The sequence below is a fragment of the Notolepis coatsorum genome (assembly GCF_963971535.1).
Source record: "Notolepis coatsorum genome assembly, chromosome: 3".
NCBI lineage: Eukaryota > Metazoa > Chordata > Actinopteri > Aulopiformes > Paralepididae > Notolepis > Notolepis coatsorum.
In genome coordinates this window covers 193,736,551-193,880,729 of record NC_140167.1, presented here as the reverse complement: position 1 = coordinate 193,880,729, position 144,179 = coordinate 193,736,551, and the positions used below count along the sequence as shown (strand labels likewise).

The window sequence follows — 144,179 nt, the reverse complement described above, 5'->3', positions numbered from 1 at the left end:
GTGATTACTGCCTTGCCTGGTTTCAGGGGCTCTTTGGTCCTTTTTTCCATTACCTGTTTCCTCAGGTTCCGGTAGTAAGAGCCTCCTGCCGTTACCATGCTTGTTTCCCATCTACCATAGTTCGTCAATGACGGTCCAGTGAAGGTGAGGATTGACCATGGTGTATCAGAGTTATCGGTCCAGACTGGGTAGTTAGTGACTGTTATGTCTAGTGATTGTCTGTGAGACCTTGTAGATGTCACTCTCACCCCTGAGTGTTCACCACGGGGAGATATATAGGTTGCTCTCGCTTGCCTCACTTCCTCGTGAACACGTGGTCCTGGGCTTATGCACTGCAGGGAGTGATCTCGCCCTGGTGTGGTTGATCCCCCCAGTGTCGGGAGGTGTCCCCTGGGTGTATAATCTCCCCGCTCTCCTAGGTAGTCTAACCCCCTGTCCGGTGTAAAAACTCCCAATCCATCATCCGAGGGTGAATCCTCGTCCTCGGTGATGTGGGAATGATTGTGAGACATCGTGTTAGTACTGGCTCGTTAGCCTGTTGGGAGCTAGTTAGCTCTTGGCTAGTTAGCCATCAATTCGCTCTTGGCTAGTTAGCCATCAATTAGCTCCTGGCTTTGTTAGCCTGTGGTGAGCTAGTTAGCTCTTGGCTAGTTAGCCTTCAATTCACTCTTGGCTTGTTAGCTTGTTGGGAGCTAGTTAGCTCTTGGCTAGTTAGCCATCAATTAGCTCCTGGCTTTGTTAGCCTGTGGTGAGCTAGTTAGCTCTTGGCTAGTTAGCCATCAATTCACTCCTGACTTGTTAGCCTGTTTTCCAGTGGGCGCCGTTTTGGCAGCCTCATGTTAGCATTCAGTTCACTCTTGGCTAGTTAGCCTGTGTTCCAGTGGGCACCGTTTTGGCAGCCTCAACTGCTCCACCAGCAATGCCCCCACTATGCAGATGCCTTTAATTTGCCACTGCTTTCCACTGAGGGCCATACAGATCAATATCCTTTGTCTGGTGTATTCTAAAGCTCGGTTCTCCGTTTTTCAATATTTCAATTTTATTTTATTTTGGCTGTTATCTTACCGATCTCAGCCCTAACCCAAGGGACGCCATGATAAATGCTACAGGCAGTCTCTATATATCTCAATCACCTACTCGAGATATAAGCCTGTGGCCGCTCGATATCCCCCAGCGAGGTGCTAAACTCGCCAAGTTCTCGAGTCAATTACTATTTCTGTCAAGATTACTTCAAGTCACTGGTCTAGTTATCTCCAGTTGATATGAAATGTAAGTATGAAGAGTTGTTAATCTCTTCTTGTTTGTAATAAACCGAATGTATGTCTAGGAGAACTCTTATATGCCTATAATAAAAATAATATTATTATTATCATCATCATTATCATCATTTTACGAAAGGGCTTGTAATACTGCTCATTTGAAAGCTTGGTTGTATTACTACTTTGTTAATAAGTATTACCACTGTTAATAATATAACATTAGCGTACTAACACGTAATCATTGTTTGCACGCCCCAGTACCTTCCGTCAATCCGACAGGCCCGTCCGCCAGCGGGACCGACCATCCAATCCTGCAGTGATTTAGACGATCGATTTCCCACAGACCTTGACAGAGTCCGTCGGACACAGAGATACCGGAACCCGCAAACAACAAACATTGTCATGTATAGTATTTATACAGTACATAGCATATATATATAATATATATCTTTTAGCTGAAAAGCATTAATCAGTCAATTGATTCAATCCGTATTAGGTTACAGTACATTTATAGTCACCCTCAATAGGAAATCAGGGCGGCGGCTGGCATCGTGGCACATTGCCGGCAGAAATCAGTCCAAGGATTCAAAAGATATTATAAAAAGCTGTCTTTATTTAGAAAGTTACAAAAAAGGACTGTATTGGACATATCCATTACAGCTTAAAAGATTATATAAAACAAAACATCCTATCTCTAAGATCGCAACAGCCTGACACGGCTTGTGCCTGCCATGGAAAACTCTGAAATTCTGCCTCTCGAATGGCGAGCAGTCATTTTTATATCGATCCGGCATCATATTTCTATTGGTCTAAAAACATTGATGTCACAGTGATGTCATTTCACTAGCCAACCAACGTACAATACATAGTAAGGATGGACTCCTCCCCTTCTAGTTGTCATTGGCTGCCGTCTATTCCACTGGATTGTAACTTGAAAAAGTACTTGTAACGTTTTTGCTGGAACAGAATACGATATTGTGGAAAGTCCCTCTCTGTTACTAGCAGAGGCCCAAGGTCGTCTTCAAATTCCTTAGTGGCCAAACAGTATTGAAATGAAAGCAATTCACACTTCTTGCATGAGTATATAGTACATATAGCATACACAGCATATACAGTACATAGCCCAACACATACATATACAGATATATACAGATACACATGCATGTATAATACAGTACATATATATATAGTACATATAGTATATACATATATATACACATACTTGTACCAATCATTGGTTATATGTCTACTCTATGCAGGACAGGCAAGGGTTAACATGTGTGCCAACCTGCTATTTTTCATTGTGCAGAGCAGCCGGCAGGAGCTGTCTCTAAGGTCGCATTCTTTAAGGGTAACTCCTTACTGCATGTTCTAGGAAAAAGGCCCTGCAGTATGGCAGAAGAGAATGGCCTGTGTACACTTGTGAATAAAAAGTGAAGTGAATACACTTCCTGCATTATAAGTGTATAAAGAGTATACAGGTCATATACATAGCTCCAATCATATATAATTGAACATTATACAAAGTGTCACTCGTTGACTTGTGGCACTTAACATGTGTTTACACATAACGTGTTTCTTCTCAATTCCTTTCTGACTGGGCATTACCAGCCAGAATACATATAACATCTAGACACCTATAGTAACATATGCCTAGATTTAAAACAAATATATACAATAAACCTATTGTATTGATTCCATTGATTCCATTGATTCCATTCTCCAGGATCACGCAAGATATTGTAGTGTACACAAGTTACTGTTCCAGAGTCCACAGTCCATAGTTCTCACAGTTTTACACAAGTGGGAGGAAGAATCTACAGACATTCCTCATAATCATATATAAGAACAGGATGTCATAATAACCAGTGTCACTAGTTGGCTGTGACACTTTACAGTTACTCATTAGCACTAAAAGTGATTTTTCTTTATTGTGTACGAAACTTCAGAATGTTATCTTTCAAAAGAGACCAGGCTTATGCATGTGCTATAAGCATAAAGTATAAAGATAAGCTTTGCAAAGAAAGTATGCAGTCCTCAAGTTCAAGTAAAAAAGAATTGCCACTTTTCTGGGCGCATGTTATGTGGTTAAATTTGGGATATATTGCAAGTGCAACCACTGCAGAAAAATGTGAGTACACAAGTTCACGTTCAACTCAAGTTCAGACCTATATGCTACTCTATTTCATTAGCACTAAAAGTGATTTTCCTTTTTTGCATTAGTAACTTCAGAATGTTATCTTTCAAAAGAGACCAGGCTTATGAATGTGCTATAAGCATAATGTATAAAGATAAAGCTTTGCAAAAAAAGTATGCAGTCCTCAAGTTCAAGTATAAAAAAAAAGAATTGCTGCTTTTCTGGGTGCATGTTTCCAAGCATATGTTAAAACAATAAAGGCATCTTTGAGTAAACTTTGAGTAGAGATTCAAGATTCAAGAGGTATATTCATCACATACAGTAGGGGAGAGTGGGGTGAGAAGTTCCACTTTTTACTTAAAGTGCCTTTAAAGCAAGGGGATTACAGTAATGCCCCCAACTAAAATATGTACATATCGTTTAGGATGTTGTGCATCCCTGGGGACAATCACTTTGGATCTTAAATAAACTGTTTCAGAAATATAGCTTTAGAAAAAAAAGTGGTTTTGTGGCACAACTTGCCCCCGGTGCGGGGTAAGTTGTGACATTAGAGAGAATACACTGGGGTAAATTGTGCCATTGATAATTTTACGTAAAACAGATCATTTTAATCTCAAAAGCGGTAAAAGCATCCTGCAGATCTTCATCTACTTTCCAACCTGACGTATAGTCTTCCCCTGTTGCACCTCTTTCACTGCTCTTTCCAACTTCTCAAGAGGAGTTGAAACTCAAGTTTCAAGTTTCAAGTTTCTTTAATAGTTGTCATACAGAAGTACAGAATACTTAATGGACAGACATCATAAAACATAGAGCATCATAATAAAACATACTAAAACAGAGCATCATAATAAAACATAGAGCATCATAATAAAACATAGAGCATCATAATAAAACATAGAGCATCATAATAAAACATAGACCATCATAATAAAAAACAGAGAATAAAACATAATAGCAACCCCATACAAAAAAACACTCCCTACCCTCTCCTTCCTATGGCTATTCTATACTTCACTGGCTAGCCATTTCTTTGTGGCACATCTAAAACTTCCCCCCTCTTCGATGTTTTTCAGGGCCACTGGAAGCTTGTTCCACTCCAGTGCTGCAGAATATAAAAAAGTATTTGTGCCCATTAGGGAGTAAAATTTTGGCAGAATAAAATCCGTACTGCTCCTTCTAGTGGAGTATGAATGATTGTCACGGAATCGATTAAAATAATTAGATAGATATTTCGGACCTGTATTTTGAACTATCTTGTGTGTGAGACCTAATTTGATGTGAATTACCCTTTTATTGACCGGAAGCCAGTTTAGTTGCCTAAAGAAAGTTGACCCTAGGTGAGTGCATGGAGGTAGTTTAAGGACTACTCTCATTAATTTGTTTTGAGCTGTCTCAAGTTTGTTTTTCAGGACCTGTGGAGCGCCACTGAACCAGGAGGTGGCAGCATAGTCAAAGTGACTCTGTACTAATGCGCCCGCTAGCATTTTAAGTGTTGCCTGGTCCAGTAGTTTCCCTTGTCTAGCTAGGAATTTCGTTTTCTGGCAGATTTTAGTGTGGGCTTTTTTAGCCATGGCCTCTCCTGTAAGATGTTTATCCAGTATGCAGCCTAGATATACTACAGAATCCTTGTTTGTTATTTGCTTCTCACCTACTCTTACCTTCATTTCAATTTCTTTACCAAGCCGTTTCTTTGATCCGAACAGGATGGCCTCTGTTTTTCCTAGATGAAGAGATAGTTTGTTATCTGACAGCCATGTCTGCACATTTGATAGCTCCTCACTAAGGGTCCTCTCCACTACTGCCAAGTCCTTATGGGAGACCAGAATGGCTGAGTCATCCGCATAAAGAAAAAGGTCTGATGAACAGGCATTCTTCATATCATTTATGTAAATGAGAAAGAAGAGAGGCCCCAGGACACTCCCTTGAGGCACCCCGCAGGTGATCGCCTTGGCTGAGGAGTAGGTCCCGTTTACATCTACCACCTGAGACCTGCCTGATAGATATGAGGTGACCCAGTTCAACGCTGACCCACTAAACCCAATCGCCTTCAATTTAAATAAAAGGACACTATGGTCAACCGTATCAAAGGCCTTTTGTAGGTCCAACATGATCATTCCACAGAATCTCTTTGCATCAATCTCCTTTCTGATGCAGTCAGTCAAATACACCAGACAAGTCTCAGTGGAATGAGATTGTCTAAAGCCTGACTGATGCTCAAATAGGATATTGTTACTCACTAAATATGTATTGATCTGTTCATGAATGATTTTTTCCATGACTTTTGATAGTATACTTAAAATGCTAATTGGTCTATAGTTACCCTTGTCTGACTTATTACCTTTCTTATAGAGTGGGATTACTCTAGCACTCTTTAGATCTGCTGGTACCTTCCCATGCTCAATGGAGAGATTGATTAGGTGGGTAATAGCAGGTGTGATGCTCTCTGCTGCGTCGTTAAGAAACCTAGCAGGCATCTGATCTAATCCTGTCACTTTACTGGAATTAAGTTGATTTAGCCTCTTGAGAACTGCGCTCTCTGTCACTTTACTAAAAGAATAGGAGTCCTCTTGCAGCTCTAGTTGTGAGTAATACTCATTAACCTGTGCTTCTCCGAAACGCCCTGAATGCTGTGGGAGATCTTTTACCAGATTACTTGCCACTGATGTAAAGTACGTGTTCAGCCCCTCCGCCACCTCTTTTTTGTCTGAGGTCAATTTACCCTCGTGGTTCAAACTAAGGCTGCTAGGTTTGGTTTTTAGCCTTTTGCTGTAGCCTAGATCCTTTAATGATTTCCACAATTTACTGGGGTTGTTCCTGTGTTCGACTATCTTTTCAGAAAAGTGGGATTTTTTGGCTGTCATAATCTCCCTGTTCACTTCACTTCTTAGTTTCTTAAACTCTTGGTAGTCTGAATTATCCCTTGATTTCTTAAATTTTGAAAAATGTATCAGTTTTAAAATATCATCAGTAACCCAGGGCTCTGTTCTACGCTTGATCCTTACCACTTTGCTTGGTGCTAGTTTCTCCACTACATTTAGAAAAATAGATTTAAAACATATCCAGGCTTTATCAATATTATTACATTTCAGTACAGTTGCCCAATCTACATTATTAAAACACTCGATGAGAGCAGCTTTGCTGTAGTTTTTCAGAGACCTAATTTTCACTGTATTGTGACACTTAAATATATTTCTCTGTATCTTCCTAGTCACAAAGATCATGGAATGGTCACTGATAGTATATTCTACTACTCCACTTTTGCTTATCCTGGTCCTATCCGATACCAAAACCAGATCAATAATGGTTTGGGAGGTGTGTGTAACACGAGTAGGTTCCTTAATCATCTGATGAAGATCAAACAATCTACAAAAGGTATCACAAGCTTTGAAAATAGTAGAGTCCTTCTTGAGAAAGTCAGTGTTTAAATCCCCAAGGACAACAATCTCTGCTGTGGTAAAGTCATCACAATTAGAGCAGGTCTCTCCCAATAAATCATAAAAATCACTCTGATTTGGGGGACGATAGCACACCCCAACGAGGATTGGTTTGCTTTTGGGGAGAGAAATAGCCAACCAGACTGCCTCTATTTGATCATTATTTAAATCATCTCTAACATTAAAATCAATATCTGACCTCACAAAAATACAGACACCACCGCCATTTCTATTTCTATCTTTCCTTATCACCGTGAAATTCTCTATTTCAATTTCAGCATCTGGTACAGAATCATCTAGCCATGTTTCACTACAGCAGATTATTGAAAGATTATTCTTACTAGCAAGCAGTCGAAGTTCGTGGAGTTTGGGGAGGAGACTCCTAGTGTTTACGTGTATCAGGTGTAATCCTCTGGAATCAAAGACAGAATCCAGATTACCTGCGTCCTTTATAGTTCCATTTTCAATGGTACAGATTGATGATCCCGCTGTAATTTCACCATCACGGAGAGGTGTTCGTGATCGATGTGGAAGGATCCTCCCGACTATCCCGGCCCCGTCTTTCTTCACTGCCCGCGTCAGGTAACGATTTAACGGTGGCTCCAGCTTCCTCAATCCGCTCGAAGTTGCCTCTCCACCCGATGTCGTTCCCTGCTTCACCGTCTCCTTCTCCCGATGCTCCGCACTCGGATCGCCCGGCGTCATCTCCTATGGCCCTCGGAACAGCTCCCAGGCAGAGAAGTGGAGACGGATCAGTGAAGATGTCACAGGTAACGCCCGCAGATTCCCCGAACCCCGAGCTTACCTGAGGGGAGGTGTAGTCGCTCCTCGGCAGATCCGTTAAGTTGATTCCGTCCCCATTTGAAGTTGAATTTCCCGGGCCAGGACACTGATGAATATCCCCGGACAATAGCAGGCAAATTGCTATAATAAGCCTCCCAGCGTTTACGTTCCGCTTGTTTGATTTCAATTTGACGCGGAGTTGCCCCAGGTGACAAACAAATGAAGTCAACACCGCCGCTTTACCGAAGCCAAAATGTTTGGCGTTCATTCCGTTCGAAGGAGTATCATCAATTTGTGATTTACATTCCTTTAAGAATCTGCAATTAAAATCATGAGGGGTATAGCCAAGAAACCCTGCAATGTTTAAGAACAAGATAAAAGTTAGGAGAGCTGCTGTTGCTCCAGCCACACCCGATGCCATAGCTGTCAGTCAGCTGTCAGCTGTCACTCAGCATGTCTAAAACCTGTATGTTATAGACTGTAGTGTTATAGACTGTAGTGTTATAGACTGGAGTTATAGACTGGTGTTATAGACTGTAGTGTTATAGACTGTAGTGTTATAGACTGGAGTTATAGACTGTAGTGTTATAGACTGGTGTTATAGTCTGGTGTTATAGACTGTAGTGTTATAGACTGGAGTTATAGACTGTAGTGTTATAGACTGGTGTTATAGTCTGGTGTTATAGACTGTAGTGTTATAGACTGGAGTTATAGACTTGTGTTATAGACTGTTGTTATAGACTGGTGTTATAGACTGTAGTGTTATAGACTGGAGTTATAGACTGATGTTATAGACTGTTGTTATAGACTGTAGTGTTATAGACTGGAGTTATAGACTGTAGTGTTATAGACTGGTGTTATAGTCTGGTGTTATAGACTGTAGTGTTATAGACTGGAGTTATAGACTGGTGTTATAGACTGTTGTTATAGACTGTAGTGTTATAGACTGGTGTTATAGACTGTAGTGTTATAGACTGGTGTTATAGACTGGTGTTATATACTGTAGTGTTATAGACTGGAGTTATAGACTGGTGTTATAGACTGTTGTTATAGACTGTAGTGTTATATAGACTGGTGTTATAGACTGTAGTGTTATAGACTGGTGTTATAGACTGTAGTGTTATAGACTGGAGTTATAGACTGGTGTTATAGACTGTAGTGTTATAGACTGGAGTTATAGACTGGTGTTATAGACTATAGTGTTATAGACTGGTGTTATAGACTGTTGTTATAGACTGTAGTGTTATAGACTGGAGTTATAGACTGGTGTTATAGACTGTAGTGTTATAGACTGTAGTTATAGACTGTAGTGTTATAGACTGTAGTGTTATAGACTGGTGTTATAGACTGGTGTTATAGACTGTAGTGTTATAGACTGTAGTGTTATAGACTGTAGTGTTATAGACTGGTGTTATAGACTGTAGTGTTATAGACTGGTGTTATAGACTGGTGTTATAGACTGGAGTTATAGACTGGTGTTATAGACTGTAGTTATAGACTGGTGTTATAGACTGGTGTTATAGACTGGTGTTATAGACTGTAGTGTTATAGACTGTAGTGTTATAGACTGGAGTTATAGACTGGTGTTATAGACTGTTGTTATAGACTGTAGTGTTATAGACTGGTGTTATAGACTGTAGTGTTATAGACTGGTGTTATAGACTGGTGTTATAGACTGTAGTGTTATAGACTGGAGTTATAGACTGGTGTTATAGACTGTTGTTATAGACTGTAGTGTTATAGACTGGTGTTATAGACTGTAGTGTTATAGACTGGTGTTATAGACTGGTGTTATAGACTGCAGTGTTATAGACTGGTGTTATAGACTGTAGTGTTATAGACTGGAGTTATAGACTGGTGTTATAGACTGTAGTGTTATAGACTGGAGTTATAGACTGTAGTGTTATAGACTGGTGTTATAGACTGGTGTTATAGACTGTAGTGTTATAGACTGTAGTGTTATAGACTGTAGTGTTATAGACTGGTGTTATAGACTGTAGTGTTATAGACTGGTGTTATAGACTGTAGTGTTATAGACTGGAGTTATAGACTGGTGTTATATACTGTTGTTATAGACTGTAGTGTTATAGACTGGTGTTATAGACTGTAGTGTTATAGACTGGTGTTATAGACTGTAGTGTTATAGACTGGAGTTATAGACTGGTGTTATAGACTGTAGTGTTATAGACTGGAGTTATAGACTGGTGTTATAGACTGTAGTGTTATAGACTGTAGTTATAGACTGTTGTTATAGACTGTAGTGTTATAGACTGGAGTTATAGACTGGTGTTATAGACTGTAGTGTTATAGACTGTAGTTATAGACTGTAGTGTTATAGACTGTAGTTATAGACTGTAGTGTTATAGACTGGTGTTATAGACTGGTGTTATAGACTGTAGTGTTATAGACTGTAGTGTTATAGACTGGTGTTATAGACTGTAGTGTTATAGACTGGTGTTATAGACTGTAGTGTTATAGACTGGTGTTATAGACTGGAGTTATAGACTGGTGTTATAGACTGTAGTTATAGACTGGTGTTATAGACTGGAGTTATAGACTGGTGTTATAGACTGTAGTTATAGACTGGTGTTATAGACTGGTGTTATAGACTGGTGTTATAGACTGTAGTGTTATAGACTGGTGTTATAGACTGTTGTTATATACTGTTGTTATAGACTGTAGTGTTATAGACTGTAGTGTTATAGACTGGAGTTATAGACTGGTGTTATAGACTGTTGTTATTGACTGTAGTGTTATAGACTGGTGTTATAGACTGGTGTTATAGACTGGTGTTATAGACTGTTGTTATAGACTGTTGTTATAGACTGTAGTGTTATAGACTGGTGTTATAGACTGGTGTTATAGACTGGTCACCTAACTCAGGTGACCAGGAATACCTGTTTTTTTTCCAAAATTCAGTTCAAATGCCATCTTGGAATAACAAAACAACGATTGTGTGCAGACAATTGAAAATGTTGGGTTCCTTTCCACTTTCTTGAAGATAGAAACATTTTAAATACTTGTTCTAGAACTGTATTTTTTGCACTTGTTTGTTAAGTTACTGGGAATACCCTTTCCTTGTTTTTGCTCATTTTAACAGACAAAACACAACACATTATAGTAATTCTGGTTTACATCTAACCCTTATTATTGCTGTTATGATTTCCAAAAATAAAATCTCACCAATCTTTAGTAAAATAGGAGATTTAAGTGTTTATCTGGAATTGTGAGGATAGGTATTCACGGTAACCTGGGATTAATATGTGAAACGTAATTATCTCCTAAAATAATTGGCCACAAAAGACGAAACTCATTTGGTTGTTCATTGGGGTGCCAAGATCATGCCCAAAACATATCATGCATCTGCCATGAAAATTAAGCCTTTTTTGTTTGTCATCAATTGAAGGCCATGAATTATGTTGACTCATATCCCTCTACCCGGATTTTTCCTTCAGATTCAGCTAAATTTTAATTCTCTTGAGATAACTCAGGGATAACTATGGCTATATGTTACATGATGATGATATCCCTACAAAACAACCAAAACATTTTAATTCTCTCTTAAATTGGAGGAGATAAGTGAATTGGTATTCCCGGTAACTTAGGTCAACTTTAGAGGTCCGCCATCCAATTTTAAAGGTGAATTATTTGGCATCTATAACAATCATTCCTGACATGAGAAAAGATTTTAATGTTGTTCGTATAACGTCCTGGGTTATATGCAGGACTTGACGTTGACACCTGCCCACCTGCCCAGGGCTAGTGAAAATGCTGAGTGGCTAGTGACTTTGGAAAACCACTAGCCACAGTGGCTAGTGAGCCAAAAAGTTAACGTCAAGCCCTGCATAGGTGTGTCAATGATAATGTTCATGGCGTTTGGAGCAATAATATAATTGCTAGGTTCAACACAGCCAAGGCATAGGTGTGTCAATGATAATGTTCACAGCGTTTGGAGCAACAATATAATTGCTAGGTTCAACACAACTCTTCCACATCTACACCCTCCATCTTGTCCCAGTCAGCCGTTGCCCCAACTGGAGCTCCTTTTGCGGCTGAGTCACTGGTCGCAGGCAGTAGTAAACAATGGAGTCAACAGTCAGAAGCACAGTTGTACAGTTGGCGTGTAGCAGTATGATTACAATGATACTGTCCAGTAGCGGAGCCTATCAGACACGGGCCGGGGGGCGGGGCTACATGACCGGGCCCTAGCCAATAAAGCTTGACATTATATAGGGAGTCCGGGGTGGTAATCTGACGCTTGTGCGTAAAAAGTCGCAAATAGTCTAAGATTACAATTTAAAACAATGTTTGAAAGAAAACTAACCAAAGAAAAGGTGTAATATTTAAGATTTTGTTTCTACAAAGGCTATAGAAACGAAATATATACAGATAATGATATAACATGACATAAAGCCAACAAACTACAAGAACAACGAAAACATATAATAAAATGACTAAATTTCTGACACACCATTCACCACGGACCACGAGAGCAGCTGGCGGTGATGTCCCGACTATGTGCTCTGCTGGGCAGCTTGGTGTAAACTCCTCATCCTTTGCTTGCAGTAGTAGTGTGTTGGGGTGAATTGCCTCAAACATGTTCACTTCACAGTTGCATTTAAGCTGGTGAATCTTTGGGACAGTTGCTGGATGATTATATCGAGACATGCATTGAAACGTTCACCCGAAAGTTTCTCTCTGCGTTAGTGAGGCGGCTGTCTTCAGAAAGTTCATCAAAGTGACGCTTAACTTTCCTGGCCCTGCGTTGTTTCAAACTGTGTTTGACTTCCCCATTTAGTAGCAAGGGCAAGAGTGGCGGACTTCGCCTCATCAAATTGTCCCCTATACTCCACCAAAACACTGATGGCATTTTGCAGTAGAGTAGATGCTTTGAGAATATCCACGTCTTCTGCAACAAGCGCATCATGGCGAGATGACCAGCGAGTGGGACATACACGTTTTAATGTGATATTACACAAAGTAACAACAACCATATCAACATTTAGCACAAACTCACGTTTTCTTGTTGACAGTGTGTGTCCGTGATTGTAGCCTACCTGTAAATCTGGCTCACCCCCACTAACGTTGTTGGCGGGCTGGGGCTCTTCAACAACTTAAGGTTCCTCCCACAGGAGGAGAGTAGGGCGGAAAAAATATACATAGCTTGGACTATTTGTTTTTTCCTTGGTCCCTTTTATCTTTTTCTTTGCGTTTTGTTGCTCCACTTTTGTGTTTATAACTGCTCCCGCTCATGCTTAGCCAGTGCTCTGTTGACAAGTGATTGATGATGACGTTCATTTACGTATGATGTTGATGGGCGGCTGATGACGATTTTACCCAAAATACATTTGGAGATGGAGACAATAGAAGGGATTCACTTGCAATTGTTCATGTTTTAATGTTAAATGTGAGTGTGAAAATAGCAGCACAAGTTCAACTCATATTATAGGCTACAATGCTTTATACCTAATATATGACCACAGACGTCAGTGCACTCAGTGGCGCGAGGCAGCAGGGCCCGCCTGCGAATATCTCGGGGGCGGAGCCTGCTGCCTCGGCGACGGGCCCCCATTGGGTCCCGACCGTCCCGGGCCCGGGGAGCACCGCCCCTACAGCCCCCCCTGAACTTCCGCCCCTGCATTACATTACACAAACTAAAAACAGATATTACATTACATTACATAAACTAAAAACAGATATTACATTACATTACACAAACTAAAAACAGATATTACATTACATTACACAAACTAAAAACAGATATTACATTACATTACACAAACTAAAAACCGATATTGTCTGAATTACTAGAAGAAAGAAATGCACCACCTTTGGCTGATAGTAATTTATTAATTTCTTAGGATTTCTTTTGGTCTAATAAATGTTTAAGGTTCTTAGATGGATCCCCTCCTCCTCCTCTTCCTCATCTTCCTCCTCCTTCTCCTCCTCCTCCTCCTCCTCATCTTCTTCCTCCTCCTCCTCCTCCTCCTCCTCCTCCTCCTCCTCCTAATCCTCCTCCCACTCTTCTTCCTCTTCCTCCTCCTCCTCCGCCTCCTCCTAATCCTCCTCCTCTTCTTCCTCTTCCTCCTCCTGCTCCTAATCCTCCTCTTCCTCCTCCTGCTCCTCCTCCTCCTCCTCCTTCTGCTCCTGCTCCTCCTCCTGCTCCTCCTCCTGCTCCTCCTCCTGCTCCTCTTGCTCCTCCTCCTCGTTGTAACAACTGTAACAATGACAATAAAGATCTATTCTATTCTATTCTATACTCCTCCTCCTCCTCCTCCTCCTCCTCCTCCTCCTCCTCCTCTTCCTCCTCCTCCTCCACGGGGAGCAGCATACTGGCTCATGTTAGGCAGGCCATGCATTATGCAGCAGCTTAGGCCAGCGCGCTGGATCTTCATGTCCTCGGCTACAGTCCACCTGCTGCTGCTCTGGTCGTAGCGCTCCACGTTGGAGATGGCGGGGGTGAAGCCATTGGTGAAGCCACTAAAGCCTCCGACCACGAAGAGGAGGTCGTCTAGCACCGCGATGCCAAAGCTGATGCGGGGGGTGAGCATGTTGGGCAGGGCGCTCCAGGAGTCAGTCAAGGGGCTGTAGGCCTCCGCGCTACGCAGGTAGTTTCCACCGTCAAACCCTCCCACCTGAGGACAGGACACATGAGAGGAATGTTTAAGTGTGTGGTTAAGGCAGGCAGGCAGACAGACACTGTATTAATCCATTTAGGGAAATGAGGGCATCACAGAAGCATTGAAAGTTAAATGATACATATCTATAAAAATATCTAGTATAAAGCATTTGTCTCCGTGTGCACCTACCACATAGACTTGTCCTCTGTACGCAGCGACTCCCACTCCGCTACGCCTGCTGCTCATGGGGGCGATCAGAGTCCACTGGTCGGTGTCTGGGCTGTAGCACTCAGCTGTGAGCAGACGCTCTGCCCCGTTGAAGCCACCACAGATGTAAACCTGTAATAAGAAAGAATATTCGAATTTAGTTTATATGTGACGTGCTCTCACAGAATCAGTCGGATGTCGCAATTGCTCATTTACATAGGAATGCCTTTTTCTGTCAAACCGCGGATTTTTTTCACTTTTTTTCTTTTCTTTTTAAACATTATTCTAATAAAACAACACCTTTCATAATATGTATATATTATTTCTCATTTCGACTGGGAAATATGATTTTGAAGCGTAGCAATGAGAGATGGGGGGAATAATAATAATCAGGTTGCAGTTTACTCAAGCGTCAGTTTACTGTCTCCTCCCAAAACTGACTCGGCAGTGGCCCTGACAATCTTCTCTGACACATGAGACAGCATGGCAACAAGAATAACTATGAATGATAGGCTTGTTTGTTTGTTTGTTGTCTCTTGATTGTCCAATCAATGAGTGTTTATGTACAAGTCGCGCGAAGGATGCGACGCACCTGTCACTTCTGTCAGAGCTCATGGTCAACGTTATGCTTATGCTGGCCCAGCCAACACGTTACCGCTGGTATCGATCGGTCTACATCTGTATCATCTGTTTTCTTTTTAGATTTGTATTAGATTTTAGTTCATAATGGCATCCCGCGATCCGGACCGGGGTGAAGAAGATGTAATCACTCGGCTGTTGAACAGCAATGCGGTGCTGTCCGCAGAGTCTGGTGATAGATGGCGCCAGCTTATTAGTGATTACTTTTTTGCACCGGGACCTGATCAAACGATTAATAAATCAGACTTGGACTCGGACTCATCCAGTGACACTGACACAACCTCAGATTCAGACTCTGTGGGACCCCTGCAGCTCTCGGATAGTGATGAAGAAGAGACGAGCGAGATGGAGCGAGATGGAGCGAGATGGAGAGCCACTTCTTTTAATAGACCCGACAGCTGAAGTGCTTCAAAGACTACAGGGCGAATACGCGAGTGTTGAAGTTGGATGCGATCTCGAAAAGGCTCGTTTATTTTCTTGTACCTGCAAGCTTAACAAAGGGCAAGCCTGCTGTACGCGGTTTACCCCTGAAGAGATGGTGAAAATGCGAGACCAGGTTCAAGAGCTGACTACTGGTAAGAACTTATCCACTTCGCTATAGAGAGAGAGAGAGAGAGAGAGAGAGAGAGAGAGAGAGAGAGAGAGAGAGAGTGTGTGTGTGTGTGTCTATCTCTCTTTCTCTCTCTCTGTATCTGTGTGTGTGTCTCTCTCTATCTCTCTCTCTCTCTCTGGTGTATAACAGCTTGTTGCTGCAGGGTTTGAATAGTTACTAGGTGAAAGAAATAACATGTAAAGATGTCAAATGATTCTATTTGCTCTTCTCTGTGTGTGTGTGTGTGTGTGTGTGTGTGTGCGAGAAACACAGAGCAAGTGAGTGAGAGAACTTGATCAACTTCAGAACTGTAGACTGTGATAATGCTGCACAGAAATTGTGTGTGTGATGTATGTATGTTTTTAACTGATGGCAGTGAATAACGGTAATTTTGGTGTCATGTCCCAGGTGAAAAACACATGTTCCTGTTAGGAAAGATAAGCAGCACCATGAACCTCTCCAAAGACACTGCATGTTCCAAAAGGAAAGATCAGAAAGAGAGGAAGCACCAGAGGACCTCTTATTTCATAGATGGCCAACAAATATGCAGAGAAACATTCAAGTTTCTTTATGTGTAAGTATTATTTTTGTATTAAAGACATTGGAACAAATCAATGCATTATTATAATTAGGTTAGGGTTACCCGGTACTGGGTCCACAACTTTAAAAGCATGCTGTAACATTGCCCAACAATACATTTTCTGAAAGCTACAAGTGTTTTGTTTTAGAATATAATCACCAATGATTACTTACTCTTGTGACAATGACAAATAAATGCATTATATTCTATTTACAAAAGTTAAAAACTAGTCCAATGTCATTCATTTACAAAAATTAAAAGCTAAACTCTAACGTACATGACTTGGAGTACATGAAACGTTTGTCTGAAATGGTCATTATGGGGTGTATCCTTAACGATCATAACAAACACCCCTCTGCATCCTATACAGTTCATTGCTTTGTGTTTGCACAATAAATAGATTGTTATTTCTCACGTTCTTATTTGGCTTAATGTCCATGTTTATGTGTTTCACAATTTCACAAGACAAGCTCACGGCAACCATCAAATTCTACAAGGAGTATGGTGTGGCTCCCAGGATAAAGAGGGGTGGGGGTCGCTTGGCCAACAAAAAGGTGCTTCATTATGAAGACATCAGGAGGATGGTGAGATTCATCAGCAACTTTGCAGATGACTGTGCCATGTCACTCCCAGGACGCATTCCCGGCTTCAAGAGGGCAGACATCTGTGTTCTTCCAACAACGGAGACTAAGTCCTCTGTGTGGCGGAAGTACAATGCGTCAATGCATGAAACTGGTGTGTATGTCTTAATATTTTCTTTGTCTTAAGATACTTGTTATTATGACTGCAGACATACAAACAGGTGACAATTTTTTTTTATTATTAAAGGAAACACCAGAAAGGTTACATTTAACACACACATACATTTAACACACACATAAATTATACATACTCATCTATCAATATTTTATGAATGTATATTTTTTGTGTTGATAAAAATGATTCAAAATAAAAATAAATAAAACATTTATAAATTTTTTTTTAAGTTGTTAAAGATCCAGTCAATGATCCACATTATAACAAATGGGTGGCCCCACCACCAAAAAAAGAAATGGGCAGATGTTTTTATTCTCTTGATTCAAGGACTAACACTAGACGACATGGACCAAAATGCTTTCATTGCATTTGATTGATTAATTAGTGTTATTTGACAATAATAATGATTAATGGCTCATTATAAGTTAGGCCCTTGATTTGCTTAAGTGGACTACTGCTACTACGAACCTGTCTTATTTTATCACTGTGTGTTCACTGTTCAGGTTATCGTGCTGCTGGCAACAGCACTTTCCGGAAGATGTGGTGCCAACTTCTGCCATACATAGTAATTGGCAAACCAATGACGGACCTCTGCTGGCAGTGTCAAAAACATAACGTGGCCATATATCGGAGCTCCAACCTGCCCGAATGTGTGAAGTCTGCCAAACTTCAGAAGCAGGAGGAACACCTACGCCTGGTGGGAAAGGAGCGGGACATCTTACGGGGGATGACCGACAGCTGCAAGGTGGTGGTAGAGGATCTCTCTGCTAAGCTTGGCCCTAACCCACCCTGCAGTAGAGATGTAACTGTACATTACAGTTTTGACTTTGCACAGCAGGTTAGTTTAATTACTGTAATTGAATTATCACCCATTTGTAATTTACAATATTCTTTCATTCAGCTGATACATTTCTTCATTTAATGTTGCAGGTCCACTACCCCAGTGACCCCTTCAGCCTGGCCCAATATATTTTCTTGTGCCAAGAAAGTGTGGAGTATTTGGTGTTTGCTGCGAGGGAGTACCCCAGCAGGCAAACTACCTGATCGACGAGGCCCACTGCAGCAGCAAAGGGTCTAATGCAGTGATCAGCTACCTCCACCATTTTTTTGCACACTATGGCCTTGGGGAGAGGCATCTGCAGCTGTAACTTAACTTATGTAGACCACAATTAGTTTGCTGATAATTTGTGTAAATACCTTTATTACTGACTGAGAGGTGACGGAAGTGCACGCTGCTTTTATGCACATGTTGCTAGTTGCTAATGTGCATTTTTCTGTTCTGTAGCTTGATGCAAGCTGGAGCGAGCGACCGACTGTATTGTTTGACCTGCTGGTTGTGTGTGTCCCATTCACAGGTACAGTTATGTGAAATGTTTAGGTTAGTTTAGCTTATAGTTTTGTTAACGTGACTGCTGTTACTTTTTGTAAACTGAGGGTGGCAGCATAACGTCATTGATATCCTTGATGCCGTGTTGAAAAATAGCATGGTGTTTGTTGTCTCGGGCCAAGGCGTTGAAAATTACTCGTATGATCTAACGTTAAGTGTGTGTTCTCAGATTTCATCCTATGTACGTGTTTTCCCCATTGAGGGTCCCTGCAGGATATTACTTTGAGATCTACTTACATGTCCCAGAAATTCTGTCCCTCGGGCCAGGTGTGCGAGTAAAAAAAGAAATAAAAAAAAAATTATTAAATAAATTTATTCTAATTAATTAACTGAAAATTTTGAAGACTTTTTTCTCCACAATAAGGTTTGCTGACATCCGATATGTAGTAACTAACTATAGTAAAAACTTGCTTTATATTTGGAGTAGAAAGGTGATATTGGTATCATTGGAAAGCTAACTCTAATTCTCCTCTTTCCATTGGTGTATACATCTCAAAATGTGTTTTCGGGTCAATGTGACTGATTTTGTAAGAGCAAGTCATTATATTCCATTTGATTTCATTCTACTTTAATTGTCTGTTAATGTTGATGCACCAAAGGACCCAGACACATATTATTTTGTATGTGCAAGCTTACTTGGCAATAAAGACATTTATGATTTCTGATCTAACGTTCCTTGTGTTCATCTAGCACCCTGTGTCCCTCAGTTCCACCCACCTTGCCCTGGAGGGCTGCTGCCCCGGCGATGCTCCTGTGCTCCAGCATGGGTGGGATCAGTGTCCACTGGTTGGTTTCAGGCTCGTATCGCTCGGCGGTGTTCAGGTTCACGTGTCCGTCGAACCCTCCCATGGCATAGATACAGCCGCCCAACGCAACCACACTGACCCAACAGCGGCTTGAGTGCATGGGAGCCACCTGCAGCCAGCTGCGAGTGACGGGGTTGAACCTGCGCACACTGCTGAGACGCTCTACGCAGTCCCAGCCGCCGACGCAGTAGACCAGACCGTGGAGATAAGCGGTGCCGTGGCCAAACCGGGGACTCTCCGGCGTCTCCGCCTCAACGCTCACGCCCATCCATCCACCGGCTCGGATATCGTAAGCCTCCATGTACATACATGTATTAGACTGACTCCAGCCTCCGATGGCCATTAGGACCTCCTGGGGCAGGCGTGGGCGCGTCAGGGGGTTTGGGAGCCTGTCCGAGCCAGGGGGGTCCAGGACGCTGAGGATGAGGGGCCTGCAGTCGTGGCTGTCCCTCACCACAGGGTTGTTTTGGACGTTGTTCAGCAAGTAGTCAGGCCTCATCAAGCCTATGCGAACCTGGGAAGAGACAAGCAGACAGCGGGTACAACTTAGACATTGGTTGTAGACGGTTTCTGTTGCTAGGGAACAGTTTGGACCCAAATGTTTGAGAACCACTGTACTAGGGAACCTAGTGTTGTTTTAATGTAATGCACAGTAATACAATTAGTTACCTTGGGCAACAGCAACGGGATGTGTGTTTTACGCTCCTCACGGGAGTGGTCGATCCAACGGAGGACGGCCTCGAACACCGTCTCCTCACTCTTCACGTTCAGGTCATCCCTCTCGATGATGTCCACCAGTTGCTGCAGGGACAGCTCCACAAACTCATGTGAGACGCGCAACATCTCCTCAAAGTGGCACACGATGAAGAGATAGGCCTTGCGCATCAGGTCAGGGCAGTAGTAGATGTCCGCAAACCTCCAGATGCCGACACAGTTTTCCAGAGACAGCTGGCCTTCTAGGAAGTCAGAGCACGCTCCTACTATGCCAGTGACGAGAAGCTGGTCTGCAGCCACCAGAAGCTCTCCCACGTTCTCTGCTGTCACCAGCACAAAGCGTGTGTAGGAGTACTCTATGATGAGCTGCATCATACCCGGGGACACCCCAGGGATTGTGTAGACTGCTTTCTCTGAGTCGCTCCAGCGAGTGAAGAGGGCTCTGTGGGATGCAGAGTATAGAGATATCTGATGAGTAAACAGTAAGCAACATTCTGTCCTGTGTAGTAATATATTTTCACTGTAGAAGTATAGGGTCTTAGCACAGTAGAAGTATAGTATATTTTTACAGTAGAAGTACAGTATATTATCTGTTTACAGTAGAAGTACAGTATATTATCTGTTTACAGTAGAAGTATATTATATTATCTGTTTGAAGTACAGTATAGTATCTGTTTACAGTAGAAGTACAGTATAGTATCTGTTTACAGTAGAAGTACAGTATAAGTACAGTATAGTATCTGTTTACATTAGAAGTACAGTATAGTATCTGTTTACAGTAGAAGTACAGTATAGTATCTGTTTACAGTAAGTGCAGTATAGTATCTGTTTACAGTAGAAGTACAGCATATTATCTTTTTACAGTAGAAGTACAGTATAGTATCTGTTTACAGTAGAAGTACAGTATAGTATCTGTTTACAGTAGAAGTACAGTATAGTATATTTTTACAGTAGAAGTACAGTATATTATCTGTTTACAGTAGAAGTACAGTATAGTATCTGTTTACAGTAAAAGTACAGTATGGTATCTGTTTACTAACCAAGCTAACCTGAACCAAGCTAACCTGAACCAAGCTAAACTTACCTGAAATAGTCACTGCAGTCACACAGGAGGGCCTTGTGGGCATTCAACTCAGTGCTGTTGACTTTAATAACCACATCACAGAACCTTCCCTCCAGACGCAGCTCATTAAGGATTGTACAGGACATTGTTTCCTTTTCCATGTGGGGATTTAAAATTGTATCTACAGAATATATTCAAGCTTACAGACAAATAGCCGGAAACAACAAGTGAGATCTTCACTTGTCTTCTGAGATCTGAGATCTACTGAGAGAATTGTTGAATATATATATACTGTACACACATGTTCTAGAATGTTCTATTATGACATCATACTGTGATCACAAATGTTCTATAATGTTTGATTATGACATCATACTGTGACATCACAAATGTTCTAGAATGTTTGATTATGACATCATACTGTGACATCACAACGGAACATGTTTGAGACCATTTGAATAATTTAAATAATATGTTGACATTAAAAAAGAACAAATAAAACGATAAAAAAACTACATAAAACAATGATACAAATTATAATAAAATATTTAAGTAAAATGTATAGAAATAAAGAGAAATAAGACAATGAAATAAAGATAATAATTCATTTAAAAGCTATTTTAAAAAGGTAACTTTTGAGCAGTGCCAACCGAGTCTGCTGTCCTAACAGACTTGGGGTCTGTAGGGTAAGCACTTATTCCCTCCCCCCTGAACATTTATGGAGATGTATGGGCCTTTTAAGTCAGTGATAAAAGTGTCTTTCAAGGATAAGTGAGCTCCTGCACTTATTATTATAGTTCAATATTCAATATTTGATCACCAAAACCCCCCAAAAAGCATAAAAAGGGGACCCCCACCCAAAAAGGGCCCTTAAAAACCAGGCTTGTGCGCTACGCGTGCTCGGTTAAAACACACACAGGTATAGTGCCCTTTTCAGCCTTTGAGCACCTGCCCCTCTAAAGTCCTGTGCGTCCCTGAGTGGGTGTGTATCTGTTAGTGGCTTGATGTGATGGAAATTAGTCAGAAGGATTACGACAAACATCTGTATCTCCAGTATGCACCCTCCCAAGTGATGATGTTTGGAGGGTGTGGAGGAGATGTATTATAGGACACGAGTGTCAGCTTCCTCATGGTTGCATTGATCCATTGGTGGACTGTTTCCAACATGGTGGACTTGATCACCTGCAGTGATGTAGACATCCTTGTCATCTGGGAACTGTCCATCTGTTAACAACTTATTTGACAGGAATGAGAAAATGTTTTGTTACACCTGGCGCAACTACCTTCTCGTCAACAGAAATATCTCTACTTGACGTGTATTGTGTCTAGCACAATAAAAGCTTTCCCATAGAGCTCTGCATGATGTTTGAAGTGCTGCATTCTCAGCTTATTTGCTGTCTTCTTCTTCTTTTGCTGTCTTTCTTCTCATGGAACAACAGTAAGTTATTTCGCTTGATCGGTGCTGTCAGAAGTCTGTCATTTGATTCAAGCACTCTTCCTGAAATTGTTGTACTGCTCTTGTCCCGTAGACTCGAGTTGATGGACAGATAGGGCAGCAGCCGCAGACTCACACACCTTATTGTCTAATGTAACCAGGTCTTTACTGCCCTCCTCAAAGGGATTCCCATTGCTCAGCAACACCTCCATCAGGTCTTTGGCATGGCGTTGACATTGGTGCTGAGATGCAGATCCTTTCTTGTGATGAGGACGTTCTTCACAATCATTGTTTGTTCTTCACAATCAACTGTTGTTTACAGTTCTCATATCTAACTCTAGTTCTCCACATATTTATTGTCTCATTTGTGTGAAATATTATAATATATGCTCCAATCATGTTTATTTAATTTTTATTCAATTACTCATTCATAAAAACCTAGGTACAGGCACCAACATCACCATTCTAGGTTCAATAGAATAAAAGTTATGAAGCGTAATTCGAAATAAATACAGAAGTGGCAGCCATCTTTGATTTTTGCCATACCAGAATATTCAAAACATCAATATTTGAACTCCAGTTGATTTCTCACACAGTATTAACTTAAAATAGCAAGACAAAATTATATTACACAGCTGTAACTGAGGGGTTACAAAACCCTGACTGTATTAAAGATTGTGATAGATTAAACCACTGCTAGTTATGTACTTTAATTACTGGCCAGACAGTACATCAAATATAGATGGTGAACACTCACAAGAACACGGCATTGACACAGAAATACTATTGGAGGGTAATTTATTATTATTAGGCAACGTTAGGTTACAGAATGAGAATTAGGGTTGCGCTTGTATGGCGAAGAATATACGTAAAGTCAGTCAAGAGCATAAGTCACTAAGAATAGCAGGAATACTATGATGGGTCTAAGCTGACGCCACCTGTTGTATAGGAGCAATTATATAGGGCAACACCGGTACCAACTGGAGACAATGGGTTCCCTCCTGGGTGTAAGGCCTGGAGGGTAGAGGAATGTTCGGGTACTCCGTCTGATGCAATGGGGAATAAAGAGACTCCAGGTACAGGAGTCGGTGCTTGTAAACTCCCTTGATCAGCAGCCAAAAGCAATAGTTGTAATCCAAAATGCTCGACAGCATTGATGACAGCTAGCCAGCCCCGTCCACGAGGCAGGCCCGAGTGGTAATCCTCACGAGGTTAAATCCCAAACGATAGTGGAAATCAACGATGCTCTTCTCTGGTAGTCACGTCCCAAATCAATATAATCCAACCAGGAATGGTTCTGCAATCGCCGGCGCCGATTCTCCTGTGTACATGTCCAACGGTTCCCCACCTAGGACTCCTCGGGTGTGGGCGACGTATTTAGGCCACACAGCCTGGTTAAGTGCACTAGCTAAAGACACGACGAACCGATGGGTAATGCTACACACGGAAGAACTGTGGCCGCACGATATACAATAAATGATCGACTATTTACTTCACATTAGATTAAGTCGAACTCAACGTTACTTCATTAAACTCTAACACTTTAACACTCTATTCGCACGCGGTTCTCAATGCTCTATTTAGACGCAAGGTTGCTCACTTTACTGCACGTTGACTCGTGGTGAAGGTGGGTAAGGTACTGAATGAACTACTGCTGTTTATACCTGCGCCAATATATATACTTAAGTGAATATCTAGTCCCAACCTCAGTCCTTGTCTCGTATTACTACGCTGACTCTGGGCATGTTCTGACATGCCTGCAGTTGTCTTTGAACTTGCCGTTGGGGGCTTGCGCGTTGGCGCCTGGGGGCGCTGTCCAATAGGAGAGCGAATATTACTCTGGTCTGAACGCAGGTAAAGGGATATTCCGTGTATATATATAAATAATATACAAAGTATATCAAACGATACATATATATATATTCAGTTTAATCTGGCCCTTCACAACAACAGCAATTGTGTGAACATTAAGACGTTTTTAAAGAATTCATGATTTCGATTGTGGCCATTTTGGATAAATTTTTATTAAATTCAACTGGTTTTTTGGCACTCAAGCCAAAATTATTTTATAGATCCTTATCTTCAAATTAGAAGTGAAAACTAAGCTTTCGCATATACATTTTAAATGACTCAGTGTCCAGGCACCCCACTATCAGAAAAGTGTGTGGTTTTCTGGTCAGCAGGAGATGTGCATCTCTGGCAGCTTATGGTCAGTAGCATTGTTCGTCAAATAGTGTTGAACTTGAGTGTTACACCCTGAGTGCATAGTATAATAGACATATTAGCATGGTAGGTAGTAGTATACGGATAGTAACATAGTACATAGTAGTAAGGTACTAGTAAAAGACAGTTATTTATATATATATTATATTGTAGAAATCATCGGAATAGAGAAACGCACAATTTCTATCAGTTGACAACACAAAGCCGTGTGTCATTTATTTCGCAGTAGCACAAGTGACAGCTGTCAGAACTATGCCGGGCTAGCTTCTGACAGCTCGTAGTAATCAAACATTTATCAATGAAACTGAAACCCCACACAGGGCGTCTCCTCTCAGCCCAACCCCAAAACCAACCTCCTTAAAGTGACAGTGCCCCATCAACACATCAAAACAATACCATGGGGAATTATGTCTCTATAGAACCCACTACAATATAAATATTATATTTATTAAGAAGGTTATTTATGTATTTGCATCTCAGATATTGATTGAAGAGGTGTGTTTATATATGGGTGACATGTCCCCATACACAGGGCATACGAGGGCATTCGCATGCAGTCACCAGCTCTCCACCCAATCCAATGCCTATATGGGAGATTTCCCACGACCTGTTAAGACGGCACTCTCTTACGTTAAGACAGCACTCTCTTACACCACCATCGCCAAAACATTGAAATGTATTGTCATCATACAGCATAAGTACATTACAATGAAAATAAGGGTGGCATCCAACCCCAGTGCAAATGTAACAGTAAAGTGCAATAGTAATATTAATATAGTGATTAAGCTGGGTATAAGATATATACATGTGTTCTACTGAGTATAATGCTAATCACATGTATGTACAGAGTTGTAATATATTTAAATGTTTCACAAATGTTCTTATGTACCCCAGTTGCTATTGCATGCACATATTTGTTTTATTACACGTATATGTGTGAGGTTTCTGTCCTTGCCTTCTCACTCGTTCTGTTCCTTTAACCACCCTCGCTTTGTTTTCATTCATTTTTTCTGTCAAGTATTTCAATTCCCTCGTTCACACGTTTCTCCCCGCTGACGTCATCTGAGACGTCGCTGATTGGTTCCCTCACTTCCCCACGCTTTTCAATCACATTCCCCAGCTGTCACTGCCTTTCAATCAATCGATCCCTCATTATTTATACCCCGTTTTCCCCACCCTAAGTTGTTGGTTCGTCTTGATTTGTCGCTGGATGTTTTTCCCCGTTGCTTCTGTTTCACTGTGCAAATCTCCAGGAAATTCCTAGAAGCCTTCGCTTGGATACCTGCTCCGTGGCGCGCGCTCGCCTCCACTGTTTGTTCCTGTTCCTTTACGCAGCTCGTCTGGGTGAGTTTTTCTGGATTGACTGTCTTGACCTATTTCCGATTTTCGTGTGTAACCTTTACACTGAAGTCTACCACCTTTTTGTCAGACAGTCACTCACCCAGCCATAATCGTTTTTGCCCTTTCCTTTATGGAATAATATTTTGGGATCTTCCACCTCCCACTGTGTATTTACACGAAGATATTATTTCACATTTGGACTGTGTTTGGATTTTTGCTCACTGTGTATTTACACGAAGATATTGTTTCACATTTGGACTGTGTTTGGATTTTTGCTCACTGTGTATTTACACGAAGATTGTATTTCACATTTGGACGGTGTTTGGATTTTTGCTCACTGTGTGATTACATGAAGATATCTCACTTGGGCTGTTTTTGGAATATTGCACATCACTGTGTTGTTTAACACGAAGAATATAACACCCTGTCCTCCAGCTCGTTTCAAGTCTGCTCTGTCACTGACCCGTTCCCTCTCTCCCTCTCTCGGTCTTACACAACATCTGAGAGGTCCGCCGTGAGATTCTGCAGAGCGGTACAGAGGTCTGCTCCTGCTTCCCAAGACTACCCTTCCGGGAGAAGCTGCAGAGCAGCTGAACTTTGCCCCTTGTTCATTGTACCTGTTCTTGTTGACCTGCTTTCCCTGTTTCACTTATTCTAGTCACCAAATAAACAAGCCCTTGTATTTTGCAACTCTGAATCCAACTCTCTTGTGTCGTTGCGTTTGGGGTCGGTGTCAAACCATAACATTACGAACCAACCAATGACGACCCCAGCCGACACAGAGAGAGTAGTCACCTTGGGCATCGAGGGGGTGGTAAGGCGTGCCCTACGCTTCCATCGCGCTCCAGGCAATGTACCTGTTAACCGTCTCTTTGTCCCCAACTCAGTCCGGTCCCGGGTCCTCCAGTGGGGCCATACCAGCCGGTTCGCCTGCCACCCGGGCGTTCATCGCACGTTCTCCCTCCTGGCTCGTCGATTCTGGTGGCCCACCATGAGGAACGACGTCAAGGGGTTCGTACTGGCCTGCGCAGTCTGCGCCCGCAAGAGAGTCAGCACAGCAGCGGCAGTCCAGTTAGAGTCAGCCAAGGAACACGCCCTACAGCTGGATGCGGCTGCAGCTGCTGTACAGGGACTCCGAGAGCAGGTCCTGCTTGTTCAAGGTTCAATGGCCGCTTTGGCGGGACAACAGTCCGACATTCTCGCTCAGCTTCACTCGCTGGGCGACACCGTTAATGCCTTTCACCTCTCACACCCTTCAGGAACATTCCCCGCAGCCCCAGCAGATCTCGCATCTCGGGAACCCCTTCTCTCCGTCCCACGGCTGTTCGACGGTAATCCCGAGGAGTGTGCCACATTCATCATGCAATGTGAGTTGGTTTTCCGTCATCAACCAAGCCGTTTTTCTGCTCGTGGGTCCCAAGTGGCTTATATAACCAACCTACTTTCAGGCCATGCTGCCCAGTGGGTCACTTCCTCCTGGGCAATGGAGGCAGATTTTTTGTTCTCCTACCCAGACTTCGTGGCGGAGCTCCGCAGAGTGTTCCACCATCCAGCCCGAGGTCTGGACCCTGGAGCCCGGTTGGGGACCTTCCGACAGGGGAGCGGCAGGGTGACGGACTATGTCATGGAGTTTCGACTGGCGGCGGTGGAGAGTGGATGGAACGAACCTGCTCTTCGCCTAACCTTCATGAGGGGGCTCTGTGACGCAGTCAGGGACCAGCTCGCGACCCAGGAGGAACCTGGTTCCCTCGAGGACCTGTTCAGCCTCGCCATCCGCGTCGACGGACGCCTCCAGGAGAGAAGACGTGAGAGAACCCGACGGGGACCCCCAGACGCACCCCCCGAGGACCACGACCTCGAGGAGGATTTCGGTACCCCAGACGTACCCCCCGAGGACCACGACCTCGAGGAGGTTTTCTTTACCCCAGACGTACCCCCCGAGTACTACGACCCCGAGGGGGTGTTCAGGGAGTCCAGGGCTCAGGTCTTTCCGCCTCGCCGGCCTTACGACTGTGCCGTCGACCGCCGCTCAGGGGCTCCCTTTCCCAGCGGCCGCCTCTACAGTGCTGTCCGTCCTGCCCCCTCCGTGACTGATGGGTTTGTTCCCTCCCGAGCCGTGACCAAGGAGGAACCCATGCAGCTGGGACGCAACCGCCTTAGCCCGGCCGAGCGGGAGTCCAGGCTCTTCTCCGGCCGTTGCCTCTACTGTGGCCGGGATGGACACCGTGTCTCCAATTGCCGTGCCCGGCCAAGAGGACCAGGCTCGCCAAGACCCCGGGAGATCCTGGTGAGCCGTCTTTCCTGTCCCCCGCCCCGGAGGCCCGCTGGTGAGTCGTCTCCGGACCTCTCGTCCATACCCACCCGTGCACCACCCAACCGTCTGGCGGACGTCACCCTAGCCTGGGCGGACCAGCGGGCGACGGTGGGTGCACTCATGGACTCTGGTGCTGAGGGGAGTTTCATGGACGTTGGGTTTGCCACCCAGGCCGGCATTCCGCTTGAGGACCTCGAGAGGCCCTTGGAGGTCTTCGCAATGGATCATCGCCGCCTGGCTGACGTCACTCAACGCACCTGTCCAGTCCTTCTCACCGTTGCTGGTGACCACGTTGAGAGGCTCCAGTTTTTCGTCACCAGCTCTCCTCTTGTCCCTGTGGTCCTGGGCAGGCCCTGGCTCGCGCTGCACGAGCCCCACATCGCCTGGTCCTCCGGTGCCATCAAGGGGTGGAGCCCCTCCTGTCGTGCCCGGTGTCTTCGGGTGCCGTCCAGCCCCCTCACCGGGTCCCAGTCCTCGTCTCCGGCCTCCCTCGCCGGTTCTCTGTCCCTGTGCCCGGCCTCCGCTGTCGGGTCCCAGTCCCCGTCTCCGGCCTCCCTCGCCGGTCCTCTGTCCACGTCTCCGGTCCCCCTCTCCGGGCCTCTGTCTTTGTCCCCCTCTCCAGTGCCCCTGATCGCCGGCTTCCTTGGGTCCCGTCCGGGCAGGCCGGGGCCGTGTGGGTCGCCGGGTGCTGTAAGGTTTGGCTCTTTCCCCACCACGGGCTTCTTGAAGTACTGTGATGATTGGTCCGCTGCTCCAGACGTCTGAGCGCGCCTGTCGTGGTGCCGACCGGCGCCGGGTTCCTGCGCCGACTTACCGCCCTGGGCAGAGGGTGTGGCTCTCCGCAAGGGACCTCCCGCTACGGTCCTCGGCCAGGAGGCTCAAACCCCGTTTCGTCGGACCTTTCGAGGTCCTGAAGGTACTCAGTCCGGCGGCCCTGCGCCTGAAGCTTCCTGCATCCATGCACATCCGCCCCGTGTTCCATGTCTCCCGGGTTAAGCCCGTCTCCCTCAGTCCCCTTATGCCTCCGGCTCCTGATCCACCGCCTCCTGTGCTAGTGGATGGTCACCCCCAGTGGCAGGTCCGCCGGTTGATGGGCGTTCGTCGGCGGGGCCGGGGATTCCAATACCTGGTGGACTGGGAGGGTTACGGCCCTGAGGAGCGTAGCTGGGTCTCCCGGCAGCTCATCGTGGATCCCGGCTTGATCACCGACTTCCATCGGGCCCATCCTGACGAGCCGGGTCGGCCTGGTCGCCGGGCGGCTCCCGTTGAGGGGGGGGTACTGTGAGGTTTCTGTCCTTGCCTTCTCACTCGTTCTGTTCCTTTAACCACCCTCGCTTTGTTTTCATTCATTTTTTCTGTCAAGTATTTCAATTCCCTCGTTCACACGTTTCTCCCCGCTGACGTCATCTGAGACGTCGCTGATTGGTTCCCTCACTTCCCCACGCTTTTCAATCACATTCCCCAGCTGTCACTGCCTTTCAATCAATCGATCCCTCATTATTTATTTCCCCCGTTTTCCCCACCCTAAGTTGTTGGTTCGTCTTGATTTGTCGCTGGATGTTTTTCCCCGTTGCTTCTGTTTCACTGTGCAAATCTCCAGGAAATTCCTAGAAGCCTTCGCTTGGATACCTGCTCCGTGGCGCGCGCTCGCCTCCACTGTTTGTTCCTGTTCCTTTACGCAGCTCGTCTGGGTGAGTTTTTCTGGATTGACTGTCTTGACCTATTTCCGATTTTCGTGTGTAACCTTTACACTGAAGTCTACCACCTTTTTGTCAGACAGTCACTCACCCAGCCATAATCGTTTTTGCCCTTTCCTTTATGGAATAATATTTTGGGATCTTCCACCTCCCACTGTGTATTTACACGAAGATATTATTTCACATTTGGACTGTGTTTGGATTTTTGCTCACTGTGTATTTACACGAAGATATTGTTTCACATTTGGACTGTGTTTGGATTTTTGCTCACTGTGTATTTACACGAAGATTGTATTTCACATTTGGACGGTGTTTGGATTTTTGCTCACTGTGTGATTACATGAAGATATCTCACTTGGGCTGTTTTTGGAATATTGCACATCACTGTGTTGTTTAACACGAAGAATATAACACCCTGTCCTCCAGCTCGTTTCAAGTCTGCTCTGTCACTGACCCGTTCCCTCTCTCCCTCTCTCGGTCTTACACAACATCTGAGAGGTCCGCCGTGAGATTCTGCAGAGCGGTACAGAGGTCTGCTCCTGCTTCCCAAGACTACCCTTCCGGGAGAAGCTGCAGAGCAGCTGAACTTTGCCCCTTGTTCATTGTACCTGTTCTTGTTGACCTGCTTTCCCTGTTTCACTTATTCTAGTCACCAAATAAACAAGCCCTTGTATTTTGCAACTCTGAATCCAACTCTCTTGTGTCGTTGCGTTTGGGGTCGGTGTCAAACCATAACAATATGTACATACATACCAACTATTCGCCTGTTTTATTCTCCACCCATCCATAGCAACACTATTATCACCGCCATCTAAGAAGGGGGATCCCCCCTTGAACGGCCCTTCTAAGGTTTCTCTCCTCCACATCGCCTGTGGTGCTTTTTTCCTATTGCTAGGTTTTACTTACCTTCGCTGGGGTATGTCTGGGAGTGTTGCATTTATTTATTTTATATTTATTTTGGATTTCATGGTGGGTTTTTTGTTCTTGATTTATTGGGATGTTTCTTCTTGAATAGTTTAAAGAAGACTTGTCCGGCCCATGGGGACATTAACTTGTGATTTTGGGCTTTACAAATCAATTTATCTATGATGAATTGAAAATGGGGGACACTGATGTAAACAAGACGAAAGTCTTTCTCTGGTCTGCATCCCCTTAACAATTGTATGTATTGAGCTGTACTGTACCCATTCTGCAATCTGTTAATAAAGTTTTCAATCAATCAATCAATCAATCAATCAATCAATCAATCAATCAATCAATCAATTTAATATGCATGTATATGTCCAGTGATACAGGTATAAAGACACTATGGTCAGGCACTCTACTACTGGCCCCTGAGCAGCTAACACTGGAGCGGTTAAAGGTGCCTTGCTGGAGGGCACAGCTAGCAGGCACGTGCACACATAGAGCCCAACGGGTGCACAAGCACCTGCCCTTTTGTGCCTTTTTATGCCAATTATTTTTACCATATTTAATTTTTTACCTCCATATAGAGAGAGTGATCTGCAATCTGCTTGGGTTGGGGGTGCAATTCCTAACAGGCTCAACCATATGGATAAAAGTTCCCATATTATGTGCATTACACAAACTAAAAACAGATATTACATTACATTACACAAACTAAAAACAGATATTACATTACATCAGTAGCGGAGCCTATCAGACACGGGCCGGGGGGGCGGGGCTACATGACCGGGCCCTAGCCAATAAAGCTTGACATTATATAGGGAGTCCGGGGTGGTAATCTGACGCTTGTGCGTAAAAAGTCGCAAATAGTCTAAGATTACAATTTAAAACAATGTTTGAAAGAAAACTAACCAAAGAAAAGGTGTAATATTTAAGATTTCGTTTCTACAAAGGCTATAGAAACGAAATATATACAGATAATGATATAACATGAAATAAAGCCAACAAACTACAAGAACAACGAAAACATAGCCTAATAAAATTACTAAATTTCGGACACACCATTCACCACGGACCACGAGAGCAGCTGGCGGCGATGTCCCGACTATGTGCTTTCCTGGGCAGCTTGGTGTAAACTCCTCATCCTTTGCTTGCAGTAGTAGTGTGTTGGGGTGAATTGCCTCAAACATGTTCACTTCACAGTTGCATTTAATGTGATACTACACGAAGTAACAACAACCATATCAACATTTACCACAAACGCACGTTTTCTTGTTGACAGTGTGTGTCCGTGATTGTAGCCTACAGTACCTGTAAATCTGGCTCACCCCCACTAACGTTGTTGGCGGGCTGGGGCTCTTCAACAACTTAAAATTCCTCCCACAGGAGGAGAGTAGGGCGGAAAAAATATACATCTATATCTTGGACAATTTGTCTTTTCCTTGGTCCCTTTTATCTTTTTCTTTGCGTTTTGTCGCTCCACTTTTGTGTTTATAACTCTGTTGACAAGTGATTGATGATGACGTTCATTTACGTATGATGTTGATGGACGGCTGATGACGATTTTACCCAAAATACATTTGGAGATTTTTCATGTTTTTTTTTTGTTTTTTTTTTATCTTTTTCCCCCTCCGTTTTCCTCCGATTTTCTCCGATCCCAATGTTAGTCGTTATGCCAATTCCCAATGCCCTTCCTGGTTGCTGCGCACTTACCCCCCACAGTCGGTCTGGGAGAGTGGAGGCTATCACGTGCTTCCTCCGACACACGTCTAGCCAATCAACCGCTTCTTTTCACCTGGCAGCGCGGACTCTCACTGAGAGCGTGTAACGTGTGGAAGGATCACACTACCGTCCTTAGATCCTATCCGCGCTTAGCAGGCGCCCCGACCGAACTGTAGGAGTCGCTGTTTACAACGACCCGGACCCACCCCGCCAGCTTCTCCCACCCTCTAATACTGCCAATTGTATTAGTGTGAACGGCCAGCCAAGCTGGTGACAAGCCCGGAGCTGTGAGCTGGATTCGAACAGGCGAATCCAGCTCCTCCGGGGTTGGTGACGAACGCAATCTCCGCTACGCCACCTGACCGCCTCTGCAATTTTTCATGTTTTAATGTTAAATGTGAGTGTGAAAATAGCAGCACAAGTTCAACTCATATTATAGGCTACGATGCTTTATACCTAATATATGACCACAAACGTCAGTGCACTCAGTGGCGCGAGGCAGCAGGGCCCGCCTGCGAATATCTCGGGGGCGGAGCCTGCTACCTCGGCGACGGGCCCCCATTGGGTCCCGACCGTCCCGGGCGCGTGTATCACTTCCGCAACGGATTTAGTTGGATTTCGGTTTCCGGGTTCGCCTGATTGGCCGCGGCAGCGGCAAGGCGCCGCTACACGCTGCTGTGTTTCACTGCCGCTTTCCCACTTCAACGCCAGAGCAATATTGTCGCGCCATCTTCTGAGTGCAGACGCGCTGCTGTTTATGAGAGAGCGTAGATTTCAGTGTGTATCATTTAATCATTTATCATTTAACATTTGAAAGGCATACATTGTTGTCATACAGAAGTACAGAATACTTTTATCCAAAATGCTTCTTACTGTTACTGTTAGAGACTGTGCTAGACAAGATACGTATGAAATAAAATAGTATAGAGACATATGTACAATGTTCGATGCAGAATAGAAGTAACTGAGTTACCATACAATATACAATATACTATGCAATGTACTAATATACAATACGGCTCACTTTTCCCACTTCAATGACAGAGCTGCTGTTTAATAATATTGTCGCGTTGTGGAAAGCAGGATGAGAGAGCGTAGATTTCAGTGTGTATCATTTAATCATTTATCATTTAACATTTGAAAGGCATACATTGTTGTCATACAGAAGTACAGAATACTTTTATCCAAAATGCTTCTTACTGTTACTGTTAGAGACTGTGCTAGACAAGATAAGTATGAAATAAAATAGTATAGAGACATATGTACAATGTTCGATGCAGAATAGAAGTAACTGAGTTACCATACAATATACAATATACTATGCAATGTAGCAATATACAATACGCTATAGTGCAACGCAGCAATGGGATGAGGTACAATTTACAGTAAGGTGTACGAGTTGCAGTGCAAATGCTTCTTACTGGCGCGCTCCAGAGACTGTTACCATACAATATACAATATACTATGCAATGTACTAATATACAATACGCTATAGTGCAAAGCAGACGCGGGATGAGGTACAATTTACAGTAAGGTGTACGAGTTGCAGTGCAAATGCTTCTTACTGTTGCGCTCCAGAGACTGTTACTGTACCATACAATATACAATATACTATGCAATGTAGCAATATACAATACGCTATAGTGCAACGCAGCAATGGGATGAGGTACAATTTACAGTAAGGTGTACGAGTTGCAGTGCAAATGCTTCTTACTGGCGCGCTCCAGAGACTGTTACCATACAATATACAATATACTATGCAATGTACTAATATACAATACGCTATAGTGCAAAGCAGACGCAGGATGAGGTACAATTTACAGTAAGGTGTACGAGTTGCAGTGCAAATGCTTCTTACTGTTGCGCTCCAGAGACTGTTACTGTACCATACAATATACAATATACTATGCAATATAGCAATATACAATACGCTATAGTGCAACGCAGCAATGGGATGAGGTACAATTTACAGTAAGTGTACGAGTTGCAGTGCAAATGCTTCTTACTGGCGCGCTCCAGAGACTGTTACCATACAAGTGATTCTTGACAAAAGGGACACGCCAATATTATTAGATGACTGATGACTGCACAGCAGCGTGGCGCGATATTATTAGATGACTGATGACCAAGGCCAGATTAAGACTTCAGAGGCCCCTGGGCCAGATTCTTGTGGAGGCCCTCCCACATACACATACACGTGCACGCACGCACAGTGGTGTTTGTATATGTCACTTTAAAAAATATATAGAATATTTAGAAGTGGTGGGCTCTGAGGGCCAAGCTAAAAGGACTTTGATCACCCCTGCCCACTTTGACAACCTAGGATGGCTTAGAGTAGACGACAGAGTACAGCAACTTGCAATGGGCCTGGTCTACAAGATACACTACACGACCAAGGTACCCATGTACATGTCAAAATACTTCCCAAAGGTCAGTGAATACCACGATCACAACACCAGAGGGAGCTCCACAAATCATGTTAAACCCAGATTCGGCTCAAACAAGGGACTAAACACGTTTTGCAATTATGCCACATCAATGTGGAACGCCCTACCCAAAGCTGTAAAGGAATGTGAATCACTACCCACTTTCAAAAACACTCTCAAAGAACACCTACGGGAGACTGCAATTCGAAACTAGCCCCTGTAAATGTCCTAACACAACCCCCTCCAATGTACAGTAAATGACCAAGTATGGTTGTCAATATTCCAATGTACAGTTTTTCCTTGTACAGTTGTACAGTGTCCCCCACCCACCCACCCCTCCCACCCACCGAACCACCTCCAATGTACAGTCCCCCCCATCTCCCCAACCCCACCCCACCTACCCAACCTCCTCCAATGTACAGTTTCTACGTCAAATGTATATACTCTCTTTTCTGGACTCTTTTCGTATCACAAACAGTACTGTATTTGCAAATCTGGTATGTCATAAATGTATAGATGTAGCAGTACTGTCTATCTGTATGTCATGTATGTCATATATGTTATGATGAATTGAAAATGGTCTGCATCCCCTCTGGTCTGCATCCCCTTAACAATTATTGAGCTGTACTGTACTGTACTGTACCCATTCTACAATCTCTTAATAAAGTTTTCAATCAATCAATCAAGAAGAGAAAAGAAACACATCATGTTGGAGACAAGAATATAATATTAGAATAGTAAGCTTACTTTTACGTGAATGTCAATTTAAATTATAATTAGGGGGGGGAGGGGGTTGAAATGTGTTTTTGTCCTGTGTTACTGTCTGTGAATTAATGAATGAATGAAAATTGTATTTAACAGATTGCAGAATGGGTACAAATAATACAGTACGGCTCAATACACACAATTGTTAAGGGGATGCAGACCAGAGAAAGACGTTTGTCTTGTTTACATCAGGGTCCCCCATTTTCAATTCATAGTGACATGTATGACATGCACAACATATATGACATCATGACATTTATGGCATAGGGACATACATAACATACAGGTATATAGTACTGTTACATTTGTGACATATATGATATGCAAATATACAGTACTGTTACCCATAGATCCTGACAGAGAGTATATACATATGATGGGGAGGGGACTGTACATTAGGAGGGGGTGGGTGGGTGGGAGAGAAATATACATACGGTGGGGAGAGAATATATACATTACATACGGTGGAGAGGGGACTGTCTATTAGGTGGGGGTGGGGCTGTATGTATGTATGTATGTATGTATGTATGTATGTATGTATGTATGTATGTATGTATGTATGTATGTATGTATGTATGTATGTATGTATGTATGTATGTATGTATGTATGTATGTATAAAAGAAAAAAAATACAATAGAAATATTGACTGACGTTTCTTAGGCGACTCTTTCGAAGTTGGTTAAGGTTAGAGTATGGAATCAGGGCTGGTGTTCTATAGCCCTGCTCTAAGACAAACTCTAACCTTAACCAACTTCGAAAGAGTGCCTAAGCTTAACCGGTGAAAGAAAGAGGCGTCACACGATTGGCGCTACCAGAAACGTCAGTGGCCAATCAGAGCGCAGAACGCGAACACGGACCTGGAAATCCGTTGGTAAAAGTATTCAGGCGTCGGGGCTGGGATGTGGAGATGCAAGTTTTGACTTTTTATTGCTGTTTTTACCTCAAACGGAAAACCTCAAACTCTTATGAAGAGGAGAAAAAATACTCAAGATTAGCCACTTGCAGATGGCAGGGTGTGACGTACTGTATATTTTAGTTGATGAAATATTTTTGTTGACTATTTTAGTTGATGAAATATGTTTTCATTTCAGTGTCACAGTATGACATCGATCTCCAAAATAAGAAATAAAATAAAAATAAAATGTGGGGCCTCTAGTGACGAGGGGCCTCCAAAATTTTTTAAATAAAAGTAAAAATAATTATAATAATAATTTGGGGCCTCTAGTGACAAGGGGCCTCCAAAAAAATAAAAAGTTAAAAAAATAATAATACTAATTTGGGGCCTCTTGTGACGAGGGGCCTCCAAAAGGCCTCTAGTGACGAGGGGCGTTCAAAATTTTTTTAAATTAAAGTTACAAAAAATTATAATAATGTTGGGGCCTCTAGTGACGAGGGGCCTCCAAATTTTTTTTAAATAAAAATAAAAAATCACTAGAGGCCCACGGGCCGCGGCGCAGACGGCCCGGTCGTTAATCCGGCCCTGCTGATGACTGCACCGATGTGAAAGGGGAAGTGAACTCCAGCCTCGCGGTCAAGTCCACTCCGCCGCGAGTGTCAACACAGCAGCGCGCTGCCACGGGGGCGGGCCACGGTGTGTCACGTGGCCGTCGCGGCCAATCAGGCGAACCCGGAAACCGAAATCCAACTAAATCCGTTGCGGAAGTGATACACGCGTCCCGGGCCCGGGGAGCAGCGTCTCTACATTTCGTAGCTCCATTTCTGCAGACCCCTCTCTGATTGGTTGAACTCCATTTCTGCAGACCCCTCTCTGATTGGCCACTACGCCCATGTGACCGCGGCAGCGCGAGAGAGCTGCAGTGCGGCAATAGGCTGCATTCTATTGCCATTCTCTGTGACAAACTCTAACCTTAACCAACTCCGAAACAGCACCTAAACTTAACCCTTCTAACCTTAACCAACTCCGAAACAATGCCTAACCTTAACCCTAACCTTAACCAACTCCGAAACAATGCCTAAACTTAACCATAACCTTAACCAACTCCGAAAGAATATTGCCATGCTCTAAGACAAACTCTAACCTTAACCAACTCCGAAACAGCGCCTAAACGTAACCCTTCTAACCTTAACCAACTCCGAAACAATGCCTAACCTTAACCAACTCCGAAACAATGCCTAAACTTAACCATAACCTTAACCAACTCCGAAAGAATATTGCCATGCTCAGGGCCGCCTGGGAGAAATGCGAGGCCCTGTGCGAGATTTAACGCGAGCCCCCCCCCCCCCCCCCCCCCAAAAGGTTAAAAAAAAAAATATATATATATATATATATATATATTTTTTTTTTATACAGTCAACATATTCTTAAATAATAGCGCTGCCCGAGGCGGGGCATGATACAGTCAACATATAGCAAAAGAGAGAGCGAGAGAGAGCTCCCGTTCTACAGTCAATATACAGTGTACAGAGAGAGAGAGAGAGAGACACATTGGAAAGAAATTGAAATGCTATTTGGCCCTAAACAGAGAGTACACAGTGGCAGAATACCTGAGCACTGTGACTGAAGATCCTTGAGCACAGCCTAGCCATCGAGAAAGGCCGCCATAGGCAGACTGTGTGTGTTAGAAAGAGAGAGAGAGAGAGAGAGAACATGTGTGTTTGTCATGTGTGTGTGTGTTAGAGAGAGACTAGAGCATGTATGAGAGATTCAAAAGGACAAAGATCAACACTTAAATCCAAGAGAGAGAGAGAGAGAGAGAGAGAGAGAGAGAGAGACACATTGGAAAGAAATTGAAATGCTATTTGGCCCTAAACAGAGAGTACACAGTGGCAGAATACCTGAGCACTGTGACTGAAGATCCTTGAGCACAGCCTAGCCATCGAGAAAGGCCGCCATAGGCAGACTGTGTGTGTTAGAAAGAGAGAGAGAGAGAGAGAGAACATGTGTGTTTGTCATGTGTGTGTGTGTTAGAGAGAGACTAGAGCATGTATGAGAGATCCAAAAGGACAAAGATCAACACTTAAATCCAACAAGAAGAGGGTCTATACCAGAGAAACCAAAGCAGCAAGGAGCCAATGGCCGACATCAGCTAAATAGGCTAGCCAGGTACTGTGACACCAGGCCACACACAGCTTTGGCCAACGGCCCAACGCTACCCAAGCTACACAAACGACCATTCACACACAGCACATGTCGTATCTCCAAATGTTGTGAAGTAGCATATGTTTTGCCTGGAAAAAAACATCGTTATTAACAAAACATTCGGGAGGGGAAGGAAGGAAGAGTGGGGTAATGTCATGACATTTTCATTAATCTTACCTGCACAAAAGGAACGCAGGGCGAAAGGCCGCAACACAGGTCTCCACGTTGACGAAAGGCCTCTCGCTGTCGGGACAAATAAGCTATGGCCAGAGCCTTGTCATGGTGCAGGCCCGACTACATCTTCTGTCAAAGATGATGTCGTAGTCAGAGTGCCAGGGCCTGCTATTCTCAAGGCTAACTGATAGCATCAAACGAACGTTCCCAGCTGACGCTAAACAGCTAACTGGCTAACAGTTAGCTCAATCAGGCACCTGGCTGTATGTAGCCGCATAGCTTGCTTCTGCGTTCTGCAAGCTATGCGGCTACATACAGCCAGGTGCTCTCACCAGGCACACACCGTTAGCTACTAGTAGTACTATATTAGCTAGTCGACCAGTTTGGCTCCAGAGAGAGAGAAAGAGAGATAGGTCAGGTCCACGGCGGGAATATAATCATAGGTTGACTCACCATAACGCAGTATCAACGCGGCGCCAATGGTAAAGTTGGAAGGAGACTTTCTTGGCCCACGGTGTAATTTCTTCTTCTTCTTCTTCGAGTACTTTCCGGCAGACTGGACACCTTTCGGCGTATTGCTGCCTAACAGATTTATCTGCTCACAAGTTCTCTTCTCCTTCTTTTGAAAAGACATCCACTCGCCTCGCTCCTCTGAATAGCGCTGAATTAGATCATCCCTGTACCTCGTGTGTCCGAGAAGAGCCCGGAAACACTATCCTAAAATCTGTAGAGCAGCAAATCCGCAGAAATCGGAAAACTGCAGTCTGCAGAGCCGCAGAGGCAGGAAGTCAGACACATTCTACAAACGTGTCTAATGTGAAATATATAAGCATATAAGCAAAACTAGATTTTAGGTCTGTGATGAAAAAGGGCCTCGCGGAAAGGGGGGCCTCGCAAAAAAAAAAAAAAAAAAAAAAAAAATAATAATAAATTTTTTTTTTTTTTTTTTTTTTTTTTTTTTTGCGAGGCCCCCCTTCCCGCGAGGCCCTGTGCGACCGCACTGCTCGCACACCCCCTGAGGCGGCCCTGGCCATGCTCTAAGACAAACTCTAACCTTAACCAACTCCGAAACAGCGCCTAAACTTAACCCTTCTAACCTTAACCAACTCCGAAACAATGCCTAACCTTAACCCTAACCTTAACCAACTCCGAAACAATGCCTAAACTTAACATGCCTAAACTTAACCGGCGAAAGAATGCACGTTAACACTTTAATCGCCGGAAACGCCGAAACTCGTCATTCCCCGCCATGCTCATTCTGCCGAAGACACCGTAACACGTCTTTGATATCAATATTTCAAAAATCTGTGATCGAAATCATATTTCTCCCCCGGGGACCTGAGATATACTGCTGAGCTCCACTCAACTCTCTAACGGTTCAAGAGCGCCATCTGGTGGCCGATCGGCAGATCGCCCAACAGGAAGTCATGTGGATGAAGTGGTGCTCACCCATATTTCGTCCGGGCACTCGCTATCATTAGCAGGACTCCATCTTGACACAGTGAACACCGATCGGTGCAAATAACTCGACAAACAACATGATTTGGACGTATATACTATTATACAACCTGGAAATGGATCGGGTATTTATACATCCCATAATAGGAATATCTCTGCTCCACGCTCATCGCCCAATGGCGCGAGGAAGATACGGTAAGATCCAGCGTTATTTTCCAACGTGTTCTTTACTAACTGCTCTGATGATCATATCACCCACACTAGATGAATGATATAACGTTGCCCACGGAATTATAAACGACCCCCCGCCCATCCGGTCAACATCAGATCATACGTAGTAACTCCTAGAAGCACATCCAGTTGACATTTTTTATCTCGCACAGATTCCTACCAAACTGTATTTGATCATCAATATAATGCATTTAGGGCTATAAATCAAGTTCTGGAGAAAGCTGCAGAAAACGATAAAAACATACTTATACTTTAGACCGTATTTTAGTATGAATATGTGAATGAAAAAGTATAACGTTGCTACACCCTGAACAATAGATATAGGACATTGAATGGGCCATAATAATGTCAATTTGGCAATACAATTTAAAAAGTTATAGCCCTGCAAAGAAGGGGAACTTCTCCATAGACAAATAGAGATGGCGAGGGATGGTAAATTATGAATTTAACCATGGCGATCAAAGTGTTAAAAAAAAATTGAAGGGAATCGAACTTGTCACCAACGCACCGCAGGATCCACAGCAAGGCGGCGAACCAGTTGAGCTAGTCGTCGACCTCGATAACCTTACGCGCACCTCCCTCGCGTACCTTAGAGAGGGGCTTCGCTCAACCAATCAGAGAGGGGCTTCGCTCAACCAATCAGAGAGGGGTCTGCAGAAATGGAGTTCAATCAATCAGAGAGGGGTCTGCAGAAATGGAGCTACGAAATGTAGAGACGCCGGGGAGCACCGCCCCTACAGCCCCCCCTGAAGCTCCGCCCATGATACTGTCCCCAGTGCGTCTCTACATTTCGTAGCTCCATTTCTGCAGACCCCTCTCTGATTGGTTGAACTCCATTTCTGCAGACCCCTCTCTGATTGGTTGAGCGAAGCCCCTCTCTAAGGTACGCGAGGGAGGTGCGCGTAAGGTTATCGAGGTCGACGACTAGCTCAACTGGTTCGCCGCCTTGCTGTGGATCCTGTTGTTGTTGTTGGTTGTTGGTGACAAGTTCGATTCCCTTCAATTTTTCTTTTTCTTTTAACATGCATTCTTTCGCCGGTTAAGTTTAGGCATGTTAAGTTTAGGCATTGTTTCGGAGTTGGTTAAGGTTAGGGTTAAGGTTAGACATTGTTTCGGAGTTGGTTAAGGTTAGAAGGGTTAAGTTTAGGCGCTGTTTCGGAGTTGGTTAAGGTTAGAGTTTGTCTTAGAGCATGGCAATATTCTTTCGGAGTTGGTTAAGGTTATGGTTAAGTTTAGGCATTGTTTCGGAGTTGGTTAAGGTTAGGGTTAAGGTTAGGCATTGTTTCGGAGTTGGTTAAGGTTAGAAGGGTTAAGTTTAGGCACTGTTTCGGAGTTGGTTAAGGTTAGAGTTTGTCGCAGAGAATGGCAATAGAATGCAGCCTATTTCCGCACTGCAGCTATCTCGCGCTGCGGTCACATGGGCGTAGTGGCCAATCAGAGAGGGGTCTGCAGAAATGGAGTTCAACCAATCAGAGAGGGGTCTGCAGAAATGGAGCTACGAAATGTAGAGACGCGTCCCCAGCAGGGGTTAGTGAAGAAGAAATTACCTATATTTATTACTTTTTGGGTGGGGGCGCGAGTGCTGGGATTTTTGGCTAGTGAAAATGCTGAGTGGCTAGTGACTTTGGAAAACCACTAGCCACAGTGGCTAGTGAGCCAAAAAGTTTACGTCAAGCCCTGGTTATATGGCTTAGAAATGGGGCAGGTTACCGGGAATACAAGCGTTACCCATAGAGAGAGAGAACCAACTCGAAATCTGTTGTGCCCAAGCAGGGACGTGGACATGGTCGTTCTGATAATGCAAGAGTGAGTGCAGAACCTAATATGCCTCAGAGTCAGTTCTAACGTATGTTTTCTCTATTAGGCCTAATATTTTGACAAGGCAGATGAGAATAATAAATGACAGTAAAGTAAAGTAAAGTAAAGGGTACTACGACTATGCTTGCACCTCATGGTACCAAAGCACCTCAAAGGCGCTAAAAACAAAATTACAAACATCTCAAAACAAACTGGTCAGACTACTGCTTGACCTTACTCCTAGAACCCACCTCACCCCTGCCCACTTTGACAACCTAGGATGGCTTAGAGTAGACGACAGAGTACAGCAACTTGCAATGGGCCTGGTCTACAAGATACACACGACCAAGTACCCATGTACATGTCAAAATACTTCCCAAAGGTCAGTGAATACCACGATCACAACACCAGAGGGAGCTCCACAAATCATGTTAAACCCAGATTTGGCTCAAACAAGGGACTAAACACGTTTCGCAATTATGCCACATCAATGTGGAACGCCCTACCCAAAGCTGTAAAGGAATGTGAATCACTACCCACTTTCAAAAACACTCTCAAAAAACACCTACGGGAGACTGCAATTCGAAACTGGCCCCTGTAAATGTCCTAACACAACCCCCTCCAATGTACAGTAAATTACCAAGTATGGTCTTGTCAATATTCCAATGTACAGTTTTGTTTGTATAGTTGTACAGTGTCCCCCACCCACCCCTCCTACCCAACCCCCCCCCCCCACCCAACCACCTCCAATGTACAGTCCCCCCCACCCCACCTACCCAATCCAATGTACAGTTTCTACGCCAAATGTATATACTCTTTTTTTCTGGACTCTTTTTGTATCACAAACAGTACTGTATTTGCAAATCTGGTATGTCATAAATGTATAGATGGCAGTACTGTCTATCTGTATGTCATGTATGTCATATGTTACGATGAATTGAAAATGGGGGACCCTGATGTAAACAATACAAAAAGTCTTTCTCTGGTCTGCATCCCCTTAACAATTGTATGTATTGAGCTGTACTGTACCCATTTTGCAATCTGTTAATAAAGTTTTCAATCAATCAATCAAACAAACAAACTGTAAACGTGTAGTCAGTAATGCGTTTGAAATGATCCCCATGGTTCTCGGGCGCCCTCCAGTGCTTTGACTTTGAAACTGCATTTTAGCCTGACGTCATCATGGAATGTTCCACCTTGCCTGGTACACAGTGTGAACCGCAGTGATCGACGTTGTGACATTTTTCGCAGCGCTTGTACGTGCATCGATTTGTCTCGGTGCGACTAAAGTCGTTGCGCTTAAAGTAGTTTCTTTATATGCATCATTAATAGCATCAAATCTGAACGAAGATCACGAATGGCGTTGGCATAAAACCCACCGTGATCCCCCCGTGGAACAAGCGAATGGACTAGACCGCCTCGCGCCTTTTCTCAGCTCGACTTCACCACGCCGGACAGAGGAGCACAACAACTTTGAAGCGTGGGGCTAGTTATTATCGCTAACTACTGTAACCACAAAGAATGACTTCTAAAAAGAAACACACACCTAATATGCAAAATGACAGCTGGGTTGTCATCGCTGCAGGTAGGTTAGATAGATACGTCAACGTTTACCACCAATACGTTTCCTTAAAAGTGAAACAGTGAACCAATTTGTAACGTTATATATCGATATATCACAAGCGAGCTAACACACTAGGCTGTAACGATACCTGAATGAATGAATGAAAACTTTATTTAACAGATTACAGAATGGGTACAATACAGTACGGCTCAATACACACAATTGTCAAGGGGATGCAGACCAGAGAAAGACGTTTGTCTTGTTTACATCAGGGTCCCCCATTTTCAATTCATAGTGTCACTTGTGGCCATGATTGCTACACATTTGCTGTCTAATAAACCCCCACTGCTTACCATTAGACTAGTGTGGTTCTCAAACTTTATGTAAACGACCCCCCACATAATAGGCCATGGACCTCCATTTGTGAATATATGATTTACGTTAACCGTTATTCCAGAATCCCACAACTGTTTTAACATATAATGTAGTGGACAGATAGCAGAAGATTAATCTTTGTTATATAGTCAGTGCTTACTTGCTAGTGAAAGGAATAATAGTGAAACTATTTCCCTTTTTTTGCTGAGGACGCCCTGGAACCCTAGTATCAAGGACTCCTGGGCTTCCCCAGTCCCCACTTTGAGAACCACTGCCTTAACACTACCATCCCACACTGCCACTAGTCTTAATATCTGCTTTGACCTCCACAGACCCTGCCTTCGACACACAACACGACAGTGACCCTGCTTTTGTGAGACTGAGGAATCCTGCAACAGGTCTAGAGCCAACACACACACTCACACACTCACCTAAACCTCCTGTTGGGCTCCCACTAGCCTATTTTGCCAATGGTATATATAGTGTTACATTTGTGATTAATGGTTATCTTTTTTCCACAATATGAACTTTTGCTGCACAGTGCCAGGCTGCGGTGTTCCATACTAGGGCCGTTACTGTTCCTAATTTATGCAAATGACATGTCATCAGCTTGTGACTGGCACATAAATAAACTAGAAGGTAGGGCTGGGCGATATGACCAAAAACGTTATCGCGATAAAATTATAAAATTATTTTCATATAATTCGATATCGATAATTATCGTCGATATAATGTCTGTCAAGTTTAATTAACTTCTTATGCTGCTGCGAATGTCTCGAGTCGAGTTGATGTCGTCATCAGTCCGCGCACGTTAGCAGTTAGCCGACAAGCGGAATATCTCATGACAATGTAATAAATATGACACTAAAATACTCTCTTCCGCCACAATATATTGAAATGACATCCACTGTATACCCCACACTACTATAAACGTGGCCTCAGAATTCACGCCACACACATACTCGGCACGTAAATATATAAAACAGCGCCGTGCAAGCTAGTTATCCTAGCCAGCCTGTTGTTTCTAAGCGAATGTCTCGAGTCGAGTTGATGTCGTTAGCAGTTAGCCGACAAGCGGAGTATCTCATGAGACAATGTAATAAATATGACACTAAAATACTCTCTTCCGCCACAATATATTGAAACGACGTCCACTGTATACCCCACACTACTATAAACGTGGCCTCAGAATTCACGCCACACACATACTCGGCACGTAAATATATAAAACAGCGCCGTGCAAGCTAGTTATCCTAGCCAGCCTGTTTCTAAGCGAATGTCTCGAGTCGAGTTGATGTCGTCATCAGTCCGCGCACGTTAGCAGTTAGCCGACAAGCGGAGTATCTCATGAGACAATGTAATAAATATGACACTAAATACTCTCTTCCGCCACAATATATTGAAACGACGTCCACTGTATACCCCACACTACTATAAACGTGGCCTCAGAATTCACGCCACACACATACTCGGCACGTAAATATATAAAACAGCGCCGTGCAAGCTAATTAGCCTAGCAAGCCTTGTTGTTGAGTGAGTCCTACCTCTGGGTCTCCTTCCGGGTCTCCTTCGCTCTCGGCCATCTCCTTCACTGATTGGTTGTTAGTGCGTGCTCATATCCAAGCTTGGAAAATCGATATATCTAAACTTTGCCACCACGTTTCATGTTTATTTCGAGGAAATAATTTATCGCGATAGTTATCGTTATCGTTTTATCGCCCAGCCCTACTAGAAGGGCACTCTGTGAGATGCCTACACCTACACAAGTGGGCAAAGCCCTACCCATCGGTTACTGCTGTCTGAAAGCTGGCAAAGCCCTACCCATCGGTTACTGCTGTCTGAAAGCTGGGAAAGCCCTAGCCCCTTTCGTGACTGCGGTGCTGGGGCTCTACCGCAGTCACTCTCAGCTAGACCGCGACCATTTTCAAAATAAGGTACCAAGCGTGATCGGGGGGCTCGGGGTGGGTCAAAAATATATCATATATGAATTTCAAAGATACCCAGCGTACAATATGGGTTTAACACAGCTTTACAGTGGGGTCTGGAAGCTCGGAGTTGCTAATAAACAGTTTAAATCATTGTTACAAAGTGAGTGGTACTTACAGAGCGAGCCGTGTATTTCCGCCATTGGTGTCACCGCGCATGCGCAAATTGCCTGGTGCGCATGCGCGGTGACACCAATGGCGGAAATACACGGCTCGCTCTGTAAGTACCACTCGCTTTGTAACAATGATTTAAACTGTTTATTAGCAACTCCGAGCTTCCAGACCCCACTGTAAAGCTGTGTTAAACCCATATTGTACGCTGGGTATCTTTGAAATTCATATATGATATATTTTTGACCCACCCCGAGCCCCCCGATCACGCTTGGTACCTTATTTTGAAAATGGCCGCGGTCTAGCTGAGAGTGACTGCGGTAGAGCCCCAGCACCGCAGTCACGAAAGGGGCTAGGAAAGCCCTATACACACACACACACACACACACACACACACACACACACACACACACACACACACATTCACATAACAGAAATCCAACAAACTTTGCTATGTTGCCATTACATTTGATTGCATGTCATAGCATTAGCTGTGAAGTTGTCCTGACCTATCTCCTAATGCAGGGGTGGCCAACCAGTCAGAGACTAAAGTCCAATGCACACGGCGGGCGACCGACGTCGCCTGGCGGCGTGTATGCTTTCCGCAACGGAGTTCGGTTTCCGGGTTCCTCTGATTGGCCGCGACCCCCACGTGACTCTGCTGTAGGGGTGGGACGATACATCGATCCAGATCGATATATCGATCTATTATCAATAATCAAATAGGATCGATGCCACGTAAAAAGATCGATTCATATTGCGATACTCTTATTTTGAAAATCCGGCGACGGCGACGTCATCGCCCCGCGCCCAGTGTTGTGAAACTCAAACTCCGTTTAACATCAACAGCAGTAGCGTCTAGAGCAGGGGTCAGCAACCTTTTTGACATGGAGTGCCTGTTTGAAATATAGTTGTAACTAGTGTACCTCAACAATATTCCATGCATCGTACATTTTTTTTTCTCATAATCAGGTATTTTTAATGATAATTTTTACATTATTACACCATTATTGTTATTGTTATTATTAACAATATTATTATGATGGTTGTATCAACCCTAAATCTGAGTTGGGGGGGGGGGGATGCAATGCAGACAAACAGCTGCATACAGTGCGACCATTTCACTCACATTTGCCCATTCATTTTTGGACACATCACACACCATCGGTGTGTGTACTGTACGTGTGCTGTCATAGCTCCACCTACAGGCCTAATGGAGAACACCAGGAGAACACCAGGATGTGAATGGAGGGTGAATGTGAGGTATATCGTGTAAATACGTTTTGATTGATCGCAAGACTACACTGTAAAAAAAATTATAATAATAAGTTAACAAACTTAAAAATATTGAGTTCAGTTACTGTGCATTAAGGTTTTCAGTTTTCAATCCATAATAAGTTAACAGAAAAATAAGTACACAACCACATTATTTCAACCTAATAAAACTATGTTTATTGTCATTGTTTTAAGAACACAAGTTGACTTGGTAATACTCACATTTTGAGTAAAAAAAATTGCTTTTAACATGTGCAATGTTACATGAAATAGAAAAATAAATAATACAATTTGTTGATTAATCCCACTGGTCACAATGGTGACCGTGACTTCCGGTTTAGCATGGCGACGGGATAGACGTGCTTAGAGTGGCTCCCGCACAACTTGCAAACTATCTATTTATTTGACAAGCGACATGCTACAATGCACCATCTAAACTTTAAGACTAAAAGACGAATACTGCACTACGTTTCACAACATGACGGGAAGAGCAAAGAGAATTGATAAAAGAGAAATATCGAAGGCAACTGCTGCTAGCCTCGAAGCTATTGAACTTGCTAGTGGGGCTATTGAACTTGCTAGTAGAGCTAAAGACATGCCTGATTCCCCAGCCAAAGCGACGCCAGCCTTGCCCAACGACTTGGAGAACCTCCGTACTGCCATACTTACCGACACGACGGCAGTGGTCACCTCGCTGCTAAACGCAGCTCTCACACCGGTGAATAGGACCCTGGAGGCAATAAAATCCACGCTGGATATACACGGACAACGGATCACCTCTGTCGAATCGGGCTTGTCTGACTACAGCGACAGAGTCGTCGAGATGGAAGGCGCATATGCTCAACTCAAAACGGAGAACGCTCGGCTGGCCGACAAGTTGGATGATCTTGAAAACCGCTCGCGTAGAGCCAACTTGAGAGTGATCGGCATCCCTGAAAAAATGGAAGGCTCGGATCCAATCCAATTCATGACCGAATTGTTCTCAGATATTTGTGGGGCTAATTTTTTCCCCACGCCGCTCATACTGTCTCGCGCCCAGAGGCTGGGGAAAGAGAATAAAGCCGGAGGAAACAGCCCCAGACCGAGAGCGTTCATTGTACTTTTCCACAACTACCAGGACAAGGAGCGTGTTTTTGGGAAGAGAAGAGAGGATCTGCGATACCATGGCCACAAGATCTCACTCTACCCTGACTTCAGCGTCGAACTGTCCCGCAAGCGCGCGGCTTACAACGACGTGAAAGCCCGACTGTACAAGAAAGACATTCGCTTTGGAATGCTGTACCCAGCTCGCCTCCGCGTGGACTTCGAAAACCAAACGTTGTACTTTGACTCTCCCGCAGCTGCTCAGACATTCTACAACGCTCATTGGCATGACTGAGGTAACTACACAACGGTCGGGGTTTGTTTACACACCAGATTTAACGTAGGCTGGCTAACAGCTGGCTTGGACTGAATGACGTTAACACACCAGCCTACTGGTTGGTGCTTCCCCTACTCTTTTCTTTTCATTGCTCGACAAATCTCGAGCTGTTATTCTAAAAGTTCAGTATCTTTCAGTTATTTCTATTTCTATAATGTAATTCTACAACAGCTGGCTTGGACTGAATGACATTAACACACCAGCCTACTGGTTGGTTGGTGCTCCCCCTACTCTTTTTCTTTGCTCAACAAATCTCAAGTTGTTATTTTCAAGTTCAGTATCTTTCAGTTATTTCTATTTCTATAATGTAATTCTACAACAGCTGGCTTGGACTGAATGACGTTAACACACCAGCCTACTGGTTGGTGCTCCCCCTACTATTTTCTTTGCTCGACAAATCTCGTTGTTATTTTCAAGTTCAGTATCTTTCAGTTATTTCTATTTCTATAATGTAATTCTACAACAGCTGGCTTGGACTGAATGACGTTAACACACCAGCCTACTGGTTGGTTGGTGCTCCCCCTACTATTTTTTTCTTTGCTCAACAAATCTCAAGTTATTATTTTCAAGTTCAGTATCTTTCAGTTATTTCTATTTCTATAATGTAATTCTACAACAGCTGGCTTGGACGCGTGTACCTGTTCCGCAACAGTAAGTGACTTCCGGGGTAGGCCTGATTGGCCCCGACAGGCACGTGACGCGGCAAACTCAGGACGCGCAACGAGGCTGCTGAGAGCTGTCGCGCGGAAATAGGCTGTCTATTGCCATTCTCTAACACAAACTCTAACCTTAACCAGCTCCTTAACAGCGCCTAAACTTAACCGTTCTAACCTTAACCAACTCCGAAACAATGCCTAACCTTAACCTTAACCATGCCTAACCTTAACCATAGAAAGAATATTGCCATTCTCTAAGACAAACTCTAACCTTAACCAGCTCCTTAACAGCGCCTAAACTTAACCGTTCTAACCTTAACCAACTCCGAAACAATGCCTAACCTTAACCTTAACCTTAACCATGCCTAACCTTAACCGGCGAAAGAATACACGTTAAAAAAAAAATCACGTAAAAAAAAAAAGATTTGATGGGATTCGAACTCACCAACAACGGACCGCAGGATTGCAGGACCGCTGCTCTGCCAGGTGAGCTATAGCGCCGAATGAGAGTCATGGCGTATTTGGACGGTTACGTAATTCCGTAAGCTCTGCCGCTCGGCTCCGCGGAGCGTGCCGCGCGGCAGAGAAAGTTGCGCGTCACGTGCCTGTCGGGGCCAATCAGGCCTACCCCGGAAGTCACTTACTGTTGCGGAACAGTTACACGCGGCTTGGACTGAATGACGTTAACACACCAGCCTACTGGTTGGTGCTCCCCCTACTATTTTCTTTGCCCAACAAATCTCGAGTTGTTATTTTCAAATTCAGTATCTTTCAGTTATTTCAATTTCTATAATGTAATTCTACAACAGCTGGCTTGGACTGAATGACGTTAATACACCAGCCTACTGGTTGGTGCTCCCCCTACTATTTTCTTTGCTCGACAAATCTCGTTGTTATTTTCAAGTTCAGTATCTTTCAGTTATTTCTATTTCTATAATGTAATTCTACAACAGCTGGCTTGGACTGAATGACGTTAACACACCAGCCTACTGGTTGGTTGGTGCTCCCCCTACTATTTTTTTTCTTTGCTCAACAAATCCCAAGTTGTTATTTTCAAGTTCAGTATCTTTCAGTTATTTCTATTTCTATAATGTAATTCTACAACAGCTGGCTTGGACTGAATGACGTTAACACACCAGCCTACTGGTTGGTGCTCCCCCTACTATTTTCTTTGCTCGACAAATCTCGAGTTGTTATTTTCAAGTTCAGTATCTTTCAGTTATTTCTATTTCTATAATGTAATTCTACAACAGCTGGCTTGGACTGAATGACGTTAACACACCAGCCTACTGGTTGGTGCTCCCCCTATTATTTTCTTTGCCCAACAAATCTTGAGTTGTTATTTTCAAATTCAGTATCTTTCAGTTATTTCAATTTCTATAATGTAATTCTACAACAGCTGGCTTGGACTGAATGACGTTAATACACCAGCCTATTGGTTGGTGCTCCCCCTACTATTTTATTTGCTCGACAAATCTCGAGTTGTTATTCAAGTTCAGTATCTTTCAGTTATTTTTATTTCTATAATGTGTCGCTTGTCACAGCGAAATGCTCTTTGATATATACTTTTTTTTTTTTCTCTCTACACTCTTAAATTGGGAGCTCACGCTCACGTTCTAGGTTAGGTTAGGTTCTAGCTTCTAGGTTCTAGGTTAGGCTAGGTTCTAGCTTCTAGGTTAGGTTAGCTTCTAGGTTAGGTTTTAGCTTTTAGGTTAGGTTAGGTTTTAGCTTCTAGGTTAGGTTCTAGGTTAGGTTAAGGTCTGTAGATGCACCCGAAGTTTAGTAGCGATTACCTGCGGTTCTCTAGATGTGGGAAGAAGAGAAGGGAACCTAGGATGGGAATGGGGAGGGGAGTATTTTGGGGGTTACTTACACCGGATGCGGTCCGGGAAAGGTCTGTATTTTCTGTTGTTATTGTTGTTTTTGCAGATGTTGTGGTTACACATACTTATGTTTATAGTTACTTATTTGTTATTTGTTTTTTTCTTTATCACTGTATCACTTTGTGGAGTCTACAATACCCCTGTACAGGGGGCCTGTATATGGGACAATCAGACCACTCAAATCTTGAACTGAATCATGACTTCATCTAATAATAGGAGGGACAACTCTGTTAGACTGATCACGTGGAATGTCAAATCTATGAACGGGCCAGTCAAACGTTCAAGGGTTTTTACTCACCTAAGAAACTTGAAGGCAGATATCATGTTTTTGCAAGAAACTCACTTATTGAAAGCAGATCAAATTAGACTACACAAGCCTTGGATCAGCCAGGTATTTCACTCCAATTTTAATATTCGGGCAAGAGGTGTTGCGATACTGGTGAACAAAAAAGTTCAATTCACATCCTCTAACGTTATCTCTGACCCGGATGGCAGATATATAATAGTAACGGGCACTCTATTCCAAACCCCAGTGCTCTTAGTCAATATTTACGCTCCCAACTGGGATGATGTTGGTTTTATGAACAAGATCCTCTCCTCCCTCCCAAACTTAAACACACACCAACTTATTTTGGGGGGCGATCTGAACTGTGTTGTGGACCCGGTTTTGGATCGCTCTTCTCTAAGACCCTCAACACTCTCTAAAATGTCCAGGTCCTTATCAGCCTTTATGAGGGAAAATGGATGTGTGGACCCATGGAGATCTGCTAACCCACTATTAAAGGCATTCTCTTTTTTTTCACATGTACACCACTCCTATACCAGGATAGATTATTTTTTTATTGATAAAACCCTGTTAGACTCTGTCCGCTCAGTTGACTATTTAGCCATTGTAATTTCAGACCATGCGCCTATACAAATGGACATCTCCCTTACTCTGAATAGAAAAGATCGCCCTCCCTGGAGATTCGATACCTTGCTACTTTCCGACAAGGGGTTTTGCGACAAAATTTCAAAGTCAATTGATGACTTCTTACTCACCAATAGATCGGATTCAATATCTCACTCACTGTTGTGGGAGACTCTAAAAGTGGTTCTGCGTGGTGAAATTATTTCCCATGTAGCCCATGCGAACAAAACCCAGAGAAAGCGGCTGCAGGACCTTACAGATTCTATTCTCCAGCTTGATGGTGAGTACGCCGCAGACCCTTCACCTGAATTGTATAAAAAGAAGCTGGATTTACAGTCTGAATTCGATCTATTATCCACAAAGAAAGCTGAAGGTCTGCTGCTCCACTCCCGCGGCCTGTCGTATGAATATGGAGACAAGAACAGTCGGCTGCTTGCACATCAGCTCAAGCGCAGAGCAGCCTCCAGGCTGATCTCACAGATAAGGGATCGCTCTAATAACATAGTCTCGAAACCCCAAGACATTAACAAGGCCTTTGAAGTGTTTTACTCCACTCTCTACACATCCGAACCCCCTCCCGACAGAATATCTATGGATACTTTTTTAAATGACCTAGAATTCCCGTCTATAGACCCGGAGCTGGCTAAGGATTTAGACAGACCATTGAACATTGAGGAGATCAAGGAGGCTATCAATGCTATGCAGAGTGGCAAGGCACCGGGTCCAGATGGCTATGAGGCAGGTTTTTATAAAAAGTTTTGTGACAAACTCGCCCCGCTTCTGATGGAAATGTTTAACGAGTCCCTGAAAAATGGGACACTGCCACATACACTCACCCAAGCAACCATTTCCCTCCTACTTAAAAAGGACAAAGACCCCACAGACTGTGGATCGTATCGCCCAATTTCGCTGATTAACAACGATGGAAAGGTCATTGCCAAGGTGATGGCTAGGCGTCTGGAGAACATCTTACCTCTGATTATTTCTGAGGACCAGACTGGCTTCATTAAGGGTCGCCACTCCTTTTCTAACATTCGCAGACTCTTGAATATTATACACACTTCAGGTCCTTCTCTCCCTCCTGAGGTAATTATATCTCTGGATGCGGAGAAGGCCTTTGACCGCGTGGAGTGGGAATACTTGTTCACGACTCTGCAGAAATTTGGGTTTGGGGACACATTTATCTCATGGGTCCGGCTACTCTACTCCGCCCCCTTGGCCTGTGTCACTACCAACTCTATAAACTCCCCTTATTTCCCACTTTCCAGAGGGACACGCCAGGGTTGTCCTTTGTCTCTGTTATTGTTTGCCGTCGCCGCTGAACCTCTATCCATTGCACTCAAGTCCTCGCCCCACTTCCGTGGTATCACCCGTCACGGAGTCGAACACAGGGTCTCCCTTTACGCTGATGACCTTCTGCTCTATATGACGCATCCTATTACCTCCATCCCTCACATAAAATCTATGTTAAGACAGTTTGGCTCTTTCTCAGGCTATAAGCTAAATTTTCATAAAAGTGAATGTTTCCCCATTAACAACTCAGCCTTACAAATTACACAATCTTCAATTCCCTTTCGTCTGTCACAGACAGGCTTTAAATATCTGGGCATAAAGATCACCCACACCTTAAACTCTATTTTTGAAGCTAACTTCCCCCCATTAATCACGAACATGAAAGCTGACTTTCAACGTTGGAGCAGCCTGCCCCTCTCACTCTCCAGTAAAGTACAATGTGTTAAAATGAATATCCTGCCCAAATTCCTGTATGTCTTTCAATGTCTCCCTCTATTTCTACCCAAATCCTTTTTTCTCACAATAGACCAAGCAATATCTGCCTTTATCTGGGGGGGAAAGATCCCTAGAATAGGCAAAGCCATCCTACAAGGACCTAGGAGGTCAGGTGGACTTGCGCTCCCTAATTTCATGCACTACTACTGGTCTGTCAACATCCATAAAATTATTCTTTGGTTGAAAACCCCAGAAACTGACTGGTGTAGCTTAGAAGCGCAATCGTGCCGTTCATCCTCCCTGGCAGCTCTGGTCTACTCTTCTTTCCCTCTCTCTCCTTCCCGGCACTCCTCAAACCCTGTTGTTCTGTCCACTCTAAAGATTTGGATACAGTTTCGTCGTCACTTCAAACTCTGTGCAGCATCAGTCTTGGGGCCTATTAGTAATAACCACCTGTTTGTTCCCTCCACTCTGGACCCGTCTTTTACACGCTGGAACAGACTTGGAATAAATAGTTTCAAGGATCTATATGACGGTGACACTTTCTCTAGTTTTAGCTCCTTGTGTCTCCAATTTGGTCTTCCACGCTCCGATTTATTTCGTTATCTTCAGATACGTCATTTTGTACGTTCACAATTTGACTCATTTCCTAGCCCCCCTCAACGATCAAATTGGGAGAGACTCTTGGGTCTATCACCAAACCAAAAAGGGCTTATATCTGAAATTTATCAAAATACTATGTGCTTGATCAAAGACAAAAGCGCTAAGACGAGATCCAGGTGGGAGGAGGAGCTGGGGGTGGAACTAACAGAGGGGTGGTGGGGGGGAGCACTGGATAGGGTGAATTCCTCCTCCACTTGTGCCAGACTCAGCCTAATACAACTAAAGGTGGTACACAGAGTACACTACAGCAAAGCAAGACTAGCTGAAATCTACCCAGACTCCAATCCCAATTGTGACCGCTGTAATAACCCACAAGCTGATCTCTCTCACATGTTTTGGTCCTGCCCGGGTCTTAGACCATTATGGTCCTCGATATTTAATGTGCTCTCGATAGTACTAGATACCACAATACAGCCCTGTCCACTGTTGGCCATTTTCGGCGTACCAGCTGAACCTCTCCCTATTAAGCCAAACGATACTGACATGTTGGCTTTTGCCACACTCTTGGCCAGACGGAGAATACTCCTAGCCTGGAAACTGTCTACACCTCCCCCCTTCTCCGCCTGGCTAAAAGATATGGTATCGTTTCTAAAACTAGAGAAGATTAAGTATGCACTTAGAGGAGTTAACGAAAAATTCTTTAAAAAGTGGCAGCCGTTCATTTCCTACTTTAACAGCCTATCTGTTCTCCCTCCTGACTGAGTGACTGAGTGTCTTCCTTCTTTGAGTGATCCTCCCATCTAACCAGGCCCAACAGTACTATGTAATACCACCAGATAACTATGTAGATACTCTATAATTGATTAATGTACCATATCTGACTCAGACTATTTTCCTTCTGTTTACTATTATTATTATTTTTTTTATTATATATATATATATTTTTTTTTTGTTATTATTATTTTTGTATTTTGTATTTAATTTAATTTAATTGTATCATTGTAAGTAGCAATTGTTATTACTGTCTGTAATCTAACCTTTTCTCTGGTTGTATGTTATGTACGTAACCCTACCTGTTGATCCGTGGGGTGGGTTTGGGGGTGGGTTTGGGGGAGGGATGGGTGGGGTAGATTATACAAAAAAAAGGGTGAATGAATAATTCTGACTTTGTAATTGTACAAACTTGCTTCACCAATAAAAACGTTTGCTTTAAAAAAAACAATGGTGACCGTAATAATGTTTTTGTTATAAGGCTCTGCAAATGTTACTGAATGATGTAGCAATGTATTTCCAGCTAAATTGAAATAATAAACAAATAAAGGGTCTCAATTAAATATGTGGTAGTAAAAATAACCTGTGGGAGGATTTCAACAAGATAAATGTGACAACAGTGCAAAATATTTCACTATAATATAAAAAAAAAAAAAAATTACTGCTGCCCCCTGTGCCTATGCAAATGCCCCCGCGTGCCTATGCAGGCACGCGTGCCTAGGGTTGCCTACCCCTGGTCTAGAGCGTCACTAGAGCAAGACTAGTGTGCCTATTATGTGACCCAAAACATGTCCCTGCTGTTTTATTCCACAACGGGTCCAATGCATCTAACCTGCTTTGCAATCCTCGTCACTCCATTATGCCCACGTCGCGTTAAAGATCGAAGATAACGTTACTTTAGTGTGAGCTAACAAGCTAACCCAGAGCCATAGGCAGAGAGAAGTGGGGACTGGGAGGGTGCATTCTCGGGGATAGCCCCACTAACAGGATCTGGCCGGTACTGCACCTTGGGACTCCCAATATGCTTTTCCAGCCAAAATACAGCTCTGTGACAGGATATTAATATCGAGAAAAAAAAGAAAAATGAACCAAAAACAGTGAACAGGAGGTCTATTTGTATTAAAAACAATAGATTGTTTTTAATTTAAATGTCTGGAAGAGCTCAAAAATAAAAATGTCATGATATTTCCATTGCCTTTTTTTTTGTTGATTTAAATGTTACTGATTGTATTAAATGGGCACATAATATCGTCTCATATCGATCGGAGGCACCTGAATCGAATCGTATCGTATCGTGGCAGACTGTGTGATATCGGATAATATCGTATCGTTGTCCAAAGAATCGATATCGTATCGTATCGTGATTAAACTGGTGATTCCCACCCCTACTCTGCTGTGTGTTGTGTTGCAGCGTGCACCAGAGCGGCAGAGGTCCCTGCCTTCCTCAATTTATACGCATGGAAGTATTGACTACGCCGTAACGAATAATTAAAAAAATATACCGTTAACTGGAATATGTTGTGTCTTTACACATATGTTGGATTATGTAATTGGTTTGTCATGACAAACGAATAAAAAAATCGCGATTTACCCGCTGGCTACAACACACTCAGAGGCAGGAATACTAAGCTCCCCCTTAAGCTCCAGGAGAGAGGCTGAAAACCCGCAGTTCTTGCCCGACTGATGGGAGCCGAATCCCCGGATCCGATTTGTCTGATGAATACCCCCAAAACATGGAGGTCCCGAATGCATGGAAGTATTGATTGCACTGTAACGAATAATTAAAAAAAGACACCGTTAACTGGAATATGTTGTGCCTTTACACATATGTTGGATTATGTAATTGGTTTGTCATGACAAACAAATAAAATATCGCATTGCCGGCTGTCTCTGCGTGTCCAGCGGACACCAGAGCTCAACCAGCGGCGAGAATATGCTGCCGCGAGCGGCATGGCTGAGCTCTGGTGTCCGCTGGAGCAAGCCAGAGACAGCCAGCGATGCGATATTTTATTTGTTTGTCATGACAAACCAATTACATAATCCAACATATGTGGCACAACATATTCCAGTTAACGGTATCTTTTTTTAATTATTCGTTACGGCGCAATCAATACTTCCTCTGCCGCTCTGGTGCGCGCTGCAACACAACACACAGCAGAGCGGCAGCGCCACGTGCGGGTCGCGGCCAATCAGAGGAAACCGAACTCCGTTGCGGAAAGCATACACGCCGCCTGGCGATGTGATCATCTGTCGCTCAACGACAATCGCTTAGCGCCCCACACCAGACCTGACCGTTCACAGGTATAATAAGCTATTATGTGTCGCCAGGGAGCGAAATTAACTTTTTGACTCACCGGCCAGTGGCGGGTAGATGGGAAGAATCTACCCGCCAAGCATATTTCGTACCTGCCAAATTTTTTTTGATTAAAAAAGAAAATATATATATATATATTTTATATAATTTTTTTTTAAATAAAATATATATTATATAATCATACTTGTAGTTGTATTATCTGCGAGACATCGCCACCACGCAATAAGTCAAAATGCTCGCTATCTGCAAACAGCTCCACTGTCTGTGTGTATACTTGAGTAGCCTCCAGCTCCAGCAAGGATTCTCCGGCCCTGCAGCTAGACCCTATATTCAGCTAGACCCTACATTCAGCATGCAAGGATTCTCCGGCGATGCAGCTGGACCCTATTGGTATAACGTTACGCTTCTTTTGTCAAATCACATTCAACATGCCCTCAGCTAGAATACGCATTCAATCAATGTTATAAGACATTGATATCAGGAGCTATCTGTAGCTACTGCTAGCCTGGTAGATAACGTTAAGACAATTTAGTTTACTGGGACAGATAGATCTAACGTGAGCTAGCTAACGTGAGCTAGCTAACGAGGGAACGGAGGTATTATGCACTCGAGTCGACTATTGCTGGAGCATTTGTTGATATCAGCAGCTATCAGTAGCTAGCCAGCTAGATACCGTTAGACAATGCCTCGTCATGTATTAAACTAAAAGTGAATAGTTGACTGGGTTATTGTTTAAACAGTAACGGTAGCTCATGGAGGTCCGCTCTTCTAGACTAGAGCAGACTGCCTCTGTGTTGACACGAGCACTGCGAGCAGAAGCCCTTAGCCAATAGTATCCCGCTGCAGGGCTGGGCGGATATGACTCGTTGCCACGTTTTTTTTCAAAATAAGAGTATCATACGAACCTAATGTTGCTAACTGCCGGAGCCATCGATATTATGACTGGAGATGTGCTTGGGGCGGAAATGAGACCTGCACAGATTTTCAAAATAAGAGTATCGTTATGAACTTGATTGATTACACGCCACACGGCGGGCAGCCCTCTAAGTGTCAAGCGCCAAAGGTAAAAACGAAGCGCCCCGGGGAGCTCCAGTAGCTCACCACGTACCGCGAGTGCTATTTCAGCGCCGTGGACAACCGCGCTCGCGCGGATCTGGGGCTGAGCGCGTTCGAATCCCGGACGGCAGCCGTGCCTTTCCCAGAGTGTCTTTCCCCCCATCTGAACCCTTTCAGCCTGCTTCTGTCGGTCGAACTTGACCAAGTATGAATGCGAAGAAAAAGCGATAAACGCTAAAAAGAACCAGCTGACTGGTCAAAGTTTAAAAAAAAAAAAACGAAGCGCCCCTGGCGGGCGGCTGGCTTTAGTTTCGCAGGGTGTCCGTGGATCCTTAAAAAGTCTTAAAAGGTCTTAAATTTGTTCCTAGCCCCCCTCAACGATCAAATTGGGAGAGACTCTTGGGTCTATCACCAAACCAAAAAGGGCTTATATCTGAAATTTATCAAAATACTATGTGCTTGATCAAAGACAAAAGCGCTAAGACGAGATCCAGGTGGGAGGAGGAGCTGGGGGTGGAACTAACAGAGGGGTGGTGGGGGGGAGCACTGGATAGGGTGAATTCCTCCTCCACTTGTGCCAGACTCAGCCTAATACAACTAAAGGTGGTACACAGAGTACACTACAGCAAAGCAAGACTAGCTGAAATCTACCCAGACTCCAATCCCAATTGTGACCGCTGTAATAACCCACAAGCTGATCTCTCTCACATGTTTTGGTCCTGCCCGGGTCTTAGACCATTATGGTCCTCGATATTTAATGTGCTCTCGATAGTACTAGATACCACAATACAGCCCTGTCCACTGTTGGCCATTTTCGGCGTACCAGCTGAACCTCTCCCTATTAAGCCAAACGATACTGACATGTTGGCTTTTGCCACACTCTTGGCCAGACGGAGAATACTCCTAGCCTGGAAACTGTCTACACCTCCCCCCTTCTCCGCCTGGCTAAAAGATATGGTATCGTTTCTAAAACTAGAGAAGATTAAGTATGCACTTAGAGGAGTTAACGAAAAATTCTTTAAAAAGTGGCAGCCGTTCATTTCCTACTTTAACAGCCTATCTGTTCTCCCTCCTGACTGAGTGACTGAGTGTCTTCCTTCTTTGAGTGATCCTCCCATCTAACCAGGCCCAACAGTACTATGTAATACCACCAGATAACTATGTAGATACTCTATAATTGATTAATGTACCATATCTGACTCAGACTATTTTCCTTCTGTTTACTATTATTATTTTTTTTTTTATTATATATATATATATATTTTTTTTTTGTTATTATTATTTTTGTATTTTGTATTTAATTTAATTTAATTGTATCATTGTAAGTAGCAATTGTTATTACTGTCTGTAATCTAACCTTTTCTCTGGTTGTATGTTATGTACGTAACCCTACCTGTTGATCCGTGGGGTGGGTTTGGGGGTGGGTTTGGGGGAGGGATGAGTGGGGTAGATTATACAAAAAAAAGGGTGAATGAATAATTCTGACTTTGTAATTGTACAAACTTGCTTCACCAATAAAAACGTTTGCTTTAAAAAAAACAATGGTGACCGTAATAATGTTTTTGTTATAAGGCTCTGCAAATGTTACTGAATGATGTAGCAATGTATTTCCAGCTAAATTGAAATAATAAACAAATAAAGGGTCTCAATTAAATATGTGGTAGTAAAAATAACCTGTGGGAGGATTTCAACAAGATAAATGTGACAACAGTGCAAAATATTTCACTATAATATAAAAAAAATAAAAAAAATTACTGCTGCCCCCTGTGCCTATGCAAATGCCCCCGCGTGCCTATGCAGGCACGCGTGCCTAGGGTTGCCTACCCCTGGTCTAGAGCGTCACTAGAGCAAGACTAGTGTGCCTATTATGTGACCCAAAACATGTCCCTGCTGTTTTATTCCACAACGGGTCCAATGCATCTAACCTGCTTTGCAATCCTCGTCACTCCATTATGCCCACGTCGCGTTAAAGATCGAAGATAACGTTACTTTAGTGTGAGCTAACAAGCTAACCCAGAGCCATAGGCAAAGAGAAGTGGGGACTGGGAGGGTGCATTCTCGGGGATAGCCCCACTAACAGGATCTGGCCGGTACTGCACCTTGGGACTCCCAATATGCTTTTCCAGCCAAAATACAGCTCTGTGACAGTGAATAGGATATTAATATCGAGAAAAAAAAGAAAAATGAACCAAAAACAGTGAACAGGAGGTCTATTTGTATTAAAAACAATAGATTGTTTTTAATTTAAATGTCTGGAAGAGCTCAAAAATAAAAATGTCATGATATTTCCATTGCCTTTTTTTTTGTTGATTTAAATGTTACTGATTGTATTAAATGGGCACATAATATCGTCTCATATCGATCGCAGGCACCTGAATCGAATCGTATCGTATCGTGGCAGACTGTGTGATATCGGATAATATTGTATCGTTGTCCAAAGAATCGATATCGTATCGTATCGTGATTAAACTGGTGATTCCCACCCCTACTCTGCTGTGTGTTGTGTTGCAGCGTGCACCAGAGCGGCAGAGGTCCCTGCCTTCCTCAATTTATACGCATGGAAGTATTGACTACGCCGTAACGAATAATTAAAAAAATATACCGTTAACTGGAATATGTTGTGTCTTTACACATATGTTGGATTATGTAATTGGTTTGTCATGACAAACGAATAAAAAAATCGCGATTTACCCGCTGGCTACAACACACTCAGAGGCAGGAATACTAAGCTCCCCCTTAAGCTCCAGGAGAGAGGCTGAAAACCCGCAGTTCTTGCCCGACTGATGGGAGCCGAATCCCCGGATCCGATTTGTCTGATGAATACCCCCAAAACATGGAGGTCCCGAATGCATGGAAGTATTGATTGCACTGTAACGAATAATTAAAAAAAGACACCGTTAACTGGAATATGTTGTGCCTTTACACATATGTTGGATTATGTAATTGGTTTGTCATGACAAACAAATAAAATATCGCATTGCCGGCTGTCTCTGCGTGTCCAGCGGACACCAGAGCTCAACCAGCGGCGAGAATATGCTGCCGCGAGCGGCATGGCTGAGCTCTGGTGTCCGCTGGAGCAAGCCAGAGACAGCCAGCGATGCGATATTTAATTTGTTTGTCATGACAAACCAATTACATAATCCAACATATGTGGCACAACATATTCCAGTTAACGGTATCTTTTTTTAATTATTCGTTACGGCGCAATCAATACTTCCTCTGCCGCTCTGGTGCGCGCTGCAACACAACACACAGCAGAGCGGCAGCGCCACGTGCGGGTCGCGGCCAATCAGAGGAACCCGGAAACCGAACTCCGTTGCGGAAAGCATACACGCCGCCTGGCGATGTGATCATCTGTCGCTCAACGACAATCGCTTAGCGCCCCACACCAGACCTGACCGTTCACAGGTATAATAAGCTATTATGTGTCGCCAGGGAGCGAAATTAACTTTTTGACTCACCGGCCAGTGGCGGGTAGATGGGAAGAATCTACCCGCCAAGCATATTTCGTACCTGCCAAATTTTTTTTGATTAAAAAAGAAAATATATATATATATATTTTATATAATTTTTTTTTAAATAAAATATATATTATATAATCATACTTGTAGTTGTATTATCTGCGAGACATCGCCACCACACAATAAGTCAAAATGCTCGCTATCTGCAAACAGCTCCACTGTCTGTGTGTATACTTGAGTAGCCTCCAGCTCCAGCAAGGATTCTCCGGCCCTGCAGCTAGACCCTATATTCAGCTAGACCCTACATTCAGCATGCAAGGATTCTCCGGCGATGCAGCTGGACCCTATTGGTATAACGTTACGCTTCTTTTGTCAAATCACATTCAACATGCCCTCAGCTAGAATACGCATTCAATCAATGTTATAAGACATTGATATCAGGAGCTATCTGTAGCTACTGCTAGCCTGGTAGATAACGTTAAGACAATTTAGTTTACTGGGACAGATAGATCTAACGTGAGCTAGCTAACGTGAGCTAGCTAACGAGGGAACGGAGGTATTATGCACTCGAGTCGACTATTGCTGGAGCATTTGTTGATATCAGCAGCTATCAGTAGCTAGCCAGCTAGATACCGTTAGACAATGCCTCGTCATGTATTAAACTAAATGTGAATAGTTGACTGGGTTATTGTTTAAACAGTAACGGTAGCTCATGGAGGTCCGCTCTTCTAGACTAGAGCAGACTGCCTCTGTGTTGACACGAGCACTGCGAGCAGAAGCCCTTAGCCAATAGTATCCCGCTGCAGGGCTGGGCGGATATGACTCGTTGCCACGTTTTTTTTCAAAATAAGAGTATCATACGAACCTAATGTTGCTAACTGCCGGAGCCATCGATATTATGACTGGAGATGCGCTTGGGGCGGAAATGAGACCTGCACAGATTTTCAAAATAAGAGTATCGTTATGAACTTGATTGATTACACGCCACACGGCGGGCAGCCCTCTAAGTGTCAAGCGGCAAAGGTAAAAACGAAGCGCCCCGGGGAGCTCCAGTAGCTCACCACGTACCGCGAGTGCTATTTCAGCGCCGTGGACAACCGCGCTCGCGCGGATCTGGGGCTGAGCGCGTTCGAATCCCGGACGGCAGCCGTGCCTTTCCCAGAGTGTCTTTCCCCCCATCTGAACCCTTTCAGCCTGCTTCTGTCGGTCGAACTTGACCAAGTATGAATGCGAAGAAAAAGCGATAAACGCTAAAAAGAACCAGCTGACTGGTCAAAGTTTAAAAAAAAAAAAACGAAGCGCCCCTGGCGGGCGGCTGGCTTTAGTTTCGCAGGGTGTCCGTGGATCCTTAAAAAGTCTTAAAAGGTCTTAAATTTGTTTATCAATAATTAAGGCCTTAGTTTGTCTTAAAATGTCTTAAATCCATTTTCAGAGGTCTTAAAAATGCCATAGAAAGGAAAGATAAAATGCCATGTCATCTTATGTTTTATTATGAAATCTGGGGGAAAACGGTTAACGGGAGATAAAGTTTGACTTTTCATTGACCGTGTTGTAGAATCACGCAGACCGGAATGGGGCAGAACCAACACAACTCCTTGTGTTGGCCGGGGAACCATTTCAGCAACGGAGTCTAGCTAACGTTAGCAAGGTGAAGCGATAACGTTACGTTTAGTTTAGTTTAGTTTAGCATTTGCACTCGTTAATATGGGAAAGTGCCAATTTAACGAGAACTGGCTCAACAATCCACTGTTTGCGCGATGGTTGGTCCCAGTCAAAGACCATTACGAGCCCCGCTGCAACAAAAAAAAACAGCAGTCGCGTCGCTACAGCAAAAACCGCCTGCAAACCAGGGCTCGAGACTAACGATGTCCCGTCGTCCCGGGGACGATCAAATATTGATTTGGGACGAACAGAAATCTTTGCTGGGACGCAACCGGGACGGAGAGGATTTTTTTTTCACAGGAAATGTCAATTGGCCGACTGTCAGTGCGCGCTTATATTGCTGTCAAATGGTGAATGTCTCGTGCTGACTAAGTTCACTGAAGTCTAAACGTAGCGTGATTTGCCAAATCCAATGAATATCTCCGCCTCCCAACGCAGCGATACGCTAATCCAGCATCAAGTTCCTACCCACCTCTCCTCAGCCAGTCGCGCTGCAGCAGCGTCACACCCCAAATTAATCTTGCATCGAAAAAGAAAAACGTGTTAACAGGTGAGGGAAATCTCTCTTACCTAGGCTTTCTCCACTGGTATTTAACCCTGGTTGACAGTGAATGACAGCTGGTAATTGACAGTCGCACGGCACGAGACCACTGTACAAGAACCGCGGAAAGATCAGAATGTTATAAAAAAATTAAACGCGCGATATACTGTGGCATCCTCTCAGTGAAGAGAGCACCGCAAACATGCTGCACTATTTGAAGAGGATAACACAGACCCAAAATGACCAACAGGGAACTGCATCCAGCAATACTACCCCTGAGTCTAAGGTGAGGACACATTTAAATCACAGAAGTGTAATGTTAGTCTATTGGAACTGTATACAGTTATCGACGCGTTCTAGTTATAGCTGCTTATTGCTAGCTAACGTTACTGACTAACGTATCAGACTGCCACTGATTAATCCATAGTTCACACTATTTTATTCTTATTTTTAATATTATTATATTGTTATTCCTATTTTAGTCCTATTGACCTAAATATTTATTGTTGTTCAATGTGCGATACATAGTCTGCTCTGTAGTGCCGAATTTCCCTCGGGATTATTAAAGGATTTCTATTCGATTCTATACTAACACGTAATGTTACTACCATTGCGAGTTAATTGGCATAACGTTACATTTATCTAAACGAACGCGGAGAAATAGACGACAGGCTATAGGCGAACTTCACTTCAGCTACACGATGAATCCATATTCAGTGAGGAGGGCCCGCTGGAATTTAGCAGCAGTTATCAATATCGACCAGGAGGACAGCGCGATCTAAGGGACATGTTTCATTACTAGTCAAGTGTCATTACTTTAGTTATCAAAGGTGTAATCTCTGGACGCAATGACATTATGTAGTTTAAAGCTAAACTACGTTTTTCTTTCTTGTTAGAAGAGGGATAACTTATTCAGTTAGATTTGATTTGATCTTTATTTATCTCTAACATTTTCAACCATAAACACACATTTGTAATAACAAAAAAAACTAAAACGAAATAAAATACATTTAAATATATTTTCCTATAGAAGGAATAATCAACATGGCTCCAATTGGTTGACTATAACCGCACCGTGACCAAATATCCCTATACTAGCACCTTGTTAAACACTTTTTTTTTATATTTATTTTTAATCATAATTATTCTTGTGAAATCTTTCCACCATGGGAGCCTTTTGACTAAATCAATTTATTCTCCCCTTCTTTGAATGGTGTTTCTTATGGCAATAACAACTATAGACGACAAAACCAAAGTAAAGAAACTACATTTGATTTTTGGGACGGTTACATTCACTTTGGGACGGTTAAAATTGTATTTCGGGACGGTTCTGGGACGGTGGTGAAAAAAGTTAGTCTGGAGCCCTGCTGCAAACTACTATTTCGTATTTATTTTCGGCCCCGCCTGCCTCCACACCAGCTGCGCCATCAGGTAGGACTATAACATTTGCACCAACAGAAGTCCGGATAACATTCGGCTCCACGCCAAAGCTTGAAGCTGAGTTCTTAACTTGAAAATAATCTATTCACGGATGTAAACAAGGACACGTTTGTGTTTATGTTCGATGAGAGCTTCACCCACTATGTATTTTTTCCTCCCACCCACCCCCTCCTAATGTACAGTATCCTCCCATCATATGTATGTTAGGATCTATGGGTAAGAGTACTGTATATTTGCATATCGTATATGTCACAAATGTAACAGTACAGTAATATATACCTGTATGTCCCTATGCCATAAATGTTATGTATGTTGAGTATGTCATAAATGTCACTATGAATTGAAAATGGGGGACCCTGATGTAAACAAGACAAACGTCTTTCTCTGGTCTGCATCCCCTTAACAATTGTGTGTATTGAGCCGTACTGTATTGTACCCATTCTGCAATCTGTTAAACAAAGTTTTCATTCATTCATTCAACCAAACCACAAAAACAAAACAACTGGATGAATGAATGAAAACTTTATTTAACAGATTGCAGAATGGGTACAATACAGTACGGCTCAATACACACAATTGTTAAGGGGATGCAGACCAGAGAAAGACGTGTCTTGTTTACATCAGGGTCCCCCATTTTCAATTCATAGTGACATTTATGACATACTCAACATACATGACATCATGACATTTATGGCATAGGGATAGGGACATACATGACATACAGGTATATAGTACTGTAGTGTTACAATTGTGACATACGATATGCAAATATACAGTACTGTTACCCAGAGATCCTAACAGAAAATATATACATATTATGGGGAGAAGACTGTACATTGGGGGGGGGGGGTTTGGACATGTACGGTGCCCAGTTTCTAATTGCAGCCTCCCGTAGGTGCTCTTTAAGAGTGGTTTTGAATGTGGGCAGGGGTAAAGTGGGTTTTAGGAGTGAGGTTAAGCAGTAGGGATGCCCCGATCACGTTTTTTGCCACCGATACCGATCACCGATCGTCGTGAGCCATATCTGCCGATACCGATCCGATACCGATCGCTTTTGATTAAAAGAAATTAACATTTATTTTATATATATATATATATTTTTTTATAAAATATATATATTATATAATTAGACTTGTACTTGTATTATCTGCGAGACATCGCCACCACGCAACAAGCTCCACTGTCTGTGTGTACTCTAGTAGCCTCCAGCTACGGCCAGGATTCTCCGGAGCTGCACCTGGACCCTATACTCGAGTAGCCTCGAGCTATGGCAAGGATTCTCCGGCGCTGCAGCTGGACCCTAGTATTGGTATAACGTTAAATCACATTCACAAGCCCTCAGCTCGAATACGCATCGAATCAGTGTTATAAGACATTGATATCAGGAGCTATCTGTAGCTACTGCTAGCCGGATATATAACGTTAATACAACGCCTCAGTGAATTATTTAGTTCAATGGGACATTTCGTTTTGAACAGTGAACTAGCTTGCGCTAACGTGAGCTAACAGCTAACAGGTATCATACACTCTACTAGACTTTGTGGAGCGTTTGTTTATGTCAGGAGCTATCGGTAGCTGGCCGGCTAGATACCGTTCGGTTAGACAATGCCTCATCATGTATTAAACTAAAAGTGAATAGTTGACTGGGTCATTTTGTAACGGTAGCTAAGCTAACGTTAGCTCAGGGAGACGCCGACGCCGTCCTCCCGTGTCCCGTCTCACTAGACTAGACCCGTGTTTACATGCGTGCGGGAGGGAGGAGCAGACCCCGCACCACCCGGTGTCTGAGACAGAACTCAGCGAATGAGATCGGGTTTGACGATCGGCGAAAATAAAGCATTATCACCGATCACCGATCGCATATTTATACTGGTTATCGGCCGATAACGATCGGTGGCCGATCGATCGGGGCATCCCTATTAAGCAGTAGTCTGACCAGTTTGTTTTGTGATGTTTGTAATCTTGTTTTTAGGGCCTTTGAGGTGCTTTGGTACCATGAGGTGCAAGCATAGTTGTAGTACCCTTGAATGAGTGCTCCTGTTAGAGTCTTCAGGGTATTCTTGTTTACCAGAGAGGAGATCCGGCACAAGAATCTTGTTTGTTGGTTGACTTTTTTGATACCCTGGGGAGGGTGGTAATAGTTATGTGTTCTGACAGGTATCAGTCCTATGGTAATAGTTATGTGTTCAACTTCTGACAGGTATCAGTCCTATGGTGATAGTCATGTGTTCTTACAGGTATCAGTCCTATGGTAGTATGTGTTCTGAGTTGTGGCTGTTGCACTTGCTGCTTGGCCCCTGGTATATTTTGTATAGCTATATTTGCTATTTATGTTTGGTCACCCCTTTGTTGAAATTCATCCAATCCAGTTACTCCTTTAAGTTCAAGATTTTTAAGTTTCCAAGTTATGTTTTAATAAACATCTTTGGACCAATGTGTCCCTAAACTTAAACTAATTGGTGTCGTTGCATGATTTTTGCCATTTTGTTATTGTGAAATTGGTATTAAATTTTATTCTGAGTGGCATTAAAAAGTCTTAAAAAGCCTTAAATCTGACTGGGCTAAACCTGCAGATACCATTCGGTCCCTGTGTGTCGCTCTGTTTAGCTGGGGCTGGGGGGTGTTGTTTCCCCCCGGGAGATATGGGAGGACGGACTGGACGTGAGGTTGTCGTGAAGCGAGCATATTAGCAGGTAGCTGTGTTGTGCATTACGAGGGAAGTATTAACCTGTAAAACCCATATTGAGCTGGAATTAAACCACCATATACGAATACAACCTCTCCTCATTCTTCCTGACATTACTGCATGACGGATCGCTACAATACGTTCACTACCACCGATTGGACAAGTATTGTTATGCAGCTGCTGAGAGAGAATGTTTTTTCACGGAAGACGCTGTTCTGTTCTCAACCATCATTTTCTTTGGACAATAAACCTTACAAACTACATCAGCTGCAGCCTGGACATTAAACTCTGTCAACATCCACAACTTTTGTTACCCGAGTATAAAAACATCTAGTAGGTGCATCGTGGCGCATTGTCAATTTATTAGTTAATGACAAGCGGCCATTATAGCTTCTCCAACTAACGTTATTTATTTAAATTGTTCCTGTTAGTGTTAATAATAATTAACATAAGTAGCATGGTAATAATAATACGTAGGTTATTGATCAATGAATGTATTGATAAATTAATTTATATTACAAATGATACACCAGTAGAAGTCATGTTATTTGCTCATTGTCCTTGCTGTGTCGCCTGCCGTCGCCTAAAAAAATAGGATTGAGGCGATATTTAGCCAGGAGACGGAAGTTGCTCCGCGATTGTCGCTAGAAAATCTCCTGCCGACTGGGTTGTCTCATTCATAACAATGGAAGCGATACAATTCTGTCGGTCGCCTCGCTTAAAAAATCGGTCGCCTGGCAAAAATCACCCACCGTGTGCATTGGACTTAAGAGCCACACAAATTACTGTGGTACCACAAAGAGCCACACCATATATACCAGCGTTTCTCAAATCACTTTTAGCCATCTGTAAATGTTTATTTAAAATGTTTTAAGCACATGTACATAGTCAATGGGTCCTGTTGTTCAGCCTCAAAATGCTATTGGATAGTAAATGTGTTTATAGGTCCCAGTCCCACCCTCTGGCCTCTGAAGTTGCTAATGTCTTTTTTATTTGGGCCTCACAGGGTTAACCTCTTAAGCCCGAGCGGTCCGGTACTGGACCGCAAATGACATCACGCCATAAATCCATCTCTACAGAATGTATGAATTAATGTTGCGTTTTCTTTTCAAATGTAGCCAAGAGAAAATACCCTGTAAAACAGCAGTCAAAGTGTATATTTTCAGCATTGTTTGTTTACCAATGATTCTAACTGTTATTAGTGAAATATAAGATTATAGAAATCTCAGGGCATAGAGTCGGAAACGGCGCATATTGACGGGAGGAAGTGGCACAGCCAAAAGTGAGTGTAGTCTTTTGAAGGAAGAGACCCAGGGCTTTTGATGGGCTTTTGAATTTCTAAAAACGACCCTACTCAGCTCACGCCAGCCCCTGTCAATCATCTGACTTCTGGATTAACTTTTATTTCTCGGGATTATCTCCCACAAACCTGAATGTTATTGCCATAAAACAGAACGCAGTTGGTTTCTCTACCTTTCTGTGAACGTCTAGCAAAAAACGGTGTTGCAATCTGATGAAGAATGATGGAGAAATCTACATTATAAAAAAGTAACTAGTAGATTTCATTCACGTTTGTGAATCACGCCTTGTGATACTAAATCCAGATTGAACTCTGCCATTGGAAAGGGGAGATTTGTCCCAATCCATGGATGTGCGACTTGGCCATAATAAGGTTATTTATAGGCCTGATATTCTAGATTCTATAATCATATTTCAAATTGCATGTGTCCGGATGGCAGAATTCAGTACTGTATCTACAAAACATTCTGTTTAATCATCTTCCCTTTATTCAGTTGCTTAGATTTTTCAGGTCTGGTAAATTTTAGCATGGCGTTATGCACAGTCAAAGATTAAAAAAATAAAATAATAATATATATATATATATTAGAGCTGGGCCGTTAACGTGCTGCGTTAACGCGAGACTAGTATCGCGCGATAATATAATTGACGCCGTTAATCTTTTTCTCAACGTTGGGTCTGTATTGTCCTTAAATACTTGCCGTAGTTCCCAGCTGTGGTACCAGGAAGTGATTGCACTACCGGAGCTGTAGTCAGAATAATGTGTTAAACTAAAGTAGTGGTCCGGTAATCATTGTTATACAGGTGAGGTTAAGAAGTCCTCAGGATATAACACAATTCGGCGATGAGGACGTCTGAATCTGCGCAATGCAAGAAAGAAGAAGTCCGTTGCGAGCTTTGTTTACATTATTAACGTTAGCGAGTTAGCATGTTAGCTCACGTTGCTCGGGCGGCACTGGGAAACATCTACAAGAGGAGGAAATCCACTTTACACACTAAAGGAAGGATCGACTGAACTATCGTGAGTGTTTACAACAGAAATGGCTTGGGTTATTGGAAATATTGGACCGTTTGATGACAATGTAGCCCCTTTCGTGACTGTGATGCACGGAGTGAATCCACAGTCACTTGCTCCTTAATAGGAAACCAACCTAGATTTACCATGAAGGACTGGTTCTGGCCGAACCGTTCGTTATACAAGAATCACAGAGACATTACAAAGGTACTCACAGTTGCACGAGGGGTTCGGACAGAGATACGGGATGGTTTGAAAGCTCTGCGTTGCTAATAAACATTTTAAATAATTTGTATAAACTGCTCAAAACAGCATTATTTCCGCCGTTGGGTGATCACAGCGCATGCGCACCATCCCGTATCTCTGTCCGAAACCCTCGTGCAACTGTGAGTACCTTTGTAATTTCTCTGTAATACTTGTATAACGAACGGTTCAGCCAGAACCAGTCTTTCATGGTAAATCTAGGTTGGTTTCCTATTGAGGAGCAAGTGACTGTGGATTCACTCGGTGCTAATGACAATGTGGAGCAATATGAAATGAAAATGGGGGACCCTGATGTAAACAAGACAAACGTCTTTCTCTGGTCTGCATCCCCTTAACAATTGTATGTATTGAGCCGTACTGTATTGTACCCATTCTGCAATCTGTTAAATAACGTATTCATTCATTCATTCATTCATGGAACTGTTACACTGAGCTTGCACTGAATTTGTTGAGAAACCTGCTTCTGCAGCAGTCTGTGTGTGAGCAACCAGTCAGCAGCATTGTGAATTTAGAGATTCACTAAAAGACACATTGAGAGACAGGTTTGTGTGTGGATTAAGAAATGAAGGTGCACAGAAGAAACTACTGACAGAGTGATTTGACACTGAAGAGAGCTGTCAATATCAGTGTAACAATGTTAATGGCATCAAAGGAAGGGCACAGACAATTACGATAAATCTGGTTTTAAAAGAAACACTGGAAATTACAAAAAGAAGAGACATGTTCATGCTGTTGAACAAGGAGATAGAACAGCTGGTGACTCCTCAGATGAAGAGGAGAGGATAAATCTCCTCCTCTGGTCATTATTTGGGTAGAACACTTTTTTTTTTTGAGCCATTTTAATCTAGATTAATCTAGATTATTACATGGCGTTTTCACATTCGCCGAAATGCTTGCTTGTGATTGGTCAATAGCGCTCCGTTACCCCTAGCAGCGGTCAATTATCACACAATAATGACCGCTGTGCGCAGCTGTTCGCAATCAAGCCCACTGACATCAGTGCTGCCGGGGAGCCTGCCGGCGATGACAGGGGGCGGAGCGACGAGCGGAGCCAGAAGCCCAGAACCAGTGTTGCGAGTCGATGTAAAATGAATTAGGTATATTGTTAGTAAGTTAGCCATGTAATAAGCGGGATAATGTATAGCTATACTCGATCATTGTCGCAAAATAATTGACCTTCACTGACGTTTAAAACACCTCGCCGAGGCGGCTCGGTATTTTAAACTCTGTGTCGGTCAATTATTTTGCGACAATGACCTCGTAGCTATACATTATCCCTTACTTAATTCCAGGATTGCAGGTAGATTAATCTAGATTAAAAAATGTAATCTATGCCCAGCTCTAATATATATATATATATATATATATATATATATATATATATATATATATATATATATATATATATATATATATATATATATATATATATATATATAATTGATATTCTCCTTTGGTTCATTACAATTTACTCAATCCTAGTAACAGACACAATATTTCTGACACTGGGAATACATTTCCTGAGATCCATAGATGTCCCTAGAATCAGATACCAAGAACATTTATGGACCATTAAAAAAAAAAAGAAGAAACTCTGTAAATGTTTATTCTACGTTCTTATGGAATGAATGACATAAAAAAAAATATATATATATAATAATATTTCATTATTAAATTATTTTTATCAATGGGTGGAGGAGCCGCACATTGATGGGCAAAGAGCCTCATGCGGCTTGGCCACCCCTGTCCTAATGAGTGAGTTTACCTGCCCAGCTGAAATGGAGCAAGCTCAGCATCACTTTTCAAGCCCATGACAGATTTGTCTAGACTCCAAGAAGCACCAGCAGCTTAAAGCTGAATAATATATATATATATATATATATATATATATATATATATATATATATATATATATATATATATATATATATATATATATATATATATATATATATATATATATTTTCTAGCCTCTGATCGGCAAGTACATTGTGTGTACCTTTTGACGAGGAATGTGATGGTGGTCCCATGATTTTCCGATGGGACCCCAGGAACACTACTGAAACATCCAATTGGCCAAAAACAACAACTACCTGCATCAATAACCAATCGGATGTTTTTGGCCTCCCAAGTGGTGTTCCCGGGGTTACATTGTGGAAAACTAAGACCACCACCACATTCCTCGTCAGAAAGTACACACGACGATATGCAAAACCACCTGTCGACCAGATGCTGGGAAATATTTCGTATTATTTAATATTTTCAGCTTTAAGCTGCTGGTGCCTCTGGTAGTTTGTTGAAAACCTTTTGTTATGCGTGCATGCTGCATTTGAAAAGTGATGCAGAGCTTGCTCTATTTCTGCTGGGCAGAATTGCTCATTTCTACGAAGTTGCCTACTGCAGCTTTAACTAGGGATGTCCGATATTATCGGCCTACCGATATTATCGGCCGATATCGGCATTAAAATGTGATATCGGAAAATATCGGTATCGGTTTTCAATTTTTTTTTTTATTTTTTTACATTTCTATAACCTTTATTTACCTAGGCAAGCAAGTAAGAACAAATTCTGATTTTATTTATTGTCAAAAGTATGCATAATGTTGTGTTAATTCCACAACAAGAGATATGTAATGTTAATTACCTGAAATTATTCCGTTTTTGGGGGGGGGGAAACCCTGCATATATCGGTATCGGTTGATATCGGTATCGGAAATTAAGAGTTGGACAATATCGGTATATCGGTATCTGTAAAAAAGCCAATATCGAGCAGCCCTAGCTTTAACCCTTTCACTGCCACACTACAGAAGGTTAACCCTTTACTATCACACTACCGACGGTTACCGTAGTGTGATAGTAAAGGGTTAACGTTCTGTAGTGTGGCAGTGAAAGGGTTAACCGTTTGGTAGTGCGGCAGTGAAAGGGTTAAGAATCACTTCTCCAAATGTGTCAGTGGAGGTATTTTCTCATGTGTTTCTCCTGTTCCAGATGCAGCCTCTCTGTACCTGCTGAGCGGTGGTGATGCGCAGCTGTATGAGGTCAAAGCCTTTCAGGAAGACTTCCGCTCCTGGTTCATCGGCCAGGCAGTGCAGAGAGGTCTGTCCCATTTTCTTGCTGATCAAATATAGTATGACACAAAGTATGACTTTTACTTTATTATACTTTTTATATTATCTTATTCATTTTATATAATAATGTCACTGATAGATGGCATATCCCTTTATCCGTTATCATTCATAGTACTCCGATCTTGGTACTGGAATGTGAGTATTTTATCCTGGTATCTGTAGTATCGGTGTATCTCTATTCATCTATTACACACTCCTACGCAGAGCTGTCTCTATGCCTGCATGTAACAGCCTGCTAAACACCTTTGCCCAAGAGTAACAATTTGTATCAAATCCGTACATCTGTGACCAAATTAGTTTGAAAGAAAATGCAGCTCTAACTTTGAATTGGTTGTATACAAAGTATCACAAATAACCAAAAATGAAGCTTGTCAAACCATGCACCGTGACTCGCGACTGGAGACTAGCTCTGCTAGCACACATGGCCTACTGTGTACAGACGTTTCAAACTGTATTTTAAATTAGAAAGCAAACAAAATAAATGGACAAGAGAAAAATCAATCTCAATTTGGTCAGTATTGTCATTTGGACAAGCAAAGCCATTACTTTAACCCTTTCTCTGCCACGCTTATATCCATCCTTATACCATCTTCTGCCAGCTCTATTTGTCTATGGAGATGTTTCCCTTCTTTGCAGGGCTATAACTTTTTAAATTGTATTGCTAAATTGACATTACTATGGCCCATTCAACATCAAGTATCTATCGTTTAGGATGTAGCAACGTTCTACTTTTATAGTATAAATATGTTTTTATCGTTTTCTGCAGCATTCTGCAGAACGTGAGTTATAGCTATAAATACATATATTAGATAATCAAATGTAGTTTGATACCGATTGACGTCAGATTAAAAATTTCAATTGTACAAGGTCCTAAACGTCATGCCTCATCATCTGCTGGTGACCGGAGGGGGGGGGGGGGGGGGGGGGGGGGGGGGGTTATAAGTCTGTGGCCCACGTTAAATCATTTATGTAGTATGGGTCATATATTGATCAGAGCAGTTTGTATCGAAAATAGTAATCAAACACGCTGAAACTCATTGCAGCTTCCTCTGACCGTTGGGTGATCAGCGTGGAGCAGAAAGATCACGATTATGGGATGTTGATATATGCGATCCATTTTCAGGTTGTATAATACTATATACGTCCAAATCATGTTGTTTATCGAGTTATTGGCAACGGATCGCTATCCAGTGTATCAAGCTGGACAAGCGACAGCGAGTGGCCGGACGAAATATGGGTGAGCACCACTTCCGGCCGCTCACTTCCGGTTTTGGCGATCCGCCGATCGGCCACCAGATGGCCGTCTTGAACCATTGGAGAGTTGAGAGGAGATCAACAGCAAGTCTCAAGTCTCCGTGGGTGAAATATGATTGCCATGACAGATCTTTGAAATATTGATCTCAAAGATGCTGTACGACGTCATTGGCAGATTACGCATGGCGAGGAATGACGTCTAAAGTCGTCCTTGGCGATTAAAGGGTTAAGTTGCAGGCAAGAAAGACAAGTCTGTCCACTGTCTCTGGTTTTAAAGCTGCCCTGTCGCAGGTCAAAAAAGAAAAAATTCAATATTATTTTTTTCTGATATTCTTTACCCCGATATCGATTATTAAAATATATCGCGACAATTATCGTTATATCGCCCAGCCCTAATATACCGTTACCGTCTATGCTTCAAATTATACCGTGATATAAATTTCAGACCATACCGTCCAGCCCTAACCAGATGGCGATCAATAACTGGGAAATCCTTTTTGTGATCCAACCGGCCACAGGTAAGAGCTATTTGACGTAAATTACAGCCCGATCTGGCCTTGCTCTGATAGCCAAGCCTCTCATCAGTGTATGAGGCTTCAATAACGAATGCCGTTATTGGTAATCAATAATCAGAAACGACTTCCCCCGCCACCCCCCCCCCCCCTTTCATGCATTCATGGTGGAACATGATATTGATTTTTGATTTTTATCTCTAGCTTGTGTATGGCCGAAACGCCAATCGATTTGACGTTATTAGCTTTGCGCCCTGTAACTCGTTTTGCAGGAATTAGCCTAGACCAATCCGATATAACGTTCATATTCACAAAGCTATAAAATTGGAACGTATTGATGAGAAAATTATTTCTTTATGGCATATTGAAGGGAAGGTTTATAGCAGGGGTCCCCAAACTTTTTCCTGTGAGGGCCACATAACTTTTCCCTTCTCTGGTGGGCCGGGTCAGTTTGTAACAAAAAAAGTGTGACGATCGCAGGGGTCCCTAAACGTAAACATTTATTGTTTTCCAGAAAGCCACACATAACCAAATATTAATAACCCTTTCCGGGATCTTCACAGAAAAAAAAGTCAGGAAATAAATAATAACTAGGGATGTCCCGATCACGTTTTTTTGCTCCCGATCCGATCCCGATCATGTGATTTTGAGTATCTACCGATACCGATATTTCCCGATCCGATCAAAATAATTTTTTTTATTTTTTTTTATTCAACAAACATGACCATGTTCACGTCTTAAACTCATACTGAGGCCTTAGTTTTGGTTTTAAATTGCATATCATCATTCATTTATTTATTGTCACACAGAGCAGAAGAATTTTGCCAAAACAAACCAATAGTATCCAGCTGCAGAACAGCAGACCAGCCACACTCTCAGACCCAAACGCATTTCCTTTGATTTAATTATACATCAAATGATTTATGAAGTTAACTTTTCACCTGGATAACGTCAACATTCAGGGTGAATGTAATGTGAGAAATTGGGATAAAAAAAATTTAAATAAAAATTATTTGGGTCTGAGATTGTGGCTGGTCTGCCGTTCTGCAGCTGGATACTATTGGTTTGTTTTGGCAAAATTCTTCTGCTCTGTGACAATAAATAAATGAATGATGATATGCAATTTAAAACCAAAACTAAGGCCTCAGTATGAGTTTAAGACGTGAACATGGTCATGTTTGTTAAATAAAAAAAAAAAAAGTAAAAAAAAAAAAAAAAAAAAAAATCGTTTTTTTTTTTTTTTTTTTTGCCGATCCCGATCTTCGGAAAATCACGTGATCGGCCCCGATCCCGATCACGTGATCGGATCGGGACATCCCTAATAATAACACTATTAATGAAATAAATAACACTTTATGAAATAAATATACAGTACCTACAGCAGGGTTTCCGTTAGAATTTTTTTTTGCAGGTCTGAGTGTCCGGTAGATTTCAATCTACCGGACAAATGGGATAAATTCCGGTCAGAGTTTATTGAGCTTAAAAACAATTGATAGGCCTATATAAAGAATGACATCATCAAGGCATTTATAATATTTTAACTTAAAACTAGGCTACTTTTGCGTATATACAGTCATTAATATATTCCAAATAAAATAAGTCCCTCGAGACTTCGTGCTGCTGCCGACTTGAGGTGTCGGTGGGCAGTCTGCCCGACCTTAATAAACAGCAGTCTGTTATAATCACATTTTTATGAGCTAACGAATTCCGTTATATTGGACATTTGTATTAATTATATCAAGCGAAGAACTGAGAAATTTGGCAGAGAGAGACGGCAACATTATCGTGGGTTTGCGCCGTGATGTATATCTCCACCTCCCAACGACTTGGTGCTGCTCATAATGTCCGGTGAAAATAATTCCCTCTAAGCACAATTTGATTATTTGAATTGTATTAAAATAGGCTAAAATTAAATAGCCAATGCGATGAACGAAACAATCATTACATTTGTCGTTGCTTCACCAAGCAGCCGGTCTAATAATGACAACCTGTTGTCAGCGCGAGCTGGCTGCTGATATATTTACGTGAAGCATGGAGCAGGCAGAGCAGAGCAGCGGTGTCAGCAGCGCCCCCACCCAACAGCTGAATTGCCAATGGCTGAATTGGAGTACTGCACCCTGCCAAGCCATGCTTCTCGCAAATATATCAGCAGCCAGCTCGCGCTGACAACAGGATGTCATTATTAGACCGGCTGCTTGGTGAAGCAACGACAAATGTAATGATTGTTTCGTTCATCGCATAGGCTATTTAATTTTAGCCTATTTTAATACAATTCAAATAATCTAATTGTGTTTAGAGGGAATTATTTTCACCGGACATTATGACCGGAGAGATTAAATATGTCGGACTTCAACAGATTTTGCCGGTCAAATACCGGTAATTACCGGCTAACGGAAACGCTGACCTACAGACCACCTAGCTCTAGCTCTGTACTATTTAAAAGCACAGTGCAGGACACACTCAAAGGTTATCGCACCTCACAGATGGCAGTGGACATGTATGACAGGACAAAGGCCATATGTAATGGCCTTGGGATTGAGGAACATACTACCAGCCAAAGGAGGAAACAGAAAAGGATGGACGAGTATGTAGTTGAGTCATCTTGTGGCACAAGCTCAGACCTCAGCTCAGGAGGCATGTTATCCAGCCTCAGACCAGTTTCTCTCAGTGGAATTGCTGCAATCCCTCGCCACACATTACAATATCCAACTACTGCCAGAGGAGATCACAGTTGCAAAGTGTTTCCTGGCCAGGACGCGTGAATACTTTCGGCAACCAACATGCCCTTCCGCGTTGCTCTGATTGGCCAGCGTTGGCCAGCGCTCTCCTGCGTGAATACCAGCGCTCTACGCTCGTTTACCCCCTACGCCGCGCATGAGGCTCCCCCCAGGTGCTCGTTTACAGAGCGTACAAATACGCTTGTGTTATGATACAGGAGCTAAATAGGAAGTACTTGAGGTCGTTGTTAAATACGAGTGTGTTTTAATAAACAGTATAACTGTAAAAGTAATGTTGAATTGTCGTGTCGTGTCGCTAAACTAGACAAAGAGGTTTGAAAATACGAGCGTCTTGCGAGAGCGGCGGGGTTTGGCGTGTAATGACTAGCGATGAATATTATGTGTTTTAAATATGTTGCGACCGTCGGATTGTTGTTAAAAACGGAGGGATACTAGCTAAGGTGTGGGGGAGTTGGCGTATATAAGTTGATTGCTTTAAAAACGGAGAGAAATGTTGTATTTACGCTGTTTAAAACGGGGTGATGGGCGAAAATCTTTGGTTTTAGCTTAACGTATGGGGTGGAGTTCAATTCGCAAGCGGGTAAGGGGCCTACGTAATGTTTAAAGAACAAGATCTAAGGTTATGTGGAATTTACAAATATAGATTTTGAAAATATGTTTTAATTAGCTGTTAAATTAGATAAGTTGCCGTTGAGGTAACGTTAGAGTGACGCGGCGAGGAAAGATTACGTATGTCCGCTTCCGGTTTGCGCGATGAGCTCTGGGTATCGTAGTGTTAGTGTTTAACGTTATGCAGTGTTTATGTTTCAATATTGTGTGTTTGTGAATGTTAAATGTGGGGAATGTTTGTGTTGCTGTGTGCGTCTGTGCTGCGGGATGTTTGTGGAGGTGTGGAGCGTTTGTGGAACGTATATTAGCTGGTGGCTATGCGTCAATATAGAGAGAGTAGTGACGAATGCATAATGCCGCAGCGGCAAAACCTATTAATATTACCTATGTGTTGATATAGAGAGAGTAGTGACGAATGCATAATTTTACCTATTAAAACCTGCACAGCTTGCGGCTGTGTGGCGAAAAGCTGCTTGGCGTGTGAGTGCCGTCAAAAAGAAAATGCGAATGCGCGCGTTACCGGCGTAGGGGGAAAACGAGCGTAGAGGGCTGGCCGATCGCTGGCCAATCAGAGCAACGCGGAAGGGCATGTTTGTTGCCGAAAGTATTCACACGGCCAGGACAGGCAGAGATGCAGTATATAATTGTATACAGTAACAGGAAAATAGCGTTGGTAGCGGCATATGCCCCAAATCTTTACAAGGCTAACTTCTACGCTACACTTACCAGAACAATGTTAAACCTTCCTGAATACTCATTTATAATTGGCGTGGATTTTAATGCCATTTGGGATCCCGGGATGGATAAATCTTATCCCACCATTTCCAATTATCAGAAAAATGCATCTAATGCACTAAAGGATTGGTCTAAGAATACAGGTGTAAATGACCTATGGCGATCACTCAACCCAACGGCCCGAAAGTACTCTTGTCGATCTACAAGACACAAGACATTCTCCAGAATAGATTATGTTTTTGCATCCCCTAGACTATTTGATAACTATGATGCACTATCAGATCACTGCTATTTACTCCTAAAAGGATAATTTGGTATACTGTCATCCCGAGCCCCAAGATGGCGATTTAACTCGATATTGCTGAAAAACAATGAATTCATTACACAATTCAAAGAAGCACTTGTTGAATTCCTGCTGGAGAATGCGGAATCGGTACAGGACCCCAGAATATTATGGATGTCGGTAAAGGGATTTATCAAGGATTTCACCGCGGTCTTTTCCTCCAAACTACGCAAGAATCGTTGTTCAAAACTGGCAGAGCTGGAAACGCTTTACTCTTCGTTATTTTCCTCTTTACAATACAACTACTCTGTTCGATTGGAATCTCAAATTAATGTGTTAAAAAAAGAGATTAAGCCATTTTAAGACAACAATCTGAATTTCAAATACGTAGCACAAGACAACATTATTACTTTCATGGTTCTAAACCAAGTCACCTACTAGCTATGAAGATACGAGCCAATGCAAAATTTGCAGATATCCCTACTATTAAGGCCCAGCAAGGACTTGTTACAGACCCTAAAAAAAAAATCAACGAGACATTAAAAATGTTTTACTCCAACTTGTACAAATCAGAAATGGCCTTCGATCAAAACAAAATGGATATATATCTTAATCAAATTAACCTACCTAAACTATCAGAGGAAGACGCTAAACAGTTAGAAACACCCATCACACTAGATGAACTTAGGGAGGCTATATCTGAAATGCAAATTGGTAAGGCTCCTGGAAGGGACGGTATCCCACCAGAAATGTACCTCATGCTGGGATGTAATTGGACCCCTATTACTTAATATGATTTTATACTCAATCAAGGAGGGGAATTTCCATAAGATCGACAATATTGCACTCATAACAGTCCTCCTTAAAAAAGACAACCCTTCAGACAGGGTTGCTCTCTTAGTCCCGGACTATTCGCTTTATCATTAGAGCCTTTAGCACAATATATAAGACAATCCCAATCCATAGAACAAATCGCAATTAAGGGCACACAACATCATATTAGTTTATATGCGGACGACGTAATATTGTTCATGCAAAACCCTACCACCTCAATGCCTCATCTTCTCAAGTTGATTGATGACTTTGGCAATCTATCGGGATTTAGGATAAATTGGCCAAAGTCGGCCTTCCTACCACTTAATGCCCCTGCAAAGAATATACTCCTTCCAGAAAAAATACCAATGGTAAAACACTTCAGATGTTTAGGAGTTGAGGTATTCCCTACTATAAGCCAAACGGTGAAGTACAATTACACAAAAGATAAGATCAAATACGACTTTGACAGGTGGTCCAAACTTAAAAACTCAGTACAGGCCAGAGTATCAATAGTTAAGATGGATGTTTTACCTAGAATCAACTTCATTAGCTCAATGTTACCGTTACCCCCTCCTGATGGTTACTGGAAAAAATTACACTCCACTGCATATACATTTATTTGGAATAACAAACCTCCACGAATAAAAAGATCCACCGCACAGAGAAACAAAGCCGACGGAGGTTTAGCATTTCCAGACTTTTACCACTATTTTAAAGCGTACTCTTTAAGACCACTGACAACCTGGTTTGACTCCCAAGTATCTGTATCCTGGAGAAACTTAGAAGAAAATATAGTAGCACCACATAGACTGCAGGACATAGTATACACCATATTATCAATTAAGCAATGCGAATTGAAATTTGGCCCTCTTATTACACATGTGATTCGGATATGGCGTGAAACACAAAAAAAATATTCTAACCAACATAAATGGCATAGCCATACTTCCCTATTCAATAACAATGCACTCCTTATTGGAAAACGACCTATCAGATACCCCAAATGGGAAAAGCAGGGCATACATACATTGGGAGATGTTTTCAACAAACAGGGTTTTTGTAGCTATTGTTAGATTCTGATCAATCTGGCCAGTATCACGTCTTCGTCTGTTTGGCTCTCCATCCACTCCTCTGCGTTGTGTAATTTTAATGGTCCTGACGTCTCATATACTGGCTGATACAATCCTTATCTCTCCCCGTTAGTGCGATCCGCAAACCATAATAATTCTCCACCTTCGTAAGAATTCGACACTTTGACACAGCGTAATACCTTACAAGGAGAAGCGTTGTTTATTGATATAAACAGAAGCCTCAGCCCAGATGTTATCCGATTGTATTTTCATTGCTATCGTCTCTGCTGTTATTCAGTCCAATAGTGGTCAGGCCTGGTTGTTAGCCTGAACCCTCCTCGTGTTAGCCAAAGCTAATGATGATGTGGCATTCCCCCCCCCCCCCCCCCCCCCTGTCTGTGATGAGAGGAGAGAGTCTCTTCTGGTTTCTTCCCTCTTAGTCTCAGTCAGATCTTAGTCTGCCCTTACCCGGAACCACTGTCACCTTTTATAGGATCTTCGTCCTAGCAACGACGGCCCACCCCCTTCTGGTTGTCATGCGACGCGCTGTCAACTGCTAATAACCGTTCACACATTTCAAAACGTTTCATTACTGTTCTCAGTAAGGATGTCACCCCTCTCCCTCGCTCTGTGCCGCTATCAGCTTGTTCCAGATCGGAATGTCAACATCCCATGCTCAGTGTGCTGCTATTCAGTGACTCCTGCTCGCTCTGAACCACCGTTCTATCACCCTCTTCTAAGGCAAACCATGCACATTTCGATCTCTCTGACCCGGCACCGTTTTAGCTGTGGTCATCTCCCCCCAATCTATACATCACCTACATTGAAAAACACCCCCAGAACACCCGTTTTCTCTCATTCCCCCATTTGATTCTTAATCAACCTTCAGAATCAACAGACTACTTGGTTTTTCAATTAATTATACCCAAAAATAGACTCATAACAATTAGGGCCCCTCCGTCTGCTCCCAACAATTCTATCCTGTTGCCTTATTGTTTCCCATTACACGCATCACACCTAAACCAGAAAGGATAAACAACGGTCAGGGAGGAGAGAGAGAGAGAGAGAGAAAGAGAGAGACACAGATTCGCAACTTTCCAGACAACACACCTAAACCCTTTGGCCCCCCCTACTTAGGTGCACCCCACATCAAATCAGAGCGCTCCCTTCCCTCTTACAGTACACCTCCCATCTTGGGCCGGTCCCGTCTTCTAGGGCAAGGGCCCCTTTCAGCGACGGCTTTTTTCCTGAGCTGGTCCCCGTTCCAGGGCGCGGTCCCCTAGGCAAAAATGTCTCCTCTGGTCTGCTACTGCTCAGTGCTCTGGCTGTCCTCTCCACATCTGCTCTCCCACCGCCGCCGTCTCCTCTCTCGTCATGGATGATCTGTGTACCAGGCTGCGGTGCCTGGCCCCTGCTGCTTCCTCCTCCTCCAGTCTGTCTCCTGGTCGTCTCCACCGCTGTCGGTGTCTCCCCCCGCTGAAAGCAGAAACACAACACCAGCAGTCGTCTGTACATTCGACTTCCCTTGTTTTGCTATTAGTCTACCACCTTCTCCACACCCATATCTGTCCCTGTTTGTCGTCTTCCGTCGTGACACCAGCAGCTAACCGATACCCACTCCGCGCAACTCTATCTCTTCGTCCCACGGGTGACCCCCAGCGCGCGCCAGTTCTTTCTGGTGACGTGTCTTCTGAAGACCCTGCCTATCTATCAGGTGTGAGAAAACCTCACTGGAATTCAAACTCCCTCTTTATTCCATAATTAACCCATTCAAATAACTGCACCTCCTCTCTCTGTGCAATTCTTATTTAATCCATTGTATGATTAAACTCTATTTAATTAACCTGTATATCTAATATTATTATTATTATAATCTGCTATTCAGGGCTCCAGTAGATTCTCTAACTTGAATCACTCCCCCACTCCTCCACTAGATGGTAGTACAGACCTATCTTCAAAAATGTGCCTGCATTATCCCACTGTCCCCCCTAGATGGTGGCAACACTCAGTCTAGAGTATTTTAGCTGACGTCACTTTCTGACTCTTATCTGTTGTTATCTCCTCGTGGCTCACAGCCATCTTGTCTCGGTGCAAATGGCTACTCTCTCCAACAAACAGTCGCTGCCCTTCCTCCCAAGGCCTGAAAACACTGCTGTTTTTCTCTCTTTCCTATCCATATCAGGGGACGCTTCTCAGACTAATACTCTTGCCTGATCGGACATAATACACACTGGTACAATCTCCTTTCGACTTTCCTCCTATCATGACGACAGTCCCGCCATAACAATTTTTCGATCTGGTTCAAGCGCTCCCCCCCCCTTTCCTCATCTCGCATTTACCCTCCTTAAACCAAAACCGTGCAGCCTGCCCCGTTTGTTTTTCATTCTCTGTAGATAACACCCTCGATTTTCAAAACACCATGGCTCTCTGCTCATATTATTACAGCCGGCTTCTCTGTCGCCACTTATTTACGGATGCACTATCTGTTCATTTTTATTTGGCTTAAAAGATCAAAACAACCGTGTGTGCACAGTGAACTCACATCTTTCTCCTGAGCGCTGTTTCTCCTACAGCGCTGGTTCGCCTCATGACCGCTCGACTCGCCGCTCTCTCCCAGGGCTGGCCGGCCTTGCTCGATCATGATTCTCCCACACACAATGACTGTTGTTCACTGTGAGCCCATTATTGAAAAAGTATTTTTCCGTTGTTCTTATCTCTTGCAAATCCGGCAAACGGCACCAACTGTTAGATTCTGATCAATCTGGCCAGTATCACGTCTTCGTCTGTTTGGCTCTCCATCCACTCCTCTGCGTTGTGTAATTTTAATGGTCCTGACGTCTCATATACTGGCTGATACAATCCTTATCTCTCCCCGTTAGTGCGATCCGCAAACCATAATAATTCTCCACCTTCGTAAGAATTCGACACTTTGACACAGCGTAATACCTTACAAGGAGAAGCGTTGTTTATTGATATAAACAGAAGCCTCAGCCCAGATGTTATCCGATTGTATTTTCCTTGCTATCGTCTGCTGTTATTCAGTCCAATAGTGGTCAGGCCTGGTCGTTAGCCTGAACCCTCCTTGTGTTAGCCGAAGCTAATGATGATGTGGCATTCCCCCCCCCCCCCCCCCCTCTCCGTGATGAGAGGAGAGAGTCTCTTCTGGTTTCTTCCCTCTTAGTCTCAGTCAGATCTTAGTCTGCCCTTACCCGGAACCAGGGCTGTACGTCAAGCTTTTTCACTAGGGGCACACTTGCCTCTAAATGAGAAAATTTGGGGGCAAAAAATATTTTTAGGGGCTAATTTTTAAATAACAATTGTACCATTATTTATATCGATTGTTTTTGATTTAAAAAGAAAAATTATTATTTTATATAATTTTTTTTAATAAAATATATATATCATATAATCATACTTGTAGTTGTATTATCTGCGAGACATCGCCACCACGCAACAAGTCTAAATGCTCGCTATATGCAACCAGCTCCACTGTCTGTGTGTACTCGAGTAGCCTCCAGCTACGGCCAGGATTCCCCGGAGCTGCAGCTGGACCCTATACTGTAGCCTCCAGCTACGGCCAGGATTATCCGGCGCTGCAGCTGGACCCTATTGACTATATTCAGCGTGCCCTCAGCTCGAATACGCATCGACTCAGTGTTATAACTAGACATTGATATCAGGAGCTATCTGAACTATTTAGTTTAATGGGACGTTTTGTTTTGAACAGTAAGCTAACGCGAGCTATCATGCACTACTAGACTTACTGGAGCATTTGTTGATAGCTATCAGTAGCTAGCCGGCTGGCAGGCTAACCGAGGTCCCAGTGTCCCACTAGAGACTAGTGTTTACAACAGCCACGGGTGCGGGAGGGAGGAGGAGCAGCAGACGCCGCAGCTCTCTCCGTGTGTCTGAGTTCAGTTCAGTTCGGCTCACTATAGCTAACTAACTAACAATCAACAAAACAATCAATCAAACAACCAATAAAACAATCAATCAAACAACCAACAAAACAATCAATCAAACAAAACAATCAATCAATCAAACAAACAACCAACAAAACAATACAACAATCTATCAATCAAACTAATAAAACAATCTATCAATCAAACAACCAATAAAACAATCAAACAATCAATCAAACAACCAACAAAACAATCAATCAAACAAAACAATCAATCAATCAAACCAATAAAACAATCTATCAAACAATCAATCAAACAATCAATCAAACAATCAATCAAACAAAACAATCAATCAATCAAACAACCAACAAAACAATAAAACAATCTATCAATCAAACCAACAATCTATCAAACAATCTATCAATCAAACAACCAATAAAACAATCAAACAATCAATCAAACAACCAACAAAACAATAAAACAATCTATCAATCAAACCAATAAAACAATCTATCAAACAATCTATCAATCAAACCAATAAAACAATCTATCAAACAATCTATCAATCAAACAACCAATAAAACAATCAAACAATCAATCAAACAACCAACAAAACAATAAAACAATCTATCAATCAAACCAATAAAACAATCTATCAAACAATCTATCAATCAAACCATCCATCCATCCATCCCAGTCTAAATTGCTTTATAACACGTTCAGTACCTATTATCACCCCGGCCGGCGCGGCGGCACACCTTTCATAAAAGTGCCTGTAACTCCTGTTCTAAAGAATTTACCTGTATTTTTACCCTTTGTTGATGTTTTTTAACTTGTAATTGTGAACGAACGAAGACATGCAGAAACAAACGGTTTTTTTCATTGTGTACATCAACTTGTCGTCGTCAAATGAGCCAAACCATTTCCCCATAGTTATAATATAAAATATAGAAATAGCTCCGCTAAGATCATGAGATATGCTAAAATCGCCCAGGAATCCTGGCAATCCACAGTCATTTTTCGGATTTCTGGCCGGCACCCAAAGTGTTAAGTTAATATATAAAGTGTTTAGAATATTTAAAACAAAAAAAGAATTTAATATTTGGATATAGCTATAGAATGGTTGTTAGTTTTCAGCATGATGTGTTATTTAGTTAGACCTATTGGATATTTTCGTTTTTGTTTATTTATTACGTTCATATAAAACCGTGTTTCGAATATTTAAAACAAATACAAAAAAAAATTATATTTGAACACTTTGACTGCCGGAAAACGCTTAAAAGCGTCATTCCCGGCCATGCTCAAGTTGCCGAGGACGCTTTACAGCGTCTTTAATATCAATATTTCAAAAATCTGGGATCGGATTCATATTTCCCCTCCGCTGGCCTGAGATCCACCAGGAGGACCCACTGAGCTCTCTGGCGGTTCAGGAGCGCCATCTGGTGGCCGATCGGCGCTATCGCTTAACAGGAAGTGCCGTAGAGGTTGTGCTGGTCTGCCATATTACTTCCGGGCACTCGCTATAGGTCCCGGGACTCGATCTCGACACACTACATAGCGATCGATTGCCAATAACTCTATAAACAACATGATTTGGACGTATATACCATTATACAAGCTGGAGATGGACCGGGTAAATCGACATCCCATAATGGTAACATTTCTACTCTATGATGATCGCCCAACGGCGCGCGGAGACTGGGGTGAGTTTTAGCGTGTAAAATTACCGTCTTCGATACTAACTGCTATTATCAACATTTGACCCACATTAGATGATTGGTATAACGCTGCCCACGGAATTATAAACGCCCCCTAGCCCATCCGGTCAACATCAGATGACGTGTAGTAACTTCTAGAAGTATGTCTAGTTGGAATTTTTTATATCGCGCTGATTGCCATAAAACTGTATTGCATCATCAATATAATGTATTTGGGGCTATAGATCACGTTCTGGAGAAAGCTGCAGAAAGAGTTGAAAACATACTTATACATTAGACCATACTTTACTATGAATATGTGAATGAAAAAGTTTAACGTTGCTACACAATGAACAATACATATAGGACTTTGAATGGGCCCTAATAATGGCAATGTAGCAATAGAATTTAAAAAGTTATAGCCCTGCAAAGAAGGGGACTTTCTCTATAGACAAATAGAGCCGGCAACCTACGGTTGATAATGAATTTAACCCATGGCACCCAAAGTGTTAATAATAATAATTTTTTTCTGGTTTTCACGCGGGCTAGGGCTTAACATATTATTTACAGTCGGGCTTATTTTCGGGCAGGGCCTGAAGTTCACGGGCTCGGGCAGGGCTCAGGCTTTATTTCAAGGCCCTTGCAGACCACTATCTCTGACCGGCACCGTTTTAGCTGTGGTCATCTCCCCAAATCTATACATCACCTACATTGAAAAACACCCCCAGAACACCCGTTTTCTCTCACTATCAAGATATACGTAACAAATTTAACCTCACCAGTTCCACATATTATTTCTACGCACAGTTATTGGAATGTTTGAAGGCTCATGGAGTCCCATTAAAGATACCAATTGAGCACCACAGATATCACAAATTCTTCTATGAAAGAGAGACATCGAGAGGCTTCGTATCTCATTTTTATCATCACTTACTAACGTCTTCGTATGGAACCCTTCCCTTAGACTCAGTCTGGAGGAGGGATATACCAGACTTGGAAATAGATTTTGATTGGCAAGAAGTCTGGGCAAACGTTCGAATTGCGTCACGCAACCCGGATCATCAACAAATTAATCTTAATTATATTCATAGGACATACCTGACTCCTATAAGATTGAACAGAATGGGACTTAGACAAGATTCTCTGTTCCTTATGTACAAATGGTGATGAGGGTACATTTATGTATTGGGATTGCCCACCTGTTAAGATATTCTGGGAAGAAGTGACCCTGCAATTATCAGAATTCTTATTTCTGAACATACCTGTACACCCCTCTGTATTGCTGTTGAATGATGTTTTTCAGTTTGCAGCCCCTATATAGCTAAAGAGACTAGTTTTATCCGGTCTCACAGCTGCTAAAAAGCTGATAGCATCACGATGGATTCAACCGGATAAAATGTGCCGGAAGGTATGGGTTCTTACCTATCTCGATGTGATTTATCTAGAGATATCTACAGCAAGAATTTTAGGTGTCAGTGAAACCAACATTGCAATCTGGTTAGAAGTGGTGGAGAGAATAAAGGCTAGCATATGAATTGTAGTTCCTGGTTAGAAACGAATGAAAATGGATGGATTATCCAAGTGGGGGTCCTGGGGGGGGGAGAGCGAGCAAGAGCATATGTATGTATTGTATTGGATACCAAGTATTAGGTAGATATCTCGTAAACTACATTTATATTGATTCAAATGGAATGTATAGTCCTGATATTTACTGTTGGTGCTTGAGTGTCTAATTTTATGTTGTGTTTAAAAAATAATAAAAAAATAAAATACAGATGCAGTCCCTACTATTCAAAGTGTCTTTTCCCTCCTGGATGATAATAATAATAATGCATTTTATTTATAAGGCGCTTTTCAGGACACTAAAAAAAAAGTCCACAAATCGGTGAATGAAAAAATTATAGGATCAAATGAAAACTACTACTTAATTTTTTTTTAAGTACTAAAAACCAACAAAAAATATCAAACACTAACAAACATTCAGCACAGACAATGGGGATGCTGCCATCTTAACACTTTGGGTGCCGGAGGTTAAATTCATTATATACCATGGGTTGCCAGCTCTATTTGTCTATGGAGAAGTTCCCCTTCTTTGCAGGGCTATAACTTTTTAAATCCTATTGCTAGATTGCCATTATTAGGGCCCATTCAAAGTCCTATATGTATTGTTCAGGGTGAAGCAACGTTAAACTTTTTCATTCACATATTCATACTAAAATATGGTCTAATGTATAAGTATGTTTTCATCTCTTTCTGCAGCTTTCTCCAGAACGTGATTTATAGCTCCAAATGCATTATATTGATGATGAAATACAGTTTGATAGCGATCTGTGCCAGATAATAAATTTCAACGGCACGTACTTCTGGAAGTTACTACACGTCATCTGATGTTGACCGGATGTCCGAGGGGGCGTTTATAATTCCGTGGGCAGCGTTATACCATTCATCTAATGTGGGTCAAATGTTCATCATAGCAGTTAGTATCGTACACATTGAAAAATAACGCTGAATCTTACCGTATCTTCCTCGCGCCGTTGGGCGATGAGCGTGGAACAGACATTTTCCTATTATGGGATGTAGAAATATACGGTCCATTTCCAGGTTGTATAATAATATATACGTCCAAATCATGTTTTTTTTTCTAGTTATTTGCAGCGATCGATGTTCACTGTGTGAAGACTGAGTCTCTCTAACATTAGCGAGTGCCCGGACCACATATGGAGTGAGTCCTGCCGGGTTAAAGGTAACATCCGTTTTTTCGATCTGCCGATCGGCCACCAGATGGCGGTCTTGAACCGCTAGAGGATTGAGAGGAGATCACACTTGTGTCTCAGGGCCCCCGGAAAGGAAATAAGATTCCGATCACAGATTTTTGAAATATTGATATCAAAGACGAGTTACGGCGTCTTCGGCAACTTGAGCATGGCGGGGAAGGACGCCTAAACTCGTCCTTTGGCAACTAAAGTGTTTAAAAAAGATAATTTCATTTTTTTAAGCTCCGGGGCTCTAGGGGGCCGGGCCAAATGTGGAGGCGGGCCGGATCCGGGCCGTAGTTTGGGGACCACTGGTTTATAGTGTCAATAGACCTATCTCAAACCCTGCCCTCTTTTCTTGATCCTCCAATCACAACTGTCGCTTACCTCGGACAAGCTTTGTTTGTCCGAGGTAAGCGACAGTTGTGATTGGAGGATCAAGAAAAGAGGGCAGGGTTTGAGATAATGACAATAGACACATAGCAATAATTTTAAATATAGATTTAGCTCTACAAACAACCTCACGCATAGTTAAACCTTGTTATGAGAAGCTGGCCTTATAGAGTGGGGCCTGTGTAATCTCAGTGGCCGTCAATGTGTTAAAACTAGCATAATATGACAAACAACGAACAGTTATAGTATCTCTAATAGTAACATTTCTTTGTTTAAAAAAGGCTGTTTGTGTGTGACTTTGGTCATGGTGTGGGCGAGGAATAAAATTTGCATGCGAATCGAGACAAGTGCTTTCGTTGGCCTGAGTTTCGAGCGACGCCCATAAATAACACACATGGCCTCTGTTGATTAAGTTGAGACGCTCCGAAACTTTCGGCTTCAGGAAACTACAGCAATTGATCCATCGGATTTAATGAACAAGGTATTGGACTTTGTTAATCGTGTCAATGAATCTGCCTCGGAGGGTAGTTGATTTTCTGTTGTGCGACATTCTGCTTTCTTTATGGGTAAGTTGCAGGGGAGGAAATTAGGCCACTTTACTCGCCAAATGCGAGTATTTTTTATGTTTGGCGAGTGATTCATGAAGACCACTCGCCAGTCTGGCGAGTTGACAGTGCCACGAGAGCACTGCACAAGACCCGCGGACATATATATTATGTTTAATAAAAGTTCCCATGTGGACGTGGCTCTACTAAGCGAAACGCACATTTTAGAGGAAGACATAGATACGTTAGCGGATAACACATACCATAATATTAGTCACTCTTCTTTTGGTACGAGAACTCGAGGTGTAGCCATAGTCGTTAGACGTAAATTAAATATCGAATTAAAAGGGGTATGGTCGGATGCTGAGGGGCGTATAACTATAGCTAGGATTGTACACAATAACAGGAAAATAGCGTTGGCAGCGGTATATGCCCCAAATTTGTACGAAGAGGGTTTCTTCACTTCACTAACCGATGAAATGTTAAACCATCCCGAGTACTCATTTATAATAGGTGCGGATTTTAATGCCATTTGGAATCCAAGGATGGACAAATCTTACCTCGCCTTTTCCAGCGAACAAAAAAATTCATCTAAAGCATTAAAAGATTGGTCAAAGACTACAGGGGTAAATGATTTATGGCGTTCACTTAATCCCACGACCCGAAAGTACTCCTGTCGATCGGCGAGACATAACACATTATCCAGAATTGATTATGTCTTTGCATCCCCGAGACTATTTGATAATTATGAAGCAACATTTGGTATACTATCTTCCCGGGCCCCAAGATGGCGTTTTAATACTATGCTGCTTAACAACAAGGAATTCATTACACAACTCAAAGAAGCTCTCACAGTATTTCTACGGGAGAATGCAAACGCGGTGCAAGACCCCAGAATAATATGGATGTCGGTAAAGGGTATGATCAAGGATTTCACGGATAGATTTTCCTCCATATTGCGCAAAAATCAATGCACAAAACTGTCTGAACTGGAAACGCTTTACTCAACGTTATTTAATTCTTTAAAATACAACAACTCAACTAGACTAGAAAATCAAGTTAACGTACTAAAAACAGAGATCAATGCAATATACAGACAAAAATCGGAAATGCAAATACGCAGCACAAGACAACAGCAGTACTTCCAAGGTTCTAAACCTAGTCACCTATTAGCCATGCGATTAAGAATTAATGCAAAATTTGCAGATATAACTGCCATTAGAAAACAACAAGTACTTGTAACAGACCCCAAAATAATAAACGATACATTCAAAGAATTCTACTCCGACTTATATAATTCAGAAACGACCTTTGATCAAAACAAATTGGACACATATCTTAATCAAATTATTCTCCCTAAACTTTCAGAGTACGACGCTAAACAGTTAGAAGCACCGATCACATTAGAGGAACTCAATAAGGCCATATCCGAAATGAAAAATGGTAAGGCTCCTGGAAGAGACGGTATCCCATCAGAAATGTACCTTTCTTGTTGGGACATATTTGGACCCTTATTACTAAATATGATCTTATACTCAGTCAAGGAGGGGAGCTTCCATAAACACGACAATATTGCACTCATTTCAGTCCTTCTCAAAAAAGACAAAGACCCCACCGAGTGCGGTCGTTACAGACCTTTAAGCCTCCTCGGAACCGATGTCAAACTGTACTCTAAGGTATTAGCCATCAGATTGCAAAAGCATATGACGTCTTTAGTTCATCCGGACCAAACTGGCTTCATAAGAGGTCGCCTGATCAATGATAACATAAGACGAATACTGCACGTACTAGATGCAGACAAAGAGGACACCACACCTAAGGCGATGCTGTCCCTGGATGCTATGAAAGCATTTGACAGGCTGGAATGGTCGTTTCTATGGGCAGTATTAGAAAGGATGGGGTTAGGAAAAGGATTCATTGATATGATTAAAGTATTATACAAGGACCCATCGGCCATGATTACAACAGGCACATTCGTCTCCGAAATCTTTCCGGTATCACGCTCAGCCAGACAGGGTTGCCCTCTTAGTCCCGGACTATTCGATCTATCATTAGAGCCTTTAGCACAATATATAAGACAATCCCAATACATAGAACCAATCGTAATCAAGGGCACACAACATAAAATTAGTTTATATGCGGACGACGTAATATTGTTCATGCAAAGCCCCAACACCACATTGCCTCATCTACTCAAGTTGATAGAGAACTTTGGTGATTTATCGGGATTTAAAATAAATTGGCCGAAGTCGGCTTTCCTTCCACTTAACATCCATGCAAAAAAAGACACAACCCTCCCAGGTGCGATACCCATGGTAAAACATTTTAGATGCTTGGGTGTGGAAATATTTCCCACCATAAGACAAACGGTGAAGCACAATTACACAAAAATACAGAACAAAATCAAAGACGACCTGGACAGGTGGGCAAAACTTAAAAACTCAGTACAGGCAAGGGTATCAATAGTTAAGATGGATGTATTACCAAGAATCAACTTCATCAGCTCAATGCTACCGTTACCCCCTCCAGAGGGCTACTGGAAAAGATTACACTCCTCCACATACAAATTTATTTGGAATAACAAACCACCTCGCATAAAAAGATCCACCGCACAGAGAAATAAAGCAGACGGTGGCATGGCAGTTCCAGATTTTTTCCAATATTTTAAGGCTTACACATTAAGACCATTGACAATATGGTTTGATCCCCAGGCTTTGGTATCTTGGAGAGAATTGGAAGAAAACATAGTAGCCCCACAGAGACTGAAGGACATAGCACACACTAAACTTCCAATCAAGCACTGTGAGCGGAAATTTGGCCCCATAATTACCCATGCAATCCGAACATGGCGGGAAACACAAAAAAAATATCCTAACCCTCAAAAATGGCATAATCACACTCCCATATTCAATAACAATGCACTCTTAATGGAAAAACGTCCTATAAGATTCCCTATATGGGAAGAGCAAGGCATACACTCATTAGGGGATATTTTTAATAACCAGGGCTTCTGTAGTTATGGAGAAATATGCACAAAGTTTAACCTCACCGAGTCCACATGGCTTTTTTACATACAGTTACGCCTATGTTTGAGGTCTCACGGTGTTCCATTAGACATACCAGTTGAACACCACAGATACCACAAATTCTTCTATGAAAGAGAAACATTGGGAGGTTTTGTATCAGGTTTTTATTATCAATTACTAACGTCCTCGTATGAAACCCTTCAACTAGACACTGTCTGGAGGAGGGATATTCCAGACCTGGAAAGTGACTTTGATTGGCAAGAAGCATGGGCAAATGTCCGTCTTACATCAAGGAACCCGGACCATCAACAAATCAATCTTAACTATATTCACAGGACATACTTGACTCCTATAAGACTGAACAGAATGGGCCTGAAACAAGACTCAAAATGCTCCCAATGTACAAATGGAGACGAAGGGACATTTATGCACATGTATTGGGACTGCCCACCAGTTAAGGCATTCTGGAATAATGTTATGACTATAATGTTTCCAAAAACGCACCGGACTACGACGTAAGGTTAGACATTTTATTTCATGCTCAAAAGCCCCTGGCTTGCACATCGCAGTCACGAAAGGGGCTAGCTCAACCAGTGCACAACAGCACACCAACCCAACTGACGTTACCACAACACTTGACGGTACTTCACAGCACTGTCGTAAGGCCACCGTGCCGTCTTAAAGGCACAGTGAACACTCGGATGCATACACAACATTGACGCGGCTTGACAACCGAGGTTCAAAGTTAACTTCATTTATTGTTTGAAAACTTTATTAACAGATTGCAGAATGGGTACAATACAGTACGGCTCAATACACAATTGTTAAGGGGATGCAGACCAGAGAAGACTTTCGTCTTGTTTACATCAGGGTCCCCCATTTTCAATTCATCATAACATATGACATACACGACATACAGATAGACAGTACTGCTACATCTATACATTTCACATCTATCTATACACTTCACAACATACTTCGGTTTTTTTCTTTCACTGCCCAACCCAGTCCAACCCAGCATCTTTCACTGCCCAGTTTAGACCAACCCAGTCCAGAATAGATCCCTCTTTCATGTTAATATGTTTTATGCTAATATTGTGAAGAGTAGAGACACTGTTATTAATGTTTTATGCTAATAAATATTTTAAAGAGTAGAGACACAGTGTGATTATTACTATGATTGAAAATCAATTTAGACGAAGACATACAAAGAAGTAATTATCACAATTAGCGATTTTGTTTTGGCTGGTAAAAAATCTGTTTGCCTGGTAAAAAAAATCAGATACTCGCCAGTTGGCTGGTAAGCCAAAAAGTTAGTTTCCTCCCCTGGTAAGTTGTTGAGTAGTTGTTTATTTAGAATGTTTGTGTTTGGTACAGCCCTGTTGGACAGTGAAAAGTAGCATTCAAATAACGTTACTGTCGCTTCATTTAAACGGCTGTTATTAGTGAAATATGAGTTTATAAAATATGCGCATTGCATCGGACGCCAGGGCATGACACTGTCATGAAATCGTTGTACTGTAGTCATAACTAAGAGGAGACCCAGGGCTTTCGATGAACATCGACATTTCATAAAACTACACTACCCAGCTCACACCAGCCACAGACTGGAAGTCCAACCATTTTCCATGTAATGGGGCGGGAGCACATGCTTTGCGTAGTGGGCGTGTCAACAGTGTCAGCTGAACTCGCACCAAACAAGGCATAGGGCAGGGGTGGCCAACCAGTCAGAGACTAAGAGCCACAAAAATTACTGTGGTACCACAAAGAGCCACACCATATACCAGCGTTTCTCAACTTATTTTTCAGTCACGGCACCCTTCATGTGTTTATAGGTCTCACCCTCTGGCCTCTGAAGTTGCTAATGTCTTTTTTATTTGGGCCTCACAGGGTTAAAAGTACCCTGTGAGACCCACGGTTGCAAAATTACAAAATCACTTTTAGCCATTTAAAAAAATAATGTTTATTTAAAAAAATTTAAAGGGGAACTATTTTACTATTTATTTCACTATTTGGGCACTTTTACACAATTCCTGTGAGTCTATGGAACACCTAGGTTTTAAAAAAAAAAATGCATTTTGTATTTCTAATCAAGTACTAAAAACCGCATTTTTCTACCTCAAGATCTTAAGCCGTTTTGAGGCTGGGCTCCAACCACTGTGTGGCCTGGTGCCAACTGCCACATCAACTGCCACATTATTATGCAGCTGAGAAATCTCTGACATCACAGATATGCACATTTTCAGATGACTCAGTTCAGTGAGGGTGAATATTGTGAGAGAAGAATTGGAAGAATTCGCCAATATGAGAATTAGAGACATATATCCTATTAATATAAGTCCACATAGCTAAGAAACAATGGTAAACACTGAAAAAAGCCATTTATAAGATAGTTCCCCTTTAAGCACATGTATAGTGAATTGGTCCTGTTGTTCAGCCTCACAATGCTATTTGATAGTAAATGTGTTTAAATGTCCCACCCTCTGGCCTCTGAAGTTGCTAATTTCTTTTTAATTTGGGCCTCACAGGGTTAACCTCTTAAGCCCAAGATGTACAGTAAAAGTGTATATTTTCAGCATTACATTTGTTTACCAATTATTTTAACTGTTATTAGTGAAATATAAGATTATAGAAATCTCAGGGCATTGAGTCGGAAACCGGCGCATATTGACAGGAGGAAGTGGCACAGCCAAAAGTGAGTGTAGTCTTTTGAAGGAAGAGACTCAGGGCTTTCAAATTTCGAAAAACTACCCTACCCAGCTCACACCAGCCCCTGTCAATCATCTGACTTCTGGATTTACTTTTTAATTTCTCTTATTTTTTGGGATTATCTCCCACAAACCTGAACGTTATTGCCATAAAACAGAACGCAGTTAGTTTCTCTACCTTTCTGTGAACGTCTTGCAAAAAACGGTGTTGCAATATGATGAAAATGGTGGAGAAATTTACATTATAAAAAAGATGGTAGAATTCAGTACTGTATCTACAAAACCTTCTGTTTAATCATCTTCCCTTTATTCATTTGCTTAGATTTTTCAGGTCTGGTCAATTTTAGCATGGTGTTATTTACAGTCAAAGATAAAAAAAATTAAATAGAATTGATATTCTCCTTTGGTTCATTACAATTTACTCAAGCCTAGTAACAGACACACTATTTCTGACACTGATCCATATATGTCCCTAGATTCAGATACCAAGAACATGCAAATGGACCATTTAATTTTTTTTTTAAATGTTTATTCTACGTCCTTATGGAATGAGTGACATAAAAAAAAAAATTGTATGGATGGAAGAGCCGCACATTGACGGGCAAAGAGCCGCATGCGGCTCGCGAGCCGCGGGTTGGCCACCCCTGGCATAGGGAAATAGTCAGACAGACATCCCAGAATTATTTCATACTACAAAGTAGGGGTGGACGGTATAAACGGTATACGGTATAAACGGTATGAATTTGCTCTACGGTATGGATTTTGACTATACCGTGTAACCGGTAGTGCAGCTCTAAAATAGCAATGACGTCATGTAACCACAGCGTGACTATTTCACTCGCATTTGCCCCTAAAAATAGATAGAATTAGTCATAGATAATAGATATGTGCGAACTGGAAAAAGTTATTTAGGAGGCTTCGCGCAGTGGGCGTGCCAGCCCCTACCGCACGCATGTAAACACGGGTCTAGTAGTCTAGTGGGACGGGACACGGAGGACGGCGGCGTCTCCCTGAGCTAACGTTAGCTTAGCTACCGTTACAAAATGACCCAGTCAACTATTCACTTTTAGTGATGAGGCATTGTCTAACCGAACGGTATCTAGTCGGCCAGCTACCGATAGCTCCTGACATCAACAAACGCTCCACAAAGTCTAGTAGAGACGTGTGTGCTACCTGTTAGCTGTTAGCTCACGTTAACGCAAGTTAGTTCACCGTTCAAAACGAAATGTCCCATTGAACTAAATAATTCACTGAGGCGTTGTATTAACGTTATATATCCGGCTAGCAGTAGCTACAGATAGCTCCTGATATCAATGTCTTATAACACTGATTCGATGCGTATTCGAGCTGAGGGCTTGCTGAGTAAGTAACGTTATACCAATACAATAGGGTCCAGGTGCAGCGCCGGAGAATCCTGGCCGTAGCTCTGCTCGAGGCTACTCGAGTATAGGTCCAGGTGCAGCTCCGGAGAATCCTGGCCGTAGCTGGAGGCTACTAGAGTACACACAGACAGTGGAGCTTGTTGCGTGGTGGCGATGTCTCGCAGAAAATACAAGTACAAGTCTAATTATATAATATATATATTTTATAAAAAAAAGAAATTATATAAAATAAAATAGAATTATTTTTTTATCAAAAACGATGATACCGTGATATATACCGTTACCGTCTATGCTTCAAATTATACCGTGATATAAATTTTAGACCATACCGTCCACCCCTACTACAAAGTTTCTGAATGGATATTTGGATTAAACCAAGTTGTATGCAGTGATGATCGGTCTTTCCCCACGGAACGCAAGTTACTTAACGTTACACGGGTCGCGCTATCTAACGATAGCAATGTGACTGAATGTTACACAGGTCGCGCTATGCATGCTTTTTTCGAAAGTTTTTCGTTTTCTCTGCTATGATGAGCTCTGCTCTGCTTCAGCACGGACATTACCTGTCAAGTACCCGTATGCATGTGAGTGTGAGCGTTTTAGTGTGTAACTAACAGCCCCGCTCATCGGGCAGACGGAGAGAGACCGAAGGAGGAGAGATATAGAAAACGGCCAACAAGATTTGCGACGTTTAAATTCCTCTGAAAAAAAGTCAGAAAGGCGAATGAGAGGGTTGAAATCAGTACTCGCAAAGGTGCCCCCAAATATTTGTTTCCACTCGCACAGGCAAAATTCTGGCGCAATATGCGATGCCCTCGTCGCACTGTACAGCCCTGATATATTTACCTGTTTGAAGACCGGACACAAGCCCCCATGTTACAACCAAGCCTGTATGTCGTGCCCTAGGCCTCAACAGTCACAAAAATATGGCTTGTTTCCCCATAGGCCTTGATTGCAAACTGGTGGACACGTTTTTAGCAAAATAATTATATTTATTTACTATATTTTTAAATAACACGAGTGGAGAGCTGGCTACACCAGCCTCCTTGGTTCAGACACAAAAACAAGGTAGAACAAGCAGAAATGACGATGCTCCCGGTCTGCTTATAGGGTGGAGCCTCTTGTCACCACACCTGTGTTAATTACAAAACAATCAATTAAACACTACAGCCACACCACCATGTGAATGCAACACAAGACAACAAGTACCCACCACCATGTGAATGTACACATAACAATAGGCCTGATATTCTATATTCATATTTCAAATTCCATGTGTGCGGATGGTAAAATTCAGTACTGTATCTACAAAATCCCCTGTAAATCATCTGCCCTTTATTAATTTGCTTAGATTTCTTGTACACTTGATATCAAGGAGGTGCTGAATGAATCGTTCACGTCTGGTCAATGTTAGCATGGTGTTATTCACATTCAAAGATAAATTTTTTTTTGAAGAAGATGGCCGACGTGAGGTTGTGCAGCCAGAAGCTCAGCAAACAACTATCATAATTGAAGTTAATATACCATGTGAATGAATTAAACCTACGCTTAATTCTTATATATAACATTTTCCACCACTCGGCGAATCGAATTTAATCAGTTTATACACTAAACGGCGATGACTACTCGACGTGGTGGGAGACGAAAAGGTGCCCAAACAAAAGGTATGGAGGCTGACGATACCCGTGAGACACCTGAAGATGACGCACTCTCCTCGGGGACTGACACTGACACTACCCAAGGGCCGCCTGGGATTGATTCGAGGTCTGTGGATAAGATTATGTCGGCTATTGAAACCCTTGGAGCAAAGATGGATACACAGACGGCCACTATCCATAAAGAAATAGCTTCGATCCGCCAAGAGCTACATACGACCGTCAGCGCTCTGCAGTCTGCTAACTTGCATAATGCTAAACGCATTGACGACATAGAGGGAAATGCTACAGAATGCAGCTCATCTATCATGGCTCTGGAAACTATAGTTGGACGGCTACAGTCGGATATGCGCACTTTGAAGGACAAATGTTTGGACTTGGAAGGCCGCAGCCGGCGCCAGAACATTCGCCTGATTGGAATCGAGGAGGGCAGCGAACGAGATGATCCACGACAATTCTGTGCAGCTGTGCTGAAGGAGATTTTGGACCTCGAGGATACTCCACGGTTGGACCGTGGACACCGCACATTGGCACAGAAGCCACGGGATGGAGAGAAACCCAGGCCGTTTATAATGCGGATTCACCATGGAGACGTCAAAGATCACATTCTCCGACTCTCAAATCAGAAGAAACAACTATTTTACAAGGGGAAGCGGGTATTTATCTTTCCCGACTACGCACCGGAGATTGCCAGGAAGCGGGCCGCCTTCACAGCGGTGAAGCGCCTTCTTTATGAATATGACAAACCAAACGTCAAATTCGGCCTCCGCTTCCCTGCCATACTCCGGATCACGTTCAACGGAGTGGAGAAATCATTCGAGGACCCCGATCTGGCCATGTCATACGTGAAAGAGAAGATTCGATCAACACCATGACATGAGTATGGTCAGGTAATGGCTGTATAAGCCACTATTTTTTTTTCGAACTTGAGAGACTATTGTATTGTTACCTAATTTAATGTAGATTACCACCTAAGTTGTACCATATTCAAGTGTCCAGCAGATGGACCCATACGCTAATTTTTGGACTTGAGTTACAGACCAGATAATGAAATACATCTCTTTCTCCTTTTTTTATTATCTATTTTTTGGTTCCCATCTTACGCAAGGCGGCATCGGGCCCTACTAAGTTTTATAATGTGGGACTATTTGTGAATACAAAAGGACACTGAATGACTGAACATTGAAATGCCTTCTCTGTTAATATTATATAGATTTAGATAAAAACAAATTTAAAAAAAGGGGGGGGGGGAGTCCTTTTAATACCCCCTCTTCTCTCTCTGTTTTCCTAACTCTCTTTCTGAAGGTATTTTTTTCTTTATTTTATTCTATTTATTTCTTTTCATCTCTTTTTCAAACTCCATGCTCCATGTATTATGGCAACTGGGGTTATTTGTTAATATAAAATACCACGGTAGTGACCAAAAATATATTTTCTGGTATCTTGACAAAGCATGATACTGGAGGTTGCCTGCACTGCAATGGGTATCTTTTATCTTTTGTATTATTCTTGTTTGCTTAGCTACGGGTTTATGAAAGAGAAGATTTGATCAACACCATGACATGAGTATGGTCAAGTAATGGCTGTATAAGCCACAATTTATTTTTTATTTTATTTTTCCATCTCTTTTTCAAATTCCATGCTCCATGTATTATGACAACTGGGGTTATTTGCTAATATAAAATACCACGGTAGTGACAAAATATATTTTCGGGTACCTTGACAAAGCATGGTACTGTAGGTTGCATGCACTGCAATAGGGATATACCCTTTTTCTTTCATATTATTGTTGTTTGCTTAGCTAAAGGTTTGTTTAGGTTAGCCTGGTAGGACCAGGGTTCCATTGAGGTCTAGAGAGAAGCTACAAAAGCTTGGGCTTTTTTTGGTTGTCCTAGAGATGACATGGGGGGATATTGGGGAGGGGGGGTCAATGTGTTGTTTATGTTCTGGTTTTTTTTTTTTTGTCTCTGTTTCACATCTTCTCTTGCTCTGAGGTCACACAACTGTTCTTTTTTCATACATTTTACCTGTGCAAATGTGTGTACAGGGTTTTTCATATTTTCTCCAGTGATTCAGGATGGTGACACCCTCCACTACAACCTCAAAAGTTAAGGGTTGCCAAGTCAACCTTATCAGTTGGAATGTCAAAGGACTGAACCATCCACTCAAGTGTACTAAGGTATTGTCTCATCTTTTGCACCTTAAGGTGAATATAGCTTTTCTTCAAGAAACTCATCTGAGAAATGCATCGCACTTGAGAATTAAGAGAAATTGGGTTGGTCAATTGTTCCATTCAACATTTAACAATACAGCACGGGGTGCTGCGATTCTCATTCATAAATCTACCCCATTTATTGTCTCAAGTGTAAACACTGATCTACAGGGTCGCTATGTGGTAGTGGTGGGCTCATTATATAATACCCCTCTAATTTTGGCAAATGTATACGCCCCTAATTGGGATGATGGTACATTCTTCAAAAAATTCCTTTACTCCTTGCCCAATGTAGATACGCATCAGCTGATCCTTGGGGGAGATATGAATACCACAATGGACCCAGTGTTAGATAGATCTTCAATAAGATCCCGTGTTATATCAAAATCATCTGTGGTCCTAAAATCCTACTTGGAGTTATATGGTGCTGTTGATGCTTGGCGATCTCTCTATCCATTAGCTAGACAATATTCTTTCTTCTCTCCTGTCCACCAAACGTATTCACGGATTGATTATTTTTTTGTTGATAAAAAACTGTTTCCTAATGTTAAGACCTGCACATATAATAGCATAGTAATTTCGGATCACAGTCCCCTTACTTTAGAGCTCAACTTTCCAAACCAGCACTCGGCTTACACGTGGCGCCTTAGTCCTCTACTACTGTCAGATAACGGTTTTGTCCAACATATTTCTGAGCAAATTGACATTTTCTTTGAAACAAATATGACTGCTGATGTAACATTCGGCACTATTTGGGAGAGCTTAAAGGCATTTCTACGGGGCCATATTATTTCGTATTGTTCGTTTATCAGAAAGCAGAAAGAAAAGCGCTTAACTGAACTAGCAGATCTCATTAAGAAGCTGGATCAGCAGCACTCAATGGCACCGTCGCCAGACCTTTATAAACAAAGACTAAACTTGCAAACGGAATTCAATCTACTCTCCACTAAGCAGACGGAACAGCTGATGCATAGATCCAGACAGTCATGGTATGAGCATGGGGACAAACCATCCAAGATCTTAGCTCACCAAATTCGTAAATCTGAGGCTTTGCACATGATCCCTGAAATTGAAACCCAATCTGGACACCCCTCTAAGGACCCTAAAGTAATAAATGAGAGTTTCCAACATTTCTATTCAAAACTTTATAATTCGGACTTGTTAAAAAACCCTGAAGTGTTTGATGCATTTTGTGAGGGCCTGGTGTTTCCAACTTTGGGGGACGATGACAGAAGTGAACTTGATCAGCATATCACCTTAGAAGAAATTAAATTGGCTATCAAATCAATGCAGTCTGATAAATCACCCGGTCCAGATGGCTTTCCGGCGGAATTTTTTAAGGTATTTAGTGACAAATTGTCTCCGCTCTTGCTGGACATGTACTCGGAATCCTTCGACTCGGGATGCCTGCCTCCCACTCTCCAGCAAGCGACAATTTCACTTATGTTAAAATCAAACAAGGACCCATTGCAATGTTCGTCGTATCGCCCAATATCACTTTTGAATGTCGACTGTAAAATACTATCTAAAACTCTAGCTCTCAGATTAGAACATGTGTTACCTTCTATGATATCCCCGGATCAGACAGGATTTGTAAAGGGCAGACAGGGCTTCTTTAATTTGCGTAGGCTATTTAATATTTTATATACCCCTTCACCCTCGACACCTGAGATTGCTCTGTCATTAGATGCTGAAAAGGCGTTCGATAGGGTGGAGTGGGATTATTTGCTTTTTACTCTTGGAAAATTTGGTCTAGGTGAAAGGTACATTTCGTGGGTAAGGCTCTTGTATAACTCGCCCATGGCCCGTGTCAAGACAAACAATGTATGTTCCCCTTATTTCCCACTGAATCGTGGAACCAGACAAGGATGCCCATTGTCCCCTCTCCTGTTTGCAATCTCTATAGAACCTTTAGCTATGAAGTTGTGAGCGGAAGACAGGATCAGGGGAATCCATAGGGCTGGCCTAGAACACAAATTATCCCCATGCTCTTACCATTTTCAGAGATTTCGGCTGTATCTCTGGATATAAATTGAACATGCATAAAACAGTGAAGCTGAGGAGATCTCATTTGAGGCATTTCAATTTAAGGTAGCGGATCATCTGACTTATCTAGGCATCAAGGTCACTCGCTTACATAAAAATCTATTTCGCACCACTCCTGGAGCGTACTAAATCAGATCTTCAAAGATGGGATAGGCTTCCCTTATCACTAATTGGTCGTGTTAACGTTGTTAAAATGAATGTCTTGCCCAAATTTTTATATATCTTTCAGTGCGTCCCAATTTATTTACCGAAACAATTCTTTAACACACTAGATAAACAGATTTCGGCATTCATTTGGAATGGCAAACTTCCAAGGATTAGGAAGCCATTTTTACAAGAGGTGAAACGGTCAGGGGGGCTGGCCTTGTCAAATTTTCAATTTTATTATTGGGCAGCAAACGCACGCAATATTCTTTACTGGATGGGGGATCGGTCGACTGAGACTCCAGCGTGGTTGCATATTGAGTCCTCTCACTGCGGAAAAACATCATTGCAAGCTTTGATTAGCTCAGCTCTTCCGTTAAAATTGGATGCATACCGACATAACCCGATAGTGCATCACTCTCTTAGAATCTGGATACAATGTAGGAAAAGGTTCGGTCTACAATCAATGTCGTCTCGGGCACCAATCCCTTGCAATCATATGTTCCCACCGTCCCTATTGGACTCTGCTTTTAAGATCTGGAGCAATAAGGGTATATCTAGTTTTAAAGATCTGTATATTGACTGTTTTTGCCTCATTTACTCAGCTGACTCAAAAGCACGACATCCCCCGGACTCATTTCTTCCGCTATATGCAAATTCGTGACTTTGTACGCAACAGATATCCTACATTTCCCAACTTGCCTGAAAAAACAACTTTAGATGAATTTCTAGATGTTAATGTATAGAAGGGGAGCGATTCGAGTATTGTATGATATATTGTCGACCCTATATTCCCCCTCTCTCACTATTATCAAATCACATTGGGAGGATGATCTGTCTGTAGTATTTTCGGATGAACAATGGCAATCTATTCTCCGGAATGTTCACTCTTCCTCAATATGTGCCAGACATGGTCTCATACAGTTTAAGGTGCTACACCGTCTACATTTCTCAAAGGAGAAGTTGGCTAAGTTTTATCCAGGGACAGATCCTTTGTGCAATAGGTGCAAGACGATGACGGGTTCTCTCGTTCATACATTCTGGACGTGTCCAAATCTATATAATTATTGGACATCTATATTTGATACTTTTTCTGCAATATTTTGAACCAAAATTGACCCTTCCCCTATAATCGCAATCTTTGGAGTGGCACCAGAGGATATACCTATTCACATAAAACACTCGAAAATCATTGCTTTTTCTACTTTAATTGCTAGGCGTTTAATACTTATGATGTGGAAGCAGGAGGCCTCTCCCACACATGTCCAATGGACCAGAGATGTAATGGGGTTCCTGCACTTGGAAAAGATGAGATGCACCTTAGGAGGCTCTACGGATAGATTCTATAAGACATGGCAACCCTTTTTGACGTATATGGAGAATGAAAGGTTGGGTACACTCCCATAGTGGAATCTATGAGACTGTTGGGACCTCTGTTGGGACCTCGGAGCAAGTTGAAGATGTGAATGTGTTTTTGTTTTTGTTTCGTTATGTTTGCATTTTCTGTTAGTTTAGTGTTTGCCTAATGTGAGTCGGTGAGTTGAATCTGGGAGGGGGGGGTGGGCTGGTGGGAGGGAACTGGTGGGGAGCTGGGCTGGTGAGAGGGAACTGGTGGGAGGGAGAGGGGGTGGGGGAAAGAACCAAAATGGATGATTCTATATTTTGACACTGACCATATCATGTATGTATCCATGCTGGTTGAAAATGAAAATAAAATGATCAAAGATACATTTTTTTTTTTAAATAAATCGATATTGTCCTTTGGTTCATTACGATTTACTCAAGCATAGTAACAGACACAATATTTCTGACACTGGGAATACATTCCCTGAGGGCCATAGATGTCCCTAGATACCAGGAACATGCAAATGGACCTTGTAGAAGTGGAGCAATCTTCCATTTACTTGGGTACTGTAACTTTTAGGCATGTACTTCTTCATTCTGCTTACAAAGCTTACATTCTGTACTTTCACAATCTGGAAAAGACAATGGAGATATGTGGCCACAATCACTGTTGTTTAATTGTCTTGTATTGTGTTGCAGGTTTAACACATTCAGCACCAGGGATTAGTCGGGTCCTTGTGGCTAACGTGCCACGTTTCCATAACAAATCTTCACTGTGCGTCACTATGTTTGGAGAGCTATATCTATATTCTATATTATAGCTATGGAGACAATACCATAGTCATTTGACAGTGACTTTCTTCCATCGAACATGCAAAAAAGAGATACTATTTTCATGCATACGTGTTATCCCGTGGTAGGGCTGACCTTCGAATTTTCTTTTGGAATTCGAAGCTTCGGGGCAGAGATTCGCTTTTAATTCGAAGCTTCGAGATTAAAAATTAAATTAAAAATTAAATTAATAAAATAAAATGTCTTTAAGTTCTTTTACATGTTTTTATGTTGTGGGACTTGTACAGCACTTTGTTCAACCTTTTTAAATCTTAGACAAACTAAACACTTTGCTTTCATGAAATATTGTAAGCCGTCATTTGAGGCTTTATAAAAGCAGCATAATGAACACAAATCTGTCAGTGCCGAGTCCAACCTCATCTTAAATAACAAACAGCATTGCTTGTTGTAGTTAACAAAGAGAGGCAGAGTTGATTTAGCTAAAAAATAAAAGAATATATAATACATTTATTTATTTATATACCGGTATATATTTTTAATATATTTGAATTTTATTTTCATATTCGAATCCCATGCCCATCGAACGAAGCTTCGAAGTATTTAAGACAGCCCTATCCCGTGGTGAATATAAGTATAGTTTAGGAGTGATCCGGGATAATTCCTGAAACGCTGAGTTATAGGGCACTATGTGTATTCTACTATAAGTCGTTTTTCTATGCTTTGATGGTCAGTAACGGCATTCGTGAAGCTGATCAGAATAGAATAGAATAGAATAGATCTTTATTGTCATTGTTACAGTTGTTACAACGAAATTTAAAATGCAGCCCTAGGTGCAGGGGGCGAAACTAGAGCCCGCCAAGTGCCATTGGCGCTCAGTTTTTACGTTTGGCGCCTCCCACTGAGAGGTCTGCCCGCCGTGTGGCGTGTAATCAATCAATCAAGTTCATAACGATACTCTTATTTTGAAAATCTGTGCGGGTCTCATTTCCGCCGCAAGCGCATCTCCAGTCATAATATCGATGACAACATTCGGTTCGTATGATACTCTTATTTTGAAAAAAAACGTGGCAACGAGTCATATCCGCCCAGCCCTGCAGCGGGATACTATTGGCTTCTGCTCGTATCAACACAGAGGCAGTCTGCTCTAGTCTAGAGCGGACCTCCATGAGCTACCGTTACTGTTTAAACAATGACCCAGTCAACTATTCACTTTTAGTTTAATACATGACGAGGCATTGTCTAACGGTATCTAGCTGGCTAGCTACTGATAGCTGCTGATATCAACAAATGCTCCAGCAATAGTCGACTCGAGTGCATAATAACGACAACGCCTCTACTTCCTCAGGCGCCTAAGGAAGTTCCAAGTCAGTCAGAAGATCCTTAGGAACTTCTACTCATGTACAATAGAGAGCATCCTGACTGGCAACATCACCTCCTGGTTTGGGAATAGCACTGCACAAGACCGTAGCAGACTACAAAGAGTGACACGTTCAGCCGAACGCACAATTGGAGGGGGGCTTCCCACCCTCCAGAACATTTACAACAAGCGGTGCAGGGGGAAGGCTAAGAGAATCATCAAGGACTCCAGCCACCCGAACAACTGCCTCTTTGAACTGCTGCGGTCAGGCAAGCGATACCGGAGTCTTAAGGCGAGCACAGAAAGACTCAGAAGAAGCTTCTATCCCCAGGCCATCAGGCTGCTAAACGAACAATAAACACTATGCAACAACCATCAAATGCACACAGCACACACACCCACACGCACACACTCACTTAAACAAACAACACACTGCAGCACCCACTCTCCACACTTTAGATCACACAAACACACTTTATATTTATTGATAAAGGATTTGCACTACAACTCGTACACCTACTGTAAATTGTACCTAAATTGCACCTCATCCCATTTCTGCCTTGCACTATATAGTATTGTATATTAGTACACTGCATAGTATATTGTATATTATATGGTAACTCAGTTACGTCTATTCTGCATCGAACATTGTACATATGTCTATACTGAACACTGACCTTTTTTTTTTTACTTCTAATTTACATGCTATACTATGTTATTTTATTTCATACTTATCTTGTCTTGCACAGTCTCTGGAGCATAACAGTAAGAAGCATTTTGTATAAAAGTATTCTGTACTTCTGTATGACAACTATTAAAGAAACTTGAACTTGAAACGAATACCTCCGTTCCCTCGTTAGCTAGCTCACGTTAGCTAGCTCACGTTAGCTCTATATGTCCCAGTAAACTAAATTGTCTTAACGTTATCTAGCGGGCTAGCAGTAGCTACAGATAGCTCCTGATATCAATGTCTTATAACATTGATTCAATGCGTATTCTAGCTGAGGGCATGTTGAATGTGATTTGACCAAAGAACCGTAACATTATACCAATATGGTCCAGCTGCAGCGCCGGGGAAGACTGTTGTTTTAAATTTTAGCTGAGTTTAGTGCACATATGGCCCTAGGATAAAAACTAAACTTCAGTCTGTTAGTCCGGGAGGGCATGACGCTGAAACGTCTGCCCGAGCGCAGCCGTACAAGGTGTTTGTTGCCCGGGTGGTGTGGGTCTTTCAGTATTTTTACTGCTTTTTTAAGGCAGCGTTGTATAGTCCTTCCAGTGAGGGGAGAGGGCAGCCGATAATTTTCTGGGCCGAGTTGACGACCCTCTGGAGCGCCTTCCTCTCTGTGGCTGTGCAGTATTTACAAGCTGGATTGATATCAAAACATTGTTGGATCAAGCTGAAATTGATGGCAGATAGTCCTTACCTTTGGTCGGGGGTATTCCAAAAAGAATATTCCAATGTCTGATCGCGATTTCCAGTATTGGTGTCCATCTGGTCCCGGACATAATTTGGCACAACTTATGGATCGAGTGTGCCAGATGCTTTTTGAAGTGGTCGGATGAAGCGACTTACTCGGCTCCGTCTAAATATAGCGCCCAGAGACATTTGAGTGTAACACAGGGTTAGATATAAGGTTTCAAAGGGTGGGCAACACTGCCATCTGGCAGGATGTGGCCGGTATTGCACTTTGGCGATCTCAAAATCCTTTCCTATGGCAACACCGAGGTCAGTGGATGAATAATAAAAATATTGAATAAAAGAAAAAACGACCAAAACCCGAGATATCTCGGGTCTGGCGTCCAACGCATGGCGAGTTAACACGACTTATCTTGGGTTTGGCGCCGAATGTGTTAACCATTGGAACAAATCAAATAATTTCCACTACGTATCTATAGCCCCGTTTCCAATTACCCGTAACCCCTAGTCCCAGGAACTACATTTCACTCAACTATCATGTTCCTTCAGCCCATTGTTGTCTGCGTTTCCACCATGGTATAAAGACCTGTAAAGATTAGTGTGCTGATGTATGAACAAGGTCTCTAGGCATTCCAGTGTCTCAACTATACTAGAACAGGAATAATTTTCTCTGATCAGATCTTTGTAATCATTGTTAAATGAACTGTTCTATGTTCCCTGCAGACTCTTTTGCCATATTTTGGTCCTTGCATTGAACAGGAACATGCAACAGACCGCACAATGCATTGGCAACTCACACAAGTCCAGATGACTCTGTAGTATTTACAAACGGGGCTTTGTAGATTGAGTACAAAATTACAAATCACTCTCTCTGTGCCCGAGTTTGTTTCCAAATTGACATCAATGCCATCTGGTTGTTGTTGAATTATTTGCGCTTTTCATCTTGAGGAACAGGCTTGCATTTGATTTTCAATACCCTATGAGATATTTAATTCAACTTTATTTCAGACACTTAGAAAGGTCCATACATTAAAAAAAAATAAAAAAAAAAGACAGCACAACAATACAAAACATATACAATTGTAAAAACAAGCATCCATGGTATCAGAAATACAGTCAAAATACATAAAGGCTCTTTTGCCAATGTCGCCACAAAATAGAATTGAACCTGGTGTTACTTTTGACAGGATTAATTAAGGCCACAATAACACTGTTAAATGAGTCCTCTAACCGACACATAAACCTGTACATAAGGTTTCTTGAAAGTGCCTTAAATGTAGGTATACCCACACTGACAAACAGCTGGCTGGCACTGTGCCATCTAGGGACACGCAGTCGTAGAGCATCATTACAAGCCACATTAAGTCCTTAACTCTAACTGAATCATTCAAGTTCCTCTGCACCCACATCAGCAATAAGCTCAAATGGGACATTAACACTACTGCCATCATCAAAAAGGCCCAGCAGCGCCTGTACTTCCTCAGGCAACTAAGGAAGTAGAGAGTCCAACAAAGCCTGCTGGTCCAATTCTACACTGCCATAATTCAAAGCATCCTCGCCTCATCCATCACAGTCTGGTATGTTTCCACTGACAAACACACCAAACACAAACTCCAACGCATCACCAAGACAGCCTCCAAAATAATTGGCTGCCCCCTCCCCTCTCTGGACTCCATCTACATCTCACGCACAGTCACCCACTCTGGTAAAATAGTCAACGATCCCTCCCACCCAGCACACCACTTATTCCAGCGCATGCCCTCAGGTCGCTACAGGTCCATTTTAACCAGACACACACGCTTCACTGACTGACACTGTTACATGTGACTGTCCTGTATGTATTTATGTATATATGTATTTATTGTGGGGATTGGGAGATGGGAGGGGGGCGTCTGATGTTTCATGTTGATGTCCCAGTGCTTTTAACTAACTGTACCGCAAACAATTACCACCAACCACCGTTGTACAATATTGATGTAACTAAGAGATATGCTGGAAAAAACATGTGCATAGATCCCTAGATTCATCAACTCCTAATGTGTGCTCTGCTGCCCACCATTCTTCTAACGTTGCCCAGACCAGCCATCTCGTCTGGCCAACATTCTGAATACTTCATCTGCTTATCTTACACAATCTTACAGTCTAACCAAGATATCTGCTAGAAAAAAGAATCCTTTTTGTGCATAGATCACTAGATTTATCATAATACACATTTCACTAAATGTCATTAAATACTTAACCTACAAACTTAAGACTGTTCTGACGGCACACTATTCATGTAACTAAAATATTTGCTGGGGGGAAATGTTTTTAATGCATAGGTATATCAATGAAGACAAAAAAAACTGGTTTGTGCTGTAGATTTATGAAAATGCCGGTTGAAATAGAGTTTACTCGACCGCTCCTCTGAGTTCCTCTGGTGCCTAGTCGCTGGGGCAAGGTCCTGTGGTCGAGACGGGACACTAGGGCTGGGCGATATGGCCTAAAAATAAAATCCCAGATTATTATTATTTTGTATCCGATTTACGATTTTAAGCGATTTTTTTCTCTTGAGAGCAAAAGGTTTATTTTTATTTGACACAAAAATATTATCAAACCAAGATGAATGTCCCTATTGGGATTGAAGTGCAAACCTAACTTTCACCAATCTTCACTTAAAAAATAAATATGATAATATATATATATATATATATATATTAGTGCTGTCAAACGATTAAAATATTTAACTCGATTAATCGCATGATTGTCCATAGTTAACTCGCGATTAATCGCAAATTAATCGCATTTTTTTTTTACCTTAAACAGATCTTTTTCAAGTTCCAAGTTTTAATACTCTTATCAACATGCGAGTCAACAAATGCTTGCTTTATGCAGCCATTTAACACAAAAGGATGACCCTCATGCATTGCAAATTTGCATCAAATTCAAAACCGAGTGATGCACAAAATTCAGATCATATTCCAGTAGTGATGAAAATGAAGATCAAACTGAAAACCATCAAGAAAAAGAAAACGACACACAAAAGATGGGATGTGAAGAGTCTGAAAGGAGAAACCATGAAGAGACAATACATTAACGAAGTGAACAAAACATTAGAAAATAGAGAGTTAGCAGATATTGAAGATCCACAAGAACTATGGACAAAACTGAAAGAAAAACTGGGAAGCGTTGCAGACATAATCTGTGGTAAACCAGAAAAAGTTGAGAAACAAGAGTGGATGACGAAAGACATTCTGGATGAGATGAAAAAGAGAGCAGACATGAAGAATGCAGACAGAAAAACTGAATACAACAGAGCAAAACGAAAAGTACAGAAGATGTGTAGAGATGCAAAAGAGAAGTATTACAAAGAAAAATGCAAGGAAATTGAAGATCTAGATAAGAAGCACAACCCTCTCATGTACAACAAGATCCAACAACTAACAAGGAAGAGGAAAAAAACAACCCAAGGTGTCAGAGACAAAGAAGGAAAACTGCTCCTTGACGAGAAGGAAATAATCAATAGATGGGCAGAGTATGTGGAAACACTATACAAAGACCAGAACAGAACATCAGACACAGGAATTAGTCTAGAAGAGATAGAAAAAGTCCAGATCACGAAAAAAGAAGTTGAAGAGGCTGTGAAGTCACTGGCCACGGACAGATCGCCCGGCGAGGATGAGATCCCTGCTGAACTGATTAAGAACTCTGGTGACCGATGCATCGAGCTCCTTGTGAAACTGGTAAACAACATCTATAACTCAGGAAATATTCCAAATGATTTCCTAAAATCAATGTTCATTCCGATCCCAAAGACCGGAAGAGCCACAGAATGCAACAATTACAGGACTTATCAGTTTGATATCTCATGCATCAAAAGTACTCCTGAAAATCATCAAGAACAGAATAGAACCCATAATTGAACATCAGCTCTCGGATAGCCAAATGGGTTTTCGCAAAGGAAAAGGAACAAGAGATGCAATCTGCCAACTCAGAATCATTGGTGAAAAATCGATAGACCAACAGAAGAAGCTGTATATTTGCTTCATCGATTTCACGAAGGCCTTCGACAGAGTTGAACATACAACATTGATGAGAACAATGGAAGAATTCAAAATACCAGTTTCTGACCGAAGAATAATTGCCAACTTATACTGGAGGCAGAAGGCTAATGTTAGAATAGGAAAGGAGAAATCAAGAGACTTCCCGGTGGAGAAGGGTGTAAGACAAGGATGCATCTTGTCCCCTGTACTCTTTAATATGTACAGTGAATCACTGATGAAAAAAGGTCTGAGAGGAGGGAAAGGAGTAAAACTTGGCGAAGAGAACATCACCAATATAAGATACGCGGATGACACTGCTATAGTCTGTAACTGTCAAGAAGATCTACAGGACATGATGAATAAGCTGAATGTCGAATGCAAAAACTATGGAATGTCACTAAACACAAAGAAAACTAAAGTAATGATCATTGAAAAAACACCAGGAACTGTTTGTAAAATACAGGTGGATGGAGAAAAACTTGAACAAGTGAAGGAGTACATGTACCTTGGAAGCTGGATCAGTGAAGGTGGAAGAGCTAACATGGACATTAAGAGAAGAACCGGAATTGCAAAGGGCGCATTCTGGAACCATAAAGAATTATTGAGAAGAAACATAAGTTGGAAAACGAAGACCAGGATTTTGGAAACTTATGTTATGTCAGTCTTTTCATACGGAGCAGAAGCATGGACGCTGAATGAAGAGGCAAAGAGGATGATAGACTCTTTTGAAATGTGGACACTGAGGAAGATGCTGAAGATAACATGGAAGGATAAGATCAAGAATGAGGAGGTACTGAGAAGAGCGGATATGCAAGGGGGACAGCTGCTGGAGAGGTTGAAAAAGAGAAAGATGGAGTTGTGCGGGCATGTTCTGAGAGGATCCAGCGGGGAGATGTTCAAGAAGGTGGTGATGGGGAAGGTGGATGGAAAGAGAGGAAGTGGAAGACCAAGAAGAGGCTGGGTAGACGATGTCTGTGATTGGAGTGGAGTGAGAGGCGGAGTCACGGAGTTGGAGAGAAGAAGTGGGGACAGAATGGGTTGGAGAGTGATAGGCAACCTTCGGAACGAAGAAGCCACCTAATGATGATGAGTGCCGGCCTTGTTTTTTTTTTTTTTTTTTAAATCTGTTTACATTTTTCAAAATCATCCTAAATCATTAATTAGAATTAATCGAAATATCGATTAATCGCCCAGCCCTACGGGGCACATGTCTGATGAAGATCCTAGCAACCCAGAAATATCACAGTTTTAACCTGAATAAAGCATATCTTCGCACTTCATCCCACTCATTCATTCACATGCATTTATCCACAATGGAATATATGTCATCAAGTGTACACACTGATTTTGATTGTTCTTTTTCATTCTGACAGATGGGAGACTTCTCTATGTTACCCCCATGGATCCACTGTACCTTATTCTACCATATTTAATGAAAGCTGGTATAGAGGTAAGTTATATTAACGTTGACATATGCTGACATTATCCTTTTCTTGCCAAGAATATGTAATGGCTGCCTTTATGCATATTTGGATTAATATGCTACAATGTCATTTTTGTGATGATGTGACTGTGATGTCATATATTCTTGTGCTTCTTTCTTTTGTCATTTTGTATCTATTGTGCCTTAACACTGGAATCTACTAATCTCTATGATGTCATCTGTACCTCAGGGGAACTTCCAGCCTGTTGATCAAATAGCAATGGATGAAGAATTCCCAGCATGCTCCAGGCTCCTTAGTTGCACACGCTCCCTAGCCTCACTGCACCAAGTTGCTGAAGAAAAAGGTCAGAGGTTAATACTGTACCTCAGAGGTGTGGGGGACTCGAGTCGCAAAGTTGAGAACTTGCATGACTAAAATAGATAAAAGACTAGATTTTGATTAGGTAGTCACGACTTTACTTGTATGGTATGGCCAAAATGTCATATTGCAAACATTTTGGTAGTTTTGATGGTGTAATGTATATATGACGGTATTTTGTTCTCCAAATTACAATGTGATGATGACAACATTGTCTTATCTTACAGTACAATTTCATTCAAATCATCTATTATCTTTGACTAATCTTTAAATTAATTGAATAAAAAATATATACAGTGTGTAGTCACCATAACTATTTTTGGATGATATATTATCCCAGAAATAATTGCGATAAACATGACATTAGTTCCATATTAACTCTTTCAGTGCCACTCACAAGATTTCTCTGGTTTTTTATAGGTGGTTGCGTGCCACTCACGAGATTTCTCGGAATTATTATTATTATTATTATTTTTTTTGCGATCTGAAAAATTATTGCATCACCCGAGCCTACCCAAGTATAGCCGAGGGGCGCCAGCGATCACTGTGGAAAAAAGCGCCCCCTGTCGTCTCCCAGATGACATAAGTGATTTTGGAATGGACTCAATGAAAATGAATGGGGGAAAAAATCCGGTACTCCACATTTTCCAGTTCACTGATCCAGCCGGGGTTACTAGAGTTCATTCTGGAGCCTCAGATCCCCGCGGATCATGGAGTTCTACTGTATCGCGTTGGATCCATACACGTATCGATTTTTTCGAATGGTGATCAGGAATTGGAATATACCAGTTGGATACCATCTGATGTCAGGTAAGGACTCTATGTTATCAGTGGTAGGATAATCAGAGTAAGTTTGATGAAGTTATAAGCTGTTTTGTGAAATGTCTTCTTTCGGTTTCACTGTAAAAGTCTGTGAGGAAATCAACGGAGCGATTATCAGTGCGCGGCCGTAATGTGCGTGCGTGCACGTATAATATTGATCATCTAGCGTTTATTTGAAAACGATTCATAAAAAGGCAGACGAATATCAACGTTGTGGAATATTCCACTAAAAGACGATTTTCATAGAATGCTCCATAGAATTATCTTCGCTTCAGGTTTATTGAAATATATATTTTTTTATGATATGTAATATATGCCGGTATTGTAATCCTTACCTTTGCATGGATCCGTGATGGTATACCTCCATATACCTCCCAGCCCTATTGCACTTTTTATTATTAATTGTTCATTTCTTTTTATGCTGTGGAGCAAATGGAGAGTAAGAATTCCATTGTACTTGTTTCATATGGCAAATAAAACTATCTGAATCTGATATGAATTGTACCAATGTATGGGGCAGTTTAAATGCACTCTATGGATGCTGAAAGTTGAAATTGACTGGATAAATCTTTGGAATCACATAGACATTATTTCTATTTCTAAGTCGTCTTATTAAAATGCTTGCACATTCATAAGGCTATTAGTGAAATGGAAATATCCTATATCACAGCCCTAAAAGTGTTATTACCATTATTTCAGTTGGCAATTCCCTTTTTGCATTTAGTGAACCTAAATTATGATTATGTGCCATCACAACATGGTTAAAAAGAATTCAGTATGTTACACTGATGCATTGTGATGTAGGTCTAGGTATAGAATATCTGCAGCTATTGAGTGATGGCCATCTTGTTTGCTTCACTCAATGTAACACCGATATCATTGTCAACAGCCATACAAAGTGAAAATTGTCACAGGAAATGTGGGTCTGAATAGTCAAATCAATATAGATTTGACTGCACTACCGCAGCTTATTCAAACGTGTGTATGAATTTAAGAAAGAATACTTTTCATAGTAATTTCCCTTCATACTTTTTTGCCAGTATAGCCGTGAAATAGGTATTCTATTGTTGAAACCTGCAGGAACCCTGCTATCCAAATGTGTGTTTTAATCCCACCTCTGCTGTACTGTACTTACTATGAATCTAACGACGGTGTGTATCTCTCCTGTTTTTAAATGCTGCGTTTCTTACTTCCAGAGGTGGGGAGCCTGAAATTTCACAGATACAGCCAGGAGAGGACCCTGGACTGGTTAGAGAAAAAGGTAGACTGTTCATTTATTCAAAGCATAACTCTAGTTTCAAGGATAACTCTAGCCTAGCAATATCATCCATGATTCAGTTGGAACAGATTTTTATTCAATCAGTCCTCCATATGGCGTATAAAGTATGGTAGCATTGGCCTAGAACTGCATCAGGAAATAATCTACAAAGCTTTTCTTGAGTTTGCAATGTTTATTTAATTTTATTTAGTTTTATGAACTTTATCGTATGTATTTTTCAAATGGGGAAATGTGAAACAAGGTACATCGGTACAAATTACATTTCCTATACTAACCCCCCCTCCCCCTTCCTCCCAAGGTCTCTACATACATACAACAATACATATAGACAACAATATACAAACAGACTCACACACGTACATCTGCAAGGCAAGCCAGAGGAAAAAGGAAATTATTTATCCAAAACAATGGCATCTTACAAATATGGGCAATCATTTGTATTCTTCCAAATGCTAGGCCTATTACATGTCATGTTTAAGCAAGAGACAGAGTTTCTACATGTCTTATAACAGGAGACCGTGTTGCGTAAAACTTATGTCGTGACCCACCCACTGAGTATCTGGATTTTCTTAATGCTAATTTCACAGAAGACATCATCTCTCCGACCCAATGTATAAATGATATACATTGTATAAATTATTTTATTGTATACAATTAATGATTTGATTATTATTTGATTTCCACTTCATATGGATGGCCAGGCCAGGTGATGCAAATGCAATGGAGGCAGCTAGGGTTTGGTCGAGTCATTTGAACATATTTACTCTTGCGATACTTAGATGTGTACTGTAATACAATTGTACATCAATTGTATTGTGCTGGGTAATATGAAGAAAAAGTGTATCATATCTGCTATGGTATGGAAAATCACATGGTAGACAATCTGGTTGATGTTCATACTGGATTGCATGTAATGGGATGATGCATACACTATTCATCTGAAACACATTTTCATTTGAGATATTCAGTTGATAATATATATATAATATAATATAACATTTGTTCACAAAAAAGAGATATTCAGTTGACATTGTGAGAAATCTGTCTCACTGAGAATTCTTAATATTTGCATTTGTAATTTATTCAGGCAGCAGAATTGTGCATCAGCATTCACTATATAAAAACACAACAAGATAACACAAACTATAAATGATAGATATCGACATATTGTCCAACCCTATTGCTAAGGTGAAAATAAGTGATTTCTAGACCACCTGGCCTACGGTTGGAGCTGTAACTCTGCTGAGGTGAAGAATCAAACCACATGTCTAGAGATATACTGATACTGTTATCAGATAATAGGCAGATACCATATTAAAACAGTGTCCGAATGTATAGAAAGAACCACAACGTGAGAAATCAAAGCAAATTTACTTTGCTTTTCTTTTTACATTTGTTTACAGCAGGGGTCAGCAATTAAGTTTGGCCTCAGGCCAATTGTTTTCCAAGCCATTATATGACGGGCCAGAACCAAAAACAATGGCTAATTTAATAAATTGATAGTAAAAAATGTTTTAACTCTGTGACAGACCACATTATAACTAAGAAATGCATTTGTGGCAGAGGCAGAAAATGGATCAAAATAAACTAGCTGCATAGGTGGCATAATAAACTGTAAACGAGCAGTTTTTTTCTACTTTCCATTATTATATATAATACATGTTTGCACTGAACATTATACCTTTGTCTTTTTGCCATTTTATTATAAAACCAGAGACGAGTGTCTCTCTATCCTACATTACGCGCAACAAGCACTTCTGTCTGACGGCCCGTTCTGTGGAGCGGACTGGACTATTGAGAAACGTTAGGAATTTTCCATTGGTTCTCCCAGCCCACTTGACCATTTCTAGCATTTCCATTGGTTATAGTGACAGACAGAGAATTATTGTTATTATTATATTTCATTATTTACATGGTGGAATAGCAAAGTGTTTGTTTTTGTGGCTCCAGGTGAACAGAACGGTGAAGGCCCTCCAGAAGAGCAACATCTCCGTGGGGGAAGGAGTGAAGTCTACAACGTATATCCGAGTGAAGCACGAGTCTGACCTTCACAACGGTAAAGGGAGCTCCCCTGGCTGCTTTTAACCCTTTCACTACCACACTACCAAAGGGTTAACCCTTCCTTCTGTAGTGTGGTAGTGAAAGGGTTAAACGTGCAAACGTCCTCTCTCGGTTTCCATCCAGTTTTTATTCACTTGTTTTTATCTCGCTTATGTAATATTAACCAGCGCGGATGGCACTATGACCACTATCAATATCATAGTACACAAAACACTTGCATGTCTTTCCTTTTTACAGTAATATTTCTTTATTTTTTATAATGAGCGTAATGCCATGCGTTATTGAAATTTTTATTCATTCACCAGTGTATGTTCATATTGAAATGATTCATATTGAAAATCACTGTCATCACTCGCATTACACTGAGCACAGTTGGGTGGCATTGGTGATCTGTTCCCTTCATTGTAGTGTTTTAATGACTGCCATCTCTCCGTTGTCACAGAGGATTACCTGCGCTACGCCCATGGCTTGATATCGGAGTACATCACTGAAGACCTTAGCAAAACCCTCCTCAAGCACTTGCAGTATGTTCACTGACGTCATTACAATGCATTATCATAAGTCATCGTGACTCACTATCTTTACGAAAAATATGGAGAAAGCGGGAAAAAACAAACATATTTCTCATCTTGATTATAACACAGGTTACCAGAACTCACAAGTCCCAAGGAGGTAGAGCCACCATCCAAGGTATTTCTCTTTGCATTTCCCAGAGTTACACAGGGTTAGGTTTTCCTGCTCTATATGCCACTGTAGCAATGTGTTATGTATTTCTCTTTTCTGATATATTTCTGTCATTGTATAGGGTAGAATATTATCAGGTGTTTGAGGGGGGGGGGGGGGAAGCCCCTGAAAGTTATGAAATACTACTATAAAGAATAAATCATAAAAAAAAGTGAATCGCTACTCTGACATCATCACTTAGTTTCTCATCAACTAGAGTTTTGATGAAATTGGCTCATAAATTATGAAATAAGTTTCTACCCTGGCCCACGGTACACTCCGTTCACTTGTCCTCCACTTAACACTCTTAACCTTGCAGCATCATACAAGCTAGCATGGTTTAGAATCTGGTCTCGCTTTGGTGAAACTTTTTCTTCCTGGTTCGGCAGAAGCGGAAACTCGCAGACAAGCCCGTGGAGGCGGGAGAGGACTACACCAAATTCAACAGTGCCGATTTTCGCAAAGTGAGTGCATGTGGAGCAATCTGCAGTGAATACACCCAGGGGGAAGGGGGGGGGGGTGATCGGTGCGAGTCTAGCTCTGAGCTGCTTTTACCATCAACTCTCGGCTCTTATCTGTTTATGTAATGATTATCTCTTGTGTGTGTTATTTTTTTCAGTAATTTTTTTACCATTGGAGATGGATGTTTGTCAAAAGACATTCAGTGCTTCTATACTGTAGAGTTGTTTGTAGGAAGATATTCAGCGCTTCTATAGAGTTTGTAGTTTTGCTTTTGAAAAGCTTTTTTCCAATGTTTTTTATTTCTTATTTTTTTTACTCCCAATTGAAATGAACTTCATGATGTGTAATAAATTCTCCACTATGCACAAGGTTATCGAGGTCTGCCACTGATTGCTTATTTTTCGCTCCTCTTTCCAGCCACAAAAGAAGATGAGTGCAGCTCAGAAAAGTCTGGCGAAGGTGGACAAGACTGGCATGAAGACAATGGCGTCCTTCTTCAGCCCCAAGGTCAAAGCGGAGAAGAAGTGAACCTGATCATGTGCTTCATCTCTGGCTTGCTTCGTATACGGATGTTTATGTCACACTTTTTTGTATTAAAGAAAATAAAATGTATTATGTATCCTTTTTTTTTTATTGATCTTTTTCCCCCTCCATTTTTCCTCCGATTTTCTCCCATCCCAATGTTAGTCGTTATGCCAATTCCCAATCCCCTTCCTGGTCGCTGCGCACTTACCCCCCACAGTCGGTCTGGGAGAGTGGAGGCTATCACATGCTTCCTCCGACACACGTCCAGCGAATCAACCGCTTCTTTTCACCTGGCAGCGCGGATTCTCATGTGGAAGGATCACACTATCCCACTCAAGTCCTATCCGCGCTTAGCAGGCGCCCCGACCGAACTGTAGGAGTCGCTGTTTACAACAACCCGGACCCACCCCGCCAGCTTCTCCCACCCTCTAATACTGCCAATTGTATTAGTGTGAACGGCCAGCCAAGCTGGTGACAACCCCGGAGCTGTGAGCTGGATTCGAACAGGCGAATCTAGCCGCTCCGGGGTTTGGTGACTAACGCAATCTCCGTTACGCCACCTGACCGCCCATTTTGTATCCTTTTTAATTATTGAATACGTTTTGAATATGACATTGGTAAATGTATACATATGTGAAGTGACTCATGAGCGTAAGGAATAATGGCATGTCATTCTGTTCATTATTGTGAGGTTTGTAACTCCCTTGGTCTTTTATGGTTTGAATGACTCATATGAGCAGTTTATTCAATGTAGCATAAATATGGACCAAATTGGAGAAATAAAAAGTGGAAAGGCATTTCATTCTTTGAAACGTATTTGGTCTATGTTAAAATACTTAACCTGCTTTCTGTGATATTGCAGAAATAGGTAACTTTATTGGGGAGATATGGTACATTGTGTATAAAGTGGCCCGAGCCCCGCATGCATTTTAAATGTGTTGCGTGTCATTCATTCCCTCGCAGGGAGTATTAACTAATTGTTGTCGAGTCTCGTCTTCAACCCAAAAGTCCTATGCCTGCTTGTAGTACTACTGATTGAAAACCATGCTGTTTGAATTAGCCTATATTTAAAACATGGTCAGATCGCATTAGGATCGTCACGCAAACTAAACAAATTTTTTTTTTACTTGACCCAGCTTGCGAGTGTCGACTGGTGGGATAAATCATTAGGCTGTGCCTGCCTGTCTCTGTGAGCATCTGGCAGTGCTGATGGTTTAAAATGTCTCGTCAACAACCTTTAGTGCTTTTTTAATTTGGGCTTGAAGCGCAGCGTCTGGAACGCGCTCTCCACCACTTTGGGCAGGTGGATGGGGTTCCTCTGGAGCCGCAGTCTGCTGCTTGTGGACCCGCTGCTGCTGCTGTTCTTCTTCTTTTGAGCCTTGTCTTTGACGCACTCTGGCACCTTCTGCGCCTTGGACTCGTCGGTGTCTCGAGGAACCCGCAGAACCCAGTTGGAGTGCAGGTCGTGCTCACTGGAGCTCGTGGCCACTGACGAGAGAAAGAGTTATCTGTTTTAAAATAAAATATCTAGTTAACAGGCAACAGCTCGTATCGCCTTTTAACCCTGTCACCGCCGCACTACCAAAACGCTTAACCCTTTCACTGCGACAATACACAGAAGGTTAACCCTTTCGTCGTGTGGCAGACTGGCAGTGAAAGGGTTGAAGACTAAAAAAACTCACCAATAAAATCTACGTCAGCATTTCCATCATCTACGTGAGGTTTGCATGCAGCAGGTTCAGGGTCACAGCTGGCGATGACTGAGTCAAAGAAGTCTAACGTGTCCTCCTCGCTTGGTACAGGAGGGGCGGAGGGTTTGGCTCTCGAAATCTGTAATTTAAGAAATGAGGACCAATAAGGTTTGGTGTTCTTCGCTGGCACATTTCCACTGCTCAAGGGACAAGGTACATTCAATCACAAGTTACAACTGCTGCGTTAACCTACCTGTGCGTTCTTCGTGGGCGGCGGGGGTGCAGGTTTCTTCTTGTAGGAAACCGTGGTCTTCTTGGTCTCGTTGCTTTTTAGATCGTTGACGCTCTTTGTGTATTGTCGTCTCAAAGCGACGAGTTCTTCCAAATATTCCAAGCAGTTTTTATTCTGAGAGTACAGCCATATGCGGTCTTCCTGCCTTTGGTAATAGTACAAGGTGGACTCGACGATACTTACAGAACTTTTGCTCCGTTTTAAAGTAGAGCCGCTTGTAGTCGCTTGTGTTTTTTCTCCCACTACGAGCATGGAAGTGCTTCGCACCAGCCTCACTGTGCAGGCGTTGTGGTAGTCCTGCTCAGACCGAACACCACCGTCGTGAGCCGTGTGTCCGTGGTGGTGGTGGTTCGGACGAAACGCATTATTAATCTTCCTGAACATTCCTCTTAAGTCTTAACTGGACCGTTTCAGGATTCCATTATATCCCTTTGCCCTGGTGATGTATCCACAGTCCACCCATAACCTCTGCTCAAGGCCGAGAACCTTTTCGTATATGACGCGTCGCTGTCCATGGTGCTGAAAACACCCAGGCGTCTGGAATTGGAGCCGTAGCAGCGATTAAACAGCAAACACTGGTCTAATAATGTCGAGCCCGTTAATGTCTATTACTCCACGAAACTGTTTGAGTGTTCCGGTGTTTTGCACCATAGCAACGGGCCCGTAACTCTACCCACTCTGTTGTCATTGTTGCTATTGAGCTGCTTTTGCGTGTCGGATGTCCTGACCGGCACCTGCTGGAGTGCCCAGTAAGACTCATAATCGTCTATGGCCAGAACATCAGCTGCAATGCATCAAGATATATGGGCCTATATTGTCAGTTGACCAACGTGTTGGCCTATTAGCCGCTTAATTTTTTTTAAATATTGTAAATAACACGAAAACACATTTTTACTTTTTGCCCACATTACTGAATGTGATGACAAACTTGGGAAGGATTAGGTTGGTCAATACGTAATATCGGTCTAAGTTTCCCTGCCTGATTAATAATGAAGCAGCCTGCTCGATGTCTCCTGTTTCAGATGCTTATATTGTCGTGCTGGTCTCTGCCACACCGAGGAGCTCTGTAAGAGCCTTAATTGAGGGAGCAGTAGACCAGAGAGTAAACATGTGGCTCATTGTCTGACAATCCCAGACATGACATCGTCTATAAACATTTCCCACCACTTTCACCACCACACAACTAAACTGACTAATAATACAAGACCCAGAAAGATCTTGTAGGCCTCGTGATGCTTATGAATATGGTGTCTATAACTTGAATCACAGTCAGGAAAAAGAAAGCTATAAGAATAGGAAATATTAGGCCTTTAGAATGGAAATATTGTTTTACTTTGAACATGTAACAAATGACAAGAAAATAAGCACATAAAAAAGAATAACCAATAAAATGAATGGTAAACATGAGGCAAATTCCCCATAAATAAATATTATATTCCCAAAAAGGAGTAGAAAATAAGTCTTAATACCCCCTTTCTTATAACTTAAAGAGTGGACTTCATGTTTATCATAAACACATAATTAGCTACCTTCAAGTTCACCATATATAAATTAAAATGATTACCTTACTTGTAGGTGTATATATCCGACAGTCTTTGAGTTTCGCACACCATTGAAGCAGAGTAGGTCATTAACGGGAGTCTGAACGCGCACGACAGGACCACAGTGTACCGTTTAGTATTTAATAAATAAAAGAAAAACATAACATGTTAAATCGCTGTTCGCACGGTCAAAAAACTATAACGATACCACTACTCTGAGTTCATTCACAAAAACTGCTGCTGCCTGCTACCCAGCTGACGCTAAGTAGTCACATGACATTCCTAACATTCTGACATTCCTCACATGACATTCCTAAGCCCTAAATTGGCTCCTACATTAACCGGCCCCTAATTGGTTAGGCAGGAGGGCTAAGCAATTACTAAACAAATTATAAAGTCCATGAACCGGCGCACTTTGAGGACTATTCTTATTCAGTCCTCCTCTCATGTTGCTTCCTCTAGCAAGCACAGTTTGTTTACTGGCCTTTCCAGTACGTTGGTCTTGGTTTTTATTTTTACCTTTGGCTTTAGCCTGGACGTTTTGCTTTTCAGGGTCCTTTTCTGTTTGGGTGATTCTCCGTGATGACTCATTTCTTTCCTCTTTCAGTTGTTGCAGAGTCCTCCTTAATTTTAGAATCCATGCCACAGCTCTTTTTAGTTTCTGCCATTCCGAGTAGTACTCGACCAGCTTGCACACTGGTTCCATGTCATCTTTGACTTTGATTGTGTTGACCGTCGCCGTGTTCTTGACCTCTGGGTCGTCTTGAAGGCTTTCCTTCCTTTGCACGGGTTGTTCCGGCCAGTCACACGCTTTGTTCAGCAGGAAACTTGGCCCGTTGATCCACGTCCTTGATTGTGCCAAGTTCTTGGCCTTCAGGCCTCTGCTGGACTGATCCGCTGGGTTTTCTGTTGTTTTTACATACTTCCATTGGGAAGGCTTGGTGGCTTTTCGGATCAGGTTGATTCTGTTTGCCACGAAGGTTTTGAAGCGAGCAGTGTCATTGTCTATGTATCTGAGCACTGTGGTGCTATCAGTCCAGAAGGTAGATGGTTGTAGCGGAACTTGAAGTTCTTGACGCAGCATCTTGTCTATCTTCACAGCAACGACTGCCGCTGTCAGTTTTAGTCTGGGGATTGTGACTTGTTTGAGTGAGGCTACTCTTGATTTGCCCATCATGAGGGAGCAATGTTTCTTGCCTTGCTTGTTCTCTAGTAACAGGTAAGTTGCAGTGCCGTAGGCATACTCTGAAGCATCTGAAAAGTGGTGCAACTGCGCTGTAGCAGTGCGTCCAAAGTCAGCAGGTTTCAAGCACCTGTTCACTTGGAAGTTGGAGAGGTGAGTAACATCTTTTATCCATCCTTTCCAATTCTCTGCATGCTTTTCACAGATGTCTTCATCCCATCCACGTATCTCCTTACACAGATCTTTCAGCAGGAGTTTAGCAGGCAAGATGACCGGCGCCAGTAAGCCGAGGGGGTCGTAGATGGAGTTGACGATGGACAAGATTCCCCTTCTCGTCATCGGCTTGTCTGGGGTGAAAGTGTCGGTTTCTGTATCCCACTGTATGCCGAGCGCTCTCTCGATAGGTAGAACTTCAGAACTAAGATCCAAGTTCTTCATTTCTTTATCTCTGTGTTCTTCTGGGATGGACATGAGTCCTTTCCTGTCATGGCTAGTCCATTTTGTCAAGGTGAATCCTCCGCTGGCACACAAGGTGCGAAGATCTTTAGCCAAGGTCACTGCGTCTTTTTCCGATGCCACGATCTTCAAGCAGTCGTTTACGAAACTGTTTAGGACTGTTTGAACGGCTTCTGGGGGCGCAGTGGCTTTGTGATCTTCTGCGGTTCTCTTCAACGCATACGATGCGATGCTTGGGGATGACGTGATGGTGATCCTGTTCACCGAGCAGTGAGGTTGGTTGCTCTCACCACTCTGCTCCTTCCTCATGGGTCCGTTCACAACCCAGCCTATGACAGTCTTGACCGCGTAAGGTCCTCCATTTCGACCATGTGCCATGGCTCCATTGCTTCCGCAAAGTTCGCTCCTATAAGTAGGCCGACGTCTGCCTCTATCTCTGGCAGGCGTACTTCATTAAGGTAAGGCCACTTCCGGATTTCGGATTGCTTGGGTATGTTCTCGGTGTGCACCGGTATGTTACTGTGGGTGTGCGCCTTGGGTAGCTCGATGAACTTGCTATCTTCGAGCCCACATACCTCCAAGTCTGATATCACGTAACTGTTCATGAGTTTCTGTCCTCCAGGTTTGTCTTGTCCCATGGTGCTGAGGAGTACTTGCGTTGGTTTCCCTTTAACATTCAGTTTCTTCCGCAGGCCTTCTGTGATGAACGTTGCTGTGCTCCCAGGATCCAAAAAAGCATATGTCACTACGTGCTTGTCACTCTTTCTTGACTTAATTTTCACCGGTATTATTGACGGCACACATTCATTTTCTCCGGCCCCAGTGAGGCAGGTGGCCTCTTGCGTGAAGGGAACTTGAGGGCCTGATACTTCTTGAGCGCCATTGATCCTTTCCTGGGAGTTGGAATTTTCTTCTTTGCCTTTGTGTAGGATGTCCGGATGTTTTAGTGCACATTCCTTACACTCTGTTCTTTTCTTGCAGAACTTGCTGAGATGGCCCATGGCCAAGCACCCGAAGCACAAGCCTTTTGACTTTAAAAACTCCACCCGTTCCTTGTGTGGTTGACTCTTGATTTTACTACAAGTGTCTAGGACGTGAGCTTGCTGACAGTACATGCATGGCTTCTCAAAGGCACTTCCTTTTTTGTTTTGTTCTTCCGTAGTGACGGTTGTTGCGAAGCTCCCACGTTTCTCTTTCCTAGCTGGGGGCCTTTCCCTCTCGCTCCTTCCAACTGTGGTTGGACGGCTGTCTGGTAGGTCACCGAAGAGGGGATCCATTGCTATTTTGGCTTGACGCTCTATGTAGGTCACCAGGTCATTACATTTTGCTCTTTTGTCTCTTCTCTCTTTGATGTTGTAGGCTTCAGTGCGCCAACGCTCTTTCAATTTGTAGGGTAACTTGGATACTACCGTCCGTAGGTTGGTAGGGTTATCCATTTCCTCCATTGCATCGATGTCCTCCATTGTGTTGCGGCATCCGACCAGAAACATTGCATAGGCATTTAGCGCCTTTCCATCTTCAGACTTGATCTGCGGCCATTGGAGTGCCTTGTCTATGTAAGCGCTGGCAATCCGTAGCTCGTCTCCATAGTGCCTGTGAAGCAGTCGCTTTGCTTCCTTGTAGCCCCTGCTAGGTTGCATGTGAACGCAGCTGCGAACTAGCTCCTGGGGTTCACCATTTGTAAATTGTTCCAAGAAGTACAATTTATCTTGATCGTTGTCTGTCTTCTGTTCTATTGAGTGTTCGAATGCTCGAATGAAGGACTTGTATTGAAGTGCGTCACCCCTGAACACTGGGATATCCCTTGTTGGTAGCTGTGATTGCCTCTGCTGCTTTACAAGGAGCTCTGTAATTATGTTCTGTTTTTGCATGACCTTCAGCATGTCATCATCTTTACTGATGTTGGAATGAGAGATGAGAGTCTCGCTGAGCCATTTGTGGTGGTTGGATGCGTAGCATCCGTGGCTGTGCATGATGGTTTGCGTTGTCTGGTTGAGGAGGCGAGGCGCAGGTTAATACTTCTTTCACGCTCCCTCTGCGGCTCCTACTCCAACCACCCTCTGATCCTCTGCAGTGCCTACTCCCACCATCCTCCGACCTTTGATACTCATTGAGCACATTTAGCTTCGCGCTACTTTCAGCCAAAGCAGTCTCCATCTCGAGCTCTTCCTTTTTAGTTTATCAACTTTACACAATCACCATGCAGGTGCCCACCCAGCATGTCCCAACATCAATAGAGGGACTCTACATAGCAAGCATCTCAGTCCTGAGAGAAACACGGTCCCTTCCTCTTTCCTCCTCCCTGTACCTCTCACAAAGATATGTTTGTACACTCTCTTGAACTGGTTTATATTTATACTTTGCCTGAGTTCAAAATCTAGATCACTCCACAAATTCACCACAAATTGAAATACACATACTCTTCAGACTATGAACATAATCCTTTTTAATTTTTAATTTAATTTGAATTAAACCTTTCTATTTATAACCCCTTCTCTGTCTGAATCTTTTTTGTATGTTGCGAAGAAGCAAATTATTTCTTGCTTGGTACATTATTTGTGCAGTATCATCAGATCCATGAACTTCAAAGCATGTGTCTTTAAAACAGCATGTTAGTGTGCTCACAAAATCCTACGTTGTTTATTATCCTAGCTTTTTGTAGTATGCATAATGACTATGGTGCTTTTGTACATGTTACCCCTCACCTTCACACAGCAATTCAGATATGGTAATACAAATGAACAATACAGAGTGTATAATGCTTTATGATCCAATATGTGTCTACTGTCTAGTTCTTGCCAGAACTGCAACCACTCACCAACATTGCTCGCTCGTATATATTTTATGTGAGGTTTCCAGCAGATTCTGTGGTCTAATATCACTCAGAAATTGGTTTTCACTCCTTCAATATTAACAGTGACATCTATCATCACTTGTATGTGAGTGTTTATTTTACAATTTCCAAACAGTATAAGCTTGGTCAAACCACCATTTTCATATACTAATTTCAGTTGCAACCACCTCCAAAAGCTGTTGCAAATTTTCTCAAGAACAAAAAATATTAGTGTTGTTTGCAAATAAAAATAAATTCAGTATCTTTGATACTAGTTACAAAATGAACAGTTTTGGGTCTAATACTGGCCGTTGTGGGACTCCACAAGTAATATTTATACATGTTTATTTATCTACAAATTGCTGCCTGTTTCCTATATACTCTAGCTTTTCAAGCAATTCAGCACAACCCCTCTAATACCATACCTTTCCATTTTGTTGAGTAGGTCAGTATTTTAGTTTTTTAAGTTCTATATACTCCCAATGCATACTTCTTTTTGTTTATACAATTAGTTATTTCTTCGATTAACTCAATTAGTGCCAAAGATGTTTCTGTTTGTTCTAAATCCTGTCTGTCAATAAGTCATGCTTCTCAATGAAGTTAACAGGGAAATAAAGACATAGCCCCCTAAATTGATGTCTATCCTCAGCTTTATATAATTGGATAACTTTAGCAATTCTAATTTCATTTGCAAATGTACCTGTTTGGAAGAACACGTTACAAATGTAGGCTAGCGGTTTTACAATGCCATCAATGACGTTCTTATATAATTTTTATTCCAGTCAGTAGACATTTGAATCACTTACTAACAATAAGATAAGATATTCCTTTATTGATCCCCTTGGGGAAATCCAGGCATCATAGAAGCATGGGGGGTTGGGAGGTACAGGTAGTAGAAGACATGGTACAGGTCATAATTCTGGTACAGTGGAGAAGTACAAATAAAATAGAATAAAAAAAAAGGCAACAATATAATTAACTCTAGTCTGGACATGCGCATTATGGGCAACAAGGTGCAAGATGAGGGTATGTATGCCCTCTCAGTTATATTCGCCCTACAATAAATATAGTTACAATATATATAATCTAAAAATGCTAAATATGCTCCAGACCCGGTGCCATGGGCGGGCAATAAAATATATATATATATATTTTTTTGTCAATCAAAGTCGACTATCCAAATCCTTAGTCGGGGACAGCCCTAGTGGGCACTGATGTCAACAACAACACTACTGAAGCTAGTACGGCACTCTGAGAATTCGTTTTCTACCCTCAAGAACGTCTTTACGGAACATCGCCTTAGTATGCTTCATCGACGCAAGGCCAATTTAATTCAGTTGGCATTTGAGAAGGACTTAACAAAAAAGTTCAGGAATGAGTGGAGGGGCAGTGTTTTAAGTCCCCAAACGCCGCTTGCCGCTCTACTAATGATGGTGAGTAGCCTGTGGAGGAATTTTGTTTGCTTTTTTATGCACCTTATTTTTGTCAGTTCAGTTCAGTTTGTCAGTGAATTCAGAAGTGTTGAATAAATGGAGACTTTTCAAAGATATAGAATAGAATAGAATAGAATAGAAATGTATTATCCTGAGGGAAATTTGACACTGCAAATCACTCAACATTAAACATTTAGACAGAACAAGTCACGAATAAGAATAACAAAACAAATGGCCTAAGAATAGAATAAAATGAAATAGAATAAAAGATACAGTAAATAAATACAGTACAAATATACTGAAGTCTACAGTAGGTGTAATATTGCACAGTGCTGTTTAAAAAGTAAGAGTCCAGGAAGATGGTAACTGTCACTCTGTGCTCAGTGATGCAGTGAGGCACAGTGATGCATTGTATAGTCTGATGGCTGTCGGAATGAAGGACTTCCTGTGCCGTTCAGTGCTGCATTTAGGTAGTGTGAGCCTATAACATGCTCCTCCTGTCAGCCAAGTCTGTGTATAGTGGGTGGGAGGGGTTTTCCCTGATGGCCTGGAGCTTAGCAAGGTTCCTCCTCTCCGCCACCCTCGCTAGAGTCCAGCTCCACCCCAACCACGCTACTGGCCTTCCTGACCATCTTATCCAGCCTGTTTGTGTCCCCTGCTCTCAGTCCGCTGCCCCAGCAGGTCTGTTATATATATCCGTTCAGTCTGTTTTTGTATAAGTGAATGTTCTTAAGATAGAGAGAAATTAGATTTTTCAATTGCCTCTCTGCTGTTTAGTTCAGCACCGTGGGCAGTGCCAAGCAGTGCCAAGCAAGCCACGTTGTCCTAGCTGAAACGTATAATGTTGAAAAACAATTGTGCCCCCCCGAGAACATTTTATGCCCCCCCACTAATTTGTTTCTGCAGCCTGGTCTGAGAAGTATCCAGTATACACATAAGGTGCAGTATGCATAAGGTATGTATGCCGTGATATACATCATACATTATATATAGTGTCCTTTTAGGTGGGAGTCAGACTCAGTGATGGAAGTTCCTAGTAGTTGGATGTCTGGCAGCAGTCCCTGCCCACTGTTGTGGAGCCTGATGGCCGCTGGTAAGGACTGGCCGAGGCGTATAGTGGAGTGACAATATCATTTCCTTTTCTTCCACTGCTCTAAGAAGAATAGAGCTTGGATTTCTATCCACATAATCATCAACTACCCCCTCCCCTCTCTGTTGTCTTTGGGTTGTCTGCCAATTTTTGTCCAACACTTAAAACAAATCTAATTAAACCCATTAATGTCATAATTCACATTAATTATGGTCTTATCATTATCACAGGGAACGGGTCTGTTTGGGTTGGCAATGATGTTTGGTGTTGGAAATACAAGCTTTTCTTCCCCCTCAGAGAGAGATTACATATTCACATTGTGTCAGACCTTTTAAGGGCATATATCCACGCCCCTTTTAGTTTGATTGAATGTGAATCCTGCACTTTTGAGCCCTCTGATTGGCCGAGGATTCAAGGAGGCGGGACTTCCGGTGTCGAGGGGAGGGACATCCGGTTTAGGAGGGGAGGGACATCTGGTTACGGAAGGGGAGGGGTTATAAGGGCGGGGACTTCCGTTTTCAGAATTTTTTTCAAAATAAAAGTTTTTTTAAATTTAAATTTTTTTTTAAAATAAGTTTTTCAAAAATAAAAGTTTTTTATTGACAGAAATAAAATATTCAAAAATAAAAGTTTTTATTATTTAAGAAAAATACAATATGTATTTGTGTATTCCAAGGTTTTCAGATTAAACATTTCAGAATGTATTTGTGTATTCCAAGGTCTTAAGAAAAATACAATGTATCTATCTTCACAATAAATTTATGTGGACATAAACATTTCAAATGTGTGTAGGGGAATTAAGAATAAGTGTATGTATCTTCAGAATGTGGGTGTGTGTGTGTGTGTTTTCTTGGATAAATGCAAGAGAGTGTTTAGACACTTGTGTGGAGGAATTAAGAAAAATACAATGTGTCTGTTTAAGTAGAGAATGCTTTCTTCCAAGTGGTATGGTTTGAGCAGAAAGCATTCTCCCCTCTGTTTCTGTCTACCTGTCAGTAGACTGAATATCACTCCCTCTCAGTAGACTGTCTCCACTCCGTAGGCTGAAATGACATACAGAAACACTAGAGTGGTTCTGACACTCCTCCAGTGCTATGACATCCCCCTTCCCTGTCATAGAAGTTGGGAGAATGACGATAGCGAATAGTAGAGCTTGAAACTACTGTATGCACATTGTGTCACTGGCACCAGATTTATGACCTTCCGACTTCTCCTTTCTGCAGAAAAAACTCGCAGCCCCCAAGGTGTGGCTGTGCGTGTATGTGCGATTATCTGTTTTCTTGGATGAAGCCAAATGCATGTTAGGGGGATATTTTTTAAGAAAAATACAATGTCACAATCTTTTAGACATTTGTGTTCAGAAAATTACAAATGTAGTGTGCCTATATTTTAGTTTCATGGAGAATGCCCAATGCAAGAGAGTGTTTAGACACTTCACCTTAACATTACTTTTTGTTATATTGATGTAATGTGTCTATATTTTAGTTTCATGGAGAATGCCCAATGCATGTTAGGGGGATATTTTTAAGAAAAATACAATGTCACAATCTTTAGACACTTCACCTTAACATTTATTTTTGTTATATTGATGTAATGTGTCTATATTTTAGTTTCTTGGAGAATATCATAATCTTTAGACACTTGTGTTCAGAAAAAAGTTTCAGAATAAGTGTATATGTTCAGAATAAAGTTTCAGAATAAGTGTATAGGTTCAGAAAATACAAATGTATTCCCTTAGTGATCTTTGGGTGTCAAAGTGCACCATTTCATTAGCCTGCAGGGGGTCTAGGGTTTGAATGTATCGTTAATACGGTCCTGTGAAGCGTTTTATCTAAAATAGATTATTTTAAAAAGGTTGCATTACAGTGTTTTGTATTATTATTCACATTAATTATAAAAGTTAAAGATATGATAGTTTAGAGTTGTGCTGAAGATATAGAGTATAGAAAATATCTGTCAGTGAGGATCTATGTGTATGAGGGGTGTGAATAAGGCCCTCTTAGGTGTTAAAACACCCCATGGGGGCGTGAAGTTTAAGGGACATGCAAACTTAGAGTAAAACTCTGACATATTTACAGGCAACATTCAAATACAAATGGTTTATATCTTTGTAACATGAAAGTTAGTGTACAACATTATACTCATAGCATATTCTTTTAGTTCACACAATGGAAGGGGTCACATGAACACGATTTAAAACAGGTATTAGAATTAACGGATCAGATCCCAAAATCCACTGTAACCTCAAGCCTACTCACAAAGGCTATGGTTAATAAAACGTTCTATTATTCTAACCTATATGGGCACTTGTACAATGGACATTCAATTCCATCCATTTAATTCACACAACATATATATCTGAGTTAGGGGGCTAGGGGTTAACGTTTATGAATGTATCATAAAATCATTAGAATTGTTATCGTGTAGCAATAAAACACAAAGTAGATTCATGAGAACATGCAGATTATTTATTAATTTCAGATTATTTGTCTTGTTCCAAGACCAGATGACATTCGAAGGAAATTCAAGATATTATATGAGATGTTTTTAAAAGGGGGAAGGCACTCATTTTACTAGATTGAGTCAGACCAGGGTCAGAAGGTGTCCAGGGCTAGGGGTGTCTGTTTGCTGACAGTTTTTGAGACACAGTGTTTTGTATTATTATTCACATTAATTATAAAAGTTAAAGATATGATAGTTTAGAGTTGTGCTTATATAGAGTACGGAAAATATCTGTCAGTGAGGATCTATGTGTATGAGGGGTGTGAATAAGGCCCTCTTAGGTGTTAAAACACCCCATGGGGGCATGAAGTTTAGGGGACATGCAAACTTAGAGTAAAACTCTGACATATTTACAGGCAACATTCAAATACAAATGGTTTATATCTTTGTAACATGAAAGTTAGTGTACAACATTATACTCATAGCATATTTTTAGTTCACACAATAGAAGGGGTCGCTGTAACATAATCTGACCAAAGATTATGACAACGTATTTTTTCTTAAAAAATATCCCCATAAACATGCAATTGTCCTAATAAACTAACCTACACTATAACATGCAACACTTTGATGAATACTGTTACACAGCTGACAGAGTTGTAATACCAACTATTTGACAGTTTGAGACACGGTGCTTACAGAGAAGTTGTAGTTATTATTTCTTATTTCGTAAAACTAATACAACGTTGACTGGAAAATGAGTTTTTGACGAGGTTAAGAGAATACATGCCATAGAAAGACTTTAGTCTTGTTTACATCAGAGTCCCCCATTTCCAATTCATCACGGCCTATATGACATACATGACATACAGATAGACTGTAATGCTACATCCATACATTTAGGACATACCAGATTGCAAATACTGTTTGTGATAACTTGTAAGGGTGTGTCTGTCCAAGCTGTTTTAACTGTTTCAATAGGGTATTTCATGTCTTTAATTAATAAATTATGACTTATTTCTGGATATAGATCACTTCAAAGCATGAATGTCCATCTACTGTATCAATGCTAAGCCTACATTTATAGGTCAACTACCCTTTTACTATGGTTCAAACCTTACCAACAAATCTAACCCCCAATTTATGTCACAGTATCCTGAAATAGCACAGAGTTTGGGGAAAAGGCCTTCTCTGATAGCTAGGTCTGTAATGGACTTTAAAATAAAAACTTTGAAACTATAGGCCCTCAATACCTTCCCCCCTCTTTTTTACCCCGACAAAACCCATTCAATATAGTTTGCTCCACCTCAAATGTAATGTTCAGAAAATATGTCTCAGTAAGCGTTCTGTGTATTTTTAGGTGTTTGTTGTTGCTGTCAATTGGAACCAGGTCTAGCTAAGAAAGGGGATCTATGATCTCAAATGAATACATGGTAAAAGGCATAGCATCTTTCGTACAAGAATTTCAACTCTAATGTGCTACACAAGTAAAACAGACTATTTGCAAACAGCATTGTTCTAAACAGTGTATTACAAAATCTTTTTTGTATCTACTATAGACAGTTTGTATTTATATCTTTGTTATATGAAAACATGGATGCATTAGATTTAACAGAAACTAGTTTCCATCTGTACACAGAGAACATAATCCTAGTGAATTCTGAATTTGTTGTTTATTGGTTGAGTGTCAAGGATACACATACATTATAAACATCTAAAACCATGAAACTGTCCTATACACTTAAAACAGACATGTCAACATAGTTTTTTTTACCTGTTTACACAATGACAAGGTAAAAACAATACAGATGTATTTTTTAGAAGTTTTAGTACGCTCAAGCCCCAAATGTATTTTCTTTAACCTGTTCTAAGGTATATTATACAACTAGCACATTTCTGAATTGCTTTGCAGAACAGCGTCTAGTTTTTTAGCCACACTAAATATTTGTGCAATAAGAAAGCCCCCTGAGTTTTATGCTCTCAATATTTCGATATGCATTAAATCCTACAGTTACACACGATAGGAAATATTCAAACAGCTCAAAGATGATAATACTAAGGCAAATACATTTTAACTCACTCAACATAGTTGAGTTAGTGTATAGTATGGCTAACATGTATGAAAGTTGTTGATACAATATTATAATTCATGATAATTATGCAGAAAAAAGCTAAATACAGAGTATTACCGGCGGAGGTTGTTTGCTCATAGTCCCTAGATGATTGAAGGAAATTCATTTTAAGAACCATTTAGCATGAAACATCTTAAAACAAAGATGTATTTTTATTCATTATAACCATGAAAATAATACAATGTTAGGTTTTACCGTGATTATAGTGTTCACAGATAGGAATGTATCCAGGAGGGGGTCCTTTATACATCAGTAACCCTGGACAGACTTGTGAAGTCAGAGACCATGATGTATCATTCACATTCAATTATTCAAATGTATCAGTTTGTGTCAGATGCGTGTGCGATAGTCCCCTGCACTATGCAGGGGTTTTACATAGGCTACTAACAAAAACAATTCATATTGTTTTCAGTGATGGCCTGGTTGATAGCTACATTGTCGACATGTCTTATTTCTACATGAAAGTTATGCATCGTTCACACAATAAAGATGCTATTTGTGAAAAATAATGTATAATATCTGGACTGATTCACAGTGCCCTAGGTAGCGATACACTGTACCCCGCTACAGGGGGTATAGTGGATCGATTATATTTTGTATGAAACACCTTAAAACAATGAGGCATTTCATTTATAATATCAAAACATGGAACTCTTATATAGAATGATGTAAAAAGAGTTCTACTAATATATTTCACTTTAAAAACGTGTACAGAAAGATAAATATCCGACTCCTGCTATGGGAATTACACCTTTTCTATACATAAGTGTAACTGAGGGGTACAATTCCCTGACTGTATTATATAAGTATGGTATCATTAAACCACTACTGTCTTATGTACATTACTACTGGCCATACAGTACACAGGTATATCAGATGAACACTTCCCACAATGACACGGTTCCACACAAAACTGGGTTATAATAATATTTATTAGCAGCAACGATAGTATATAACAATACTTTACGTAGGGTCGCGCTTATAAGGCGAAAGAATGTGCGTGAGTAAATCAATAACGTATGTCCATTATCATATTACGCAGGAGATAATGAATACCACCTGTATCTTAGGAATTATATCTATGGTACACTAGTAAGGCAGCGGGAGATACTGGTATCCGGTTGTAGGCCAGCAAGGGGAGAGGATTTGTCGGTAGTAGAGTCTGGGTCAACGAAGAATAGGGAGACTCCAAGTACAGGAGACGGTGCAATAATCTCTTGATCCGCAGACGAATAACAGCTGTTCTCCGGCATGCAGCTCCGCATGGAAGAAAGCTAGCCAGCCTCAGGCTTCTGAGAGGCGGGCTCGACCCTCACAGGGCTTGCTCCTCACAGGGTAAATCCCACACAATTGTGGGTGTAGACGATTCTCCGCTCCATCAATTACAGGACCAAAGCAAATATAATCCAGCCGAAAAGGGCTATGTAGTCGTCGGGTAGGTTATCCAGTGTACATGTCCACACGGTCCTCGTCTAGGGCTCCTCGGGTGAAGGCGCCAGGGTAAGCTGCCCAGCCTGGATAAGCACACTAGCTGGTACGAGGAAACGTTGGTGATGCTGGTCACTGTAGAACGGTAGCCGCACGATACACTATACATAAATAGACTATTACTGAATTAATAGAATAGGTCGAACTCGACGGTACAGCGTTAAACTCTGATACTTCAGTTATTAATTCGCACGCGGTCTCAATGCTCTATTTGGGGCCAAACAGGCCATACTTCACCGCACGTTGTATCGTGGGTGAGGCTTCAACTTATTGGGTAACTTAACTTCTGTATTCACCTGCGCCGTATTTATACGTTAGGTGAACAAACTAGTACCAGCTTTATTCCTGTCTCGTATCCTTGCGCAGAGCCGTTCATGTCCAGGCAAGTCTTTGGCGGTGACTTTGAACTAGACCTTGGGGGCATGGCAGTGGCGCCTAAGGGACCGCTGTCCAATAAGAGAACGAAATATTATGGTCTGTACTAGGTTAAAGGGATATTCCGTGTATATGTACAAGGAATACACAAGGGATATCAAACGATATACAAATATTATGCAATATATATCAATTAATAAATATATATATTCGGTTTAATCTGATCCTTCGTAACAATAAGGGTTATGGTATGTTTTATTGTAACTGTTTGACTGTTTGGTTGTTTTAGTGCAACACTACTGTCAGCAACATTTAAGAAGGATAAACCCTTGAAAGGGTCTAGGGTTATCTCCTCAACACTAGGTCTGAGATGCATTTACGTCCTATTGATAGGTTTCTACATACCTTTGCAAGGATATGTATGACTGTGTTGCATTCATTTATTTTAAATTTGGTGGACTTTATGGTATTTTATAGCTTATTCCTGATTTATTGTGATACTTCTTCTTGACTTGTTTAAAGAAGATGTGTTTGACCCGAGGGGGCATTAATGTATGTATTGTAGGACCTTACAAATAAACATGATTTGATCATGATCCTAACAAATGGTAAAATGTTTTCAAGCATTACATTTAACAGACAGTGGTGACATTTCGAAGTTTTAAAGGGATCACATTCACATAGCTGAAGATAGTTACACAACTGGATAATATTTTCTATTTTTAAACATTTATAACTGTAAAGAGGAACTTAAAATCATTCAAAACAATTATTACACTTTTGAGGTAGAAAGAAATGCAGTTGGGTATATTATAAAAAATGTATTAAAGAATATTGCAGATCATGCTGTAACCTTTTTATCAATAATATAAGCGTGCATAACATCAATAATGTGATTAATATCTTTTTTTTTGTATTTAATTTTTTTATTATTTTTTAAACAAACACATAAACAAACATGACAACACACGATAAGATATACAATCATTAGTTGTCAGTGCACATCCTATGAAATCACATTTTAGTTAATTGTCTTATATAGGATATACCCTTAACACCTGTTATCTAAAAACCTACACACATATGCTCCAGCTCGTACCCCCCCCTTCCGGACCCCCCATTGGATAATCCATCCATTTTCCCTCGCTCCTAACCAGACATTACCTTTATATGCTAGCTTTTATTTTCTCCACCACTTCTAACCACAATGTCATTTTGGATTCATTGAGACCCAAAATTCTTGCTGTAGATATTTCTTGATAGATCACATCGAGATATGTAATAATCCAGACCTTTCGGCAAATTTTTTCCGGTTGGAACCATCTTGATGCTATCAGCTTTTTAGCCACTGTGATACCCGATAAAACCAATCTCTTTAGCTGTGGATGTACTGCACACTCAAAAACATCATTCAGCAGTAGTACAGAGGGGTGTACAGGTATATTCCAAGTTAAGAGATTTGATAGTTGCTGGGTCACCTCTTTCCAGAATATCTTAACTGGTGGGCAGTCCCAGTACATGTGCATACATGTCCCCTCATCCCCATTTGTACATAAGGAGCATTTGGAGTCTTGTATAAGACCCATTTTTTTCAGTCTTATAGGAGTCAAGTATGTCCTGTGAATATAGTTAAGATTGATTTGTTGATGGTCCGGGTTCCTTGATGTGAATCGAATATTTGCCCAGGCTTCTTGCCAATCAAAATCACTTTCCAGGTCTGGTATATCCCTCCTCCAGACAGAGTCTAGGTGGAGGGTTTCATATGAGGACGTTAGTAATTGATGATAAAAATCTGAAACAAAACCTCTTGATGTCTCTCTTTCATAGAAGAATTTGTGGTATCTGTGGTGTACAATTGGTATATTTAATGGAACACCGTGAGCCTTCAAACATGCCAATAACTGTGCATAAAAGTAATATGTGGACTTGGCAAGATAATTTTTTTTGCGTATTTCATTGAAACTACAAAAACCCTGTTTATTGAAGACGTCTCCTAATGAGTGTATGCCTTGCTTTTCCCATCTAGGGAATCTTATAGGTTGTTTTTCTATCCAGAGTGCATTGTTATTGAATAAGGGAGTATGATTATGCCATTTATGTAGGGTAGAATATTTTCTTTGTGTTTCGCGCCATATCCGGATCGCATGAGTGATTATGGGGCCAAATTTCCGTTCGCATTGCTTAATTGGTAATTTGGTGTATACTATGCCCTTCAGCTTATGTGGAGCTACTATATTTTCTTCTAAATTTCTCCAGGATACTAATGCTTGGGGATCAAACCATGTTGTTAGTGGTCTTAAAGTGTACGCCTTAAAGTAGTGGTAGAAATCTGGAAATGCTTTGTTTCTCTGTGCGGTGGATCTTTTTATACGTGGTGGTTTGTTATTCCAAATAAATTTGTATGTGGAGGAGTGTAATTCTTTCCAGTAACCCTTTGGAGGGGGTAACGGTAGCATTGAGCTGAAGAAGTTGATTCTAGGTAGGACGTCCATCTTGATTATTGATATACGTGCCTGTAATGAGTTTTTAAGTTTCGACCACCTGACAAGGTCGTATTTGATTTTGTTTTGGATTTTTATGTAATTGTGCTTCACCGTTTGGCTTATGGTGGGGAATATCTCGACTCCCAAACATCTAAATTGTTTTACCATCTGTATCTCTTTTGGGAGGGTTATGTTTCTATTTGCAGGGGCGTTAAGTGGGAGGAAGGCCGACTTCGGCCAATTTATCCTAAATCCTGATAGATCTCCAAAGTCCTCAATCAGCTTGAGAAGATGAGGCAATGCTGTGTTGGGGTTTTGCATGAACAGTATTACGTTGTCCGCATATAAACTAATTTTGTGTTGTGTGCCCTTGATTATGATTGGTTCTATGGATTGGGATTGTCTTATATATTGTGCTAAAGGCTCTAATGATAGATCGAATAGTCCAGGACTAAGAGGGCAACCCTGTCTGGCTGAGCGTGATACCGGAAAGATTTTGGAGATGATTGTACCTGTTGTAATCATGGCCGATGGGTCTTTGTATAATACTTTAATCATATCAATGAATCCTTTTCCTAACCCCATCCTTTCTAATACTGCCCATAGATACGACCATTCCAACCTGTCAAAAGCTTTCATTGCATCCAGGGACAGTATCGCCTTAGGTGTGTTGTCTTCCTTGTTGGCATCTAGTACGTGTAGTAATCGTCTTATGTTATCGGTGATCAAGCGACCTCTTATGAAGCCAGTTTGGTCCGGGTGAATTAAAGATGTCATATGCTTTTGTAGTCTGATGGCTAATACCTTAGAGTACAGTTTGATATCGGTTCCGAGGAGGCTTAAAGGTCTATAACTACCGCACTTGGTGGGGTCTTTGTCTTTTTTAAGGAGGACTGTTATGAGTGCAATATTGTCATTCTTATGGAAGTTCCCCTCCTTAACTGAGTATAAAATCATATTTAGTAATAAGGGTCCAATTATGTCCCAACAAGAGAGGTACATTTCTGGTGGGATACCGTCTCTTCCAGGAGCCCTACCACTTTGCATTTCAGATATGGCCTCCCTAAGTTCATCTAGTGTGATCGGTGTTTCTAACTGTTTAGCGTCATCCTCTGAAAGTTTAGGGAGAATAATTTGATTAAGATATGTGTCCATTTTGTTTTGATCAAAGGTCGTTTCTGATTTATATAAGTCGGAGTAGAATTCTTTGAATGTATCGTTTATTTTTTCAGGGTCTGTTTCAAGTACTTGTTGTGCTCTAATGGTAGTTATATCTGCAAATTTTGCATTAATTCTTAATCGCATGGCTAATAGGTGACTAGGTTTAGAACCTTGGGAGTACTGCTGTTGTCTTGTGCTACGTATTTGTATTTCCGATTGTTGTCTGTATATGGCATTGATCTCTTTTTTTAAGTACCTTAACTTGATTTTCTAGTCGAGTTGAGTTGTTGTATTTTAAAGAATTAAATAGCGTTGAGTAAAGCGTTTCCAGCTCTGCCAGTTTTGTGCATCGATTCTTGCGCATTTTGGAGGAAAAGCTATCAGTGAAATCTTTGATCATTCCCTTTACCGACATCCATATTATTCTGGGGTCTTGCACTGAGTTTGCATTCTCCCGTAGGAATACTATAAGAGCTTCTTTGAGTTGTGTAATGAATTCCTTGTTATTAAGCAGCATCGAGTTAAATCGCCATCTTGGGGCTCGGGAAGATAGTATACCAAATGTTCCTTTTAGGAGTAAATAACAGTGATCTGATATTGCATTGGGTATCATTTCCACTTCATAATTATCAAATAGTCTCGGGGATGCAAAGACATAATCTATTCTGGATAATGTGTTATGTCTCGCAGATCGACAAGAGTACTTTCGGGTCGTGGGATTAAGTGATCGCCATAAGTCATTTACACCTGTAATCTTCGACCAATCCTTTAATGCATTAGATGAATTATTTTGTTCACTGGAAAAGGCGAGGTAAGATTTGTCCATCCTTGGATTCCAAATGGCATTAAAATCCGCACCTATTATAAATGAGTAATCGGGAAGGTCTAACATTGCATTGGTTAGTGTAGTGAAGAAACCCACTTCGTACAAATTTGGGGCGTATACCGCTACCAACGCTATTTTCCTGTTCTTGTGTACAATCTTAGCTATAGTTATCCGACCTTCTACATCAGACCATACTCCCTTTAATTCAATATTCAACTTACGTTTAACGACTATGGCTACACCCCGAGTTCTCGTACCAATAGAAGAGTGACTAATATTATGATATGTGTTGTCCGCTAACTTATCTATGTCTTTCTCTAGAATGTGCGTTTCGCTTAGCAGAGCAACGTCCACCTGTTCTTTTTTCAGAGAGCCTTGCTCTCTCACAAGCTTCAACATATTTTCAAAAAGCCTTAAGCGCACGCTATTGACATTCCCGTTTACAGTGTACAACTGGGCATCGTTGACTTTATTAGCTATAGCATGTTTTAAAAGCAATGCGATATCATAGTTTATAAAACTCGTAATACAGCTGGTAGTCCTGCTGAAGAAATTCCCCATTTCCTATGCTACGATCCTAATACTTTAAACAACAGCTGATACTTCAAAGTTTCTGTCAAAGAATGTGACTGTCAAAAAGATTTTGTGGGTGTGTATGTCTAGATGAATGTATTTCTGTATGGGGATGAGGGCGAAGCTGCGGACGGGTGCGCTATATAGGCGGTCAGGGTTGGATAAAAACCTATATATATTTAGAGAGTTCCCTCTTAGAGAGACCCTAGAAAATAAAAAATAAAAATGGCAATTCATCTATCTACACCTACTATACGCACGTCAGCCCAAGTAGCACATTTTAAGGCCGAGTTACTTGCACCATCCAAATTAGGTAGCGTGTTTTACACCGAGATATGGCCCCTCAGGGACGGGGTCCTCAGATTCTGTTATGATGTT

General features: G+C 41.9%; 2 protein-coding genes across 3 annotated transcripts; one reads left to right on the top strand and one right to left on the bottom strand.

Annotated features, from left to right (window-relative positions):
* Window positions 1–44,016: 44,016 nt before the first annotated feature.
* On the top strand, window positions 44,017–122,111 carry rnaseh2b (ribonuclease H2, subunit B). 2 transcript variants are annotated; one of them, XM_084310096.1, is made up of 11 exons: window positions 44,017–44,152; window positions 44,839–44,904; window positions 74,574–74,681; window positions 115,502–115,578; window positions 115,802–115,916; window positions 117,949–118,013; window positions 119,982–120,087; window positions 120,535–120,616; window positions 120,737–120,782; window positions 121,205–121,279; window positions 121,695–122,105. In XM_084310096.1, exons 1-11 carry the CDS (start codon window positions 44,089–44,091, stop codon window positions 121,803–121,805), a joined length of 915 nt encoding a protein of 304 aa, XP_084166222.1. In that variant the 5' UTR covers window positions 44,017–44,088; the 3' UTR covers window positions 121,806–122,105. The 2 variants fall into 2 exon arrangements, with proteins under 2 accessions (XP_084166222.1, XP_084166223.1); XM_084310097.1 differs by lacking the exon at window positions 74,574–74,681 and having other exon boundaries at window positions 121,695–122,111.
* Window positions 122,112–123,039: 928 nt separating this feature from the next.
* c9h13orf42 (chromosome 9 C13orf42 homolog) lies at window positions 123,040–124,169 on the bottom strand (the record flags this gene model as incomplete). The annotated part of the gene is made up of 3 exons (XM_084311492.1): window positions 123,040–123,290; window positions 123,485–123,632; window positions 123,747–124,169. 3 exons carry the CDS (start codon window positions 124,167–124,169, stop codon window positions 123,040–123,042), a joined length of 822 nt encoding a protein of 273 aa, XP_084167618.1.
* Between the last annotated feature and the right edge of the window lie 20,010 nt (window positions 124,170–144,179).

Excerpts from the sequence above, each read along its gene's own strand:
- rnaseh2b (XM_084310096.1), top strand. The coding sequence starts at position 44,089 with ATGACTTCTAAAAAGAAACACACACCTAATATGCAAAATGACAGCTGG. Across the intron at positions 74,682-115,501 it reads CGGCCAGGCAGTGCAGAGAG|ATGGGAGACTTCTCTATGTT; the intron begins GTCTGTCCCATT and ends TCATTCTGACAG. Across the intron at positions 121,280-121,694 it reads ACAGTGCCGATTTTCGCAAA|CCACAAAAGAAGATGAGTGC; the intron begins GTGAGTGCATGT and ends TCCTCTTTCCAG.